Source organism: Mustela nivalis, assembly GCF_964662115.1.
Source record: "Mustela nivalis genome assembly, chromosome: 5".
Lineage (NCBI taxonomy): Eukaryota > Metazoa > Chordata > Mammalia > Carnivora > Mustelidae > Mustela > Mustela nivalis.
This window is the reverse complement of record NC_139024.1, coordinates 11,623,168-11,751,801: the sequence shown is the minus strand read 5'-3', so window position 1 is coordinate 11,751,801 and position 128,634 is coordinate 11,623,168. Positions and strand designations below refer to the sequence as shown.

The 128,634-nt window shown below is 39.2% G+C and overlaps 1 protein-coding gene and 2 long non-coding RNA genes across 3 annotated transcripts; 1 reads left to right on the top strand and 2 right to left on the bottom strand.

Annotated features, from left to right (window-relative positions):
• Positions 1-7,181: 7,181 nt before the first annotated feature.
• Positions 7,182-76,574, bottom strand: NOX3 (NADPH oxidase 3; the record flags this gene model as incomplete). Its single annotated transcript, XM_082729439.1, has 15 exons — positions 7,182-7,874; positions 9,467-9,617; positions 19,913-20,037; positions 24,261-24,407; positions 35,503-35,662; positions 41,631-41,884; positions 43,818-43,910; positions 49,011-49,140; positions 52,419-52,600; positions 55,127-55,272; positions 63,514-63,598; positions 64,638-64,748; positions 64,855-64,950; positions 74,902-75,039; positions 76,257-76,574. The coding sequence occupies 14 exons, from the start codon at positions 76,572-76,574 to the stop codon at positions 9,491-9,493; spliced, it is 2,112 nt and encodes a 703-aa protein (XP_082585565.1). The 3' UTR covers positions 7,182-7,874; positions 9,467-9,490.
• On the top strand, positions 60,987-62,738 carry LOC309865047. The gene is made up of 2 exons (XR_014311922.1): positions 60,987-61,283; positions 62,191-62,738. It is a non-coding gene; the product is annotated as an uncharacterized lncRNA (long non-coding RNA).
• Positions 76,575-77,134: 560 nt separating the features above from the next.
• LOC309865048 lies at positions 77,135-83,482 on the bottom strand. Its single transcript, XR_014311923.1, has 3 exons — positions 83,399-83,482; positions 79,928-80,085; positions 77,135-78,207 (listed from the first exon to the last, which is right to left on the bottom strand). It is a non-coding gene; the product is annotated as an uncharacterized lncRNA (long non-coding RNA).
• Positions 83,483-128,634: the final 45,152 nt, after the last annotated feature.

Below are 128,634 nucleotides of genomic sequence, written 5' to 3'. Positions count from 1 at the left end.
CCCACAGGCCAAATCCAGCTGATGCTCTGTCTTTATATACTCCTTGAACTAAGAATGGTTTTTGTATTGATAAAGGAGTAAATAATAAACAAAATCAAAGCAGCAGACATGACAGAGACCATCGGTGGCCGACAAAGCCTACAATATGTATTATCTGGCCCTTCACAGGAAAGGTCTGACAATTTTTGTTCTTTAGCTTTGTCTGGGTTATTCTTGTATTCTTCTAAAATACATTTTAAAAATTAGACTGCCAAATTTCATGAAAAACCTTTTCAGGATTCTGAATGAAATTATTTTGAATTTATAGATTGTTTTGAAGGGAACCGATGCACTTATGATATTGTTCCTTTCCATCTGGATTAGTTGTCTATTGCTACTATACAAATTCTCTCAAAGTCAGCAGCTTGAGACAACACACATTTATTATCTTATTATTATTTTTTTAAGGTCCAGCTCCAGTACGCATCTCACTGGACTAAAATCAAGGTGGTTTGGGGCTGCGTTCTTTTCCAAAGGCTCTAGTGGACACTGTTTCTGTGTCTTTCCTAGTTTCTAGAGGCTGCCTGCATTTCTGGGCTCCTAGCCCCTTCCACCTCCAGCATCCATGACTTCACTCCATCCTCTGCTTTGGCCATCATGTCTTCTTCTCTGACTGTGTGGCTGGCTCTTTTGCCTCCCTCTTCTACTTCTACTTCTGAAGACTCTCGTGATAACCATTGGGCCCACCCAGATAATGTAGGGAAACCTTCCCATCTCAGGGGAATCATCTCAGAGCAACCATAATTTCATCTGGAAACTTCATTCCCGTTTGCTATAAAATTTCTCATATTCGCGGGTTCCGGAGATTGGAACATGGACATCTGTGGGGCTTTCGTCTACCTACCACAGGCCCATCTAGTGAGTTTTTTCCTCTCAGCAATTATGTTTCTAAGTTTTACAACTTGCATTTTGTTCTTTGTATATTCTGTCCTGTGCTGAGACTGTCTCTTTTTCCATTTGCTTCACGAGTGACTGCGGTTGCCGCTTGGAACATTTTTATGAGAGCTGCTTTAAAATTCTTGTTAGATAATTCCAACATTCATGTCATCTTGGTGTTGGCATCTGTTGATTTTCTTTTCCCATTTGAGTTGAGATTTTCCTAGTTCTTTGTATGACAAAATTTTTGGACTGTATCCTGTACATTTTAAGTATAATGTTATGACACTCTGGGTCTTATTTAGATCTTTAATTTTAGATGATAGTTAGCAGGTTTAGGTTTAGAACATACATCCTGGCCCACTTTCTGTGGTTTGTGGTTCCAATACAAATTTAGTTTTTCAAAACCTTGTGTTGCTCTTCAGGGATGCTACACTGGGCTGTAACCTGGAGACCAATCCACAACCTGGGTAGTAGTCCTCACCAGAGTTGAAATCTCAAATCATTTGGTGTGCTGATTCAGATTGGTTCCACACATTGGCCTCAGAAGAATTTTCCCAGGACCTCATATTCAGATTTTTCTTCTTTCTGTAATAGCTACCCCCTCTCCTCTTCCAAACCTCTGCTAGATGTTTGTTGAATGCAAGGCAGGAATGTTTGGCAGGTCTCCATCCGACAGTCTCAGGGTGTGGTGAGGGGTGGTGTTGGGAGCAGTGAGGGAATAATAACCAGTGTTCATGTTAGCTCAGGGTAGTTATGATGGATAGAGTTTTATAATTCTCTTCATAAAAGTTTCATGTATCTTGTTAGAATTATTTATTGGCACCTTATATTGTTTGGTGCTCCCCATCCACTTCCAAACGTTTTTAAAAAGTAAATTTGAATTTTGAGGTAAGTTGGAGCGTAAAATTTTGAGGAAATTTGGAGGGTGTGGCACAAAATTTTCATATAAATAAGGTAATAGTGATGGTTCTTCCTTAAGGGATTACTTGATTGGATCAATACATTGAGACTGGATCATTATTGAGCTGTTGTCCTTTCAGATCAGTCAGGAATTTTCATAATAATTTGAAGGCATTTTGAACTGATAAAGAATTCTTTTTTTTTCTTTTCTTTTCTTTCTTTTTTTTTTTTTTTTAAAGTAGGCAGAGAGGCAGACAGAGAGAGAGGAGGAAGCAGGTTCCCTGCTGAGCAGAGAGCCCGATGCGGGGCTCGATCCCAGGACCCTGGGACCACGACCTGAGCCAAAAGCAGAGGCTTTAACCCACTGAGCCAACCAGGTACCCCCTGATAAAGAATTCTTAAAGCAGCTCTTCTTTTTCTCAGTCTGAGGGAAAGAACTGGGGGGAAATAACTTTGAAGGTTGCAGATATTCTTCTGAAAATTGAAAGGGAGAACAGTAGAATTGAAAAAAAGAAAAAGAGAAGAGAACAAAGTCTAAATGATATGGCTGGTAGATGTCTAGGAAGACCCTTTAGATTATTTGGTAACAAGACAACCTATGTAGATAAGAACTAGGATGCCAGCCACTTTTTAGAGAAGGGAAAGACTAATTGACTGGATAGATAGGGCTTTCTTTGTGCAAGCTTTGCCAATAAGTATGGAAAGATTGTCTGTGTTGGAATATATATAAGTGGTGCCATTAGCTTGGAATTTCTATTGTATGTATTGGAGGACATAAAAGCACAACTTATATTTTCTTGAAACATTTATAGGAAAAGGTGGAACAAATAAGATGATGATGTAGCAGTTTGGGATAGGTGTTGGAAGGCATGCTGAAAGCAAGAGAAAGTTAAAAATGACTTGGAGGTATTTTGTGTTTTTAGTCAAGGCATTTTGGTAGATGATGGTGCCATTAACTGAAACAAGAAAAAATGGAGGAAGAACAGAATTGTGAAGAGAAAAATGAAGTGTTTGGTTTTGGATATGTAAAATTTGAGATGTCTATTATACGTCCAGTAGTGGTGTATGTAGTTGGATATATCGAATTGGAATTTGGACAAGTCTTTGCTGGAGTTTTAACTTTGGGACTCCTCAGCAAACAGATGGTGTTTGAAGCCATAGGAATGTGTGATATTATTCGAGGGAAGAAGGTAGACAGAAAAAGAAGGACTCTGACCAAGTCCTAGGACACTCCAACATTTTAAAGTTGGACAGAAGAAGCTGGGAAGAAAACAGAGACTTGTTACGTCACCCAGTCAAAAAGAGGGAAGTGTTTTAAGGAGGAAGAAATGGTCAACTGTTTCAGTTGCTGCTAAAAATAAAAAGGAGTTGGATTCACATTTTGGCAGTTACGTCGAACCTTGAAGATAGTTATAGCTGTGGAGATAACGTTCTTATTGGATTGTGTTAAAGAGAGAATGTTGTGGATATTCAACTTTGGAGAGTTGATTGATGTAACAAACGCACACATTCATGAATAGACCAAAGGACAAACCCAACTTAATAAATTTTCAAAACTTGTCTGCACAAGAAAAGGAATAGAAGATTCTGGAACAGAATGGGGACCTGCAGTATGACTTGGCTCCTACTCACCCTACTGATCTGGAGTCCCATTCATGAGTCAAAAAATTCCCGAGACATTTCACTAAATACTCTTGGTTTTGGAAAAGAGTGAAGAGGAAGATTATTCCCCTCCCCTTTTTTAATCTTCTGATGGGAAGTTTTGAAAGAATACAGAAAAAAATCAACAGAGCTGACAATCCTTGGATTGTCAATCCAATCCTTGGAAGGGAAAGCTCCAAGTTCACACTTAATTGGGGGATAGGTTTGAAATCTGGGGATATCTCCTTAATGAAAAGCATTATATCCTTTTTCTGTTGTCCTCATAAGCTAGAGTGAATCAAGATACAGAACTGTCAATAATCTCAGAAGATAAAATGGAGCCCAGGAAATCTGACAGTCTGCACACAACCCAAGCTGAGCTTCCCTTCTCTCTTGCATACTGCTCCACACCAGTTGCTATTTTCTCAGACCGCAAAAAGTGGATAAAACATGAAATATCCAGGCTAGAGCCAAGATTTAAAAGAGAAAACATGATCCACACCAAAACATGCACTTAAATGTTCATAGCAGCATTATTATAATGGCCTCCCAAAGTGGAAACATTCTAATGTATACAATGGGATATTATTGGGCATAAATAAGTGAAATGAAGTACTGATACATGCTACAATGTGGATGAACCTTGAAAACATTATGCTAAATGGAAGAAGCTAGCCACAAAAGACCTCATATTATATGGTCCCATTTATATGAAATGGAATCCATTATTATGTTCAGAATAGGCAAATTTATAGACACAGAAAGTACATTATTTGTTGCCTAGGGCTGGGAGCAGATTGAAGGAAAATGGGAGAATGACTGTTAGATTGGTATGGGTTCCATTTTGGTAATGTAGAAATGTTCTAAAATAGATTGTGGTAACATTGCACAAGTCTATAAATATACAAAGAACTTTGAATAGTGCACTTTAAATGGTTAATGTTATGGTATGTAAATTATATCTCAACAAAGATTTATATATATATATTATGTATATATATTCAAAATATAGTATTTATTTATTTGAGAGAGAGAGAGCGAGAGCATGAGCATGGGGAGAGGCAGGGGGAGAGAGAGAAGCAGACACCTCGCTGAACCCCAATGAAGGGCTAGATCTCAGGACTCTGGGATCATGACCTGAGCCAAAGGCAGACGCTTAACTCACTGAGCCACCCAGGTGCCCCTCAATAAAGCTTTTATACAGTAAAATAAAGAAAGCAAGAGTGAGAGTGAGAACATAGTCTTAGAGAAGGCACAGAGAAAAACCCTCTACAATTATTCACAATATGTAAGAATTATTAAAATGTCTGGGCAGAGTTAGCTAACATAAACAAGGTAAAACACACACACACACACACACACACACACACACACACACACGAAGCATAGCAACAGTGAAAAAGTACTACAGGAGAAAAGAAAAGGGAAAATAACCAATGGAGCATAAGGAAAAAGAATAACTCAGGTAATTCCTCAATATTGCTTCATATAATGCTGAACTGAATAAGAATAGTAAGTTAATAAGACAGAGAAAAAAGAAAAAATTATGAAACAACAGAATGAGATCAAAAAGTATATTGCCGATCTCATTCTATTGTTTCATAATTTTGTAAAAAGTTGGGGTGACAAACAATATCCTTATAGAACTAATAAAAAAAATCATAAACCTTAGTAAGGAATAAAATAGACATTACTGACAGCTGAATTTCAAGTCCATAATCTCTCCCTAAGCTGAATTCCGAAATTCAAAAAACTAAGAAAAGTTAGAGGGTTTTTTGTTAACCAACATGGTAGCATGATCTGTTCTGAACAGCTGTGAGGTAATTTATAATCTTTGCTTATCCCACTTAATTTGAATATTAATATTTATACTTTTCATTGAAAAAACATTAAAAAGATGATTTATAAGGGGGAGAGAATGAATTTGGCCTCATACATCACCACAGCAATGCCCAATGACAGCAAATGTTGGAGTAATTTCTAAAAAGTTCTGAGGGGAAGAAAATATGGTCCAAGAACACTACATCCAGCTAACTATCAGATGAGTGAAAAAGCAACAGACAACATTCTCAAATATGAATTAAATCAGGGAATATAACACTCATGAGTCCTTCTTAAAGCATACTGGTTGACAATCCAAAAAATTAGTAGTTTAGGCTGGACAAAACTCAAGAATGGAGAAGTTAGATTCAAAGGAATGATGGTGAGCAGGGAATCTGTTTCGAATTATCCCTTTAAGTTATTTATAGAACATTTCAAAGGCAATATTTAATCAATATTTCTTTTATCCCCTGAACATAGATGGACATTGGAATACCTTGATTCCAATGTCATGCTCCCATCTTCCATACCATTGTTTTCTAGTATTTCCATTTTACTTCTGAAAGCATTCCTTCTGAAATAATCATTCATTTTCTTTTATAGTCAATGCTTAAAGATTTTGACAAAATGTCTTTCAATGTCTTTGCTCATCGCTTCTTCTTGTATCCCATTAACTGAATTTCCTCCTTCCTTAAATATATCTTTCTGTAGTTGTTTCAGTGAGGGAGATAAATTTTCAGTTTTCTTTTGTTTGAAAATATCTGTATTTTGCCTTCACTCTGGGTAATAATTTCACTGAGTGCAAAATTCTCAGCCGATAGTCCTGTTCCTTTAGCACTTTGAAGGTATTATTTCATTATCATCTGGTCTCTGTTTATGCTCTTGAGAAGGCAGCTTTCAGATTTATTGTTCATTTGTAGGTAATTTAACGTTTTTCTCTCTAGTTACTTTAAGGTCTTCTTCACGATGATGTTCCTGGATGTTGAATTTTCTTTCCCTTTCTCTTCCCTTCCTTTTTTTTTTTTTTTTGTTCTTTCTTTTCTCCCCTCTTTTCTTCCTTTATCTTTTTCACATGTATTTTGCTTCTGTCTTTCTCATATATTCTTCCAGATGAACGTTAGAATATCTAGCATTTCAAAAAGTCATAATGAGATGTCAAATTTTGATTGGAATTTTGTGTAACATATTAATTAATTTGGAACTATTTGGAACTTTGATATTAATATTCCCATTTAGAAACACGCCATTTCTTTCCATTTAAAAATGTCTCTCTATAAATGTTTGGTCATTTATCAAATCATCTTGCATAATTTGTATTAAATAAATTTATAAGTTTGCTATGTTTTTATTTCTATTTTGAATGGATCATTTCTTTTTTAAACAAAACCCACATTTTCTGTTGGTTATTGCAGCATTAAAGAAGTCTATGGATTTAAAAGAAAAATTTTCTGTCAAGATACGTCAGTTTGTACACAGTATCTAGAGAAGTAGCATAAAGGTCAAAACTCAAAAGGGGATGCAAAGAGCAGAAATTTTTAAACAAACTACAGCAAGGGGCACATGGGTGGCTCAGTCAATCAAAGGTCTGAATTCAGATGAGGTCATGATCCCAGTGTCTTGGAATTGTGCCCCATGTAGGACTTTCCTGCTCAGCAGGGGTCTGCTTTTGCCTCTCCTTCCTGCTCGAGCTCTCTCTCTCTAACGTAAATAGATTTTTAAAAAATGCAGCAAGATCAGTTTTTTTTTAAGACTTTATTTTTTAAAGAACACTTTTAGGTTTCCACAAAATTGAGAGAAACATAGAAAGACTGAAATCTGTTCTTTTTAAAAAAGGAAATCTGTTTTTAAGAACAAGTATTCTATAATTTATTAGACAAAAATCCAATGGCTTAAAAGTGCATTTATTTTCAAATAGGGAATTAAAACTAATAATTGAATACAACTGAGGAAAACTTGTTAATACATTTAATTTTCCTGTTAAAGATTAGCTATATACATTGCAGAAAGTTCTTATAAAAGCTGAATCAAACTTAAGTGGGGAAATGAATACACAGAAAGACTGTATATATTAGAATTAGTAGAGTTTGAGTGATATCTATCAAACGATACTTAAAGATACGAAGAAATTCCAATTCAGAAAAGTAGAAATAATTTTAGAGACATGAGGGAATATGCCCACATTTTTTCCTAGTGTGTATTTTAAAATAGACCCTAGAAATCATAGAGTCAAAATTAATATCCGAGGATAAAGTAAAAGAAATGATCAATTTATAATTCAGAAATCTCTGAAAGAGCTTAAGTGGCTGCTGACTTTGTAAAAACAAATCATGTCAGACAATTTAATCCTCTTTCATGGCATAATTATGGTCTACAAAGATAAAAAGCATTTGTAAAACATAATCTATTTTAACTTCAAGAAATGTTTTTATTCTGTTGCATATGTCATGTTAGTTATAAGCTAAGAGAGTATGATGTTGTGTACGATTCTCAATGGCTAGTTATCATCAACTTATTCCCGACTGGGAACTCATTTTAACAGGTGGTTGCAAGAATTCATGGTGGAGATCTCTGGATTCAATAATTTGGTTGAAAACCTAAACAAAAGATTTGAGATATTAAATCTATGAATATTATGAAGCTAAATACTAGTATTATTATCTGGGGCTGAACTTCAGAACAATATTGAAATATTAGAAAGAAAAATTCCAAAAGATCGATCAATACTATTTGAGAAAACTATAAGATGTAGGAAATACCTTAGGAACATTCTGGGGATCAAGTGGTTGATGGTAAAAGAAAAAAAGATGGAGTCAATGGGAGTATAAAATTATAAAAAAATTCCCATTGTATTTGTGGGGCACAAGTTGAGTTGGGGTATAAGTGTCGAGTTGATCGTAGATCAAAATGTGATTGTGGGGCCCCTGGTTGGCTCAGTTGGTAGAGCATGTAACTCGATCTTGGGTTGTGAGTTCAAGTCTCACAATGAGTGTGGAGCTTATGAAAAAAAAGAAAAAGAAAATAAAATGTGGTAGTAATAAGAAATATGCATTAAAAAAGAGTAAGAAAAAAAATGTGAAAGAAAGAGATTATCTGTATTGAAAAACATGGCACACAATATCTAAAAAATCACTTTTCTCCCCAATACTAGTCATGCATCTATGAGAACATTATGTCTTATTTTATTTTTTAAAAATATTATTATTTATTTATTTGATAGAGAGAGAGATCACAAGTAGGCAGAGCAGCAGGCAGAGAGAGGGGGAAGCAGGCTCCCCACTGAGCAGAGAGCCCGAAGCAGGGCTTGACCCCAGGACCCTGAGATCATGACCTGAGCTGAAGGTAGAGGCTTAACACACTGAGCTACCCAGGCACCCCATTATGTCTCATTTTAGTCCACACATTTTAAAAGGATGTGAAGAAATGGAAATGGATTTGAAGAAGAGCAACAAAAACGATTGAAGATCTAGAATATATACCCTAGGCTGAAAGGTTAAGAATCTAGTGTTGTTTGGACTAGAAAAGAGAGATGTAAGAGATGATTTTATCACCTTCAAGATATAAAGGATTTTTGTGGAAGATAACCCCCATTGGTGATTTCTCAGGTCTACAGAGGATGAAAAGAAAGAACAAAGGAGCTTAAGTTTAAGCAGAAAAGATCAGGTTTGGCTAGGAAGCAGATGTCTCTGCCATGAGGGTGATGAAATTTGAAATGACTTCTAAAGGAGACTCTGAGCCAGGCAGCCATATCAGTCTCCATGTTGGATGCAACGTTGAGCGCAAAAACAAGTTTGAGAAAAATGATGTCTATCAGGGGTCAGCAAAGTACTTCCTGCAGGCCAAATCTGGGCCACCATCTGATTTTTGGATAGCCCATGAGCTAAGAATGACTTGAACATTTTTAAATCTTTAGGAACAAATCAAAAGAATGTTCCATGACAAAATTACATGAAGTATGATTTCAATGTCCATAAATAAAGTTTTATTGGCACACAGCCATGCCCATACCTTAACGTATTTATTGTTTGTGGCCACTTTGATGGTAGTAATAAGAGTAAATTAAAGCAGTAGAGTAGAGTAGTTGTGACTGAGATCATATGGTCCATGGAACCTAAAATAATTATTCTGTGGCCCTTTACAGGAAACGTTTCCTGACTGCTGACCTACATGATTGTAGCCACTTATATACCACATGGGATTTTTTCTCCAAGGTTTAGAAGCTTTCTTTGTTGTAGTAAAAATGGACCCCCATGGGGTCAGCTGAGGAATATAAGCGGCACATCCTTTGAAGCATCTTTGAGAGAGCTTTGGGTCCACAGAAGAACACACCAATGCTGCTGCTGCAGAAGGATAAGACAAGGAAAGAATGTGTTACACAGGAGCAAGGCTAGCCAGAAACCAAGACAGAGTCATAAATTAGTGAGGTGGTTGGAGTTGTGACTTGACTTATTTTTCTCTACTCACTTCCTTTTCCTTAGATTCTCTCTCCTACTCTCATTGTTATGCTCCCATACAGGTTCCCAGAATTTTGTTAGATCCTAAAACACACAGGCAGGTGGAGCCTAGGAGATCAGGGGTGGCAGGGCTGTGATGACTGGGGAGGGAGTTTCAATGACAGGTGATAGCACTTGGATTTCTGGTCCATCCAAGTGGACATGACCCTGATTCATGTCCTCCTGGATTGGTGACTAGAATGTGAGGTTCCTGCTCTGCTTTACTCATCACTATTCCAGGGGCTGGAATAGTGCTTGGCACACAGCAAAAACAAAACAAAACAAAACAAAAAAACAAAATAAAAACCCCACATTTGTTGATGGAAAGAATAAATGGTTCCGTTGATTATTATCTGCACGATCTGGGGGAGGATCTTAATCTCCACATGTGCAACAAGAGACTAATGACTCCATTATATGTTTTATTGGTGCAAAATGAGATAATGCACTCAAAAAGGTTTAAAAAGAGTTATTATTAATATCTTGTTCAGCCCTGCTTTTTTATAGATAATAAAATTTATACTAAAGTGATAGCAGCTTTGTTTATTTTTTCTGTTGGAATGCCTTTGGTTTTCAAAGAAGGCCAAAAAGAAGAATTGGAAAGAGAAAGACATCACTGAAAGTGGAGTCACGCGAAAGCTGTCATCTCTAGTCAGAGGGTTTCAGAAAATTGTGTGGAAGAGGTATTGTTGCATATAGTGACTGTCTCCCGGTGGCTCAGACCCCCTGGGACCACAACTGCCAGCTCTTGTATATACAAAAAGACACTGGTGCAAGGATGCAGGTTGTCTCTGGAAGTCTGGTACAGCCAGTCTCTACAGGGACTTACGGACTCTACTTCCCTTGTCTTGCAATGTTCTATTCCTTATAACATTTTCCCAATCTCTGCCACAAGTGAGTGAGTTCGTCTGGTCTAGAGCATAAGCTCTCCTAATTGGTTGTGCATAAAATCACATAGGCAGATTGTTAAAACCTAGATTCCCAGGCTTGAATCCAAGGAATGCATTTTTTAGCAAGGCCCCCAGACGATACTGAAGCACATGGTCCTATGAGCCATACTTTGAGAAACACCGTCTTGGAAAAATTTGGGGGACTCTAGGACTGGTCCATCCAGCATCTCTGCTCCTTGATAGCTGGCTGTAGTTGGGAAGTTCTTCTATAGCCTCGTTCTTCTTAGCCTATATGTTAACATGGTTCTCTGCCATGTATCCAATCCGCATTTTAATTATGTGTTCCAGGCCCATAATAACCATGGTAAAAATTGATGGTTCAATTATATTCCAAACTCTAGCTTCAAAGGAACTTATCAAGTAGACTCATTCGCAAATGACAATATATTTAAAATATATAAGTACTCTTTTTGAAGCTATTATTTGCATGGCGAAATTTGAGAAAGTGCCTTTTTAGAAAGTATTTTCCACGAAAAAATATGAGTTTATGATTTAATGAAGCAACTTTAAGGTGTTTATAGAAATAGAAGATGCTGATTAAGAATGCGGTGGGTTTCACCACTCTTGCTGAGGAGTTTTGGGTACGTTTATTATCTCCTCAAAGCCCCCCATTTCCTTGTCTATGAAACGGGGTGCATTATAGGGCTCCTAGAATCTCTGACAGGATTTGCCAGGACATTGCAGGTACAGCCTTCTGTCCCGTGCTCGGTGCACGGCGAGCCTCAGTAGCAGCCTACACGCTGACCCACAGGATGTCTGTCTGCTCCACGGAGCTGAGCAGAAGCTGTGACGTGGGCTGTTAACACAACAATGATTACAGCCCCCTGGGACCAGCATCCCAGCACTGGGTTGTTGGAATTCTGAAGTGAAACATTTTGAGTGATAGATGGGTTGGGCAAAACCCTTCCCAGAGAAGAGCTGCAGCTTGGCTTTGTGTCTAAGGCCCAGAGGTATCCCTGCATCCGTGTTCAAAGATGCCCTTATGGGTGGTGATATTTTTCCATTCGCGTAGGTGTCACCAAAGAGATTGCCCACTGGCCCATTCCCAACAGGCTCGAGTTGCCCTTTCGTTTGCAGTCGTAGTGACTGTTGGCAGGTCCTGAGGATGCCTTTTGATGCTCTGCCTTTAAGACTCCATTTCAAAGGGTTCTGACTGCTAGCGGCCAGGTGAACCACTGGTGTCCCCAGCCGTTCACAGCAACCCTGCCTCTTTTGAAGTTGTGGCTATTCCGCTGCACAACGAAGTACACACTTTGTTGTATTCATGCAACTGTCATGATTATGCGGGCACCAAAAAGTCTCACAAAGGCCATTCATTTTCTACCTTCACTAGCACCTGTGCCTTCCTGTCCCCGCACAGGGCAGCCGATCGCTTGCCTTGCTTGCCCTCCTCAGCATTTGTGGTTTCAAGTGTGGAGATTTCTTGTCACGAATGCATACTGTGTGACTCACAGAGCCGAGAATCTGCACAGAGTCGGTAAGGCACAGATGCGACAGCATTTTTTTTTTTTTTCTTTTTATGAGGCAATGGACAAGTGCAACAGAACCCTAATGGGGTTGGTAGAGAAAAAAAATTCTTCTATAAAGTTTAATTACCCACGATTGCTTAGAATTAAAAAAAAGATTCCCTGTAAAAGAAGTATAAAAACACAAGGCATTATTCTCCGGTTTACAGCCTACAAGCTGCAGAGCTTGCACATGAATGAGGACTTGGATCTAGGACAACATTAACGGCATCGATCAGTCTGGGCTGCTGACTTTGATGAGAAAAGGACAAATTTTACATGAAACCATGCAAAGATGGTTTTAATATTAACAGTATTATTTTTAACTCTGATAAACAATAGAGAGAATCCTCTTATTCCCCTATTTATTTGCTAAGTAGCTATTGTGCTCTTTTCTGTGGGGTTGATGCGTTTTTTTTCAAAACGGTTCAGCAATGCTGTGCATGAAAGGCATCCAAAATGTCACCCACCAGGAGATTTCCGCTCAGCAGATATATGAGAGAGAGGGGTGTGCCCGGGAGTAATCCCACCATCTTGCTGGATTCCCAGGTTCTGCTGCCTTGAGCCCTTCTCTCTTTAAATTGTATGTTTGTTTTTATGTGTTGGCTTTTATGCTTGGTAAGTTATAACCCTGTAGGGGCAGACCCTAAACCCCATTTAAAAAAAATCAAATTACTTTATACCCTGAGTGCATTCTGCAAATAAAATCGATAAAGAGAAGCTTCCCATGAATTTATGGAGGCTTAGAAAGAAGACAAGGAGGGCTACGAACTTTGTATCAGACAGTGGACACTACTTCTGGTTAATCTTTCCTAGAGAATGTTTTTCATTAGAAATTCCTCCAAATGATTCATTGTATAATTATATTTTGTACAACACCTTCTTCTCACAACCACAGATGATAATTGCGTTGGCCAGCTTTTTTTTTTTTTTTTAACCCATCTCCCAGTTGATTTGTAGCAGTTTGCTCTGTGACTTTTCTCTGCATCCTAATTACTCAGTGGTTCCTTAGGAGCTACAAACATTCCTAACAGTGCTTCCTCACCACTGAGAATTAACTTGCTATTCCCACCAACTCCATTTTCTTTGGGAAGACTTAGGAATCTGATCCCAGCTTCCATATCCATCTCATGGTCCCTTCACTTGCTGATGCTGCCCACTGTGCTTAGATTCATGGGGCACAGACAAAGTTCCTGCTTTTCAAGATGGTCATGGTCCAATAGAAAATGAAACAAGAGAGAAAGAGAAGTAGGTGACTTGAAGCATTAGATGCCAGGGAATGGTAGGGCCATTTTTCTGCTCATCTTCTCTCCATCCTCTCTCAGATAAAACATATTTCTTCATCCAGAAATATGCTAATACAGTTGCCATATCTAATAATTTTCTAGGTTATACCATCAAAGACACTTAGCAAAATAATGACAAATCCACTTGTGCTCACCAACCTCCCTAATCTTTGCTACCACAATTAGAATAAAGCCAGTAATTTTCACGGAATCTTCACCTGACTCTAAATGGAGAGCTGGATGTCCTCTGGTGGAAAGGCACTATTGAAATATGCTGACCATATCCCAGTCATAAGTTAATGATGGCTTTATTTTTCTCCCAAAGTTATAATTTATCATGTGTGGGATTTCCACTTGGGTCTGTCTCTTTTGGTATTCTGAACGCTTCCCTCTTGTAACGAATGTTAAGACTATCCTATTAGATAGAGGCCCTGTGTGCTATCATCAGAATGTGAATTTGTCAAAAATATCATTTAAAAACATTTGCACATATGCATGTACAAATGAGAATTGGAGAGTGTGCACACAAGCAAATGTGGTTCCAGATGGACACATTTACTCAATTTAGTATAAAGGTATTTTTACATTTCTGAAAACAATGGGTGGTCTAAAATATATTCCTGCAATATGGAATAGAATTTCCCAATCATATGGTAAGTCGGCACCTTTCTTCATCATTGGGTTGGATTAAACAGTTCTAACAAATGGTGGTACTCTTCTGAAGTCTTTAGTTGTTCTTTCGAGATAAGAGAAACACTTCTACCCATGTTGTGAAGAAATGGCCAACTCTTCCAAGTTTTTATGGTTATTAATTACATAAAGTTTTAGATATACACAGCATAAGGAAGTTATTAGCACATAAGTCAAGAGTGGCAAATTATAAATACGTGGTGAAACATAAGATCAAAGACCGAAGTCCTATGGAAAATCATTTTACTCAATTAATTAAGAACAATCGATCCACAGATTCAGTCAGTTGAGTATATGCACAATGTGTGTCTATCCAAAGAGTAGCTCGATGTGACAAAGGTACATATTTTTTTCATTCTGTGTACCTTCTTGGAAATGATCCCTGATTTTCTGATTATCTTGTGAAAGCTTGCGAACAGGTTGAGACTCCTTACAAAAAATGAAATACAGCTTCTGTTTTTGGGAAGGATACACATTTCTATAGATTAGGAAGACATGACTCTCAGTGCCTGTAATTAACCTATCATATTTTAGTTGGGAGAATGGTTTTCATTGTTTTGTGTTTGAGGTACTTTTCTGGGCTTGTCCAACATAAGCAACGTACAGCGAATGTCACATGCCTGTGATTTGGGGCCAATCAAAGGCTTACTTTCTATATATTCACTCACTAGTCAGTGATCTTCTTTTAAAACTAGAGCTGTGTTTTGTAATATAGCTGATAAATTACAAAAATTAATTGCAAAATAAAAACAATAGAGTACACTTTCCCATTTTTCTACTTTCAGTCTTTGATCTCTTTTTAATTTTTTCCTCCCCTTTCTTATTTGTATTCATTTTGATGCCCATCAATTTGTTTCTCTATTACTGTTATTTTTGCAATTTTCTGGTTCCTTTGGAGCTTGCACTATTCTCTTTGATCTGCTTCCCTTCAAGCTTTATTTTTGGTGCTATTTTTCATGTTCTGTAAAAAAAATATTTTTGCCCCTCTTCCCTTTATTCTTTTAACTCCTTCTTCTTAGAACAAGAACAAACTCCAGCTTTGAGTGAACAGGTAAATGTTTTTAAAAGAGTAAGCCCTAAGAATCCTTGGCTTCGTGCTGATGAATAGAAATGGTTGAGAGCGTACTTCAAAGGCCCTCAAGAACAAAGAACCTTTTCTGAGGCCACTAACAAATCCACCAATTCTTTCTGACCCATCTTTGCCAAAAGATATGAGCTAATGACAGGAAAGACCTATCTTGTAAGAATAGCCAAGTAGGCTTGGGAACAAACATATCCTTGACATAATTAAGGAAAAACATACTGTTTATCTCTTTAATAACCATCTTGAGGAAAATTAATGTTACTTTGTCCTTTGTGCGGAACAATAATTGGATTGTGTGTTTCATTTATATCTGGACAAAGGCCAGGATATTGAAATACTTCTCAAAATTAGATTTTCTTGTTTAAAAATTAGATTTTATTGGCATTCTCTTTCTGAGATTTCTTCATTAAAAGCTTCATTAAACATAAATCTTCTTTTACACAGCAGAAAACAGAATTATTTTAAGGAGGTCATTTTAAAAGTCTTTTGGAAGGGGGTGGTGCTAAGCTCTCTACTGGTGACTTGTCTTACCAAAAATCGGGCATTCCAGGGAAGAAATGATCATTGATCTTTGCATACATGTATCTTAACATTAATTTCATTGATAGTTGGAGCTATATAACAAGTTATATTCCATTGTCTAAGGCCGTTACAAATGAGCTTTTTTTAAAATTTGGGGGCTTGGAAGTATGCTGTAGAGGATTGATTTGGTGACAAGCTTAGGGGGTGTCTTTAACTTTGGGGGAGATGAAGTCATCCATCAGGAAGAGTTTACATAGTTAAAGTGCTGAAAAGCTCAATTGGGTTTTAAGTACATTTACATACTAAATTTTGATTACAGCTTCTGAACAGGAATGAGCACACTCTTCACAAGGGCAACAAGAAAAGTGACAACTCTGTGGTTTTCCTGCCTTCAAACTGTTTCCTACTCCTCATTCTGGGCATGCTTGGACACACACTTCCAAGCCACTACCCAATACGACGGCTCGGGCAGTGTTAATGCAAACTCAGCTCTGCTCTTGGTCTCCTGGTGCTGTTTCTGGCTCACAGCTTTCCGAGGAAAGGATCATTAAATGGTTTGGTTTAAAAGGCCTTCCCCACTGGACCACAAACTTCACGTGTAACAGAAATAAACAAATATAATGTGATTTGTCAATAAGGTGCAATTCTTAACAAAAAATGGTCTTACCTATAAGAACTCAAAGTAAAGATGTATGTGTCCCTGTCAAAAGCCTGCAAGTGGGAACATTCACGCTATAACTGAAAACTAAGTGTGAAAACATTAATCAGATGAGTAGTTTTTCTTTTTTTCCCCAAAAGAAGAAATACCAACAAAGAAAACCTTAGCCGTGGTTGTAACATATGAGCTTGTAATATTTTGTTAGTTCTCCATCCACCATCTTTTTAAGGAACTCACCAATAAAATGATGCAGCCTTTGCCCCTGGATAAGTACTCCATGGGTAGGAGATGAAGATTGGTGACTTCAGGGTTCAGAGAAGGCTAGGTGTCTAGGAGTCGGGACTGGATGTTGAACAGGTAGCACAAGGGAACCAGATTTTGAGGCTCTGGTAGTTGGATGGGTTCAAAGCACCACATTTAGAGAGAAGATGGGACACTGGAACTGGATTCTAGGCCAAGAATCAGCAAGAAACGAGGCAAGAAACAAAGTGGTGTCAGCAGGTTTCAGAAATGGTGCTTGGAGAGTCCCAAGGCCACTTGCCATGGGCTGGTCTGGCTCTCATAGGTCATCTGAGCCTGAGCTGAGCCTGGGGATGGAAGTAACAGCACAGTTGGTCCACTCCCTCTCTCCCTTATCCCTGAAGTTAAAGGTTATGCTTTACTTGGCCTCTCTCGTTGGAAATTCTTTACTCTCAGGACAATTCAAGGTCAAGAGAAGGTTTCCACTGCTTCCAACGAATTCATTCCTGAGCTGATGCAGGCACGGTGTGCTCAGGAATCCAGAACCTCTGCAGTGAGTGCTCTCGGTTTGGGTCTGGGGGTTCTCAGGCAGGCAGCCACACAGCACAGGGCATACAGGGTTGGCTGGGGGTCTCACAGGGCTGGAACTGCACAGGTTATAAAGCTTGGACTTGTCCACTCCTTCCACATGCCCCTCCTCACCATACCTCCTTCAAACAGCTGGTCTAAGGAGGTCTCAAAAATTTAGTGACGAGGAATAAAAAAGAAAGTGGAATAGTTCTAGCACAAAAACAGTACTAGAAAAATGGAGGAAAAGGGCAGCCAAACTGACCAAAAGATGATTAATATTCACCAGAAGAGTATCCCATAGGGCAAAAGCATGCAAGGGAATGATGGAAGGTTTCAGGGTGCAAGGACCCTGATGAGAGTCCACAAAGCAGCAGCACCAGAACTTCTGGGAGTGATGGGAACAGGGAATTAGAAAGACCCTAGTAAATTTTAATTTGCTTGTAGTGGTTCAATACTGATAAGGTGGACAGAAGAGAAAAGAAATTTCAGAAGAAAAGATGTAAGTGACATGATTAATCTGATAGCTAGAAGTAATTTATATTAAACTCTGTGACCTGAAAACAGAGAGTATGTTTCCTTTCCTCCAGATATGGTGGTCCTTTGAACTTCTGTCCATCCGAATTGGCTTGTCTATCTCGTCCAGTTTCCTCGTTCTAATACAGTTCACATCTAACATCTCCCAGGTGTACATCTCCAGCCTGAATTCCTCTGACTCCTGACTCATATTTACCTGCTTGCTTGACACCTCTGCTTGAATGTATAATAGGCATCGCAATAAACACGTCAAAAAACCGAATTCTTGATATCCTGTGCCTGCTCCTCTTAGTCATCTCCAAATTAACAAGCATAAGTCCATTCTAGCTTGGGTCATGCCAGACTCCCATCTAATCCATCAACAAGCCATGTCAGCTCTGCCTTCACAAAACACTGGCATCCAGTTGCCTCTCAGCACCTGCACTGCTCCTAATCCAAGCCAGAACACTGTTCACCTCTTCTGGGCCTCTCCACTTCTGTCCTAGGGCACTTATAATTTATTCTCTCACTACAGCCAGAGGTAATCTCATTAAATATAAGACAGATCATGTCACTTTTATGCTTAAACCTTTGAGTTTGAGTGGCTTCCTCTCTCAGAATAAAATCCAAAGCCTTAGAATGGTCTGTAACTGTCCCCTAAGTTATCTATCCTATATGCCTTCTGCCACTCTTCCTCTTACCCAATCTGTTCCAACCTCACTGGCCTCCTGGATCATGCAAGGAACAGTGTCTGCTGTCTCAGGATCTTGGCACATGCTGTTCTTCTGCTCTTTCCAGTTATCTATGTGGCATACTTCCTCATTTCCTTGGCCTTTCCTCAAATATGGAAACTATTCTTTAAATAAGGACAATATTAGAACCTACCAACTTTTAAAAGCCATAGGTGATGGGGATTCAAAACAGAGACAGAGTTAGGGGACATAGAATAAGAGTGATAATTATTGGCATTAGTGCTTTGCACTTGACCAAGTTATGCATTTTTTGCATTATGAAAACAACACTGTGGCCACAAGGTATCATTCATGTTTTACAATAGGGCCCCCAATCTCAAACTACCTTGTCTAGGGTCACATAGCCAGTAACTTCTAGGATTAGAAAGCACAGCCTTCACTCCTGTCTTGTGGTCCCAGAACAAATGCTCTTCCTCCTCTACATCAAAGTTTATTATATCATGATAATGATATAATAGCAAGTGATATAATAATAGTAATAATAATGATAACAACAGCAGCTAATCTTTACGAATTCAAAGCACTGTTTTAAGCACTTTCCATGTTTTCACAACAGTTAGTCCTAACAGAAGCCTGGGAGGGGCGCACTGTGATTTAAAGTGCAGCTTACAGAGATCGAGACTAAGTCAGTGGCAGGGTACATAACCTGTCCAAAGCAAGCAGGTAGTTATGGTGGAACCAGGATTTACACCCAAGCACTTAGGCTCCAGATCCTGGGTCTTTAACCGCCACATTAAGTCTCTGCTTGGTCTTAGAGCACTTTTCTTGTGCTTTGCTGAACATGCTAGATACCGTTTACAGTTGGGCATAAGTGAATTCTCCACTTGGGTAAGTTGCGATCAACTGTATTCACTGAACATTTCTTCAAGACCTAGGTAGTTTAAGAAATACCATCTTGGGAACCTGGGTGGCTCAGTGGGTTAAGCCAATGCCTTCGGCTCGGGTCATGATCTCAGGGTCCTGGGATCGAGTCCTGCATCGGGCTCTCTGCTCAGCAGGGAGCCTGCTTCCTCCTCTCTCTCTGCCTGCCTCTCTGCCTACTTGTGATCTCTCTCTGTCAAATAAATAAATACAAAATCTTAAAAAAAAAAAAAGAAATACCATCTTAAAAAAAAAAAAAAAGGAGATACCATCTTCGATTGAATTTAAGTGTGAAACATTTCAGCACAACTGCTAATTGTCAGATGTTGAAATCCAGTTAAGCAGAGGTCTGTGGTTTCTGGAAAACTCCATGACCACCCTTTCTAAGGTTATTTTCTCCCTGAACAAGGTGCCCCCTACTACAAACTGAGGAGATCATGCCCTAGACTTTTCCACCTCAGCACCAACCTCCAGGGAGGCTCTCACAGGCAGAGGGAAGAGAGCGCCTTACCCGGGGTGAGCATAGGCCATCTGTCGGAACTCGTTGTTCCAGTTAGGTCTTCCGTAGAACGTTTTCTGCTTTAATCCCGTGATCACATCGGTACTTTCATCCCAGTGTAAAGCAATGTGAACAGCCTAAAATAAAAATGGTGACATATTTAGAAAAAAAACACCAGGAAACTCCTTCTCCATAAAAGATCAAATAATTATGTTCATTTGTAGCTTGAATACTCAAAAAAATCTCTCATGTGGCTAGAGATGGTTATCCTTAGTATCAGAAATCACTGATTTTGCATTCTGGGATAGACATCCCATCTCATTTATCTTTGTATTCCACCTTGGGCACTACGGAAACAAAGGGTTTGATGTACACCTGGGTAAGGTACAATAACGTGAACCTGGGAGGAATTTTCTTGATTCCTGATGAGCATAGTACCGTAAGTATGGTTAAGGGAAAGGAAGCCTCTGTCCCCATTCACTTAGTATTAAACCTTAGGGATTTGAGAAGGGCACTGCCAGATTAGAATGATAGGAACCATTCAGGAAGCAGCTGGATCTTATAATCCGTTCTGCCTAGTGGGTTGAAACAATCTGAAGTGTACTGTCCAGGTTCTAGTGCTGGGAGGAGGCAGAGTCTGACAGACAGACTCTTGTGGCCAAGCACAGAGAGGGGCAGGGTTGGAGCTCCATGACCAACCATTTGCCTTCAAATTATCTAAGAGTGCATAGGCATCAGGTAAGTAGTGGTCAATAAATGACAGCCTAGGGCATAGCACTGCCTCCTGATGATATTTCAAGTTGCTGAATCCTTGTAGCTACTTTCCTTCTTACCTCCTGGGATTTGTGTCTTCTGTGCACACCTCCTTGACACCCCACACTTTTTGGTGCTCCATTTGCTCATGTCCTCTGACTCCTCCTGCTCCTGAGCAATTTGGCTAATAACCCTGCTGGGCCAACCGTTACCCCAGGTGAGACCCCCAACAGACCAGTCAGTGATGGTGGACAGTGGTGGAGTTGCAGAAGCCTGGGCTGCAGGAAGTTGCCGGCAGGCAGGCCTGATCCCAGGTGACAGGGATCCTTTTGGAATGGAGTTTGGGAGTAGGGGACTCCAGGAGAGGGAGCAACAGTAAGAGGATGGCAGGATCCTCTTCTGGGGCAGGTTTATCAAGACAGAGAAGGAAGCATGAAGTAGGAGACAAGAGCTCAGGAATAGGAAGTCAGGTGGTAGTTGAGGATTGAGCCTTGAAAAGTGGTAGAAGCTGTTATCAGAACTGGAAGTCAAGGTCAGACTTGTGTCAGTCTCCAGATTAGAGCAGCCCTCTTGCAGCCCCACAGCACCTCTTGCTTAACAGTAGGATTGGCTGGGGCCATACAGTCTGCTGGTTTCAGCTGTGGGCAAAGAAGAAGGCAGAGGCAGCCAATTTACTTTTGACTTAGTGCCAAACCTAATGACCAGCGCAGGCCTATTCTCCTTGGTTTCTCCGCCAATCACATGGCTGAACATTGCTTCTCCTTAATTTTTTATGCATTATAAAATCCTGTTTCTTCTACTTCTTTCTCTGACTCTTCATTCCAGGACAAAATGTCAGATTTGTTTTCCTATGATCTTCTCCTGTCTCACAACGCAGCTGCTTTCCCAGTCTCCAGTCCCTTTTGGGCTATTACTCCCCATTTTCATGGTTCCAATGAGCATCATCTACAAAGATGACTACCAACTTTCTCCCTCTGCCCTCATCTTCCTGCCCAAGTAGAATCCTGGCAGCATATTTTGAACTCCCCAAGCATATTTTTACATATATTTTTTTTTCTGTTTCTTCAAATTGATCATCATAGCTCAAATGAAACTTCAAGTAAAGTGTGATTCAACTTCCTTCCACATACAACTATTGAGCAATTCCTAAATGCAGGCAGGGTACTACGGGTGAGCAGTACAAAAAGAAAGAGAGAAGGCCTCTGCTTGGTGAGGAACTGGTCATCAAGCCTACGTGCACAATGTCAATGACATAAGTCAGACCAGAATCCTTCTTTACTAGATATGGAAAGAAAGTGCTCTTGGAGGACGAGACAAATTACCCCACAGAAGCCCCAAGTACTTTTGACTAAGAGAATTGGGGATGGCCAGGTCTTTGAAGAACCATTCCATGTCTAGACAGTGGGGAGGACAAAGGATGTTAAGTGGCTGTCAGGGAGAGGGAACAGAGAGGGAAGACATGGAGGATGCGAACACAAGGCTTGTCTGGTAGCTCTTGAACAAGAGGGGTATGAGGAAACACAACAGAATGAGTTGGTTACGGTCAGTCAGGAAGGGCCTTAAAGTCCTTGAGAAGAAGTTCGGGCATTATTTAATAGAAAAAAAGGGCCCTTTTCTACTTATGTTAGTGGTACTGTCAAACTACCCATCAGTGATATTCAAACATTTGGAATTCTATTCGTTCCATATTTCTCAGCCCAGTGTTCAATTAATCTCCAAACCCTGTTGATTTGCCCTTCATAATACCTTTTCCATCTGTCCCTTCTGTTCTTGTCATTCTGCCACGTTGAGATTATTGAATTCAGTTTAACAATTGGCTATTTCTAAAGCAGCCTTTTGATTCCTCGCTGACAGAACGCACCAATTATTTTTTCCTGGAATTTGAGCATCTAAAGAGTTTCAACATGTCACGACAAAAATTTAAATACACGTCTATTTTAATTTATTTCTATTGTTAAAGAAGTCTACCATAAAGCATACTTTGAGAAGGGGCAGAGATATGATGGGGCAGAGTTGTATTGTCATGAAATCAAACAAGGCCTCAGGTCTCAAAACTCCCAAATGACTGGGAATTCAGAGATGGGCACAAGGAAGAGCAAGTACAGTACTTGAAAGCAAACAAACAAACAAACAAACAAAACAAACAAAGGCTGTATTTGTACTTCATCCAATGGATCATTAGTCAAAAATCCTGTTTGAATAAGGGAAATGTTTGTTTGGAAAACATACTTAACACTATTTTATTCATTAAGATGTTTTAAGCCTCCTTCCGAAGGAACCTGTACTTCCCAAAGGAAATTATCCCAAAGGAATACATATTTAAGACCAATGGCAAATAAGACCCTAAAAGTTCATTTAGCTACTGAATTTTAAGCTAAGTCTTACCCAAAAGTACAGAGTCAAATTTCAGCTATGTCCTGTAAGCCTGTGTGTGTGTGTGTGTGTGTGTGTGTGTTTCTGAGAGGCAGGGAGAGAGCAGGAGTAACCATACTCAGGAACACTTTCATTTGTGAATTTGGTGATTAATGCAAATCTTGGCTCAGACTATACTTTCCTTAAAGTAAATATCAAGAGGATCAATGTACATTTCATAAATCTAGTGATCACTTCATTGTTAGCTTCCATATTTGAGGAGTTAAATAAGATTTATTTATTTATTTAAAAAAAGATTTTATGTATTTATTTGACAGACAGAGATCACAAGTAGGCAGAGAGGCAGGCAGAGATAGAGAGGCAGGATAGATAGAGAGGAGAAATCTCTGCTCAGCAGGGAGCCTGATGCAGGGCTCGATCTCAGGACTCTGGGATCATGACCTGAGCCGAAGGCAGAGACTTTAAGCCACTGAGCTACCCAGGCGCCCCAAGGAGTTAAATAAGATTTAAATCTTAGTCGTTATCATTCACTATTGTCAACCCTGAAATTCTACCCTAGTGCAATATTTTGATATACATTATTTTTGGTAAACGCAACCTTACTATTTCACTGATACAATATGGTGCAGAACATGTGCCACAACAGACGATCCGCTTGATCTTGGGTGAATGAACATATGTGCACACACTTTCAAGAATGTCTTAAGAGAAAGAAGTCTCTAGATAAATCATGTATTCATAATGATTGTTTTCTGTAGATGCTCATATACTTCTTAACACAAAATGTCGAATGTAAACACTTGGGTGTTTTTTTCTGCTAGCTCTGAATAGCTCAAAGCATAGAATTAGAACCAATCAGGAGCCAAACAAAACAATACATCTGCTTGGGAATATTCACTGGATGTCACCAAAATGACAAATGCAACTTTAAGTGACCTAATTGTTCTCGGATTTCCATGCTTAGGATTGTCTTCCTTCCATTAACCACTTCTTTCCCAATCTTCTTTCCTATTCCTCAACAAGTTAACTGTCAATTTTCTTTTTATTGCTATGATTTGAATAGCTCTTTCTAACCTGGTTTATTTTACTCTTCTTTTCTTTTTAAGAACATGCAAATAATTCTTTCATGCCACCAGATAACTATAGAGCTCATTATTGACACTGTTCCTCTGCTTTTTGCTCCATCATTAGATGACTTCTGTAATACTGATTATTCTAAGAGTTTTATCAATACCTGATTTTCATCCCAGCCAGTAAGAAATATATGATAACTCAGAAAATGAGCTTTCCCCTGCTCACTCATAAATGTTTCCAGCGAGAGTAAGAGATCAGCAAACCACTCAAAAGCCTTCGGATCCCGGCAAATCCAGTAGAAATACACCTGTCAAGAGAGAAGACAAGAGAACGGATTTGTCCCTCTTTTCATAATGTGCTGATAATCACAGACTACTTTATCTCCATTAAATTATTTGAGCTCAAATGGGCACTTCTGCAAAATGACATGCTTCTCTCTGCCAGGGAACAGTCACACTGTGATTTCTTTTGAAAAATTTCACATTGTGTTTGAAAAAGTCCAGAGTGAATTCAGAGTCAGGAGTCTGTGGGTTGTTGCCAGTTTCACTGGATGAGGATCAATTCACCACATTCCTGGCTGTGCTTCTTTTGAACGAGGTTAATAATCATAACTAACTGTGCCTTTCACAGCTCCCAAAGGGGGATAAACCATTAGACCAACCCCCTTCATCTTTACTCATGACCTAAGCTTGGGATTTGAACTCTCTTCTCCAGAGACCCGAAAGGCTTGTGCACTAATCCACTTCACCATCACGGCTTTTGACTTTCGAAGGGTGGAGATTATGGCAATTGCTGAACCAAGACACACAGGCCAGAAGTTTCCCTCCGCCAGACATGTCAGTGTCCAATAAGTCTGGCGGGTGTTGGTTATGGTTGTGTGTCAACTACTGTAATGAAATTATGTCTAAGAACATTTTTTTTTTTTTAACTTTCTGTGTTTAGCAAACGGCATGTGACAAGAAGTAGTCTGGGTTTGCTGAAATAAAGGCTTAGTTTTTGTGCTTTGAGTTTTAGGTAATTGTATCTAGAAGAAACCACAGGAGAAAGATCTGTTAATTCTCCTGATTTTTCTCACACTCCTATTCCTTTCTGCTTACTACTCTTTCCTGCACCCCTTCCACAAAGAGACTTCTCTATTGCTTAACAAGATTTACCACAGGGCTGGCCTTGACCTCCAATGGGAAATATCTCCTCCAATGGACGGTGAATACTCCTGCCTCCCCTCTCCACCGGCCAGCCTGCAAGCTCACAATCATGATGAAAGTTATATTTGAGATTTAATTAAAGATCAAGTTCATGAGGAGAAAAAATTCACAGAATATGTTTCAAGGTAAACATCTTGCCTATTTTCTCCAGGTTTGTACAGGAGTTTATAATATTAATAGTCATTAAGAGCAAAAGCAAGTGAGGATAAGACCTTTTCTCTTAAGAAAACAGATAAACATAGGGGAAGGGGGGAAAAATAGAGGGAAGCAAACCACAAGGGACTCTTAACTCCAGAGAACAAACAGAGTTCCTGGAAGTGGGGGAGTGGTGGATGTGCTAAATGGGTAAAGGGCATTAAGGAGGGCCCTTGTTGTGTTGAGCACTTGGTGTTGTATTAAGTGATGAATCACTAAATTCTATTCCTGAAATCAATATTATACCATATGTAAACTAACTAGAATTTAAATAAAAATTTGGAGAAAAAAGGAATTAGAGCCCAATATTTGTTGGACAGCTATGACTCAGAAGGCACTTTCAATACTACTCCCAGCTCAAATGATAATCACCAAGTGTGTTAACCCCCAAAAGGAGTGTCTTTCTCTTTGAAGTCATACATCTGAGCTAATGATTGCTTCCACTGAAGGCCCCATGGGCCCCCACAAGTACAGTGATTGTGTTCACCCACTCATTGACTCAGCAAACACTTACTCTATGAGTAAGCATAGTGCTTACTCTATGTCAAGACACTGTTCTCCTCTCCAGAACTTCAAGAGCAAACAGAAGAGGCAAAAATCTGCTGATCTCCTAGAGACTGCATGTGGAGGGAGAAGGAAGATGGTAATGAGTAAAACATAGAGTACGTCAGTACTATGGAGAAACACAGAGCAGGTTGGAAAGGGCTGTAATCCTGAGTCAAGTGGTCAAGGGATGGAAACATTTAAGCAAAGACAAAAGGAAGCAGAGGAATCATGGTTAGGGCAGGAGACTTACAGAAGGAGTGGGATCTCTGGGGAAGACTCAGGGGGCCAGTGTGGCTGAAGTTGTGAAGGAGGGGAGGGCAGTAAGAGATGAGGTCTGATGGGAAGGCTGGGAGGTATGGACATGGCGTTTGGGGCCATCTTGACTTCTACTCTAAGTGAGCTGGGAAAGCACTTCATGGTGTTGAGCAGGGGAGCGACAGGGTCTGAGGAAGGATCAGGAGGAAGAGTCCCTGGGAGACTGGAGGCCAGAAGGCTGACTTGATAACCAATGTTGGTGATTAGCACCGCTCTCTCCTTGCTTTTCACTCTGCATCATGCCTAATCTAAATTATTCTTTGAAAACCTGAGCCCTCCCTTTGACTTGCTGTGCTCCCGGTGGACACAGAAAATCTATTGACTGAATTTAATACCATTCTTACCGATGCACCTCCCCTTCCTTCCTGCTCTCGGTAGTTGTTTTACCTAGAAACATGGATGGTGGCATTTGGATGAGAACAAACATCATTGATCTATTTTCTTTTATTTCCACTCCTTAAGAGATGTGCTTCAGATACATTCATATAGGAACAATACCCCACTTACTTTTTAGAAAACTTGTCAATTTCAGATCTAGTCTCAATCATCCTTCCTTGAAAAATGCCCACATCTCAGCTTCCTGCTCACATTGACCCTGCTCCTTTCAAATAGAAATCATGCCTGTCCTTGCTTTCTTGTGGCTTAGCAGTGTGTCAGCCTTCTTAGGGCTTGCCAAGCCTTTTATACTTTTTACTTCCTTGTAATGGCTTTGTGTGTTTTTCCCTCTGTAATTGACTTAGAGGTGACACTGGGCAGCTTTGGTGCAAGAGGCAATGAAGGAACACTGAATAGGCTCAGAAGTGCTTCAGGCAGAAAAAGAAGAAAAGAGGCTTTGAACAGAGAAAGAGCCTATTTACTTTGACTCTCTTTCATCCTAACGGTGAGGGACACTCACTGTGAAGGGACAGGGCAGTTCCACTTCCGCATTTCGTCCAGTAGGAAAGACCTGGTCACCGGTAGAACAAATATCCCAGACAACAGGCTACACCTCTGTGATCTGCCCAACACTCGTCCCTCCTCGGTGTCCAAAAATAAAAAGCCCCAAATCAGTTACCTATCTAAAGCTTGGCTTCCAGAATTCTGTAGCTGATATCAGAGGCCCTAAATAACTTAAGGTTACTTGAATAAGTTTGGTTTAACAGAAAGCCATCTTCCTTCAAGAGATGAAAGTTCTGAACTTTCATTGGAACAAAGTTACTGCTTCTAACAGGACTCATCCCACATGTTTTTGTAGATCTAATGGAGTCCCAGATGTTTCAGGAGATGACTCCAGGAGTGGACAATGGTTTAGGGAGCACCGTGTGCGTGTGGCCTGTTTCAGGCCTTCGGGTCACATGTTTCCTGGTGTGGACCACCCGTCCTAAACTCAGCCACCTCCACTTCGGAGGGCCTGGGTGTGAGCCACACACAGTGCTCTGTTCTCTGACAGCCTCCTCCTCCTCATGTTCCTTACAGCTCTAAGAATTCTGCAGACCTGCCCATAGACAAGGTCAAGGAGATCTGAGGCCAGAAGGAAATGAGCCTGTGCTACTTTTTGAGAAATAATTTCAGAAAATGAAGTAAGAAAAGCTACTCATCTATTTTACTAGCAGAATCCACAGATGTTCCCTGTCTCATGGCCTGGATAGTCGTCCCCAAACACAGTACAGCGTGTGTTTCTTTGATCCCAAATCCATTTCCTGAGAATGGAATGGGGGTAAAAAATTATTTATTTATATAACTATTTATTTATGGCCTAAAATCTCTCCAAAGAAGGAAACTATACATGAGGACACAGTTTTCTGACGCTGTGTGGCAGAGTAATTAAACATTGTGAGCCCTTGAGTCCTCTAAACTGTCTTAGACTCCCACCTTCACCATCTACAAGCTGGGTAACTGGGGGACGTTTTTTTCTTTTAACTTGAACCTAGATCACTGCATATATAAACAAACAAAGAAAATAACCCTCCAGAGCAAGCAACCTGTGAGTGAGAATGAAAAGTATGGTTCATGGGAGCATTTGGCACAAGGTCTGACACAGGCATTAAGTGCTCAGAGCTGTTAGTTTTGAATGCTGCTCTCCTCACTGTCGTTTGGAGGAGCTTACAGAACGAATACACACGTTTACATTAGAGACAGCAGCGGGAATCTTTGACTTACTTGGGGGTCTGTGTTCCCACTGGGCACTTGTGAATTATAGAGGTGGTGATCACTGAGAAGAGGTAAAGCCCAACTTTATCTCCAGCACCAGTTTGGGAACCTTAACATCAATAAGGATGTGTTCCCACCTGAGGAACCCCTTCACTAGCAAAGCACACTCCACGCTATGTGTGTGCTATACAAGATGCAGTTTATGGGGTGCCAAGGTTAACCCTGACCTTGACCAATGCCTCCACCCAGGAGAAGGCCAATGGAGTTGCACTGTGACCTTGCCTTCTTCTGGTCAGTGCCTTCTGTTCCCCACTGTTATGAACTGAGTATTTGTATCATCTCCAAATTTATATGTTGAAACCCAATGTGATGGCATTGGGAGGTGGGCCTTTGAGAGGTGGTTAGATTTAGATGAGGTCATGAGAACAGGGCCTCCAATGATGGGATTAGTGTCCTTCTGAGAATAAAAAGAGACCAGAGCTCTTTCTGTCTCTGTCACATGAGGAAGGACACAGCGAGAAGGTGCCCATCTGCAAGCCAGAAAGAGAGGCTTCATCAAAACCCAACAATGCTGGCTCCCTGATCTCAGACCTCCAGCCTCAAGAACTGTGAAAAATAAACATTTGTTGTGTAAACCACCCAGTCTATAGTATTTCTGTTATAGCAGCCTGAACTATATGCTGTACGCTAAGATATCCATGCTGTACAAAACTGACAGAACTGACAGAAAGAAGTAGGGTAATGGAGACTTCCCCTGATAGAATCGTGACCATTTTCCAAAAAAAAAAAAAAAAAAAAAAAAAAAAAGAATTTTTCTCTCCAAAAAGATAAAGACTGTGACTGATTAGAAAACATAAATGAATGCTTATTATCCTCAATAAATGGTAGCTATTATCATCCTGGTTTTTATTTTTTTGTTGTTGTTGTGAAGGTCTTCCTGGATGGATAAAAGGGCAAATAAATTTTGAAGCCACTATTCCTTCTTATTGAGAAACTTCTTTAATGTGGCTTCCCTGTCCCATTTTAAGGAAATATAATTATAAAATAATTTTTCTGGTTAACCATTGTAAGACTGAGACCAGTCTTTGTCAGTCATTTTTAGTCTCTAAGACTTCTTCTTTAGAAGACTTGTATAGTGAATTATTTCACGGCTATATTACTGCTTGGCCCAATGAGGGAGGACTGACCTTGTTGGTGCCTCAGTTTGTTCTAATTATAGTTAGTAAAACTTCATGGGCAACCAAAATGTTCATTAATAATAAAATCATTACATCAAGAGGGGGGATAACCATACTTTGGAATACTCTGAAGATACCAAATAAAATGGAGTCAGTCAGTAGGAATTGACACCGAAGGTGCTCTAAGCCATATTATAAAGCGCAATGAAAACAAATCAAAGTGCATGTTTCTCTCTCTCTTTCCCGACCCACATCTCCAGGTATATGCGTATGGGCGCAAAAGCATGGAGAAAGAATGGAATGAGACATCTTCCATTGCTTAATGGAGAGCAAAGTGGTGGTGGTGGTTCGTTTGGGGAGGAAGGCTAAGGAAGGGAGACCTTTGACTATTTTATTTTTTATTTGAGTCTTTTACAAGGACATTATGGTCTTGCATGGCTTGTGTGGTTAATAAACCAGAGTATTAAAACTATTAATATTGGTCACCTCCCCACAGGGCAATAGTGAGGCCTGAATTCTTTTGAGGGGTTTAGTGAAAGATGGGGGTGCACAGGTGTCTTCTGGAGGGGCATATGTGGCCTCGTGTTCTCCAGTTCAATTTATTACAACACTGTCAGTGGTTAGCAGAGATGATCAATTCCAGGAGTAGCCAGAGCTCCAGTGTGAGGGAAAGGGAAAACAAATAATTTCTCAAACTAAACAGATTAAATTAAGTGCATTTTTCATTCATTAGAAAAGAGAGCAGGCCCTCTTTTGTTTTATTAATATATTTAAGTAGAGTATGGATTTTTGCCTTTCTTGGCCTCTTTGCCTTGTTCCCACTGGCCTGAGCTGTCTTTTTATTTGAATTATCTGTTTATTATATTAGGTTAAGGACCCAAGGCCATCTTGCATGGGACACACTATAAATACCCATTATCATGGTTATGTATTATTGGGGTGATGAAGGAAGACAATTTATGGAGAAATGAGATTATCTTGGTTTTTCTATAATCTATCTTATTATAGTCTGAAGATTACATATGCAGTTAGGAAAAGGAACCAAATCTTCTAGTTGGCTGTTCTCTCCAGCCTGTCTACACGGCTGTGATATTTGGGGATCTAAAATGTATAAGCCAGTATATTTATGCCTGCCATTCCCTCCTCCCCATTTGCACACACTTATTTCATTCATCATTTTGACAGTTTGCACAAGCAAACTGTCCTAATTTTTTTTCAAGAGCTCTTTTCACAAATTGAGTGTGATATGGAATTAATCATCCCGTTAGACAGATGTTGGAGGTTGTTCATTGCTATGGGGCATTTGCACCCCCAGCGATCAGTGTCCTTTGAATTGCATCATAGAGACTCCTCAACCACTCACACCCCTTTCCCTCATCCTTCAGGAGTGAGCGACGGGTGCTCCTCTGCCTCCAAGTAAGCGAAGTTTGGCTTGTGTACTTGTGTTGAAAATACCCCTTTCACATATTACAGCTCCCCCCCCCCCCATAAGCCATCATTCTACTTATTTTTACTTTGTCCTCTTGGGAAATTTCCTCCTAAGCACTTCTCCCCCTCCTCCCCGCCATCTTTAAAAATAAAAGATAGTTAGGAAGAAATTTTAAACACCAGATTCAAATAGAAAGTGCTACACATGATCCTAGAGAAGCAGCAAGCATCCTATTGGCTATTCTCCTGCATTTTACTTAGAAGTGTTCTAGAATAACATGGCAGAGGAGAAGGGTAAGGAGATGTAGTTCGCAATGGTAGCAACCAAGAAATCTTTGCAGTTTTGTCTTTTTTTTTTTTAAATTGTGGACTTGCAACATCAGGTTTGTATGTAAAAAATGTATTCCTTTATGCGAACTGGTCTTGCATGGAGGGAGAAAATCCCACCTGGTTGCAGTTAACCCTTCGGGCTTAAATTTCCAGCTCTGAACCCCTATGCTGCATTTCCCCCCTTGTCTGTTACAGAAGAGAACAATCTGAAAACTATAGCCCAGATCCATAATTGTGAGGACTTGTTGGATGAATATGTATTGCTGTGCTCTCCTGGACTTTAAAAATTATATAGATGCTGACAGTTTCATGGAAAGAGTATTTACATCTCAAATACATGTAGGCGGTCCTGACAAATATTAGTTACATAAGCCTAATGATAGCTGTAGTCAAATAAAGACAATGTGCCTTTAAAACAGAAAAACTTCTTAAACTTTTTCTCCCGCACGCAGACTCTAACCAGGTGGTCTTAACCGAAATTTTCAGCATAAACTCTCAACAGCATGAAATCTCACTTTTTGCATAAAAAGGCTGGAAAGTGGAAATTAGAAACACATGCTCCCTGTGACTCAGTAGCTAACCAACGAGATGACTTTGGACAAATCACTTCGCAGTCTAAGTACAGAGGCTGACATTCCGGGTCATATGCAAAGCTGGAAGGTTAAGACCCCTCAAATTATTTTGTGATTCTAAGCTTTTAGCTTTCTTTCTTCTATATAGCATTATTCTGACCTTTCAGTGGAATATTGACTCAATATTGTCCCCAATTTCTGCAAGTTATAAAAACATTGGTTTTTAAATTTCCAATTCTTTGGGTTTTTTGGGGGGCGATAGAGATCAATGTCCCAGTTTTATAGTTTGGTGGTAACTGCTTAACCCTCCCACTTGAAATAGCCTGAGAAACCTCATGAACAGAGCCCAGAAGTAACAATGAAACAGTGAAGGAGGAGGTGATATCAGATCTTGTGGGTTCCTATATGGGCTTTACAATTTCGTGGGTTCTTACAAGAATTTTTCCTATTTGTAGTAAAATAATTGGAACATATTCTTTGAATTATAAAATTACTGAACAAATAGTCTTTTTGGTTAAATAAAAGATGAATTAAACTTAGTAATCTAGCATTTTATAAAAAAATTACATGGAAGCCATTTGTTCATTTTGGCATGTGGACATTTATTCACTCATTGATTTATTCAAAAATTGCAACGTGTGCCTATTTATGAGTGTGTGTGTGTGTGTGTGTGTGTGTATCTCATTATAAAGATACGCAAAGAAGCCATATGAGGGGAAATGGGTTCCTTTGTGAACATGACATCAAGGCACACTGATAACAGTTATTGAGAGAAAGTTGAGGTGGTATCAATCTGGTGTGAGGAGAGGGAAAGGCTTATCATGTCAGTATCAAAAGGTCTGGAACATAGTAGGTGCTCAGTAGATATTCACAGAGTGAATACGTGAATGAAAGTGAGACAACAATCCATCAGGTGTGAAATGTAATGTGACCTTTAGTGTTGGGACAACCATGAAGCAAGAAACTACCTCTGCAGATAGGTTTTACGTGGCAGACAGTGAGAGGAAAGAAAATGCTTAGGGGATTGAGAAATCATCATAAACTGTAACAAAGCATTGCCGGGAGGGGGGATCTGAATAAACAGAAGAGTAGCTGTTGTGCCGGTATTGGACCATAGACTGAATGTCTGTGTCCCCCAAAATTCGTATTTTGAAATTCAATCCCTGACGCAATACTACTCGGAAGTGGGATATGTGGGAGGTGATTTGTGCATACAGGAGGAACACTCATGAATGGGATTAGTGCCCTTGTAAAAAAGACTCCAGACTTCTAAACCCATGTATCTACTTTTTCTTCATTGAGTTGCCAACAGTGAGTCAACAAATTTGACTCTTGATGACCAAAAACAAAAACAAAACAAAACAAAACAAATCCCACCCTCCAAACCAAAACTACTAAGAGCTACCTCACCTCTTTCTGCTCTGGAAAGTTAGAGCCGGGAGACTGTCACTTGTCAACCAGGAAGCAGGCTCTCATCAGACACCAAGTCAGCCAGTCCATTGATCTTGGACTTCCCAGCATTGCAACTGTGAGAAATCCTGTTTCTGCTGTTTATAAGGGACCCAAGTCTATGGTATTGTGCTAAAGCAGCCCAAACAGACTAAGACACTTTGTTGAACTTATCGTGGTATAGAGGAAGTAGGATGAGTCAACATTCGAGGAGTGGATTCGAACTCTTGTCCTACGATTTATTGGCCAGCTGTGTTTTGAGTTCCTCAGTAATAAACTGAGGATGTTACTTATCCCAAAGAACAATTACGATAATTTGATACTACGATGCTACCATTCCTATGAGCTTTGTAATCAGATTTAGTTTTCTCATCTGTAAATGGGAATAAAAATGGTGAGTTCCTTAAAAAGATGGTGTTAGATAGTATGTATAAAATGCCTCACATCCTGCCTGCTAGTCAAGGCTTGATGAATCTAAGCTATTAGTAGCAGGAGTACTAGTGATCTATCTACATCTTTGGCAGCTCTAATGAACTTTTATATCATTTTATACACATTTACATTACATTATTTACACATCATATTATTGATTTGTCCTCTTTGGTATTAAAACTCCCTGTTAGATATGGACTCTTCTTTCTCTGTTGTGCAGCTCAGAGAGGTGACCTGAGTCGCTCAAGATGATGCTTCTAGAGAGGGTAGAATCAGGCTGAGACGGATCCTCTGGCCAGGGATCCCTCAGTCTGCCTACAATACAATGGTGGCAGTCATATCTGCCATATGTTTGTTATATCATGGAAAGAGCCAGATGGATCTAAGTTTGAATTCTCATTCTGCCTTTTATTACCCATGTATTTTTAGGGCAGTCACTTTGGTTTGTTAAGTTTCAGGGGCTTTTTTTGTGTGTGTGAAAAGCAGGCTTGCTATTGTCTACTATATAAGGTTGTTGGGAGTTATAACAATCAAACGAGAAAATGTATGTCAAGCACCTGTCAGTTGGAAACTCACGAAATGATAGCTGATTTTTCTCTTATTTCTTAGTTGGAAGAGCCCCAACTTTAGAGATCTGGTATTGCCCCCAGTGTTTCAAAGAATGCTATTTCTTAATAATTTCTGGGTGGAGAAATCTTCTATGGCTAACTAAGCTTGGGAGGGATGGCTGAAACAAAACTGAAGGAGATTCTTTCCTACAGAACTTATTTAATAGGCTAATAGATGATGTGAATCTTCTAGAATGGGATTGTAGTAGCTTCTTTTGACCACAGAATTCTCTTTAGAGGACCATAGCACATGAGTAATGTTCACATCTAACTCATGTTAGAGAGACACACAAATCTAATCAAGCAAACTCTTTTGCTAGAGGAGGAAACTAGAACCAAAATGTGAACCAGAGAAGTGGCAGAATCAGGCCCAGAACCAGGCTTGCCTGGCAACCAGAGTCCTCCTGAATGGACACCACTCAGTGTTAACATGGCTCCCTTTCTCCTGCGGCTCCTCAGAAGGTTAAAGTATGGACTGTCTATGGGTAGGACAAAGGAAGGCAGGCAACTGTGGAGATGTCTTGTCAGAGAACATTCAAGAACTGAGAAAAAAGATTGGGAGCTTGGCAACACCAAGCAAGCGGCCAATGAATCTCAACTAAGGCATTTCTGCTTCCTGTTAAGACCCTGAGGCCACGAGAGGAAGACGCTGAATTGCACACTTGGAGTCATAGTCTCAGACTAAAGAGACTAAGGAAAAGGCTGCCTGTTAATATCACTAAGAGTAGCCTGGTCACAAAGCCATTTGCAGCCCGTCCATATTTTACTGACGTGTCTCGTAATGGCAATGAAGCAATAAAATTTATGTCTTGTCATCTTTAACAAGATTAGACACAACCCTTCTCATAAATGTAATACCGAATGGAGATTTTTAAGAACATAAGTATAGTTAAGGATCCTTGAGTTTATCCCTCATAGTTAATTAAAATCCTCCCCAGGAATTGGCAGATGATAGATAGAAGGATAGTGAACCTTTTAATCCATGTGAGTGTGAACTGATGATTTTTTCCATACCTTGCTCAGCTTCATCTGGGTTTGTGACTCACATTTGTACCATATAGATTTCAGAAGAGAGGCGAAGGGAGTGACCCCTATTCCCGCGGCGATGCACACGCTCACTGGGTAGTGGAATACATCCGTCAGTGGGGTTCCGAACGGCCCGTCCACCGCCAGCCTGCAATCACAACCTGCAATCACGGTCCTGTGACACTCAGAACGCTCTGCTCCGGAAAACAAAGCCATCCTCAACCGATGCCTTTTATAGGGTGTGTTCGCAACGGTGCGCAGGGGGTTGGCTCTGTCCTTGAGGGTGCCCTGTTTGGGGAGCACGGACTTAGCAGGGGGAAATGGGGGCCTATCTCTATGGATAGAGATGGGGGATGACCACACGGGACAGTCCAGGTGCCATTCACGGAAGGACAAAGCCTGCTTCTCTGACTTGGGCTTATGCCTCTCCCACGTGGCAAGCTCTCACAATTCTCAGACCCTTGTTTTGGCTCCAAGCATCATGAAGTCTGGTGGAAGAGGCCTTGGCTTTGGCTCTTTCTTTTCCTTTTCTTTTTTCTTTTCTGCAGCTGCTATCAGAGGAAAAAGCAGAAGCAGAAAGTGCCTTAAAGGCTTATCTATCCTGTTGCTACTGTGCATCTCCTGTTTTTAGTCATTTCCACCTCTTAGTATATTCATATAATTTTATTTTTTTTATTCTTTTTTTTTTTAAATTCATCCATATAATTTTAGTCTAGAAGCCAATCATTGGGAATAAATGTGATTTTGAGATAACTTGTCAGTTATATGGAATTTCTAAAACTTTTTATTTCAGATGATGCGAACTCAAAATCTGGGTTTTTGCCTAGAATGGCACTGATGTTTTGTCTTTGCTTAGCAAATTTTTCTTTGTAAGGGTGAAGCATATTTATTGAGTGAATACGATTATCTTGAATGTGGTCCAGAATAGACCAGCCCCTGGATTCTACTCCTTTTCTCAACACCGGCTGTCCATGCTGGCTTTTCTTTCATTTCCTAAAATACACAGTACCTGCCTTCTGCCCCAGGGCCTTTGCATGGAAAGACCTAAGTAACCAGAAAATACTCTGTCCTAATTTCTCCCCACTCTCCTGACTTGGTTAACAGTTATCCTTTCATTAGGTCTTATCTGAATCATCATTTCCCTGGGGAAGCGTCCTGGGCCCCTTACACTAGGCTAAATCCCCTCTTATATAATTTATAGCCTCATGTGCCTATCCTCTGGAGTCCTCATCGCATTCATAATTTTACAGTTTTTTGGGCATGTGTGCATGATTTGATTTGCATCTGTCTTGATCACTGGACCACAAGTTCTCTGGAGGGAGGAGCCAGGTCTGTCTTTGCTCCCCTCAACATCCCAGGGCTGTGCATGCTCTCTGGCATGGAGCTGTTCAATAACAATTCGTTGAATAAATTGTAAAGGGAATGTTTAAAATATTTCAGTCAGCAGAATGTATTAAATAACCTCAACTATTCCAAAAGCACACATTTACATATGAACAAAGATATGCTAATTAAAAGGCTTCTAAGTTATTCATAACCATTCCCTAAGGGGTGTCTGTTGAAGGCACCCGAGGTTGGCCCATTTGGGCTTACTATGTGTTCATGAAAGTTCAATTGGGTTTTATTTTTAAATATTCCATATGCCAGACCTCCTAATAATTCAAATTAACTCTCCTCAAGTTAATCTTAATTAATAAGGCTTTATTACATATTGATATATGGAAATGGAAGAATAAAAATAAAAGGTCATTAACTAGAAAGGGTTAGTATCTCAGCCCACCGTAGATTAGTTTATAAATAATTAGATAAGGGGAATCGAGAGAGAAAAAACGGAACTGTCCAAGGATTAAAATGTCTTACTGTTAATTGTTTTTATAATTAGTTGTATTTGGGATTTATTTGACATTGATTTGAAAAGATAATAATGAAACCCAAAGAAGAATTGTGTCATATAATCCACAGAAATACATAATAAACACATTTTCACATAATTAGAATTGAGAATCTAAGCTGAAAAAGGCAGGAGAAAATATTTAGTCCAACTTCCCTGCTAATATAATAATCCTTTCCACAACCCCTAGAGCTGATCCCATTCTGATGTTAAATTGCGGGGCACCTTGTTCTGTGCAGAGGGAGTTCAAAGCAGGAGATGGTTTTTCTCATGTCTCACTGAAATCTGTTTTCTGACGACTCACACCATTCACCTTCCTGAGAAACACATACTAGGTCTCTTCCCTTTCCTGTCTCAGGCCTTTAAATGGTTGATTGTGGCTATCATGACACCCCATCGGTTTTTGTTTTTGTTTTTTGTTTTTTTTGGACAAAAATGTCTCCATTTCTCAAGACCTCTCGCAATCCTGAATTGGTTTCCTTTGCACAAATTCTTGCTTATAGCACTCAGCAACTTCCTCTTTGATTTGCACACAGAGCCTAATGATGCAGCTTAGGAAATGAGTAGACTTTCTAGCATCCTCACGGCGCAGTTACTCGCTTCAAGTCAGGCGCACACCCACCCACCTCATTGACCTCCAACCCTGACTCTCTGAACCCACTGCCTTTGCTCATCTACACGTTCTCCCTGTCAATCATCACTGTCATTGACCTCTCTGCAGTAGGTGATCTTTCTTAGTTTGCTTATAATAACAACTAAGATCTTTTTTTTTCAAACTATGCAATATGTGAAGGGCTTTATAAGGACTGTCACATTTAATCCTAAACAAAGTGTTAGATACGATTATCATCTTTATTTTACAGATAAGGAAACCAAGGTCATCAGTTATATACACCCTCTAAGATCACACCCAAAACTGGGCTTTGTCCCCAGGCTGTTGGATGTTGGTGTCCTTGGTCTAGGCAGCAATTTAAACCACTGAAAACTCTAGCATCATTTCTGAGAAATTCCTCCATTTTACCTCAGAAGACAAAATCTTGTATTTTTTTGTTGTTGTTGTTTAAAAAAATTTTTTTATAGATTTATTTATTTATTGGAGAGCGGGGAGAGGCAGAGGGAAAAGGAGAGAGAGAACTCTCAAGCTGATTCCCTGCTGAGTGCAGAGGCCCACACAGGGCTTGAACCCACAAACCTGAGATCATGCCCTGAACTGAAACCAAGAGTCAGACGCTTCACTGACTGAGCCGCCCATGTGCCCCTTTTTCCTGGGGCTGGTTTAAATCCCTTCTGGGTTCAAAGCAGTGAAAAATTATAGTGCTCTCTCCCATATGTTTGATTCAATTCAAAATTGAATCAACTCTAAGAGATAAAATCATTCAAGAAGTCCAATAACATTCTGATTCTTCATATATTGAAGAATTGAAGAAATTGTAGGGTTTCTTTCGGTTCTACTGTTAATCCATATGCCTACACATGTATAGAAGCAGAGGTCAAATGAATTTAACAAGTTCCGTTTCCAACAACTCAAGCACTGTTTCCAACAACTCAGTTTTATTCATCCCATAAATATTTATTGAGCACCAGCTAAGAGTTAGGGCCAATTCTAGGCACTAAAGAAAAGACAACAAAGTGAAACACATGGATAATGTCCCTTTTCTTATGGAACTTCTATTCTAATGTGGGAAGATATATGGTAAACAGACAAATGAGCAGATATTTATTTAGCATGTCAGATGGTGATAAGTACTCTGCAGAAGAATGAAGTAGGGCTCAAGACAAAGCGATTACTGAGACTCCATTGAGGGTCATTGTCTCAAATGAGGAAGGAAAGACTTCACTAGGAGACATTTGAGCAAATACCTGGGATGGGGGGTGTGGGGGAGCAGCCTAGCAGAAATCTGGGAAAGAATGTTCCAGGTGGAGGGAACAGCAGTGATAAAGGTGCTTAGGAGAGTGTGCTCAGTGTAGGAGAAAGTCAAGAAGGCTGCAGGAATGGCTGAGATGGGCTGGAGGAGCCCAGGGAGGCCTGGGGGAGGGGGAGAGGGCATACCATGTCAGGCTGTGAGCTGACAAGGCACCTCAGGGATGGTAAGCCTATTGACTCCTGAGAAGCACATTCCAAGCTCTCATTGGGGTATTGGCTGAAATGCTAGCTGGTTTGTGAAAGCTAAGATTGGCTGATAGACCAGATAGCTGTGTACATTAAGAGTAGAGACAAGGCTAGCAACAGGATGAAAGTGTTGATCTTGGCAATGCCAAAAGGAGGGCAGGGACATGTGTGTGTGTGTGTGTGTGTGTGTGTGTGTAACTTTATTCCTGATTTTAAGCAGTTGCATTACATTCTGAATCTTAGAATGTTGTGACATTGCTTCCGTTCCATGATTAAAAAGAGAAGGTCTTAAGTGGAGGAGCAGTTGGGTGTTGCCATCTGACGTGGAGCTCTGGTCTGACCAGATGATGTTTACACTTGGGTCGTTGTCATACCACTCTTTAGTTTCAATGTTTGAAACGAAGGCATGTGACTCTTCCTAGCCAGTAAACACAAGCAAGCCCAGAGCTCTACAGTCCCAGTTCAGTGTCCCATGAGAGGGAGGAAAAAAGGGACAGTACGTTGATTAAATTCTGTGCCTTACATTGATTCTAGTGCCTAGTTTGCCACCTGTAAATATTTGTTAAAAATGAGCTAAAACATCCACACTAAGTCTAGGTATTCATTGATCTTCATTAAATATTTCCTCCATGTGCAGTATATGTCCAACACTGTTCCATGCACCAGACATAGACGGGAGGGCAGGCAGTGCCCTGCCCCAGGAAGTTCCATTCTAAGTGCAGCCTGACAGCGTTCACCACCTAATTTCTTACGGTTGTGGCCACTGTTCAGTAGTTCCTGACACCCTCCAAGGATGGCAGGAGAAGGAATCTCTTGATGCTCCTTTTGAAATGTCAAATTCTTCCAAAATGTTTTTCTTAACCCTTTTATGTGTGTCCATTTTCCTGGGGCTTTAAGCATGGGTTTGGCCTGCTTCTTGGGTTCCTGCTGGGAGAATGGCAACCAACTTCAACCACTGTTTGCCAAAGGGGGCCAAGGAGCGGTCATTGACACTGGGGCCCAGGATTGTCTGAATAAGATGTTGTCTTTGAATCATGTCCCCCTGTTGCCAGGTTGAAGTCCTAACCCCAGTACCTCAAAATGTGACTTGCTTTGGAAATAGGGGTGTTAAGATGAAGTCATACAGGGGGCAGGCGGGCCCTTAATCCAACAGGACTCAGATTTCCAAGAAGAGGCCACAGAGACACAGACATGAGAGGGGAGAATATCATGGGATGACAAGGATAGTCACCGCTGCAAGCGCAAGCCAAAGAAGGCCACGGATTGCTGGCAAACCCCCTGGAATGGGGAGAAGGGAGGGCAAGCGCCCCCCATAGAGGATGCAGATGGAGCACAGCCCGGTGGTCCTTTAGATCCAGCCCCAGAGCGCCAGAACTGGGTAAGAATACATTTCTGCTGTTGCTGGCCACCCAGTTTGTTACCACAACCTTAGGAAATGAATATGGATGTCATGCGCGCTTCTCCACCCTTCCCAGACCAACCCTGCGCACATCGACCTTGTAGCGACATTAAATCCTCTGCCTGCAGGTTGATGCTGATGGCATTCGGCCTCTCAAAGTTCTAGAGAAAGGAGGCAGCGTTTTGCCATCTCTATTTCTGGCGCCTAATGGGGGGTCACCGGTGCTTGTGGCACACACACAAGCAGCACCGATGGACTGAACGGTGCAACCTCCTTGACCATCTGGTCATTTTATCACTCTGCGAGCTTCAGTCTGTCATTGTTCAGCTCTTTCTCCAGCCTCACTCTGCCTGTAAAGACTCCTCCTCAGGAAGACCAAAATAACAAACGTAAAGACCTCAGACTGTAACAGCAAAAAGTTCACAGGGCTGTCTTAGTCATCGCGGGCTGCATATAATTAGCCAAGTGTTGTTTTGGAGCTGAGAAAGCACAATGCTCCTTCTTCCTGGATCGCTGCCTGCCTTGGTCGAACATTCTAATTTTTTTTTTTTCTTTTTTAAAGAAATGTACTTGCTTCTACTGGAAATCCACTAAATTATCCTTTTTATATAGGTCCTTAAATTAATAAAAAATAGATTAAAATTTGCCATCTAGAATAAAGATATTGCCTTGTTATACTATTCTAAGTTATATGTAAAAAAGAAACAGGCTCCTACCTTGGCAGGCTCCAGAGCTCCTTCGAGGCCTGTCCCTCTGCCCCGAAGGCCTGACATAAAGCTTCCGTCCAGTCTCCCGCTACCCGGATGTGGACACTGAAGAAGTTCTCCTGAGGAGCGGAGGTGAGGGTGAAGGGGTGCCATTCCAGCCGGGATATGGATGGGCACTGGATCAGGATGTACTGTCCTGGCGCCATTTTAAAGTTACGCTTTTTCATGTGAAGTTCCAGAACTCCAGACGGGTGGCTCACCACCTAAATCAGAGCACGACAGTCGTTTTCTCTTTTTTCTCAGGTGAAGGGAGAAGACAATGGCTTTTGTTCCACCAGAGGTTTTTAAATTTTAGAATCCGCTTTTTTGAGGTATCCTTTACATCTGCGTTTTTCTATTTCCTTCCAGGGATCTTTGCCATGCCTTTTATATAGGGCTTGGCAACTCCAGCAAGCGTGAAGCTTATCTCCTTCAGAGTGCCATCCCAAATTTGGGTAGCTGCACCCAGGTGCCACGTGCTGTCTGACACGTGACTTTACGTCTCCAAGGGCCAAGCTCTTGCTAGTTCCGTTAGCCAGGATCAAGACAGTAGGATCCAGCATATAAGATCCTGCACTTAATGATGCTTACAGTTATTAAAAGACCCTCCGAGCTGTCTCCGTGGTTTTAAAACATAGGCCCTATTTGGTACTGTTTTCAACGATCTGTGTCTTTTCTCAATCTCTGGTTGATTAACCCTGTTGTTGTCTCATTCTAAATGGAAAACTATCTCCAGATTCACTGTGAAATATTTCACCTTTTTTTTTTTTTTTTTTTAAAGATTTTATTTATTCATTTGACAGACAGAGATCACAAGTAGGCAGAGAGGCAGGCAGAGAGAGAGGAGGAAGCAGGCTCCCTGCTGAGCAGAGAGCCCGATGCGGGGCTCGATCCCAGGACCCTGAGATCAGAGGCTTTAACCCACTGAGGCACCCAGGTGCCCCCCATCTTGTTTTGTTTTTAGTCAGGTCTCATCCCCTGTCTTGCTCAGGCTCTGAGTTTGAGGTGTAGGAAGCAGCAGGCAGACTCTCATCGCTAAAGAGACTTGCCACGTGCTGCTTATTGGAAGGAAAGAACTGACTTCCATCTTGTTTCCTGAAAAGAAATCTCTCTAGGCTCCGATGTCTTCTTTTGTGGCTGGAGGCGAAAGGGAGCAAAAGCAAATATCTAGATCCTGTGACAGTATTTTTCCATTCGGAAGAGAATCTCACAGCATTTTAATCATTAGTTCTGTTTCCCATCTCCCTACTGATATTTGTTCTGATTCTGCTGTTAAATTGTCTCCCTAGTAACCGCTCTAGTGGGTTTCCAGAAGTTTTACTGTCTGGCTTTTGACGTAGCCTGATATCCTTTGGTGCTTAACTTAAAAGCAGCAACACGGAAACAGCTTAAAACAGAAACATGAAGCAATTTCTGTGCATCTGCTTTCATGAAGACAGTTAAGGAGATAGAGGATTCTGTTCATATTGTATTAGCAATATGGGTTTGGTTAGCGGACCATTTCTTCTTGGACATTTCACACACTGGGGGCACGGTCTTTGGTAATTTTCAGGGTCTTACACATCTTTTCCTGGTCTGGCTACTCATGCCTTCCTCCAGCACGTGGTAAAATTAGAGAGCTGTGGGGGGAGGGGCAAACTGGAAAACACTCCCTGGGGCTCTCACTCACTAGGATCCCCCCCATCTGCGCTCTCCCTCTCTCTCTGAACCGGAGGACGACTGTTCTCTGTCCTCTGCTCAGTAGCTCCGAGGGGAAGGGTGTGCCTTTGAAAATGTCTGTCTATTCCTTGTGTGTGTGCAAAATCACCATCTTTACGTGTCGAAGGAAGTGATTGTACTAGAAGTGACCATGGACGATGTAAAGTGGACTCCGTCGCCCCCAGTGAGAAACCGAAATAAAAAGCCGAACGGACGATTCCTGGGCGGCTCCGTAACCTTTATCAGAATTCCGTGTCTCAGCCCAGAGCCCTGATCTCTGCCTTCAGTAAAATTAGTCACACTAAAAGATGCGCGGGATACAAGCAATCATTAGAACAGAAGACGGGCCTCTAAATTACAGACAGTTCTGCAATAAAAATGGCAAATTAAAAACTTGGGCTAATAAAAAATTTTCATCTACACTCAGGCTTTTATTCAGACATAAAGCTACACGCATACCTTGGTAATGACAACTTCTTGTTGAAACCGCCACAATCTCATCACTCTTTCACACGCATATAGGACCACAGGGCCTAAAACCCATTTCCAAGCCTGTAGAGAACAGCAGAGAGAGAGAGAGAGGAAAAGGAAATGAAAATAGAAACCAAATATTTTCAATTTGAACCAAATCAATACATAACGTGATGGGATTCAGACATTTTCCTTTAACTTTGGGCCAGTTATCAACAATAAAGATATCTCCTTGTATTAAATACTATAACATTCAATTATTCCTTGAAGCCTACAAGCTTATTTAAGAGATTAAACTCTTCTGTATTGGTTTTTATGCTTACTTGATCAATGATGCCTTTATGTAATTAGAAATAATTGAATTTGCAAAGAAATAGGAAAGCAGATTGATGTTTATGTTACATATGATAGGGTCATAAATGCTCCCAACTCAGCCAAAGTCAAAGGCTTACAGAGCTACATTCCTGAGCCAAAATAGGACATGGAAAATTAAATAAAAACATTTTCAATAGTAGTTTTTTGGGCCAACAATGTGTCAGAATTCTGCCTGAAAAAGCACCCACACTCACACGCCCATACCCACATACACACACACATACACACTCACACGTGTATGCATATCCAATGTTATCAGGAATAATACATAAAGGCAGTGTCTCAGAACTTTAAATGTAGGTTTATAGAATCAGAACAAAATCCTCCACAGTCTTCTGGATGATTGTGACAACGGACATTTCCATTCTTAGTAAATCCTTTCCTATGCTAAGCTTCTATGAGACTAATCTGAATTACCGATGATCAGTTTGCCAGCAGGCTAGTCTTGTGTTAGTGTTGTGCACAGATGTAAGGTGTCCTCTTCCCCTGGAAGGGAGGGACTGTGAACTTCTGATGTTTGAAGACTTATACTAGGTCTGATACCAAGCGACCCTACGAGGCACACCGTAATCTCTTGGTTTCAGGAAGAGGACACTGAGGTGAAGCAACATCAAACAGATTGTCCAGGTCCCACAGGTGCACCCGAAAAACATGACCCCTGAGGGGTCTGACCGCCTGGCCTGTGCACTTATCACGGAATCGTGCTTCTTTCTGTCCCGTGGGCTGACATTGCTGCTGAGCCTTGTTTTGCAAAACATTAGAGACTCAGTAATTCATTGAATTTTAGGATGTTAAGAGTTCTCTGAAATCTCACCCAATTCTTCATTTAAAGATGAAAAAAACCCTGATTTTGTGGGAACAGGTGGCGTAGTGTAGGGAGACAGAACTCGATCCCAGGGAGCCGGGACTGGAACTCAAGCCTTTCATAATTTCCCCAAATTCTCTGTTTGGGATTCTAAGTGCACGCAATCTTCCTACTAAAACACTACCTTCCGAGCAGGAAGGCTGTCTCATCCTTTTGAACTCATGTTCCCTAAACCCTTTCTAGCTGATGCACCATTTTTTTATGCTAGTGAGTCTTACCCATTCTCTTGTTGTGTCTGTTCTGGGGACGGGTGACAAGCCCTTCAGTGTTATTTTTGCTTCTGTTACCTCGTTTGTGTATTTCTCTTCTGTTTACTGCTGGGTCTGTGTGCATGGCACCTCTGCTCACCTACATCAAGCCTCCTTGCTTTTTCCCTGGGGGTCTCTTATTGGCCTGATAAAGGCTCGATTTATGCAGGCAACACAAAGCAATTTGACCCACTTATTCTTTTCTGCCTCAGTGGGGCTCAGCCACGTGTTCAGAATAGCAGAGAGAATGAAGCCTTTTGTCCACCTATGCGGTGGGTGAGCTGGTATGATGAGCAGAGGATGGGAGAAGTTGGCAAGGGGTAGACACGAAGGATGGGGTTAGACCAAGGGAGGGAATCCTTCAGTCTCTTATGCTCGAATGGACCACAAAGTGTTTTGAGAATTGCTTTGGATATTTACAGAAAGGATAGCAAGAATGCAGTTCTTTCTATGTGAGCTTAGAGAGATATTTGCAAAAACACTCACATAGTATCTATGTGCTTTTGTAAGTAATCTTTCATGCCCATTGTAGAAAGTTTTAGACATCACACACTTTATTTTGAGGGTGTCAAATCTGTCACGGTCTCGGATTCTTCCATGTTGATAAAGATGGGATGGATTGGGTCACCTGGGTGGCTCAGTGGGTTAAAGCCTCTGCCTTCGGCTCAGGTCATGATCGCAGGGGCCTGGGATCAAGCCTTGCATCGGGCTCTCTGCTCAGCGGGGAGCCTGCTTCCCTTCCTCTCTCTCTGCCTCCTTCTCTGCCTACTTGTGATCTCTGTCTGATAAATAAATAAATAAAATCTTAAAAAAAAAAAAAGATGGGATGGATTATTTTTCTTTGTGTGGTTAGTCAGGAAGGAAAATGTAAGCTAGGAGTCCTCAGTTCTGTGTCTGCTCTAGTATATAAATTGTTCCGGGAGGAGAAAGCACAGTTTGGGTATACCGTGATACTCCTGGAGCCTCTGGGAGTTAGGGAGTGAGGGCCAGAGGTGGCCAGAGGTGAGCATTAGGTTATCCTGCACACGACTGGGATAGGAAGCGTGAGCAAAGACAGAAGGAGGCCAGGGCGCAGAGCAGGAGGTGCCTGAACTGTCTCAGAAGACGTGGTTTGGGTCTTGGGAGTTACCATACCTCCACCTATGACTTGTGGAAAATCTTGGGCCTTTTAATGTTCAAATTTTCTGCTTTGTAAAATGAGAGAGTTGGAGAAAATTATTGGTTGGGTTTCCTCCGGGCTTTTACATGTTTTAGCTTTAGTCACAGAGATAAATACAGTGTCAGGGGTGTGTTTGCATGGAGAGCCGCAGAGAGCGGACAGAGTGAGAGGCGGAAGAAGCCTGGAGTTTCAGACTGAATGCCGAACAGAGGACAGATGAGAGTTCGTGGCCGTAGAAGCTCTGGTTTCTTGATGTGGTTTTCCTGGGAATGCCCTTTGTGACCGCAGGGAAGACACGAAAACTTGGGCCACAGACTCTCCACCTGTTATGTAAAGTGGCGGAGCTATTTAGCATCGAAGTTTCTTTTATGCTCAAACATGCTATGGCTTCTTCGCTTTAGTTTTTCTTCTCCAAAAATACTCAAAGAGTCACGGTACCGTGAATATTTTACAATGGAAATAAAGTTCCATTGATTTAAAAGCTGCCATAATGAAACTTGTTTCTACCACTTTCACTCCTGGTTTTTCATTCCTACCAGAAAATAAGAACACGCTGGCTCTGATTTTATTTTACATTTATAAACAGCCTCTTTTTCTAGACAATAAGATTTCCAGGGGAAAGAGTCATGTCTGTGGATCCTGCGTCTACCGCAACTGCAAGCACATGACAGCCGTTTAGAAAAAGTTTGCTACGCTGATGTTCACTCGGTTAAAGCTTCCTCCTCTACTGTTGACATCATGCCCCGATAAGTTAAAAAGCTTTAACCTTATTATTATTATTATTATTTTTATTGTCACTTGTTGATGTAATTAAGTAAAATAAGGCGCTTCTTTGGCTAAGGAAGACCAGGCTTCTTTTGAGAACACGTTCCAAGAAGAGCTCTCAACTCTGGAGCCTCGTATGTGTCTGTGGGTCAGAGACAGAAGGGGGTTAAGGGAACAACTGGTTCCCTTGATCAGTGCGGTATCTCCGCGGTGATGTACAAAAAGCATTCTCCTTCCTAACATGGACGGTAGTGCACCACTGAAGGTGGATTGATAAATGTTCTATCGAGGAAAGTACTGTGAGAAGTCAGTTAGGAGAGGCAAAGAGGAAGAGACGGGGAGATGTGGTGCAGCGGAGCGCAGGAGCCCTTCCTTGTCCTTGGGATGCCTTCTGGATTCAGTGTCTATAAGACATCAGAGAGAATATTGTACATTCAGCCAAGCAGTAATTACACAGCCCACACATGCTTTGCATCAGGATCCATTAAAAATAATGAGAAAGAGTGACAACATGAGTTTGGGTGTGCAAGGAGGTGTAGCAGGGGAGAGTTAACAGAGAGATGGGTAAGTTCCCCCCTTTTAATAATAATTAATGTCAGCATCCACTGCGGAGCGGGATCTGGTCTGTATTCATTAGGTGTGGGAGAGTATTGATTTTTTTTTTTTTTTTTTTGTGGAGACGAGGTAGCTGAAGATTTTAGAGAGGCATTCATGTTCCTCATTAATATGCAGGCTGGGTCGTGGCTACCAATAGTTGAGTTTAAGACAGAGACAATCTATACTGACCATTAAAAGAACCACAGTCTAATGGGCACATCTATTCCAGTTCTCTCGGTTTTAAACATTCCTCCTAGCAGTTTTCACTTTTAAAATCCAGTGCTTAATTTAATATATTCGAGGATTTTAGAAAAAGTCCATCCTTTGAGTCCTCGTAAGCTGATGACTTCATTTCCTGAATCCCCTGCCATTTACATACTGTTATTCCATTTTTAATGACACATATTTTGGGAACACTGTTTCCTTCTAGTTTTAATCTGGAAGCTGCATTGATTCACTTTTATGCATCACCCAGTTGCCCCACGGCTTGCATTGTTCGAAGAATCCCGAGGAGACCGAATAGGGTCATTACTTCTATTTACCTATGCTACCGACCGTAATGATGACAGCACGCCCAGGAAATCTTACTTTTGAGAACTTGTGGATGCTACCGTCCACTCTAATGAATTAGGTCTCCTTTTGTCTACCATCATTATTTCAGTCATGGGAGCTTAATGAGAACAGGAAATAAATGCATTTAATATCCCCATTTGTTTGATCCCCAAAGTTGTCGGAAGCAAGAAGGCAAGCTCAATAAAGAGGGCAGGCTTCTCCTCATTTGGTTGTTGCTTAACGTCCATTGGAGAAGTGGTGCTGTTAATTTCCAGAACGGCGGAGGCAGTTCTGCAGGGGGATGGGGAGCTGACCTTGCAGAGCAGAGGATGGCAAGCCAGAGACGGGGTCGTTAGCAGTTTCGGTGCTGTGCCTTCTTCCATAACAGACATCCACAGTTAATGCAAGTGCAGGAGCACATTTCAAAGTGGACAGAACGCTTTTGGCAGTGAACCTCTTTTAAAATGATCCATAACTAGATTTCTCCATTAGGACACTTAATAAAGAGTTGGCTTTGTCTAGTGGTGACATGGGCTGTTCTTTCTCTCAAGCAGATAAAGCTCTAGTTCTTTTAACTATGGAGACAGCTATTTTTTAAAAGCTCTTGGGTTCACTCTTACCGAAGGCTCCTTGCCAGAAAATTGAGGCACGGGGCATGGGGCCACCTTCTGCCACTGAGCGTAGTGATCTCTGCAGAAGGTGACGTTGTGCTGCAGTTGACTCTCAGGAGTCTGGCCTCGAACAATCCGACTTGCCATTAAAACAAAACAAAACAAAACAAAACAAAATCTTGAATATTTAAAATTGATTTTGTGCAGTCTGGTGATACCACAGATATATATTCTACAATATATTCTACAGTGGGCTCTGGAATAACACTTCAAGGGTCTTGAAACTCAGGCTGTCACTCATTTCTCTCAGCATCTTTAAAAATAGGAATTTAAGAAGCTTCAAGTAACTTTGAAGATCCCAGAAAAGAAGTGCCCCTCTGTGGTATCCTGTGTTAAATTGAAAGTGTCTATATTAGAGAATTCATAATGAAGGGAAATTGTTTGAACACATCCTTTTGTAGACTGTTGAATTTAATTAGGTTACATCTCGTCCTGATTGCTGATTCGGGCTAATTGGCTAACTTTGTACTATTTGGGTCTTTTGCAGATTTATTTAACTTCTACCCTTTTTGGTTTGTTTCTGAGTACCTCGAAGTTTTCAAGTGAAGGAGTCAGAAGTGCCCTGAATAATGATGTTTTTTTCCCCAGTGACCACTAGCAGGCGTAGTGTTTGACAGGGTCAAAATAGGTCAGTGGGAAGTATGTCTTCAGGACTACATGATGAATTTGAGAGCAAAAAAGAAGACTACCTTCGTGAATGGAGCACTGGATCAAGAGTCCTGTAATCCTGCTATATTATATTTGCCACAAAGGCAGCACTGACTGACCTTTGACAAGTTGCTCTGGTACAAGTTCCTCGGTTTACCCATCGGTGCACCGGGCTGTGAAGCCTAAGAATTGAGGTCATGCAATCTGGGAGTTGCTCAGTTCTTAGGTGTTTATGAATAAAAACATTGACTTATATACTCACAGACTGAGAAATTTTAGCATCATCCAGTTTCATGACCTGTAACCTGTGAAGCAACATGTCCCCTTTTCCATTGCCGGGCACCGGAGGAGGGAGTGTCAATGACCCTGAGGACCTCAGACCTCAGCCTGGAGAACTGACAGTTTGGCCTTTGTCCCAGTCTGTGATGTGGAAGGCATCCAAAACACCCCTTTGAGTTAGATGAGTACAGCTATCTGTGAATCTCCCATGAGCTGTGGAAGCCCAGACACGGGAAAGGCAAATAATAGATAGGAACGAGACGAAAAGATTCCGTAAATTTTTAACACCATCATTCTCAAGCTCTAGATAACATTCTCTATATTATCTAAACTTTGGAACATTTCACAAATGCAGTATCTTTTTAAAAATTAAAAAAAAAGTTATGTCTTCATCTATGCTATCCCATAATAGAAAGATTAGTGGGCTTTAACACATTCCAATAATCCTCCTTTACTTGGCATTTTGTATAGAATTTGCAAATTACTTTTTGCTGTAAACAGTGGCTGTGGAATACTTCAAGCTGAGAAGATTAAATGAAGCCCTTATCCCAAAATAAGCCTTTCAACTAAGTTAAAATGACTAAAATATTTCATCTTATGAAATGCTATTTGGATATTAAAAAATATCTCCAGTGCAACACTGGCCCGTTGAAGTCCTCTTGTGTGAATGTGAGGAGGCAGGATCCGGGGCGACACGTGCATGATTTTTGCCACGAGGAGTTCTAGACCCAAGTGGACTATGAAGAGCCTCTCAAACGTGTTGTAAGGGTTAATGTCCCGGCATCAGCAGAAGAATTCACAGAGAAAGGGCGACTGGCCATCTTTGTGGTGGGGCACTTTGAGACCATCCACCCTGCTCCACAAAATAAAAAGAGTCAGGGTGAGGAATCAAGCATCAGGAGAGCCAACTGCCGATTTTAAAGACTAGAAAGCTGTTAGCCAGGCAGCTGCATACATAGGACCATTGACTGAGTAGGATTCTAAGGATGAACAGACGAATTGGTAGTTTTTCCCCAGGGTAACATATACCCTGGGGGGAGGGGGCAGTGCTTCCTTCTACAGTGTCTGGGGGTCAGTCCAGCTGGTGGATGGTGGGGAGCTCTTAGTCAGGCTTAGGCCATGGCAACAGAAGTGACCTTCATCAGAAGTGGAGGGCTGAGCTTGAGGGAGCAGTTAGCGACGGGTGGGAGTGTGTGGGGTGTAGGGGGTGGTGGAGATGAATCACACAGAATTTCCCTATGCACCCCATGCCCCCGTCCATCCTGCCTTGAGCCCCACCATCACTGTGTCCTCTGTGCCTGGCCAGGTCCCAAGGTCTCTGTGGTCAGGCTCTTTTAAGTCAGGGCGGAAGCAGAGCCTCCTTCATGCTCAGCAGCCAAAAAGGTGGGAGAAGAATACACAAGAGGGGATGGGCTGGTGCACCTTCCTGCAGGTGTAAGGAATACTTCCCCAGACAGCCAGTGAAGAGCTGTTCTGCAGGGCTTGTCATCAGAAAATGTTGGGTTGTCTGAAGACTGGTGCCATACGTCTGACTCTGGCATTTACTCGTCCTGGTACCTGGAGGCACTCACTTAATCCCCGGACCTGCTTCCTCCTTACAAAATAAGGCTAACTTCACCCTCTTTATGGGACAGGACAGTTGTTGGGCTCAAACAGATCGTGCACATGAATGTGCTCTGAAAATTGTGAAATGGAAAAAAAAGGCATCAGTTTATGAAATAATTAATGTGGGACAAAGTAGTGAACAGGCATCAATTGTTTTTTTGGTCCAGAGTCATTTTGAGACTATTTGAAGGACTAAAACATTGTATTTCAGCTGCTACTCTAGCTTCCTGATGGAGAGATTAATAGCACCAGGCAAGTGTTGAATACCGGAATGGCATTGTATGACATGTTCAGGCAAGAAGGAATCCTGGAAGTCAGATGGGGAAACTCAGGTCTATAAAATTGAAAGGACTTGCACATGGCCACCCTGATGACTAGTGGTAGAGCCTTGGTCTGACTGACATCTGGCACACTGTTCCCTCCCCCATACTGGTTTTCCCAGTAGGTGGTTTTGGTGAAGCAGAAATGACATCTGGGTGTCCGAAATACATATCCTGACTAATGTAATTTGGATTGCAAAAATACGTTCTGAATGAAACACAGATCTATTGTTCTCCAGCATTCATTAAAATTTCTGCATCTTATAAACATGTCAAGACTTCCCAATAGAGTTAGCAAGAAAAATAAAGATATTACTTCATCATCTATGTTGCTTATTTTCAGTTACTAAAAAAAAGGTGTTTGCCCTAGTGGATGCTCTTTTCCATACCTTCTGTGTGTTCTTTAGTCCCTGCCAGTCATATTCCTCCATCCAAAGGGCTTTCTAAGATGATTTTGAGGTTCACAGATGTAAAACCTTATACTCTGAGCACACTATGGACTTACCCGGCCCCATGGAATGCCAGACTGATAAAGAAGATGATAAACACATGGTGTGTGTACCAGAACAACTCGTAGGAGACCTGTCGGATGAACTCGGTGGAAGAGGTCATGATCAAGATTAAAGCCAGAGAGAGGACGAGGCCAGTAACACCCGCGATGGTTGTTAGCGATTCGGTGATGGTGTTCTAAAAGAAACAAGCACCATGACATCTTTGTTCTACCTTTCCATTTTAGGGCCATTATTTGAGAGTCCATGCAGGGGGGAATTCAAGGTGTTCTTATCAGGAGCATATTAGCCTCAAAAAGGGGTCCCCATATGACTCAAGAGGGGAGCTTCCTTGTCCTATCCTTTGCCCTGTTTGATGGCAGACATTTGCTTTGCTCCAATTTCATCAAATGCAATTGAATCCTTTACATGTTTTCCATCTGTATAAATCAACCTTCCTGTCAAAGATATTACGTTGAATTGAAATGAAGACAATATATGAAAATGCATTTTAAGATAAAATACTGTAAAATAAATCCAAGTCTCAAGTTTTGAATCTTTAAAATAAAAATGTGGCTTGCCATGCCTAATTGCATTTTAACATTAATAAACACTTTTTTTTGGAGAGATCCCTCAGGGGCATTCCTAATAAGGCAGCTGCACATTCTGTTCCCCTGGTAGTTATTCCTTGCTCTTGCTTTTTAATTGGAAGGACCATGACTTGCATTTCTTTCATGCCACCTCAGGAGGCTTGGAATAAGGCTTTGTAAATCCTAGGTGATCAATAAAGATACAGCTATTCTTATCTGGTAGACACTGCCAAAAGACTGGCATTCTGACCTGTGAGTGCAAGGGATGGTTAAAGAGCCTTTTGGAATATGAATCACAAAGCACTTTGTATTTACTGTGAGTTTTCTATACCCTTGCCAAGTCATTAGTATTCATACGTTGTGTTACTATCATTGAGACGACCAACCGTGAGCTCAATAAACTCACACTGTATCTTTTGTCAGTAAAATCTCATTAATTTGGGCTGCTTTGAGATCTCAAGGTAATTTGGGTAGGGACTTCTCCTTGTTTATTTCCTTTTTTCCTTCATAGAGCAAATAGTTGAAATAAAATGGAAAGGGGGATGTCTAAAACATTTAAAAGATTTTTTTTTTTTTTTGTGCAAGTGTACTCAGGCATTTTAGAAATCCATTTATATCATAGGCTATGCTAATTTCAAATCATCCTTCTTTGCTTATTAAGGCAAATCCCCACTTCCCTTTTCTTGCAACATATTTTTGTAGACTGGTTTGCGCAGCCGTGTACCCTCTATAGTAATCCCACTACGTCTCTTTAAAAATACTCCATAATGCACACTTGGTGTTACGGGTACTTTCTCCAAATGTACCAATTTGTATTATTGATCTTTCTCCAAATACCCTAAAGTAGAGGGTTTCTTGAACTTAACGCTTACATAGTATATTACTTCTAAAATTTTGAGAAAACTATATGGGGAGTAACTTAATTATCTTGTTAAATTGCTTTCAAAGTCCTTCTAATAAATATTATTCACTCTATCATCTTTTCAAAATACGGAGGTTTATTCTTGGTTGCCTGTAACAATGAGCTTCAGTGCGGAAAAGCGTTCGCCCCAGAACACTTAGTGGGGAAAAGTGTTCACCCGAGTAGGTGCCAACATAAATACTGTGGCTCAAACGAGGGACCACAAGGCCTTCCCACAGGCTTACGGCACCTGTGTTTTTGACTTATAACTTTGAAACTTGGGCTTCTGATTGTTGTCTGCTAAGAAAATGTAGCTCTCCTTGATTAATGGCCTGATATTGGAAATCATCTTAGGATAATTAGGGACATGCCGTGGAAGAATTTTCCCCCAGAGACTGAATTTTCCTTCTTCAAAAAAGGCTGCACAGGCAAAACGGTCATGAAAGAGATATTTTCACGGCTGGAGTGCATTGTCTTGGATTCTTCTTGAACAATACTGATTTTTTTAGCCTGTTCAACACTCTGTATGCCTATTCCAGTGAGGTGATTTGTGACCCGATATTTCGATCAACCAGGACAAAAGGGGTAAGCGTGGAGGAAAGGAGAGGAGTGTCTTTATCTCCACAGGTGGATTTCTGGAGCTACATTTTGGTTTTGTTTCCCACATGTCCTGCCACTCCATGCACACAAGTAATTAGCATGAATGATGTCACTAGCCATGCAGGCCTGATTAGGAAATTAGCTACTCTGCCCAGTATCTGATTTGGCAGATTGGCCAGCCTCATGTGTGTTTCAAAATACTGTATGGGAGAAGAGATCCAAAAACAATTTATGAGTTGAAGATGAAGACATCCAGTTTTTAATCCCTGGATGTAGATGGCACGTCATGCTCTTTATGATTCCAACACCACCACCCACAAAAATGGATCTAATCACGAGCGGCTTTCAAATTTAAAATATCAGGGTTTTAACAGGTTATTGCATTTTCTGTTTAGGTGTATTTATTATGTTTTTCTATAAACTAATTAAGTGGTATCAGTTTTTCTTCTTGCTCATAACCTCTTAGCAACATTTATGAGGAAAATAGCTTTTTAAAAAAATGGTGAAATTGATTTGGCAGAAACTCCTCTCCAGCTCTTTTATTAATAGCTTTTGAAACACAGTGTTCCTGATAACGCCACGGGAAAAGGAAGGACTTTTCAGATGAGAAACTGGGTAGCATGCAAGGACTCACCGTGTGGAAGGTCCGGATGGGGTTCAGGTAGCTCTCATTTGGGGCGTCGCCAAGTTTGGAAAGAGCGGCCGGAAGTCCCTCTGCTTGAGCTGACTGGCTCCAGTGGTAACGCTGTAGGTTGCACAAATGGGCGACGATGTGGATGGCTACGGTTGAGGAGGGGAGATCAGACACGGTCCATACGGATCTCTTCCTTTGTGGCTACTCAGAAATGCAATGCCTCTATGGTCAAGTTTCTCTGTTCTGGTTTGTGTAATCTCCAAAGAGTGATTTATTTGTGCACCTTTCCCAGTGTCTTGAATAGGGTGGATTGAATTGTTCTAAAGGTGTGCCACATCCATTTTAATTATAGGAAGAAATAAAGTAAATCTCAATTCCCCATAATTTAATTATAAACATATGCTCATTCTGTAAGTGGAATAGGTATTAGGATATCACAACATAATTTTATATATATGTATATATGTATATGTATATATATATATATATATATATATATATATATATATGTTCCATTATATATAAAATTCCATATTATATATAGAACACATTCTGTTTTATACATATGTCTATGGATTCCATATTTCATCTCTTATGTAATATATTTTCCGAGCAATCACAGAGCATTATTCTAGAGTACTGTGTATCATATCCACGGACATCTGTGTCTATGACAGATAGGATAGATACCAGGGAAGAGTTTTTGTTCTCTTTCAGACATTATATTTTCTTTTCTTCCTTTATATATTTCAGTGTATATGTATATTCACTCCTACACATACACATATACACACTATCTTTGCATGTGTTATTCCTAGAGGATTGAAATAAGTTAGTATTTATAGAACTAATCCTCTCAGTATATTCTTAAGAAGAAAACTCAGCTTTCTAATTCTGAGAATTGGTGCTGTCTAAATTCTAAATGAAGAGAACTTGCTCAGGAACACAGCATAATTTAGCCTGAGGAGTCTGTGCCCAATGCCACTCTTTTCTGTCTTGTAAAATCTGTGGGGAAGCTAGCAGTCACAACATCCAGACAAGGACCTCCTCCTGATGCTTTTCCTGCAAATGAAAACTCTATTGGGTGACCCGTTGATACCAGCCATTGGGATCAGATTCAAGTGTGAAATGAGAATTCATTACCCAGGGTGTAGATAACTTCCCAGTTGATACTTCCCCCCACCCCACCATGAAAAGCAGCAGTGGCTGCTAATTTCATATAGCCACTACACATTGTAGGCAAATTCTGGAATCCTCCATGGCTGTACATTGTGGGTTGAGGTGTGGGGAGTGGAGGAAAAAGGAACAGCAGAGACTTCTGAGAATACTGGTGGCATTTTGGTCCCCGTGGTCCTAAGAGCAGATGTATTTAGAAATACCATCTGCTATTTAGCTTTACTCTCTGTCCCCTGATTTTCTTTGATCAGAGCCATTCCCTTTTATGACCTGCAAAGTTGTTTTCGTGCTTTAAGACCCAACTCAAAAGTTGTTTTCTATCAACTATCTTTCAATTTCACCGCACCAATGATGCCAATGATACAGCAATGATTTAATTATAACACTTCCTAGACACTCCTGTTATGAGTATTTATTTACATCTATCTTGTCCAATGGACTCTCGTGCCTCAAGACTTACTCATCTTGGAACCTTAACACTTGGCACATTGCTTACTACCAGTATGTACTGAATAAGATTTTGCTGAGTGATAATGAATTTACAGGAAGGGAGAAAGGGTCACCTAATTGTTTGTAGCTGCAACATTACTGGAGTACTGTTTTCCCTGCTAATACTTTTTCTTTTTTTTTTTTTCACATTTTCTTGCAGGCTTAAAGTTGGAAATCACTTCAAATATGCCTTTAGTTGAAGTTCAGCTAAGAAGGCAGAGCACGGTGGTATTTCTGAGTCCATGATGTTAACTGTCTCCTTATGGGTATGGTGTGAGTAGCACCAAAAGGTCATTGTACTTCTTCTTATGTTCCCTTTGTCAGTTAATGTGGTGGTGTCTATGCAGTACTACCTTGTGTCGTCTCAGGGTCCACAAAGCTAGAAACATTTGTCTAGTAGTCATCTCTCCCTATATGCTATATATGAAATGAAAACTATGTGGTGAATTGAAGGCAAACATCTTCAGCCGTATTCCTAATTACTGTTTTCTGACAATCAGCATATATATATTTTTTTAAACAGGTCTTATTTCTCATAGCTAACAGATACTACTATATCCAAACACCGTTATAGATGTTTTGGGCATATTATCTCCCTTAATACTCAGGTATTAGCCTTACTACCATTCGACAGACCAGGATTCAAAAAGTTATGGCACTTGTAGTTCATTAAAGGCAAAAGTGGGATAAAGCCTGTTTGCCTGAATCCAGAGCCCCATTTTTTACCTTTAAGTTGTATTGTTTCTTTTCACTTTAATAAATGTTAGACTTTATTGAAAACCAGTTTCTCCTGCGGCTTAGGTAAAACTCTTTGAATGGCTCAATTGGTGTCATTAGAGTCAAACAGCTCCTAAGACCGACCGTCACCGTTGGAGTCTTCTCTGCAGGTGGGTGGAAACTCTCCTTTTACTCTCTGCCCCTTTACCCTCATCCGTCTGCCTGTGGCCGTCCTCGGTTCTCCTCCACGGACTAGAGCACATGAACCAGAGTGGAGCTGTTCCCATTTTACAGTAGCGGATACTGAGTTTCAAGCCAAACCAAGATTCCATAATCTGTGATATCCAGAAAGGAAGGACAGGCCGGATTCTGGGTCTTTTGTATTCTGCATTCCATAGCATTCTCCTCCTGGGTAAGGAGTTGTTGATCACAATCTATTTCCTATTAGATTGATTTCCACATGAGAATTTGACACTGTTAAACTAGATTTAAGTACATTTATTGAATGAGCAAAGATTGAACTATTTATTTATTCTTATTGCCGGGTCTCCTATAACAGAGCTGAGGAAGCTAATGAAGTAGTATAAGAAAACCCAGGATAATTTTTAGGAGGTAGCTCCTGAGGGAATCTGTTGAGAACTACTCTTCCCAGCTTTTTTTTCATTACTTTAAAATTCATGTCTGAACTATTCCTTTGCTCCAACAGCCTCCATTTTGTTTTCTTTTTTACAGGTAATAAGATAACAAATAGAATATCTTGTTTCATTCATCTTGGGAATTCTCAGAAGGAAAACTACTTGTGCCCATTTGGTTTGTCTAAACATTTTATTTCCTCTGACGTTGGATCCTAATTTTATTGTGATCTTGGTTTCGAATGAACGGTACCCCACCCACGAACTCGATGGCTGCTGGGACTTGGTAGATGCCCAAGGAGATACTGATTTTGCTATTTTTCAGACATTATATGTTCCATTCTTCCCTTTACACACTTCCATTACTTTATTTTATTATTTTTAAAGATTCATTTATTTGAGAGAGAGGCAGAAGGAGAGAGCTAACTTCCTGCTGAGCGGAGAGCCGGACATGGGGCTCGATCTCATGACCCCTGAAATCGTGACCTGAGTCAAGAATGAGAGCCAGGGGCTCAACCAACTGAGCCACCCAGGTGCCCCGCTTCAGTAATTTTGATAGGAATAGCCACGCTATCTACGCTGACAGTGCCTGTTTCTCCAAGCATGTGATCCAATGGTGAGAGGGTTGGACTTTCTTCTCTCTCACTCATCAGAATCCTATCCTGTTACTAGAGTTGTTAAAATGTAGCCAGAAAGACACTGAGAAGGACACCTCTCAGTGACTTCTTTACTTTCAGTCCAAATTCTTATCCTTTTTATCTGTAAAATGGGTGGACTGAACGAAACGAGATGATATCTTGGTTCCTTTCCAGCAGTTAGGCTCCTGTGTCTCCTTCAAAATTAACTGGGGACATGTATCATCCAAAGGAGTCTATAGTCTAATGGAAAAGTGATGCAAATACGGAACACATGTTTCAATGTTTTCAAAAGCAACACTGGCTTAAGCAGACTTTTAATTTTATAGCGAATCCCATGTCATCAGTTATGCCGGTGGGCTCTTCCCCGTGCCCCTGAGGACTTTCTGCACAGCCCGTAGAAAAGCCCGAGATAGACATTTCCAGAATCCACCCAAATGCTAAGGCTAAAAGTTGCTATAACTGGGTCTTTTCACAATCCTATTTTCTCACCAAAGTACTTTTACAGTTAAAAGAGAGCAGCAGTCTTGGACAAACCACAAATGCACATTTAATTGGTGTGTGAACTTCTGAGTTCAAATAAGGAGCTTTTATTGAAGAGTGAACAAAAAAAATCATAAAGGCTACAATTAGAGCCAGTTGCCCTGAGAAAGTTTCTTTTCCTTCTTTCTTTCCTTCTTTTTAGTTTTCAGGAGATCAAAGGAAGCGTAATTGAGGGAGAATCTTGGAAGGGCGGTCAGTTCTTGCTATCTTTCTGCCTGCCTGTCAGTGATAACAGTCATTTTGGAGTAAGTCACCTCCTAATTAAGCAGCCATCAGAAATAAGGACCCAGGGACAAATCCTGGTTGTGCATCTACAGCCAGAGCCTGGCCCCCCAACTTTTAAGTCTGGAGTCTGATTTCCGCAGGAATGCACATGGACTCTGGCACCCTAGACTACTGCACGCCACTCATTTGTAAATCAAGTTCAGTTATGCTGGACAGGACAGGGGAGACAGCCTCCTTGGGGGTCGCTGTGTTCTTGCAGAACTGGATTAGTAACAATTCTTTAGCGATCTGGTCCTGAAGAATTTGGGCCTCTATCCTGGGGTCTCCAAGTCTTTCTATTCAGTACCTTTCCTCTGAGTGCACTCCTCTCAACCTGTCTCTTATGTTTATTAAGCTTTGTAAACTAATTTTTGCAGCGCATCCGGAGCTGCCTGTGGGTAGTTGTTACCCCCCCAAGCGCCCCTCCCCCAGCCGAGCCGTTGTAAGCCTTTTGGGTCACTATTCACAGCTCCCTTTGAAGAACGATCTTGCTTACAGAACTGCTATTCAGTTGGAAGATCTTTAAGGTCCATTCTGGACCACGGAGTCCAGAAGGATCCACATTTATAAGAACGAAGGGGCTGTGCAGTTGGAATTTTTATACCACTGGGGTTATAGGTCCCTGAAAATGATTTATTAGCGGTTGAAGGATGCTCCAGCGGCTCTTATCATAGGCAGGCAAGTGGGAAGGCAGGAAGCCAGGAGAAGAGTTTCTGTCACTGCATTTTCGGTGATGCCCTTGATTATAGATACCATTGTTTGTCTCGCTCCTCCTCCCCAGCCTACTTCCACCAGGCTCTAATTACATCCTTTAATGATTTGACCAATTAAAGCCTGCAGTTCAACTTCTAGAGGAACGGATGAGAAATTAGGGGCTGGCACGCAAACTTCGATGTGGATGCTCTTCTTCCAAGGTTACACACCTCTATTAAGCCAGTCGGCTATTTGAAAAGCGGCATGATGGGCGATGCTAATAAAATAAGCACGGGGACATTTTCAGCGGCTCCCAAGTGAATACACCAGAAGGACGAAATGTGAAAAGCAAAGGGATATCTATGAAACCAGGGCATAGCATTTTTTTTTTTTCTTCTAAAAGCGCAGTTGCCAGCCGCATTTCTTAGTTAGTGTGAAATGTAATAATTGCTATGTCAGGGCTTGGAGAAGCAGAGAGCTCTCTCCCCACCCTCCTGCCTCTGCTGGGAATGGAAACAGCCCTGCACTGCTGGTTGCCATGGTGGTGGGGGAGGAGTGCTTTGCTCTCAGAAGCAGTCTGACCCTGCGGGGGTGTGGGGGGGCTGTTTAGAGCCCAGGGATGTTTGGGATCCCTGCAAAGCAGTGGAGATTCAAGCAGGAGAGACTCCCCCAGTGGTATTTGATTCTCTCCAGGGATTTGTGAGAGAAGGAGGGAGAAAGAGCATGCTGCTTCCTCTTGTTGCCACAGAATGTGAATTTATCTTGGACGACCAGCGACCAGCATCATTTTGAATCTCTTCATCTCTTTCCTGCCTACATCCTGTTTCCTCCCCTGCCCCCGCCCTCCCCCAAGCTGCTGCCAGGTCCCTAAACAACTTCTGCACGGTCTTGTACCTTTCCTGCAAATTCCCCCAATCCTTTTTGCCAGCTGGCTGACTCCTGCTCATCCTCAGGTTTGACCAAATTTGTTGAGGATTTATGTGACAGGGGCTGGGAGAGCCAAGCCAGGTAAGGCCCATCTCAGCCCCTGAGGAGATCAGAGTCCGGAGAAATTTTACTCTGTAGTAGGAGGCATGACAGGGGCAGGCAGGTGAGGTGGGCTGGGAGCTCAGCCCCGGAGGGTCGGGGAAGACAGGCCAGGCAGGGAGTCCCAGATATGGCAACACCTAATCTACTGAGGAAGGAAAGGAAGAGCATTTAACATGAAGGGGGTAAAAGGAGCAAAGGCACAGACTACTCAGGGACCCAGTGGCTGGGCATTGCCAGGGGAAGAAGCAAGGGGGTATGGGGAGTGGAGGAGGGAGCCGGGCTCACCGAACGGAGCCCGCTGGCCATACTAGACTTGGAGGTGATTCTCTTTGCAATAGTGGCGAGCCGATGGCCTCATAGTCTCTGGTTCCCAAGAGACATCCTGACAACTAGTCTGCACATCTAGAGATGGATAGATTGTATTCTTGTTCTTTTAATTTAATAGAAGAAAAGGCTTTAAAAAACACTTATCTGAGATCACAGGACCAATCAGTAGCAGGGGAATAAAATAATTTGGTTGCCCGGTTCTAGTTAACTGCTATTCCTGCTAAATTATTAGTGCCTACGCTACTTGTGGGTTATAGCTTCTCTTAGGGTATATTGCACATGGGGGACATTCAGTACACATCACTGATGCATTTATCCTATTGATATATGATTACGCAGAAAGAAATATACATACCCAAGGGTTTAAGAACAAAATTATTGCAGAACATATTTTTCTTTCTTTCTTTCTTTCTTTCTTTGCTTTTTTGGGTAATGTGTTTCGATGCTGTGAGTTTTTTTGGTTCCTTCTCTCTTTCTCTTAGAGTTTAGTTCTGCCTATTGCATAGTCATAATATCCTTCCTGCCATTTTACTGTCTTTTATCTGCTCTTTTAATACAGGAATTCAAGATTCTTAAAATTTTAAAGGAAACCTAGAGAATCCTTGAATTCCTTTTCTGAAGAGCCTTCCAGGGAGCGGTCTGGACCTCGCCTTGACAACACCCATAATAGGGAACCCTGTATTCTCAGGGACACTCATTCCAGTTTTAAGGTCTGGACGATTCCATATCTGAGCTGAAATCTGCTTCCCTGAGTCTTCATTCCCTCATGCGTTCAACTGATACATCAAAGGTTTTTGGCACCTCTGTTGATGGTAGCCCAAGTAGCCTTGGACATTAAGATGCATTAGCTTCTTCTCTGCCCCTCCATCCCTCCATCCCTTGGCTGTTTTTTTCTGGGACATGATGTCTCTTTACCCCTTATTTCTTAACAAACTACAAAGACCATTTGCAAGCATTTCCTGGGTTGGTTTAATCTGGCATTGAGGACAATCGATGGGGAAATCTCCCCACATGTCTCACTGCACACCCAAAGTTGTGTTAATTGGCACTCGGGCACTGTCTGTCATGTCTTGTTGCTTAATTAAATCCACATTTGTTTTGAGTGTTCTTCTTACTCTGCTGTTTTTTATGCATGAGAGGATAAAAACAAATGATGAAAACATTTTATAGTTAAATTAGTTTGGGGGAAACAGTCCTGAACCATAAGTCCTCATTGTGCAGATAGCCTTTCATTTCCGTGTATTTGTTGTCCAACAAAACCACAAATGAGTTGGTTATTGCTCGGTTTCTTTTCTTCCTCAGCAGAGTTTAACCTTGGCCCTGGATGCTAATTTTTATTGTATTTTTCTTGAATTCTCTTCTCTTCTTATTCAAGAAATAACAATAACACTATATATGCTCTAAAGCCTTGTATCTTTTCAAGGTCCTTTATTATCCACCAGCTCAATACTATCCGGAACCCTCTTCACCTGCTCTTCCTTTTCTTTTTTCTTTTACTGCCTATGATACCATTTTCCTACGTCTGTGAATGAGATTTTGACTATAGGTCAGTTTTATTTCCAATGTTAATTATATCGAGTAGCACAGTATTCATTTTGCAAATAGGTATTTATTGTTGTCTTCTCAACAAGCTTAATTATTCACAAATGGCAATGGAGTTTCATTAACTTTTCCCTGACAAACTGAAGGCTTTGTAGGGAAGACAGCACGAGTTTAAACTAGAAATTTAAAAATCCATTTATATAAGGTTTATGTGGTCAAATGGAAGGCAAAGATTTATTTAAGGGTGAGCTTTTGGCAGAGGAGGAACTAAAGCAAAACTTAGAGAAGTTAAACATCAGGTTTTATAAAATGCACTGGGCAATGAGTAAGAAGCTCTTACCTCCATTAACAGCTATCCCATAGGCGACCAGTTTGTGGAATTTGAGATTTTTATCTAATTGCCTCCTCCATGGGCCTCTGCAGCACTGGAGTGACAGAAAATAAAAGTCTTGTTTGGAGAAGAATCAGGGATGACAGCATCCTGAGAGCTAAGAGAGCAGGACTCAGGCACTCCCTCTGTCTACATTCCTGAAGGTCGGGCAATGGGGCTCAGAAGTTAGTGGCCAGTACTTAGTCCCAATGGTAAAACCAAATGGTTATTACTGGCTTTGCTGACATTTTAACTCAGTAAAAGTGAATGAGATAGTATAGTTCCCTGACTCCAAGTCCAAATTCTAGAATAAACCTGCTAATCTCCATGCTCCAACTAGTTTTAGGAAATGAAGATGGAAACTGTCATTCTCATGGATGTGGTTTAAGTAGTCTGTAAACTATTCCTTATTACACAAAGAACAGCACTATATTCATCAACCTCTAAATATTCATAAAATTATAATGATGATTATATAATAAATTATCTCATCTAGTTAGGGTTATTGTTCGGCAGGAAACACAGTACCCAACACACTGAAGTCAATATAATAGGAAATGTCCTATTATGTCTAGTAGGGGTTAAAGTCTACATACTGAAATCTGTGCACTGTGCTTGTGCTTCCCTGGGCAGAGAGCTCAGAAAGATGCATCTTTAGTGACATTTGGCTCATGTGCTTATTTTTCTCCTTTCAATTAGAAATGGTAACAGTTGAAACTATTATAATACTTCCATCTTTGTGAGTCGGGTCAATTCTATTGCCCATCTTTTTCCAGAGGAGCAAATACATCAGGGAAAGGCTGAGCAATGACTCCAATGTGCCCATCTTTTTCCAGAGGAGCAAATACATCAGGGAAAGGCTGAGGAATGACTCCAATGTCATGCAGAGAGGGAAAGGCAAGATCAGAAGTCGCACCAGATGTACTGATTCCTGATTTTCAGTTTTAGCCACCATGTTCTCTCTTACAAAGAAACCAACTTTAATTCAAACAGGATTATTAGGAATTTCACAGTAAAATACATCTTTATCTTCCATGGTGCTTATATTAGGACATGAAAACAGTGGAAATTATTTCAAATATTTTAGTACTTACAGTACTTGTCCCTCTCATGAATGAGATGAGGTTTCGACTGATCGGTAACAGAATCAGCATGCAGTTAAAATTCAGACACACTGCAGATGCTCGTGCCCAAGCCAACGTTGACTGTCCATATGTAAAGACACAGGAGAGAGATGCAGTGAGAGTAAGGAAGCTGGGGAAAATAGAACATTTTCCAAAATGGTAATGTGTAGTCACCAACTCTACTTACACCCAGAATAACACGCGTGTAAAGGAAAGATTCTTCCTCTTCATACCAATAGAATGTGTCAATAAACAGATATAAATTCACTCCCAGCCATGAGAGCTAGTGTTGAATGAAAAGAGACCAATCAATACTATCTTCAATCTTTTCTTCTGTTCAAAATCACTTGGGGTTCTTCTTTTAAAGTGAAATGAAGAGCTTCTCAGTGTTAATCAGACTTACTCTACACTTATTTCTCATAGATCAGTTTTTAGCAGTGATTACAATGTTAATAAATTGTTAACTTTATAAAAAAGATTTTAAACACACACGGTATACTTTAAGGAATTTAATGAAAAGTACAAAACCTTCCTAATCAACATCACTCTAGTGTTTTAAATCAATGATGGCAAAAGGAGGAAATCTTTAAAAACAACTCAGAAAGTACTCTAGAAAATTTCCAATTTCATAGTCTAATTCAAAGACTTCATTTGATTTAGAGAAACATTCATACATTATGCAAAAACAAACTACTTGACTTTAAAAATAATTAAAAATGAACTCAGTCGAAAAACAACTTTACATGATTCTGTAAGGATAAATTAAATATATCTACTGAATGTTTTCTAACAAGTTTTAGTCTTTTACCAAAGTAATACTTCAAGCTATTTAGCATTCCCCTACAAATTATCTTAAAAGTCAAAGACTGTTTAATATATATATTTAAACATGAATAACAAAAGCGATACTTACTACTAATATGATGGAGAGACTCTCATTCAAAATCCAGCACCCCATTCTGACAGCTTTGCTCTGTTGCTGTTAGCAAATTATTTCTTTCATTCACCTGAGCCTGGCTGCTGTATCCTTAGTAAGGGCTTCCCTGCTAAATTATTTTGTCTTTTTGTCTTAGGAAGCACCTACTGGGAGCAGCTCTCGAGGAATTTCTAATTAAGGACTTCTTGCCAAAGGCACATCACCAGGCTGACATGTCTTATGACCTGGGTGAATACAAGGCAAGTCTCTGTCTAATGATTCTCTTCTTCAAAGATTTCATAAGAAAAGAAAGCTCGTTTTATTAAATTATCCTCATGTACTTTATACCCCATTCATTTTCTCCATGATTGCAGTCAAGATGATAATAAGTCTTTATGTAAATTTGAGACATAACCTCACTGACGGAGGTCGGGTATAGCAAAATACTTGAACTTTTTCTACTTTATTTCCTCCACCTTTTTACTCCCCGCCCCTTTTAAAAAATTCCTTTATAGAAGATACAGAATGATGGTAAATAAACATGAATTAAACAGTTTTTTAGAAGATGGTGAAGAAAAGAGAAAAAGATCTTTGAGTATGACTCTAGAGATTGAAGTAGATGATATTTGTGGGATTGATGGAAGGAATGTTATCTTCCCCCCATTCGAACTTGGTGAACCCATGAGATAGGTGAGATTATCATAGCGAATCCAGAAAAAAGAAAAGAAAAGAAAAGAAAAGAAAAGAAAAAAGAGCTGTGCAGCCATTTTATGCTTTTGTGTTCCTTACAAGGACCATGACTATTTTGGTAGACAAAGTTGTTCCAGTTGAAGCAATTTGCTTGTTACTCCATTTAAAAATTTCAGATAATTAAGATGAAAAGAAGAGGAGAATTGCACCATTTAAACAATAGTCTAAGCTTCTGTGTCTTTATGTGGTGAATCCAGTTAGTGGTCCTACAAGAATTTTTAAAAAAAATTTTTAAAGTTGGGGCGCTTGGGTGGCTCAGTGGGTTGAGCCTCTGCCTTCGGCTCAGGTCATGATCTCAGGGTCCTGGGATTGAGTCCCGCATCGGGCTCTCTGCTCAGCGGGGAGCCTGCTTCCTCCTCTCTCTCTCTCTGCCTGCTTGTGATCTCTGTCTGTCAAATAAATAAATAAAATCTTTAAAAAAAATTTTAAAGTTGATAGGAACAGTGATTTGATATTCAATGACCTATATAATGATAGTAATGATAATAATAATAATAATCGTATTAATCCTAAATTTTAAATAAGTAATCCAGACACTAGGTGAAGAACTTTTTGATATTGTCCAATTGAGTCATGCATTAACTCTATGGGGTATGTATTAAAAGCTCCATTACACACATGTAGAGAGAGGCCCAGTGAGGTAACTTGCAGTAGGAGCTATTGGGACTTGAGTTTGGTTCTCTCTAAATTGAGCATCTTTATTGTTAACTGCTACCTTACACTGTGTTTTTTAATTAAATACTTATATATGGATTTGTGCATCAAACCTACTTAAGTACAGATATTAATCTCATTCCTATAAATTGGACATATTTAAGCTATAGGAATTCCTCTAATTTAATTTGTTAATTACAGATAAACAAGTTATTATGTCTGATTAACTTTCTTGCCCACTGTAACATAATGATAATGAATTATAGAAAATGGAAATGACCCATATGATCTAGTAATCCTATTGCTGTATATTTACTCAAAGAAAATAAAAACACTAATTTGGAAGGACATATGCACCCCTATGTTTACTGCAACATTATTTAAAATAGGCAAGATATAGAAGCAATGTAAGTGTCTGTCTGTGGAAGCAAGGATAAAGAAGATATAGTACAGACCCCCCCAGCACACATACTCGCACACAATGGAGTATTAGTCAGTCATAAAAAAGAACGATATCTTGCCCTTTGTGACAAATGGATGGGGTTAGAAAGTATTGCGCTGAGTGAAATAGGCCAAAGAAAGACAAATACCGTATAATTTCATGTATATGTGAAATCTAAAAAAACAAAACAAACCAACAAACAAAAACAGACTCCTAAATACACAGAACAAACTAGTGGTTGGAGGGGTGCTGTGGATAGGGGATGAGTGAAACAGATAAAGGAGATTAAGGGATACAAACTTCCAGTTATAGAATAAAGAAATCATGGGAATGAAAAGTAAGGCATAGGGAAGAGGGTCAATAATATCCTAGTAACTTTGTATGGTGACAAATAGTAACTATACTTACCATGGTGAGCATTGTATGCTGTTGTTAAATTACTAAGTTGTGCACCTGAGACCAATGTAACATGGTCTGCTAACTGTCCTTCAATAAGAAAGATTTAAAAAATTAATACATAGCCTATCTTGTATGAACCATGTTTTTTATCTTCTCTGTAAAAAGATGCTTTTGGAATCTTGGGGTCCTCAGATGCAGGGAAGGGATTGTCCTTCGGTTGGCTAATTCCTAGTGAGAGCAAACGCTTTACACAGGGACTCATCTCTGATGTGCAAACAACCCATCCAGAGGGCATGCACCCCAATTACCTCCTTTACCAAACTCTCTCTCGCATACCAATCTGATGTTGTCTCTGCCCTAGGTCACCCCAGGACCAGGGACTGTAACCAGGGACCACCCCTCCAGTTCAGAGCCTACTGAAATTCTTCCAAATGACCCAATCCTAAGCTTGTTCAGCTTGCTCACGCTGCATTGCCCATGTCTTCCTGAAAAAACGGTCCAATAGCTGCTCTGGCCCACGCTCTCTTCCTAACCTACCCTGCTTCTTCCCCTTGTGGCCCTGCCTGGTATGACTTGGGAACCAGAAGTGATAAACTCTTCTTTCAAGGCAGATGTCTGCCTTGATTGATTGAAACAAATACTGGATTGAAACAACTTGCTTACGATACTTGATTATAACCAATCCCAGGTACATTTAAAACACCTGTATTCCTAAACATCTTGATCTTTGGAGTCACAGATGAAGGATTTTGAAGAACGGATGCATTTTCTACGTGTCATCTGGCTCTGACCCTTTACACCTTTTAAGTGTGTTTCTCCATTTTTCTGCTAGGGCTAATGATAATATCTACCACATAGAGCTAATCCTGTTGCTTCTTCACCTCCAATTCTTCTAACTGACACTTAGAAACACACTCACAAACACACTCACACTTTTGGGAGATGATGCCTGTCCAGGAGAAGTCTTAGATTAACCTGCAACAATCTAGCAAATTTGCTTCTCTTTAGAAACAAAGACATCATTCGTAAAGAATTTTCCCTTCTAGAAGTATATAAAAGTACAGGTACTTTGGCAGCATTAACCTGAGGTTAGAGTGCACTTAGTGAGATATTTTCAGTAGCTTGTTTAATAGCGAGCAATATAAAGATGTAAAGTCTTCATGTTCATTTCTTTAAGCCAATAATCTTCCATGATGAAATGATTTGTTATTTCTGAAGTGTTTAGGATTTACATATCTTAGAGGCCTTATTCAGTTGGGTTATAAAAATTAATTCAGAGAGAATACATCTAGAATGTTATACTATCTTGTCTATTTTAGATTCAATAAGTGTGAGGAAGGCTGGAACCTTCCAGCTTTCTGTACTCTGCCCACAGCGTTACAAATGAGACGTGTGTTTTGCTGAATAATAATGTGTAGTCACATTTTTGGTTAATTGCTGAGGATGTTGCTAGTGCCCCAGTAAAAATAAAATGTAAAGGTTTAGGTTTAAAAACACACTGTTGGTGGGAATGCAAGTTGGTGCAGCCTCTTTGGAGAACAGTGTGGAGATTCCTCAAGAAATTAAAAATAGAGCTTCCCTATGACCCTGCAATTGCACTCCTGGGTATTTACCCCAAAGATACAGATGTCGTGAAAAGAAAGGCCATCTGTACCCCAATGTTTATAGCAGCAATGGCCACGGTCGCCAAACTGTGGAAAGAACCGAGGTGCCCTTCAACGGACGAATGGATAAGGAAGATGTGGTCCATATACACTATGGAGTATTATGCCTCCATCAGAAAGGATGAATACCCAACTTTTGTAGCAACATGGACGGGACTGGAAGAGATTATGCTGAGTGAAATCAGTCAAGTAGAGAGAGTCAATTATTATATGGTTTCACTTATTTGTGGAGCATAACAAATAGCATGGAGGACATGGGGAGTTAGAGAGGAGAAGGGAGTTGGGGGAAAATGGAAGGGGAGGTGAACCATGAGAGACTATGGACTCTGAAAAACAATATGAGGGGTTTGAAGTGACGGGGGGTGGGAGGCTGGGGTACCAGGTGGTGGGTATTAGAGAGGGCACGGATTGCATGGAGCACTGGGTGTGGTGAAAAAATAATGAATACTGTTATGCTGAAAATAAATAAATTTAATTAAAAAAAACAAAAAACAAACAAAAAAACCCACATCTTTCCCTACTCCATTCTTATTTGTCAAGTGCCATGTGTTTTATTCCTCATTTGAATATGTAAAGACACGTTGTGTTCAAGCATAGCTATTATTCATTTCTAGCCCACAAAAATGGTTCACAGTTGTATTATAAGAGTATAACTCACGACTTTACTTCAGTGTTTTTCTTCAGACATTTTATTTTTTTAGAACTTGCAATGATATTTAGTTTACTCATATAAAAATATGTGAACTTCAAATTATATTCAAATTCATTCAGAGCTCAACACTTTTGTGCAACTGATGTATATATCTTTTCATCTCAACTTTTCTATTTTCACATTTAAGAATAATCTGATGATACCACTAGTTGGTTTACAATATTGGAATCAGATTTCATAAGACTCAAGCTATCTTATACCACACACCTAAGTCCAATTCCATTCAGCCTCTGGGATCCTTCCTGGAAGCTCTCAGTTTGGATAAGTAAGATGTTGTGTTTGTTCTCATTATTCTTAATTTACCTGGGGCAAGTTTGGGGACACCGATCATGCCCCAAAAGTCTGCCTCAGTTTTTACTTCAATGAAGGAATCTGTACAAATTACAATTTAAGTCAAGACTATTGGAATCACTTTCCCAGAATCAAGGCCAAGTTAATAAGGTTGCATATAAAGAGATCGGGAATGATACAAAATCTAAAATTATATAAACGCTCAGAACTAGTTTAACCTTGTTGTTTTCATTGCTAATAAGTTGTGCCCATTTCATTTCTTGGAATCTTCTCAGAACAAACAAAGTAGAGTTTGCATTGTTCATTTCCAAGGCAGATACAGCCTCTCTAATTAAACGAGTACACTCATCGGCTTTTCCAGTTCACCCACAAAAGATGATATGTTTTTTTTTTTCTCTTGTGAAGATCACCAACAACAAACTATTCTTAATGGAAAAGTAGGAGAGAAACAAAGCAAATATGTTTACAAATGCAAGTTAATTGCTTGTATGTACGGACACAAACTTTACATTGCCCAAGCTATGTTCCAGGGCTGGATTTGCTCTATTATATTTTTATTCCTTCTTAGTTTCTTAAACAGTTGACCCAACAAAAAGAACACTTTGATCTTCCAGCGTAAGACTGATCATCTAGTAACTTTTGCTGTTGCATCCTAAAATCTAAGCTCCCTGTAGATATAGCAGAGCACTGATAGTGTAAAAATAGCATTGCCAAATTTTCCTCTTCTAAGTGCTAAACATGTTTTTGCCTTTTCCTTCAAGCAAGGTAAGCATGTAAGTATTAGAGTGAAAAAGATGAACAAAATAAAGAATAAAAGACAAACACCATCCTCTCAAACCCTTTCATGGTTGTTTCGAGGAACATTTGTGGTGATAATTATGTAATTATAGAGACAGATTCCACCTGAGACAAATTCCATTTTTTAAAGGAAAAGCAGAATCAAAGAAAAATGAAAGTTCATACATTAACATATATCTAATTTTAAAATAAAGTTTAATTAAGAGTATCACCAATACCCTACCTTTTACTGCAGTAAACATACTATATTTTTATTTTGGGAAACATTGATGCTCTCTTAACACCACTTTAAAATGCCCTGTGGGACACCTGGGTGACTCAGTCAGTTGCGCGTGTGCCTTTGGCTTAGGTCATGATCTTGGGGTCCTGGGATCAAGTCCCTCATAGGGCTCCTTGCTCAGTGTGGAGCTTGCTTCTCCCTCTTCCTGTTGCTGTCTTTCTCTCCTTCTCTTTCTCTCTATCTCTGACAAATAAAATTAATTAAAAAATAATAAAATGCTTTGTATCACAAATTTAGTCAACCTTATCCAATTCAGGCTTTTCCCCCTACTGATGGCATAATTCTTTCATAATTTCAGATGAATAGTTACTGAGGCCACTGCACGTATCACACAATGTTGGATACAGTGGGCAAAAGAGGTCTGGATTCCTTTATTGAGCTGCTTCCGCCATAGTGGGAAGACAGCAGGTGCACACGCAACAATGGAAGAACCATTGAAAGTGGGTGCATCTGGGACTGGAAGAGACTGCACACCTGGGGACCACGAAAGCCCAAAGAAATCTAGGTGAGGATTTATCCCAGAGAGAACACTCTCTAGAGGCAGATCAAAGTCAAAAGTATATGGTGTAAAAAGAGAAGGAAGAAAATAAGTTTAAGTTTCTGTGTCAGCCAAAAGGTCAGTCTAATAAACTCCCCAAATCTCAAACAGCAAACAGAAACTACTCCAGCCCCTAGTTCTCTTCTTGTGGTCACTTCTGGTCTGGTCTGCTAAGCCCAGAAGGCGTCCGTGCTTTGCTTGATTCCTATTCTCCTGACTACGTCTTCCTCACTGCTCACATGCATTTATGACACCTTTCTTCTTTATATTTATCAAGTTGCCTGAAACCCCTCTCAGAGCCATTTGGAGAGCTCCTTCTCCCAGGGCACGGATGCTGTATCGCCTTTGGATTGTGGTTCAAAAGAGAGCAGAGGGAGTGACTCATTTCTCACCCCAAACTAAGAGACACAGTTCAAAGTCTCTAGTGCTGCCGGTTTAAATGTTCAGTTTTAGGAATCGAGTGAAAGTCAGAATTCTCATGCTTTTTACACATGTGTCCAGCATACACCGGCACAGAGTAGATGTTACATAAACACGGAGTCACATTCATGTCTCTATTTCTTAACATGGAAGAGACTTCTGTACAAACCCCTCTGCGGTTTCAGTCCCAGGATTTTCAAGCAGTCGAGGTTTTTCCTTAGAGTTGAAAAGCAAGAAGGAAGTTTTCCAGTCCCGACCGTGAATCATTTAACTTCGGAGTTCACGAAAATTTAAAGTTTAAAAGGCTAGTCTAGAAATCCGTTCTTTGCATCTTCAAGCTGTTCATCTCTCAAAAGTCAAAGTGGATGCCAGAATTCCATAGATTTCATTTTTCAAGATGAACATTCATCTTCGAACATATTTCAAGGCAGATGGTTTACAGTTCATGTATTTGTTGCCGTTTTTCTGCCACAACAACTAAATATTGAAGCCACATATTTGTGATGAGGAGAGCACTTCCAAACCACGGCCCCGCTGCTCTCCCGCGTCGCATGCTTGCCGAGCCGCTGTGCACAGCGGGGCAGGTTCTGAGGAGTCACACGATGAATTACATCCATTTGATTTAATAGACAGGGAAGGGGGGAGTCACATAAAACAAACTTCCTATAAATAAATATTTCTTGTAACAGCCATGAATTTTCTGGTAGCAAATAAGAAAGCAAATGAACATCTATTGAAATATTCTGTTTCCTTGATCCATTTAGATAAGCTGGAAAGTTTTCTTTCAAGCCTTCTAGTCCCTGAGAAGGTGGTTGGCCCAAATGTGGACATGTTTGATCCAAGTTCAGAGAAGAGTGGGAAGATCAAATAAAGGTTTGGCGACTTCAAAAAATAAAACCAGCAGATGTGAAAATGAAGCGGGAGGAGGTCTTGCACGTTTTCGTTGAAGGACGCTGACGACATGCAAAAGGTTCAGTGGTGCCTCTGAGCTGGGACCGAATGTCATCTCATTTGTCATCTCATGTGCCATTTCTTATCATTCTGCTTGACTGTCAATTATTGCATGATTGCAACTTCGAAGACTCATTTTGTTAATAAAGAACCATTAGGAAGCTAAGCTAGAAACAGAAATTTTATAAAAGGAAAAAAAAAAAAAAGGAGGTGTATTTGCTTGGTACCATGACAAGATTTCTCTGGGTATTCAATAAGCACCAAACAAGAAACTGACAAAATGGGAGAAACCTGTTTACCATCAGTATCGTCACCATCATCCAACATACTGGACATGTACACACTAAAAGACTGAGTGATATATATTTTTAAAATTTTATTTATTATCTGAGAGAGCGAGAAAAAGCGTACAAGCAGGAGGAGAGCAGGCAGAGGGGGAAACAGACTGCCTGCTGAGCAAGGACCTCCCGTGCCCCCGGTGTGGGACACAATCCCAAAACCCTGGGATCATGACCTGAGCCAAAGACAGATGCTTAAATGACTGAGTCACTCAGGGATTCCAAGTGATATATTATTAAAAAGATTTATTTATTTACGAGAGAAAGAGAGAGAGAGAGAGCGAGAGAGCGAGAGCATGAATGAGTGGGAGGAAGCAGAGGGAGAGAATCCTCAAGCAGACTTCCTTCGAAGTGCAGAGCCGAAGCAGGGGCTCGATCTCATGACCCAGGAGATCACAACCTGAGTTGAAACCAAGAGTTCGACACTCAACAGACAGAGCCACCCAGGTGCCTCTGCTGAGTGACCTTTTTTAGAGATGGTTTGCAGAGTCTCATATTTTGAATCAAAATTGCCTAGAATCATGATACTTATTCTTAAGAATAATTTAGAGCAATATTTTCATTTTACAAAGAAGAAAACTCTTGTCTGTACAGGGAGGTTAGGGACTAGTCTAACTGCATCTTGCTGCTTAGTAGAGAAACAGGTCTAGAGCCCAAGATGTTCCTGACCACTGGTTATTTCCTTACATCTCGACTACATCTCTTGTTTTCGTACCTTTGCAGTTTATAGGAGAGAGCTAAAGGAGTTAGTGAAAACATGTCCTAAAAGCTCACTTCAGAAGGCCAGATCCTAGAGGATGGGGCCTGGAAGAGCAAACAAGGGAGGGTTTAATCACTCTCCAGAAGCCTAAAGAATGGATATTTCCAGAGGGCCTCCCACGTCCCAGGCATTTCATACACGGTGATGCATAATCCCCACAGACCTCTGCAGAAGGTATGATAAGATGCACGTTATAGATGAGGAGGCTCTGGAGAGGCAGAGTCTCGGGAACTATTCTAAGATCTCCTATTAGCACTCATCCTGGCTGAGCTCAACTACAAGCCCACTGTGCCCGCTCCTCCATCCCATGGTCTGTCTGACCATGTTGTTTCGAAGACAGACACACGGAGTCAGTTCCCGGAGCAACAATGACAACTTCCCCTGCATGCATGAACGCTTCTGCTCTGATGGGTGTCCAGAGCTAGAAGGCATTTTATGGTGGATGGCGGGGCTGATTAACTTGAACCAAGAAAGAAAAAAATGTGATTCAGGAAAACTGGAGCCATTAAGCTGTTGTTTCTGCCACGGGTAAAGAGAGGATCCGTCATGTGTTTACTCTGCCCTGGATTTTATGTCGAATTTTAAAGTTGATACTTAAAATGTAGATTTTCCCGGGGCGCCTGGGTGGCTCAGTGGATTAAGCCGCTGCCTTCAGCTCAGGTCATGATCTCAGGGTCCTGGGATCGAGTCCCGCGTCGGGCTCTCTGCTCAGCAGGAAGCCTGCTTCTCTCTCTCTCTGCCTGCCTCTCTGTCTGCTGTGATCTCTCTCTGTCAAATAAATAAAATCTTAAAAAAAAAAATGTAGATTTTCCCAATGGAAGACTACAATTTAAGAAGACAATTGTCCTGAAGGAATGCCCTGTAGATAACTCACAATAAAATGTATTTTCCTAATGGCAATATTTTACTGATACCTTAGCCCATGAAGAGAAAATAATTGTACAAAATCCACCTTAGAGGGCTTTATGGGAGATGGCTCTTCAAGAACAGTGACCTCCTGTAAGTAAGTTGAAAATCTGTATATCCAGCTCTTGTTTTTGATGCTCGTTCGACTCCTACATCCCTCTCCATCCCTCTCCCAGCCAGTGGAGGTGTTAGCTGAAGGTGGGGCTGCTGGTTCGAAGAGCTCCAGTCTCCAACTCTAACTCATCTATTTTTCAGTTCAAAGTCCCTTCCAGCAGGTGAGGCTAATGGAACCCAAATCATGGCTGCACATCATTTGACTGAGCGACACCAGTTGTGAATAAACCCATCCGTCCTTTGCATTTTATCCCTTTTTCACATAACTTCAATTTTCCCTCCTTATCTCCTTCTGTGTTAGTGCTACAAACTCCTTGAAGATACCTCACCCCAATTTCCCTAGACAGAGCTAGCTTAGCTTCTCCTACTCCACTTATAATTAATATTCCCCTCACTCCAAAGGCTTTTCTTGGTATGATATTATTATCATAAGAAAGAGGCTGTGTTGTCAAGGTGATGAAGGTGATAAAATGTGCAATTTGGCTTTTCTTAGAACCCGTTGGTGAAACTCCCAACTTTGTTCAGATGATTTTGTCAGATGAGTGCAAAATACCCCCCGAGATTCTTAACACCTTCTCCCCACTTGGGTATGTAGGTCTTATCTACATATATATTTCCCCCCTAAGTTTGGTAACTTAATAATTTTTCAAGCCAACCTTGATTTTACTTCCTTGGGCTAGATCTCCTCGCTGGTCGCCATGGCCCGACGCCCATCCATCATGTCTCATGCACTCATGGCTCAACATGACACAAAGGAAACCTGGGGGACGGAAAAGGGAAGAGACTGGATGTGCCGTGAAATTGGAGGAAAAGCTCGAGGGAGAAGGAGTTTTGTGGGGAGCTAACTCTCCACTGTTCCTGATTATTTTTAGACCACACAGGGTTTGAAGATGAGCAACAAGATGTAGAGCTTGAAACGGCCGCAGAAAGGAAAACCACGGCCATTTGGAGAGCAGCATCAGGCTGTCTTTCATCCTTGTCAACTCTCTTCAGTATACACCTCCCTTTGTTCCTCACTTGACAAACGTTATGGAAGGCTGTGTCTCCGGGGTGCTGGGCCCTGGGGTGCCCTGATGAATAAACACAGGCTTACTTCCAGATGCTACCATGTAGCAAGCCAGCCATCATTTGGTGTCCCTTGGCTCTGCCTCTGCATCTCAGTGTGTCCTCCCCTGTGTTTCCCTCTCCCTGTATGCTTGCTTATACTGCCCTCAGACTTCGGCAGCGGCCCACCGACTGAGATGTCCATCTAGAGTCATTTTGCCTTCATCCCGTCTCTGCAACCATAGTGCTTACCTTTCTAAAACCCAGAATGGATCATGTTCTAACTGTGCCTCTGTGTCCGTGATGACTCCAGTGAAAGCCTGGCCCCCAAACCCCAATCCACATGGGGTTTCTTTTATTATTCGGCACACCCCATGAGCCAGCCACATGTGAACACATGAGAATGCTAGTATTTTGCTCGTGCTTTCTGGAACATTCTTCCTTCTCTTTTCTGCCTTGAATGCGTCAGTGTTCCCAAAGAGACAGAACGAGCGGGACACATACATTTATTTAAGGAACTATCTCATGGGATCATGACCTGGGGGCTAACAAGTTTAAAATTTGTTGAGTAACCTGGCAAATTAGGCAAGAGTTGGTGTTAAATCTTAAGTCCAAGTTACAGAGGGCAGCAGGGTTTCTCCCTTCCTTTCTTCCTCTCAATATTTTATTTACTTATTTGAGAGCGAGACAGCGAGTGAGAAAGTGACTGAGCATCACTCTAGGGGAAGGGGCAGAGGGAGAGAAAGCAGACTCCTTGCTGAGAAGGGAGCCCCATGCGGAGCTCAATCCCAGGACGCTGGGATCACGACCTGAGCTGAAGGCAGACGCTTAACATACTGAGCCACCCAGGTGCCCCTGTAGTAAGGTTTCTACTACTGGAAACATTGCAGTTTTGAGGAGAATTCCTTCTCCTGTGAAGCTCCTCAGTCTTTGCTCTTAATGCCTTCAGCTGATTGAATGAGGCCTAACGGCATGATGGAGAGTAATCTGCTTTACTCCAGGTTTCCTGGTTTAAATATTAAATACATTTAAAAAATACCTTCACAGCAACATCTAGACTGGAGCTGGGTGCCATAGCTTGGTTAAGTTGGCACATGAAATCTACTGTCACATGCTTCATAACCTTAGCCCCCTTCAGTCATTAGTTCCAATCTGGCCTCCTCTGGCAGGTTTCTTCTCTTGGAAAGGTTTCCAGCCAACTGTGGTGAGTACTGAAAGGAGGAGTTGTAGATCAAGGTATAGTACTGCCAGTAGGCAGCAGCCATCTGCTCAGTGTGGGGATGAGGAGGAGGAGTTCCTTAAGGAGTTGGGCCTGTGTTATGAGCCTTGAGCAACAAATTGGAATTCAACCAGGCAGAAAGAGATGCAAGAGTTTTTGGGGGTTGGCGGGTGGTAGGGCAGCAGGTGTAAGGCAGAGTCACAAAACCACATGGATGCGAGGGAATTGCATGTACACACAGGTAAAGGTGAGGGCCAGTGACAGGTAAAAGTGGGGACAGGATGGGACTGCTGTATCTGAAGATGACTGACATCCGGGTGAAGGATGGAGTACAAAGCCTGAGCCTGGAAACCAGAAGGCAAAGGAGGAGGCCATTGCAATAACCCAGGAGAAGATACTTGAGAGTTTAACTAAGGAGGGAAACCCTTAACGCATTGCCAAGCCCTCTGTGAACACTCACTGAAGAAATACAGGAATTAATGGTCATTTACAAATTCTAGGACATATGAAATATAAAACCAGAGGAGGCAGAAATGTTCTCCTATGGACTAAATATATAAAAAATTTCCTGTTTCTTTTTGAAACTAGATCTATCAACTAATATTCTGCTTTCAATTTCAAGTGAAAAATGTAACTGTATACACAACTAATTAAATTAATAAAGCTTATTATGACAAAATAATTTCTTTTCACTTTGTGGACAGCACCACATTTTATATTAAGCTGCTAATACTCATAACTATATGATTTAAAAATCAGCCAAGCTTGAAAAATTATTGTCTCCGACATTCCCCATGATCAAAGCAACCCCAATTATAATATTATATTAACCAAGCTAAAAAATAGTATTACAATTTCTAACCTTTCTGAACTGTAATTAGGCGTCTAACTATGTATCCAAATTTATTTGATATATTTGCATAGTTAATTAATTATGATTTATTTAAAAGTATTCCATTTGTAAAACTTTGCTCTTCTTAGCCCACAAATCAAATTGCCCAGGGATAAATTTAATTTTTAAATATCTTTTTAAAATTGTGTTAAGATATGTTTAAGACACAGCAGAAGAACGTGCTGGAATATATGACTCTTTCTCCCTTAAAAAATAAAAAATTTTAAGAAGAGATGGGGCTAAGTTAGAGGAACCCAATAACGAAAATGGAAATGATGCATTTGAGGAGCTGTGAAGTCTCCTTCAGAACAAAAATTGACTGAATAATGACCTGAAAAAGAGAGTGCCCCTAAAAGTCACTTGGTGCACACCCAGAGAAGAAGCTTTCAAACTTGCAGGATCTATTAGGCTATCTTCAGTGCATCCACAACTCTGTTCAAGTTACATGATCTGGAATGCCACGGAGCATCCCACTGAGCTCCTGTGCACTTCAGTGTCATGCTCAAGGTCAAACTATTAGGACATAGATTAAATGTTTGAAAACCTTTTGAAATAAATACCAGAGATTAAACTGGCTGGACATCTGCGTGAACTCAACTGTCCAGGTAAAAAAATCAGTCAATTATTCAGATGTTTACAGTATCAAAATATCTGGATGAAGAAATCTTCCAAATGTCACTGGATTTTATAGACCATGTGAACCTATCTGTTTGATTTTAACATCTGACATTTCTGGTCAAGGCTGTGACCTTAAGAGATGTTGGGGATTCCGTCATTTCTTATAATGAATGCCGGGTAAACGATTTTTATTCTATGTGCTACTGTAACAAGCAATAGGCCAAATTATTTAAATATTAAGGAACAGGGGTGCCTGGGTGGCTCAGTGGGTTAAAGCCTCTGCCTTCGGCTCAGGTCATGATCCCAGGGTCCTGGGATCGAGCCCCACATCGGGCTCTCTGCTCAGAAGGGAGCCTGCTTCCTCCTCTCTCTCTCTGCCTGCCTCTGCCTACTTGGGATCTGTCTGTCAAATAAATAAATAAATAAATCTTTAAATATTAAGGAACAGACAGCTACGTTTGTGACAAAAACAGAAAACTCCAGGTAACCAAATAAAGAGGGTGTGAAAAGCGATAGTGGTAAAAGCAGTAGAGATTTCCAGGATGAAAACTCACCTTTGGACCTACAGGTTAAAGAAGATTCCCAGGCCTATCTGAGAGATGATATCAGCATTCCTGTTCATTGGAAATAGCTGTGAAATCACTCCCTAATCCATCAATAGGAACTGAAAAATCTTTGCTCTTAAGCCAGAAAGACAAGCATTCATACTGTGCTGTGGAAGGAAACAGAATCACCTTGAGTGTAGGAACCTTAAATTTCTACTGAAAAATAATGAAACTTGGAGCCACAAATCAATGTAAAAATAGTTCATAACCAGGGAAAGTCTTAGGGTCTTGGCAGAAGCCCTGGAAAATGTCCCATGGAAGATTGGACTCAACTATTGGGTTTCTCTTAAGACCTATAGAAACTTAATATGTACAAAGTTAGGTTCAATGCAAGATAGTCCAGAGACAATAAATGGAATAATTATCATCTAAATTATTAGCAATGAAAGAACAATAGCTACACAAAGAAGATTTACTCCAAATTATTTTTAAAAGGTAATTAGACTACATTTTGAGGTGTATACCATAAGGACAAAGCGAACTGAAATATATACTTAACTAATATTTTTAGTTAATAATATTATCAATTATAATTTTATAATTATATATAATATGTATAATGATATTATTATTAATATGAGACTGTTGTGTGTATTAAAGGATAAAGAAAATGAATGTTTATATTGACACCATTGAAAACAAACGCTTTCCATGTTAGAGAAAGAATGACACAGCTGTGAGACTGATGAGGCTAAAAAGAAACTCTGTAATTATAGGTTTGAACTAGAGGTATTAGTATAAAGTCATAATACATATTTATCTAAAATATTATCTTCAAATTTTTTAATAAAAAAGGCTAGGGGGAGAAAAAACAGAACAATGAAATGGCAAGGGACAATGATCATCTCTTGGCTCAGAGTGTGGTTTCTAGATACCATTTACAATAAGAGATACCACAAATCCACGGAGAATTGTTGAGTCCAGTAAAGTGTTGATTCCTGTTGAACAGGAAATTTATGAGATCCTGGAATTTCTTGTCCTACACAAAGGAAGGGAGCTGTCTATCAGACTCCCAGTAACATGAGTTACATGTTGAGCCAAACTGAAAAAGTTCCCAGTGGCCAGAGACAATTTGAGGACCAATTAAAAATGACAATGTATCAAATATGTTTAAATGCATGACTTCATAAGGATACTAAAAAAAGAAGCAACTTTCTATCACCTTTGGAAACTGTTGGAATCCAGTTAGTTTATTAGAAAACCGATAGGAAAAAAATAAAACAGGCTTACATTTTAATCCTATATTTCTGTTTGAACTCTGCTTAGGGTAACCAAATAATTTATGAAAAAAAAAATTCTCTTTTTCAGAGTACTGAAAGCTTTTGATTCCAATGGGAATAAAACGATTTTAAAATTACAATTTTGTACCTTTTCCCTAACTCTAATACTAATTCCAGCTGGAGTGGATTTAGGCAATTTTTACCACTAGCTGGTAACATTAAAAAAAAAAAAAAGAGAGAAATTCAACCACACATTATGAATCTCTTTATGGTACATAACATTATGAAGTATTTACCAAATAAAATATTAAACTTTTATTTGATTAGATTTCTATATATAACCACAAAGTTTCAGGAATTATGGAGAATAAAGGTAGGACTATTTAAAGTAATACCTAGATGTGTTTAGCAAATTCCAGATTAAAAGATACTCTATAGGACAATCTACTTGGTTTCTTCAAACAACAGTGCAAAAGTTGGAGGACATCTGTACATCAAAAGAGACTTAAGATCCATTAAACAGTTGCAGTATATGGACCTTAATAAGCATCTGACTGGAAAATAAAATTATAAGAAATTATGAGACACTAAGGGATATTGAATTGTGTGGATTAGGTGATGGATTAGGTGTGGATTAGGTGATACCAAATATATTTTAATCCTCAGGTAGGGCAGCGCTACTGCTGTTATGTTTTTAAAAGAGTCCTTATCTTTAGAGAGATATATTGAAATATGTATTGATGTAATGATGTAATATCTGAGTTTTGTTTCAAAATAACTGAGAGGTTAGGGTAACAAATGAAAAATGATTGGCCAAGAGTTGTTTATGATGATGATGATGATGATGATGTTTAAATATCTTATTTATTTATTTGAGAGAGAGCACAAGCAGGAAGAGTGGCAGGCAGAAGGAGAGGGAGAAGCAGACTCCCCCTTGAGCAGGAAGCCCAACACAGGAGTTCGATCCCAGGACTCTGGGATTATGACCTGAGCCGAAGGCCGATGCTTAAGTGATTCAGCCACCCAGGCGCCCCAAGTTTGTTATTTTTGAGTCTGGGACAGGGACATGGGGGATTCATAGTATTATCCTCCCTGATATGTAACACAACAAAGAGTTCTAGACAAAGAAATAACAAAAGGGTGATGACTATTAATAGATGAAATGATAAAAAGCAAGTATAACAAAATAACAAAGATAAAACTGAAGCAATGAGCCCCCCCAAATAGAGATTTTTTAAAAAATAGATGAGATATTTGGTTTTCAAGAAACATGAATTAGTGTATGTAATGTACTCCAGGAAAAATAAAATACCTGAGTAGAACAGTAATGAGCAAAGAAATGAATTGTCAAAATCCTATCTTGTCTTTTTCCAAAGCAGTGATAAGATAATAGGTCCAAGAATTTTTAGAAGAAAGTTTTATGGAACATTTAAAAGAGATCTCTATCTTAATAAAAACAGTTATATGATAATATAGGCTTGATAAACTAGAGGAAATTATAATAAAATTATAACCAAGTTTTGTTTTGAAACATGATGTAAAATCATAAGTAAAATATTAGCAGGTTGAATATAAGGGCATACAAAAAATCTTGTTAAAACCAACTAGTATTTTATTTGAGAAATTCAAGGTTTTTTTTTTTTTAAAGATTAGGCAATCTCTAAATATTATTCATTATATTGACAAATTAGGATCAAAATCCATATAGTCATCTCAGTGGTTGAGAAAAATCATTCTATGAACTTCAATATTCTTCTTCAATGAAACCTTGTATTAAGCTAGGAATGGAAGTTTTTAAGCTAAAGAAGGGTATCTAGCGAAATAAGTCAAGCGGAGAAAGACAACTATCATATGATCTCCCTGATATGAGGAAGTGGTGATGCAACATGGGGGCTTAAGTGAGTACGAGAAGAATAAATGAAAGAAGATGGGATTGGGAGGGAGACAAACCATAAGTGACTCTTAATCTCACAAAACAAACTGAGGGTTGCTGGGGGGAGGGGGTTTGGGAGAAGGGGGTGGGATTATGGACATTGGGGAGGGTATGTGTTTTGGTGAGTGCTGTGAAGTGTGTAAACCTGGTGATTCACAGACCTGTGCCCCTGGGGATAAAAATATATGTTTATAAAAAATAAAAAATTATATTAAAAAAAAATAAAGAAGGGTATCTAACCAAAAGTTACATAAACCTCATACTTACTGATAAAATTTAAAGAGAATTTCCATTAATACACTTTATAAGGCAAAGATGTTCATTATAATCATTTATAATCATGCCAACTTGTTCTCATGAACCTAAAAGGTAAGACAAGAAATAGAACTACTATTTATAGAACTGTGAAGAAAAAGCAGACCGCAAAGGATCATCTACAGACATAATCTGAGAGAATCAATGGATAAAATATTATAGCTACTGAAGGATTATAGGAAAATTAATAGATATAAAACCATCAAATACAAATTAATAGATTTCCTATTTCTAAAATATAATCAGTTAGAAAGTCCTCTTCACAATAACAATACCATTTCTCAGGTAGCCAGGAGCAAATTTAACAGAAGACACGTTAGATTCTCATGGGGAAAATTATAGAACTTTGTTGGAGAACATCGAAGGATTCTTGAAGTAATAAAAACATATACCATTTTTATCAATGTGAATGGGAAATCTCAAAATGATGAAGATGCCATTTTCCTTCAAAATCAGTTTTTTAAAAAATATTGTTTATTTTATTTTTTTAAAGATTTTATTTATTTGACAGAGAGAGATCACAAGTAGGCAGAGAGGCAGGCAGAGCGATGGGGGGAAGCAGGCTCCCTGCTGAGCAGAAAGCCAACGTGGGGCTCAATCCCAGGACCCACTGAGCCATCCAGGTGCCCTCAAAGTCAGTTTTTAAGTTCAATGTAATTACAATTAAAATCCCATCACTAAGTTTTTGGAATTTGAGGGATGGATGGATTCAAAAGTGAAAATGGAAAATAGGTCCCCCAAATATCTAAGACAATCGTGAAAACAAAATAAATAGAAGAAATAGGCAAAAACAAAGATAAGACAGTTACTGGATCAGCTAACAAGAGCAATATAAAATGATGAGGTTCAGCAAAAAGAAAACTTAAAAACAAATTGCTGAGTGGTACAGAATGTCATATCTAGAAGCAGGTTCATCTTATGTGAGAACTTACATGAGGGGTGACTTCTGCATGTGGGCGGGAGATGGACTATTTAATACATAAGATAAAATGATTTTAAATGCAGGAAAAATATGATCCTTATCTCATACACAAATCACTTCTGTGTGGATTTAAAAAAATGCAGGAGATAAATTTATCATCTGGGAGCAGAAAAGGAAGTCTTCAGCAAGGTACAAAAACCACAACTCTAAAGAAGATTTATAAGTTTGACTACATCAAAATTAAAGTTCTAATTGATAAAATGGATGAAATATATACTTAAAGAAATGTAAAAACTAAGAAAATACTTTTAACATATATAACTGGTACAGGATTTGTATCTTTAATATAAGAAAGATGTAAGAAAATACTAGAAACCCATAAAAAGAGGACTCACCAGAAAACTAGGCAAATGAAACTGGACAGTGAGTTTCAGTGAGGAGAAGAGAATATCAAATCGGTTAATCTACATGTAAAGGGAAATTTAATTTTATTAATAATCAGAGGTATACAAACTGAAGAAATCAAGTTTCCTTTTTAACTTACTTGATTGGCAAAAATTAGAATGTCAGACTCTATTGATTTGGTGAGGATAAGGGAAAAGGAATTCTTCCAAACTGGATGGATGTATTAATTGTTACAACCACTTTGGAAAGCCGTTTTGTAATAGGTAGATGTCTTGAATACTTGTACTCCTTGCCATCTAGCAACTCTTCTAGGAACCTGCCTTGAAGAAACTTTCACACGTGTATCCAAGGAGATATATACAAAACATTTGTTGCAGCTTTCCAAAAAAAGTAATAAGTTTTAAACCACCTAGTGTCCACAAATAGGAGAATGTATAAAAGACCTGGCTTTGGGCTACATCTGCTTTTATAATTGTATTACATTTATAAATCGTAATCAAACTCATCTCTTGGCCTGTATTTTGCATTAATTTGGTGTACAAAATTATGTAGCCTTCTCCTTCCTCAGTGATTTTCTATGATTGCATTTTTTTTAATGTTCTTATGGCTCCTGAAATAGGAAAAAAATTGACCAGAAATTAAAAATAACAAAGAAAGCCTTGGTTTTGAAGGATAGCCCTAAGAAGTAACCCAAGACTCAAGAGAAAGAAGAAATTTATGGGGTGGCTGGAGAAGAATGGAACCAGAGGAGCATTTGCAATGGAGAGCACGCAGGAGCTCTGGGACTGCTGGGGACTGTGAAAGCTTGTGTGAACTGATTTGAGAACCAGAGGGAGTATCCTTTCAGTACTGTCCTTGGTCAAGTGCTTTATTTTCTGCTTAAAGTAAAAGAATTATTGAGCAAATATTTTATTAAAAAACCATGTTATCTCCATTAAAAATATTTTTAAAGGCATATATAGCCTTTTAAATACAGTCCCGTTGTTGACTTTGGGGCACAAATGCTATGAGACTATTTTCTTCTTTTATGATTACATGTTAATTAAATATTCTGATTACATTACATAGTGATTACATATTCCCCTGCTTCAGTCTTTCCAAAGCAGGCATTTTAGACGATCTTGAAGTAGTCTTTCATAAATTATCACTTAATAAAAGAAAAGAAGCGTAGCCAATTATAATTAAGTGTTCAAGAGCTAACAGGTTTTTTTTTTTTTTTTTCTTTTCAAAAATAAGTTCTGGGAAATTTGTGCAGTCTTGTATTCTGAGAAGCTAAAAAACCCTATAGCAACCGAAAAACGACATTGTTAAATAAATGAGGTGCAAAATTTGATTTACCTTAATATTGTTACAGTCTGGTGAGGAAACACCACAATATTCTTCATTCTGTCACTTACAAATTAAAAAAGTATCCATTGTTTATTTAAATCCTGCAGTGTTGTGGCTGTCAGGGCTACGGCAGATGCTGTGATTGATCTAAGCTCTTCCATGTTAAGGAACATGTGAATAGTGAATATGTGGACACACGTGAACCTATTTATGTCTACTCCTTGAGGACAGGCATGATTTATTTGTGTGTGCACGGAAATGAATTTTAGTTACAATGAGTTACGATTTAGGGCAGCTGGTGATACTCTTCTGCTCACCTGTCTTGAGTAATTTACAAACTTTCACTTAGGTGCAAATTTAGTACTCTTTATCATGCAGATAATTTAGGAAAAAAATTTTAAACGTTTGCTAATTGCTCTACTAAATCATTATTTAGGTTTATGTCATTGTATCCATTCAGTTTTGGGTCACTTAGGAAGGTAGAAGAGAAATGCCATTCAGGTTCAGTGTTAGGTTTAAGCAAAATTAATTATCTGTCTAGTGGTTTATCTGGATTGTGCTGGATATGCTAATTAAATTTGCACAGTATATAGTTAGCCAAGTAAATGATGTAAGGATAATTTTGAAAATTGACAACGTGATGTTCCTGAATATTCCAGTAGAACCCATAATATCTTTCATTTTGTGTTAGTCTTCAAAAAGTTTCACTTGTGCCTTTTTCCTTTGGTCTGTGTACCTGTTGGCACACAGGTACCCCCAATAATGATCTGGTTGTTTCGTATTGGCATTTTTGTGGTGGGACTGGCGATTTAAACATGGCAGGCAGTAGATTAAGGCACACATCTTGGGGTCCTATGACCCCTGCCTCTGCTCTTTCCAGCCAGCTGACTTTTGCTGAAGTACTGACCTTCCTGACCCTCAGTTTCCATAGTCATACAAGGGAGATGATTGTAATACTTACTGGGCAATTGCAAAGATACATTGGGAAGGCATACATCAATTTCTGGGCACAGTGCAGCATTAATGCATAAATCACGTTGGTTATTATTTAGGATACTCCCTCTCATGCAACAGGAATCTACAAGTTTCTTCTTTGAGGTAGCCAGGAGGCTTATGCTTGGTTTCTTCCCTATGTCACCTATGATAATGCTCCTCAAACCTGGCTTAAATTCAAATCACTTTTGAAAGTTTAAAACAATATAGATATCATATCTACTTCCAAATCAGTTGGTAAGAAGATTTGCATTTGTCCTGGACTTCATTATTTCTTAAAGTTTCTTGAAGTAATTCTAATAAGCCGCCACAGTCGAAAACTACTGGCCACTGAAATCTCCCCCTTGAAGAAAATTCAGCCCTTGGCTGCGTGGGGATGCAGGAGTGGGAGTGGAGTGATGTATTGTTTTCACTTCACCAAAAGGCACCTAAAAATATACCCTATAATTTTGCTTTCCTTTTCTTACCTTCCATTCTCTTTTCAAGCTGTTGTGGTTGGGTTTCCACCCTTGTCATGGTACATCCACATTATGGATGGCTTTCTAAGTTCAGGATCTGTTTACCTCTGCGGTTGACCACTTCCTCCCTCACTTCCTCCTCCCTTGACTTTAATGGCAGCTTCATCTGGTTCCTATTCCATTTCTCCCCATTGCTCCTTCTTAGTCTCCTTTACAGACTTTTCATCCATTGTCCCTTAACCGTTGGCGGTTTCAAAGGTTTTATTCTTGACCCTTTTTTTCTTCTCACTCTTCATATTCTCCACCAAGACCTCAGCCATACCCATGGTTTCACCGTAATGATGACGAGTCCAAATCTTGACTTCTAGACCAGAATATCATCTGGAATTCTAGACTTTGAATCACAAAGTGTGTTTTCCCTGATGTTGTATATGTAGAATTGTTTCTGGCACATAGAAGGGGCTTCCTTATTTTTAAAATTAAATTAATCTACCAGTGAATGAATGGCTTATAAGGCCACTACCAGAAGGAGAGAAAGCAGGCTCCATGCTCAGCACAGAACACCATGTGGGGGTTGATCTCAGGATATTGAGATCATGACCTGAGCCAAGATTGAGCCTACCGCTGGTCCACTGAGCCTCCTAGGCACCCCGATGAAACTTTTTTTAAGAAAAATAATTTTAGAGGCACCTGGGTCGCTCAGTCAGTTAAGCATCTGCCTTTGGCTTGGGTCATGATCCTGGGGTCCTGGGATTTAGCCTGCATTGGGTTCCCTGCTCAGTGGGGAGCCTGCTTTCCCCTCTCCTTTCTGTTCCTGCTCTTTGTCACTATCTTTGTCTCTTTCTCACTATCTTTGTCTCTTTCTCAAATAAATAAATAAAATATTAAAAAATAATTTTAGCCAAAGCAGAATTTCTATTCCCTAAAATATATTACCTACATCCCCAAATTTAGGCAGGTGATCAGTGGTTGTAGAGTATGGTTTTTAAGTTTGTGAACTTGGGAGCCAGAAAGAAAATTGAGTAGCGGATGACTTTGGCAAATTATTTAACTGATTTGAGCTGACGTTTCTCAGCTGCAAAATGTGGATTTCAATGACAATGTGTATATAGTACAGTGAGCAATAAATAAAATAATGCATGTGCAGTGCTTAGCACCTTGACTGACATATAGCAAGTGCTTGCTAAATGTTGGCTAAAACTACCTTTTTTATTAAATGCTTATATTTATCTCAGTGTTCTCATAGTTTTCTATTTTACACTTGCATGCTTTGGCTTCCCAGAAAGAATGTAATTATCTCAAGGGCAGAGAAAGTGTTCAGCACATCTGGCAAATTACTAAATACTCAATAAATGCTGAATGAATGGATGATTGCACAACTTCTTTTGCTTTTCTTTCAGTGGTGAACATAATATCGGACCCTTACCAGACACTTAATAAACACTACTTGAGTGTTTTTAAATTATTATTAAAAAACAATGATCAGTATGATCTCATGCTTGATTAACCTAATTGAATGGAACTCCAAGTACATTGTAACCAGAGGAGTTTTCTATAAATTACAAGCAGCAGAGCATTGTGTTGATGCCTTTTCTTGATATCATTAGTATTGGCATGAATAACTTCATCAGGAAATTCCTTTTTTCTTCACCTATATGCCATTGCTAGGACTACAGGGGTGGAGTCTTCGTGTATGAAGAGGACGGAGCAGAATTTCTTCCTCTCTCTTCCCTTCACTCCTCCTTTCCTTCTTTCCTTTCTTCCTTCCTTCCTCTTCTTCTCCTTCCCCCCCCTCCTTCCCTCCGTTCTCTTCCCTTCCTTCCATCCTTTTTTTCTCTCCTCATTTCCCTTCTTTCTCAATTCAAAAACCGGATATCGCATGCCTACAGTGCCAGCATTGAGGAGGATCCAAAAAGGAGCATGAAGATTCAGTGGAGAAGAAGTCACAATCTTCCATCTCAAGGAGCTTATAGTTTAGGGTAGGGGACAGACCAGTAAACAGACAATTACAGAGGAGGAAGATAGAACAAAACACATGGTGTTATGGGAAAAACACGATGATCGCTACTTTAAGATCCATGACATCATTTTCTGTTGTCCTGGATTTATCCAAGATGTATTTCTTTGAGCTGAGTAAGTTAATGCAAAAACACATCACTATGACCTTCAATCTAGAAAATGTGGGGTAAAAATAGGCTGGAGCATCTTTTTCTTTTCTGACATCATACATCTGATTTCACTGATATATAGTACACAATTACTTGAAACAAGTGCCTATGAAAGTCTATAAAATGAAGTGACCTTTCAAGAGATAACAAAGGTAAAAGGTTACTGTCATCACTCTCTATGAATCAGCTCATTATCAATATTTTAGACTTTGAAGTAAGATAATGGAAAGTTTCCTCAAAGCAGTGACATCAGATAATTAAGTCATTCTTTGGTATCTAATAGCAGTATTTCAGAAACAGGACTCCAGAGTATTTCTACATGTGCTTACGTACACTGATTGATTTTAGGTTCATCATTTTGTAACTACATTGATACAATTTCTTCTTCTCACATGGGATGTGATTGTGGTGATGTCTGTCACTCTGAGATTAACTAAAAGCGTGGCACAAATGGATAAACATAGAGGTAACAAGGTAAATATTATAAAATACACAGAACATTTCGTTTATTTGTATGCTGCAGTTCCTTGTCTATCACATTTACTTCTTATTTAATGTTTTAATTTGTTCCATTAAGTAAATGTTCCTGCACATTCATAAATATATTTCATAATGTTATTGCTGGAGAATACCCATCAATGTATCTGCCTTATTAAAGCCAACAGCTCTGTATGTACTTGTGCTATCACCCATGTGACAAGCTACAAACTTGGTATCACTACAGTAACTACTTACAGGAAATAGAATAATTATGCCGCTGCTGTAAATTACAAGATTTCTCATTGGAACCATAGACTGTTAATAAGGGTTGCATTCATTACAGATTTATCAGGTTTGTGTCTTGGCTGTGAGTTGGCATTTACATGTCTGTAAATTAATCTGCATGAGGAATTGAAAGCAATTGATTGAGGCTATTGGAAAAAGTGCTTTCAAATCTTGCGAAGTTGTTATCTGCGCAGTTAAAGATGGAAAGGTCCTAAATCTGCTCCAAGGAAGCTCTAAATGAGTTGCCTTAGGACCCCTTCAGTGGAACCATGTTGTTGTAGTTGCTGTTTTCTGAGTATGCTGTTTTGGGGGTCAGTTTGGCTAAGGCCACTATTTTGATCAAGTTTAGGTTGCCAGTTAGTAGCTGAATCTAAGGTAGGAAGTATGCATGGCAGTTAGATCAGCGTGGCCAATTAGAAATGGCTCTGGAATCAGATTGTAAAGATCAGAAGCTCATTCTGTCCTTGGCTAGCAATGTGATCTTGAATCTAATCTAATTTTTTAATTTTTGAGAAGCCACTATACCCTTTTCCATAGCGGCTGTACCAGTTCACATTCCCACCAACAGTGCAACATTTCAGTTTTAATACTGATATACCCATGCCAGCATATAAACATCCGTTTTGTCTTCTCTGAGCTTTATTCTGATGATCTTAGTCACATTCTTAGGCTTAACATGAAAATGTGTCCATGCAATAGTGTAATTGATGATAGAGATGTAACAGCTCTTCATAGCCTCATCACAATGATGAAGATATTTCTTTTCAAATTTTAACACGGTAGTCACAATTACTACACCCTAAGGGAAAAAAGGGGCAATGATCAGAAAACAACAACTTCTCAAAGTTGGTTTAAATAACGACAAGTACTATGTGGTTTGACTCATATGTGGCATTTAAGAAACAAAACAAATGAGCAAGGGGAAAAAAAAAAGGAAGAGAGAGAGAGGCAAACCAGGAAACAGACTCTTAATTATGGAGAACAAACTGATGGCTACCAAAGGGGAGAGGGGTAGGGGTTGGGGGAACTAGGGGGTGAGAGCCGGGTGGTGTGTGGAAGTGTTGAATCACTATATTGTGTACCTGAAACTAATATAACACTGTATGTTAACTAACGGGAATGAAAATAAAAACTTAAAAAAAGAAAAGATGATTTCCAGGTTAGAGAAACAATAAAAATAAGTTGCATGAGACATCAATAAAAATGAAAGATCAAAAAATAGAAAAAAAAGTGGATAGAATTGTCGGTGACGAAAAAAAAAATCTGTTTATTACCTAGTTTCATTTTTACAAAATATTAACATCAGATTCCCCAGTAGTGATCATGGGGTCCTTCAAATTGTCATTGAAGGATGGCAAATAATTGCATGCACATACTCCTGCTTTGGTTTTCTAAGGTCATATAGACCTGGTATGGTCTGGGGGAAGGAACACTGTAGAAGACAGAGTCTTGTGTTGTTACCTAATCTTCTTCTAAACAGTTGTGTGATAATCCAGTTGCCCATGCACATTTGTCCAGTATAAAAATAAAGCTGCTGGTCTAGATCATTTTTAAGGGTCCGTTCTACTGCTGACGTTCTGTAAGCTGGGAAATTTGTTAGAATGTCCATGTAGATTTGCAGTTGCGAAATCCCTCGTATCTGCTCTTCTCTTCTCCACTGTAATGGGGTGTTTACGCTGACTGGCGCCTGTTCTCACACTGGCAGCATTGCTTATTTCAGAGAGGTGGGGAAAATGTGTCATACTAGAAATATTCAAAGTTACAATCTATTTAAAACAACTCAATAATAGTTCCATGTTTTGTCATTGTGTTTGCATTTGGAATGAAACAGCTACTTAGTCTGTATAACAATTTGAAACTAATGATGGTTAAATCACCTAACACTCCTTGATATCAATGCAAATTAACCTGAAATTTAACTCCATTTGTTGGAGCCTTGCAATCTCCAGGCACTTGCATTAGATCTCCTCTAGGAAATGATTTAAAAACATTCTGACATCAAATCCTTCTTGACTTTGGGGACTGCATTTCAAAGTACAAGAGTTTTTCATATTGGATCATAAATCTACTCCACGGGAATTCAGTCTCCTTAGATTCCAGCTTTTGGTTTATGGTTCCAAAAACAATTATACTAATAAAAATGTCTAAGCAGGGGATAAAGAGAAGTAGCAAGTACTTTAGAAGCCAAAATAGGATTTTTTTTTTTTTTTTAACAGAGGGGGAGAGACACCTCTTTGGCATTCACCATTATAAAACACAAGATTAATGCAGTTCTCAATAAGAAGGCTAAGTGCATAAAAGAACACAACCATTATCCATCTCAATGGATATGCCTCCAACTCACCAATCCCAACAATACATAAAAAATACATGATGTTATTAGGTGGTGGAAGCTGGCAATATATTGCCCATAACTTATTTATATAAGGCTGTCCTGAGAAGCAGTGTTTAACTCTGCTGGGTAGGCAGATAGGAGTTGGGACCGGAGTCTTTGTTTACTGAGAGTCAGACGGTAACTGCCAGACACTTCTTGAAAACAGGAAATGTGGGACATTTTAGTACCTCTGCCATTGTTTTCTGGAGAAGTTCTCAGTTTGCCTCTGAGATTCTGTTGATCTCCCGGAGCAAGACTCATCTCACTGCTCTGTCTATATTTTGTACTCACTTGTTAAGTTATTGGTAAATATATTAAACTAATAAATGTCATGAAAAAGAGGAACTGGTGGTTGCAGTCAATCATGGGGTATCTGAAAGGACTCCTGCTGTCTCTAGCTAGCTAAAGCATGGAGCCTGGTTTGGGCTTCCATGGGTCTAGAGCAGCTTGGGATGTGTCTCTAGAGATGGGGGTTCTCAGCAGTAGGTTTTATATCACTCAGGGAGGTCCATTGGTATCGATGAGAAATATAGCAAAAATAAGGTTCAGCCACATGAAAGCAACTCTTGAATCTGGATTTTCTTCCTTCCTTCCTTCCTTTCTCTCTCTCTCTTTCTTTCTTTCTAAAGATTTATTTATTTATTTTAGAGCGCAGGGAGGGGACAAGGGGTGAGTAAGGGCAGAGGAAAAGAGAGGGAATCCTGAAGACTTGCCACAGAGTACAGAGCCCAAGACGGGGCTCCACCAGGGCTGGATCCCAGGATCCTGAGATCACAACCAGATCCTAAACCAAGTCGGCTACTTAACCAACTGAGCCACCCAGGCACCCCTGAATCTGGATTTTCAGAGATTCTAGGCCCCTGACAGAGGGGGGCACAGGGTCAGGTTAGAGCCACTCATGGGAAATGTATTTACTGGATAGTTATGACAATTCATGGTGATAGCTACTATATTTTGTATCTATAGTCTGAACATGTCATTTCCATGACTACCTCTAAAAGTTAGTTTATATAGAAACTAACTTTTTAAACTAACTTTTTTAACTTTTTTGAAATAGGTGGTGGGGGTTAGGGAGGGCACACGTGATGAGCACCGGGTGATGTATGGAAGTGTCCATTCGCCATATTGTACACCTGAAACTATTATCACACTGTATATTAACTAACTGGAATTAAAATAAGAACATAAAAAGATGACTTTAATTTTTATTCAAGTAGTCAAAACAATGAGTGGGTAAGGCCCAAATAAGGGCTTAGAAAAATTACAAAATAAATTTCTCTTCCAATGACTGAATTCAGAAGTGTCCGTCCCTTCACGTCCTTTTTTGTGGAGACTGAAAGTTTCCCAGTAGGACAACACAGGCTGCATTGAACTTGAACCGTGAAAAGTACTTTCCCATATTTGGTAGGGATAACACATGTCTTTTAAGGTCATCAATTTATAAGGAAGTTAAATCATCTATTTTCCTGGGATACTACCCAATTGATTTCTCAAAGGTCACCAATGAACTCTTTCAAGTGAATTCAATTTAAAATTTGGTTTAGCCTTAAAGGGCATTGCAGTTCAATGGTCTAAATCAGGGATTAACAATTAAAATTCTGAACCCTGTTTTTCTGGCATATTGGTGCAGGAGAGATTTCATAGATGCTTAATGTTAGCCAAGGCTGCAGGCTCTCGTTCCTGCTCAAGTGTATTTTACCAGCTCATGTTGTGGGATCTATTTGTTCCTCTACAAAAATATAAATATCTTGAGAATGTAAGGTTTTTGGACTTCCCAACTTCATATAACTTATTCTAATCAGTTAATTAGAACTCTACTTCCCTGCTGAATTCAGTTGCTGGAGGCAGTCAGTCTTAAGCAAGAGTACTCATACAAATCATCTATTTGTAACCCATGGTATAGACCCTAGGCAGAGATATTCTGATTTGGTAGTTTAGGGTTAGGAACATGGAAAGTATATTTTGACAAAGTTCTCTGGTGATTAAAACAAAGCAAACAATAGCAATGCACATGCACATATATATGTACACACACATATATATATGTATATGAATATACATACATAATATATACATATATATATTTTATGTAATATACCTACACATATATAAATGAATATTTTTCATTTCACAGTATACGCGTACTCTGGAAAGTTTATAGCAACAATACACATGGGAAGCTCATTCTTTTTAATGGCTGCAATGACTCATTAACTTGATGGACAGTTTATTTACAAGCAAGTTTCTTTATTTCTCTTTGTCTCCATTTTTTTCATTTGTAAAGGAAGGATGATAAGAATGTTTGCATAATCTTGTTGTTTTGAGGATTAAGGGTGTTAATATACATAAAGAGTTTAGAAATATGTCTGGAAGCTAATAGGCATTGTAAAAATGTTTGATATTATTATTATCATCATGATTATTATTTTTAAGCACAGTCTGACAGTAGTCCTAAGAGATATGAGTACACAGAGTTTTTTGTGCTTTCACGTAGTGGTAATTCCATGAGAATCAGATGATTTTTTTCAAGATTTGGTGTGAGATGACACTGGGAATTTAATTTTAAATGAACTGGAGAATGAATTAAGTGGAGCTAGGGAGGACCCAAGCCCCCTAGAAGGCAGAACTCAGGTCTTATTTCACTCTGTCTTTGAAGAGTACAGCTTTGGACAAGTCATAGAGAAATCTTGGGACTCTAGTTCTCTATGCATAGAATGAGGATGTTGAAAGAAATGGTCTCTAAGTTTCCAATAGCTTTGACTGTGACTGAGTATTGTGGAAAAAAAGAGAAGGTATATATAATATAAAGCTTCCCTAGCATATAGGCTTTATGAGGGAAGGCATTTCAATGCCTTATTCACAGCTAGAGCCACAATGTCTAGAGTGTGCCTCTTTGCTCAGAGTAGGCACTAAATAAAACTGTTAAAAATGTTTAATGCCGGGCATCTAGGTGGCTTAGTCAGTTAAGCGGATGCCTTCAGTTCAGGGTCCTGGGATCGAGTCCCGTATTAGGCATTCTGATTAGTCAGCGGTGAGTCTGTTTCTCCCTCTCTCCGTGATCTCTCTTGCTTTCCTCTCTCTCAAATAAATAAATAAAATATTCAAAAAATGTTTAAATAGAAAGTTCAAAATGCAGTGTGAAAACCAGGCACACAGTGGGTCTTCACCCTATTTTTTTTTTTTTTAACCGATCAGCTGAGTTCCTGTGTAGGAACCTCTCTAGAAATCTGGCCCAAATGCCCATGCAATCTTTCAACATCAGGAAAAATGTAAATAGATTTATTTTTATTCTTAGCACAGCAATGCATATCTATTTCTATTGTCAGGTTAAGATACTTTAATGGAACCACTTCAACAGTAGCAAAATACTCTGTCTAGAGTACTTTGTGAAAGTAAAGGAGTGGAAGAGCTTGAGAAACTTCCATCTGCCCTTGGTGTATGCCCAGTGAACATCATTGGAAATGTCTAGTTTCTCCTGGGGTAACCATATACATGCAGTCGTGTAACTGGAAGGAACTTTTGGACAATTATGTTGAGCGATCCTATTTTTCTTTAAATTTATGTATTTTAGAGAGAGAGGGGGAGAGAGATACAGAAAGAGAAAGAGTGTGTGAGCAAGGGTGGGGCAGAGGGAGAGGGAGAAAGAGTCTTAAGCAGATTCCCTGCTCAGCATGGAGTCCGCCTCAGGGCGTGATCTCACCACCCTGTGAACACAACCTGAGCTGAAGCCAAGAGTAGAAGACTCAACACCTACTGCACCACCCAGGCACCCCTAGAGTGATCCTTTCCACACTGATGAGTGAGGATGAATTTTTATAGAATGGCACAATTAGATAGAGTTACACTATGTTTTGAGAACATTAGCATTTGCTATGTGATTAGAGAAGAGCCTAGCGGTGTTGGGAAGTGAAAGGCTGGGCACCTTGAATTCTTTAGTCTCATTTTCTGTTGGATGATTTGAAGTCCCAACTGCCAGAGATTCTGATGCATATATATATCTTTGTGCCTAGAGGCTTCTGGACAGAATTAATTTTTTCATGCTACAGTATGGATTTTTAAAATGCCAACTTTCATTTAATTAAACAATGAAACCAAACCACACTTCTTAATCAGAAATATTGTGGGGAGAAAGTTTGGAAAGCCAATGAATTATAATAAATAATAGTGAGTTTTAATATAAAACTCACTGAAAGATGCAACAGGTCAACCAATCTATGAACCTCTGGAGGGTAACAAGACAGTAAACTTGACATTGCACAGTATTTGACATACTGTGGTATTTGACATACAGTGAATCATTATTTACATTTTATCCAAAAACATTTACCTGAGAAAAGGTCATGACGTTAAATTTGGAGACATTTACAGCAATTGCCAAATGTTTACTATCTACATGAATGTCATGCTTCTCAGTCAAAGGCAGGTTGATGTGCTAAATGTCAATTATTTCAACTTGTTTGATGGTAGCACAGATTGCCAAGCAACATAAAAAGAGGTTTAATAAATATTATATACACTGCTAAACATTCATCTTGCCTAGCGGAGGCTTGAGTTTTACATATAGAGGATTTATGACAAGCAACAGCTCAGGACATTAAAACTCAATTATTGCAGTCCTGGCTGGATAGCGGCACTATCATTAGCTTCTGGAACCTGCACCTTGTTTCTTCTGCTTCTGCTGTCACTTTTGAGAAGGCATTGGGGAGAAGAAAATTATTTCAGGAAATCGCACTCTGATGTTTTCTTTGTGTTTTCCGGTCCTTTTCAGAATTAGCAGCAAAGGAGGATTACCCAGTTATGTTAGTAAGAAATTGAATTGTTCCATTTTTCTCCGTGATTACAGGACATAATGATATTCTGCAACAACTCCAAAGACTTTAAGGGAACAACACAGAAATGTTAAGAGGAATGCAAGAGTGCCAGTGGAATAAAACCTGTGAAGTTGCCAGCAGTGAGTGAAATGCAAAATAGCCTCCAGGATGGTTCATCAGTACCAAAACTCGACAAGAGCAAGTTATGAGCTTTTTATTTTCTTTTTAAAAATTTTCTCCTAATAGTAAAAGATGTATGTCACAAAATCTTCAGTGATATAACCACAGATATGCCTTGGATCAAGTACCCAAGGTCAGTATTCCAAAAGGTTGGCCTCGGGCCTAAATTTATATATCTTTTCTCTCTTGGTTTCCTTTTTGGTGGAATTTGAGTTGATGAATAAACTCAAGTGACTGGTCTAAGTTTGATGTCCTCTGATAAGCACCTGGTGAGAACTACTGGTGTCAAACACGGTACTAGGCTCTGGAGTGGGCGGTTATCAGAGTCAGGAAGGAAGATGGTAACATAGGTTGTTAGACTATATACATAGAAGAAAGAGATCAGAGCAGTTTCCAGAGAGTTCAGAAGGGGGCGTTATGAGCAGTTTCAAAGAACTCTGTATGGAAGCTTCCATGTTAGGTTCTGAAGGAAGGTGGAACATATTTGTTCAGAAACAGTAGCAAAGAGTATTCCAGGTTGAAAGGACACCAAGAGCTGGTGTGAAAATGTTTGTGTATGTTTGTGGAGGCGAGTGCAATGCGGGTTTATGAAAGGAATGTGGGAGGTCAGCCCAGAAATGTAGGTAGGAGTCAGATGACTCATAAAGAATCTGGATTTCCTGTTTTGATTTTGGCTTTAATTCGGAAGCAAATGTAACCACTGGAGTTCTTTAAACAGGTCAGTGCTGGCTTGGTAGATCCAGGAGAGTGAAAATGCCATTATTGGAAGAACAAAAGAAGGCGGGGAGTCTCAGAGAATTTGGAATCAGGGTGAGAATGACAGGGGAACAGAGAGTCTTATTTAAAGGCCACACTGGCCAAAGTAACCACAGGAAGCAGTGGCATTTCCTTCCTGGGAGACATCAGTCAGCAAAGGTTTAGGAGTTCTGCCTTGATAGACAGCTGAGCAAACGGGCCTCTCCATCCATAGAGTGAAGGGATTTCTAGAAATGAGGGTAAAGAATTTTTCCCTTGAATATATGAGTAATCACAGGAGAACACTTATGGTAAGCTTCTTACTTCCCAAATGCAAATGCAGTTCAGCTGAGCTGATTTGCAGCTTATGCCAGGAGTGTTGAGTCATCTCTCAAAACAAATTACATAAGCAATTCTTTCAACACGGAAATGTAGGTTTATTCTAGACTCTGAGACATATTACTTTTATTCTCCAGCCCTGGGGCCCCAGGCTATACAAAGAAATTTGACTTTTAAAAGGGTCAAAAGTGCTTTCCAGATCTCAAGGTCTTACTCCTTTCAAACTTCTAGGTCATCTGATGTTTGCAACATCATGTACTTATTCATGTGAAATGCTGACGGCTTCCAGAAAATATAACGATGTTACCAGAAGGTTAAGTCTTTCCGTTAAGACTCACTTTGGGTCTAAATTCACATGTTAGATTTCTCACCAGTCACCTAGTAGGGACTTACCGGATACCATAAAAAATGGGGGAAATATATAAAGTCAAGTCTCTTGTGGAGAAACAAGAAGGTCAGCTACCAAAAGAAGACATGGGTAGGGGGTGCCTGGGTGGCTCAGTGGGTTAAGCCTCTGCCTTCAGCTCAGGTCATGATCCCAGGATCCTGGGATCGAGTCCCACATTGGGCTCTCTGCTTGGCAGGGAGCCTGCTTCTTCCTCTCTCTCTTTCAGCCTGCCTCTCTGCCTACTTGTGATCTCTGTCTGTCAGATAAATAAATAAAATCTTTAAACAAAAAAAAAAAAAAAAAAGAAGAAGACATGGGAAGAATAGAAATTCTGGGGAATAGCATTCTGATGCTTTCTTTGTATTTTCTGGTCAAGCTGATGAGTAGGTAGGTAAACAACTTGTTTAAACCGAATGTACACCCTTATTACCTGAGTGTAGCTGGAGTCCTGGGGATTTCAATGGGCTTGAAAGTTATTTTCAATATTTCATTGCCTTCATGTGTGAAAAGTAGGTTTCTGTTTTGCTCAGAGAGCGCAAGGCAATATTTGGAAGCCAGAGTTTTTGCCACTAGAACAAAAGTAACGACAACACCCCCCCCCCCCCAAGAAAATAGATTTCTATCATCCAAAGAGAGAAAGGATTGACTCACAAGATTTCGAGGTTGAATAGCCATTCGGGATACTTTTTATGGGTCAGCTAAAATGGGATTTGGATATTAGTTGTGTGGCTTGACTAAGGTGATCTTTAAAATCCCTCCCAATTTTTGAAATTTTCTGCCGGAAGAATGCTGGGGACGATAAAGAGATCATATTAAGGACTTAAACCTGAAGAAGGTGGTTAAAATAGCTCAATATGTTTCCTATGTCTTAGCTAAGTGATGAGTTGGAGAGAGGCAATAACTCTTGACTGCCATCTGAAGGGTACAAAGAAGGGTAGGATTATATATAGTGCCAAGAGGAAGTATAATGAGAAATAATACCACAAAATTTACTAAAGGAAACTGTAGGATCTGAATTAGAAACATTTTTTCAAATTAGAGCTTCACAGTCTAATGTGTTTTGGCACCAACTCCCAAGGGCAGCCAGAGAAGCCCCTTTAACAGCTCTGCACAGTCTTGGTTGGAACGATTTAAGCATCATGCCCCTTAGAAAATTAAAAAAAAACAAAAACAAATAAACTTTTCTGGAAGTTTTCTTTTCAAAGAAATTTCTTTGAACATAACTTTCTTTTCAACATAACTTATTCAGATGTGAGGATCTCTTCTTAGGTTTTGCCCCTGACAGACCTGTCTTCTGTAAACAGGCTGCAGGCGGACCCAGGCTTACTTGTGCCTCTGAAGGCTGCTATGAAGCGTCAGTAGGGAATGTCTGCAATGGGGCTCCAAGCCTGCTCTCCTGTAGGTAGGGGGGCAGCTACCTCTTGGGATAGTCTTCCGCCATCTTTCCTCTTCGGGATTGGTTTTGGGGAAACCCAGGCAGCTCTGTGAATTTTTTCTCCCACCTTTTCCTCTAAGCTAGGACTTCAGACTTTTGTCTGGTGACCAATAGCCTAGCAGATGGGGACGGAGGGTGGGGGGGGAGGGAAGCGCATGTTTCCTTCTCATGGCCGGGCTTTGGTGTTATCTGAATATTGCAGCCTGCTTCCCTTACCTCTCCCCCTTCTCCTGGGACCGAATCTGCTCCTCCCTCCTCAGGCAGGTTGATTCTCCATCCTCACTTCCTTTACTGCAATTAGAAATGCCACCCCATCACTTTCATTTAAAAGAAGGAGGTGGCAGCTTACAATATAAAGCAACAGCAGGAGCCAATAACCGCAAATCCGAGTCAGAGCCCTCAATCTTTCCGGTTGTCTAACCTAGTTGTATATCCTCAGGCGAATCACTGAAATTCTCTAAAGCTCAGATTTTTCATTTGTAATTGAGGAGGTCCTACTTTCCTCCTGGCTGCCATGGGAATTGAGAAAAACTGACATGCATGGAGACATTTTACAGTAGAGTCCAGGAGGCCACAGCAGGAAACCTGCCCTGCCTTTGTTTGAACTGGGCCAAAATCTCTGGACTGGGCCAAGGGGCAATTAATTGTTTTAAGGAATTGCTTGAGTAGTCAGCAGGAGAATAGACATTCTGATCACAGGACTGATAGTTGGGGACTTTCTGAAGATAAAATCAGCAGTCAATCAATGTGTAACTAAGTAGCTTAACTTGTTAACACCCACAGAGAACTTTTTTTCCTTTCCTTTCTTCAACTCATGTGATTGTCTCCTCCCTTTGCTTGTAAAACTCCCTGCTTTCACCTACGAGTGAGACACTATTTGGATTTTGACCTGAATCTATATCCTCTGAATTGGAATTCTTTAATCCCAAATAAATGCTTGTTTGTCTCTCACTGTGGCTTTTAATTTTCAGGTTGAGAGGATCAAAAGCGAAAACACACACATTTTGGTAGTAAAATTCTATGTTCATGTGAATTAGTGTTATTAACAATAAAATAGGCAGATCTTTCTTTGGTGTATTGTATATACAATGACCTCTTTGGTATGATTATGTCTCTTCCTAAGAAGACCTAGGTTCTGAAAAAGGCAAAGCGTATTTATTACCTGCTACTTTACACCTATATACATCTTTAGATGGCTTCAAGTGTGTTTTATGGGCCAGAGAAATCAGGGGAGGGTGTATCTGTTCTTTGGTATAGCAGAGCAGGAAGGAATTTAGATCCCGCACAGCTGGTGGTGGTCATGGAAAGGGAAGTGGGCTGTATAGGTCCAGGGACAGATGAAACAAAAAGAAAAGGGGGAACTTAGGGGCCGACTTCAGACTTAAGCATTTCTGGGTTCCCTCTAAAAGAAAGTTGTTATAGCCTGAACTGTGTCTGCCTCAAAGCTTATGTATTGAAGTCCTAACCTCTTGTACCTCTGAATGTCACTGTATTTTGAGACAGGGTCTTTAAAAAGGTGATTAAGTAAAAATGAAGTCCTTAATGTCAGCCCTAACCTGTTATGACTAGTGTTCTTATAAGAAGAGAAAATTTGGATGCAGACATGCACAGAAGGAAAACCATATGAAGTCTCAGAGAAAAGAGGATCACTACAAGCTAAGGAAAGAGGTCCCAGAAGAAACCAACAATTGCCAACACCTTGATCTTGAAATTCCAAATCTTGAGAAAACAAATTTTTGTTGTTTAAGCCCCCATCTGTGGCACTTTGTTATGACAGGCTTAGCCAACTAATCCAGAAGCCTTGGGCAGTTGTACCTCCTTATTCTCTAGTTGCATGAACCCTGGTTTCCTGTTAGGAGTTGGTCATCACCAAAGGTCTAGAGTTGGCAGAATCTGTCTTCCTCTGGCTCACCTGAATGCCTGGTAGACATGTACTTCTAATACTCTATCTTGTAAAAATGAACCTTTTTTTTTTCCCCCCCTGAAATGCCACCCTCTGCACATGGCATTTAGTTCTACGAGCTTGTAAGGACAATATTGTGTTATAAGTACCTCATGAGAGACCAGGGGTTGACTATTTACAGCTTGCTGCCCGAATCTGCTCTGTTGCCTGTTTTTATAAACAAAGTTTTATTACAACACAGCCACATTCATTGTCTATGCCTGCTTTTGTGCTACAATGGCAGAGCTGAGCAGTTGTCACAGAGTATGGATAGCCCCAATTTCTAAAATATTTGCTATCTGATCCTTTATAGGAAAAAAATGCTGACCACTGTTGTATACTGAAGGGCCTTCCTTGTGCCTAAGCCTCTGTCTATCATGTGTATGTCTGGAGGAGAAAAACAGATGTATAAACTAAAGAATTTGCTATACAGCCAAAGGTCATTTGTAAGTCAGAGACTACATATTTTAAATCTTCAGGAACCACTTGTGGGGTGACTTTCCCCGATATGTCTTGGCATATTTTCTGAATTTTCATGTTCATAGTCATTGAGTCCTCACAATTTATGACAAATTAAACTTCAGTAAAAGTTATTCATTCAGGTCTTACACAATAGCTTCCTGTAGAGTACCTTCTACTTTGGATACTGTGGGAGAGAGATTCAAGGTCAACAGAAAAGAGAATTCATGTCTTTAAAGAGCTTTTATATATGCTTTTATATATAACAGCTCAAACTGCCTGGTTAGTTAGCATAGTGGCTATTAACTCATGGGGCTGATCACTTAAAAGGTTATTACATAAAATAATAAATAACTTTAAAATGATTAGGGAAATTAAAGTAAGACAAATTAACAATATAAGTGTAAAAGTTGTGCACCAAAGACCACGATACATTGTTGAAAGAAATGAAAGAAGATCTAAATGAATGAAAAAGATATCCCATATTCATGGATCAGAAGACTTAATATTGTTAAAATGGTGATACTCTCCAAACAGATCTACTGATTCAACATAATGTCTATCAAAATCCTAGCTGCCTTTTTATTTTCTAGAAGTTGACAAGGTGATCCTAAAACCCATATGGAATCTCAAGGAACTCAGAATAGCAGAAACTGTCTTGAAAAAAAAAAAAAGAAAGGATTCACACTTACTAATTTTGAAGCTTACTACAAAGATACAGTGATCAAGACAGGGTGGTACTGGCAAAAATGTAAACATAGATCAATGGAACAGAATTAAGACTCCAGAAATAAACCCATATATTTTTAATGAATTAATTTTTGGCAAGGATGTCAAGACAACTAAACAGAGAAATAAAGTATTTTTGATAAACAACACCATCAGGAAGGTGAAAAGACAACTCACAGAATGGGAGATAATACATGATAAATCATATATCTGATAATATATTTATATGTAGAATATATAAAGAACTATTACGACTCAATAATGGAAAAGACAAGCTGATTAATAAATGGGCAAAATATTTTAATGGACAGTTTTTCAAAGAAGATATATGAAAGGCTAATTAGCACATGAAGAGATGATCAACATAATTATTAACTGCAAAAATGCAAATTCAAGCCATGATGAGATACCATTTCATATTGACTAGCCTGGCTATAATAAAAAAGGTAATAGCAGGTGTGATGAAGATGTGTAGGACATTGCTGGTGGGAATGTTACATGATGCAGTCCCCTTTGTAAGCAGTGTAATGGTCCTCAACATGGTAACCATACCATATGACCTATTATTCCACTCCTGGTATATATCTAAGAGAAATGAAAACATATATCTACACAAATCTTGTAAGTGAATGATTATGGCTGTGTTATTCATAATGACCAGGAAAGGAAATTAACCCAATGTCCATCAATTGATAAACAGGTTAATAAAATGTAGTATATTCATATAATAGAATGCTATTCACATATAAAAATGAATGTGGTACTGATATGTACCATAACACAGATGAACCTTGAAACATCAGGCTAAGTGAAAAAGAACAGTTATAGAAGGCCACATCTTGTGTGCTTTCATATATCTATCAAATATCCAAATTAAGCAAATCAATAGATACAGAAAGCACACTGGGCTGGAGGGAGGGAAAGTGATGGAGTGACTGTTAGCGTGTTTCGTTTTGGAATGATGAGATGTTCCAAACAGACTGTGGGTGATGGTTGTACAGCTCTGCATGTACTGAAACCGCTTTAGAAACACTTCAAATGGGTGATTTTTTTATTTTTTAGTGTATTAATTACAGTTCAATAAAGTTATTAAAATAAAAGAAAGAAAGAATGAGGCCATGGTGGGTACTTAATAAATATTTATTTCGTGACTTTTCAAAAAGAAGCAGACTTCAATGGATGAGGTATATAGGAAAATAAATATTCTGAAAATGCTATATTGATATGAGCTATCATAGGACACTATGAAATGCCTCTTTCTGGAGGAATTGTTCAAATAGGGAACGTTTTTATCTGACTGGGGTGGTTTTGATGTTATCTTCTTGAGAAGGGGAAGAAGGATTGCATGGCTCCAGTCCTTAAGATCCACTTTGAGTTTGCCCTTTACCAATGCCCACGTGCAATTTTATAAATAAATGTTGATTCAGTAAGAAAATCTACCCTTACATTTCTCTAATATTCCTTTATTGGATTCCATTGCAGAGGCACAATGCTCTCTAGTGAGTTCTGCCACTTCAAGATGCTCTTTAGGGAAGTACCAAATGTTCTCTATTCTAGTTTGGTAGGTTGGTATCAAAAGACTGAAAATGGACTGAGTCTCTCCTGCTTCTGAAATACTTACACTTGGAAGGAAAGAATTAGTAATCTGTTATTATTAGCCACTCTACCTGCATATTTAATCAAAGTCTGGGGAGAAGCCATGTGAAGAGCTAAGACCTTGTTAATGATCCTGCAATGTATTCCTTCCCCTGGAGTATTGACTCAGTGACCAAATACATAAATGTGGTCTTTCTAAGCAACTCACTCTACCCCAGAGACACACCTCCTCTCTTTGCAGATCTTCAATACTGTTGTTGGGGTTTGTTAATAAAGATAGTCTTGCTGTGAGTGAACCAATGATCAGTTAAATTATCATCCCCCTGTAGTGCAGGTTACAATACTCGGATCCTGCCACTATTTAGATTGTCAAAGAATATTCTTCTCAAGGAAAAGTGAACTTCCTTAGCTCAAAGTAACAACATCCTTTTGGAAGGATGAGGTCATTTACTGGGCAGTATGCAAATGTTAACCTATGGGCTTCAGTAACCTACCATGACCTATTGTTCAATGCCTTAAAGAGTAATTCAAAGGAAGTCTCCAATCTCCACTACCAGTGTAGTAGCCTTGACATTGTGGTCATAGTGTAAGAGCTAAATAAATTCAGGAAAGAAATATTTATTTAAACTCTCTGGCAATGATACTCTTATTCTCTTTTGTTATTGAATAATTGAAAAGGTATCAAATAGCAAAGTTTCAATTATTCATCAAGTTATTTCATTTACTCTACAAATGTCTGTAGGCAAATAAATGACACTGGAATTAAAAACTGGCAACATGTCCATGGATTTGCTTATCAGGTCATCGCTGCTTGAATCCTCAAATACGAAAGCTTTGTACAAATTGTCCATCCGTGGTTGTAGAGGGAGTTGGATATTTCTATCAATTTCTATTTCTCCCGTGACAAATTACCACAGACTTAGCACTGAAAACAACACCTATTTATTATCTCACAGTTCTGTAGGTCAGAAGTCCCAGTACAGTTTAGTTTAGCTGGGTCCTCTGCTTAGAATATTGTAAAGCAGATAGCAACATAAAGGCAGGCTGTGCTCTTTCCTGGAGGTTCTGGAGATGAATCCACATCTGAATTCATTTCACTTACGGCTGAATTCGGTTCCATGTGGTGTGGGGCTGAGGTCTTTATTTTCCTGCTGACTGTTAGCCAAGGTCTTGGCTCCTGGCTGGTCTTTTCTCCTAGAGGCTGCCTGCATTGCTTCTTGTACATTCCATGTGGTACCCTTCCAGCAGTAACGGTGGAGACCCTTTCCTGCTTCAGATCTCCTTGACTTCCGCTCTGCTGCGTCTTTCCTGCCTCCAACTAAAAAAGTTCCCTGCTTTTAGGTTCTGGTGCAATTAGATAGGTCCACCCAAATAATCCTTTCCCTTTAAAAGTTTGAAATCTTGATTGTATCTGCAAGGTTTCTTTTGCCGTGAATTAAAGCTTATTTAAGATTCTGGGGATTAAGGCATGGATATCTTAAGGGGCGGTTATTCTGCCTACCATAGTATTGAATACAAGACAGAGAGTCTCATAATCCAAACCACCCTTGGTAATTCTTTTTTTGTCCTAGAAGAATAAAATGAACAAAATGGTACAGGAATACCCTGTTAGGTGCTAATCATGAGTGTAGGCAGTGCAGCTTATCTTTTTAATCAGAGCATTCATTTTTCTGGAATACTGTGCTTTGCAGTTTGTCCCTGAAGTTTGTCCCTTTTTTAATCCTTTCTTCCATTCTAGGATTGCAAGTATGAAATCTATATTCTGGACATACCAGGACAGCCAAAATAAAGATGCATTATAGTTTACATGTAGAACTATTTTAGCTTCATATATATATATATATATATACACACACACGAACACACACACATATACATATATATAATTTTTTTTCATATCTTTAAAATATACTTATCGGGACTCCCAGATTCTGGCTCCCTGCCAACACTTTCTTTTTGTAACCCTGATAAACCGTGTAGAGGGTATAGCTGGGCCATGAAATTCTGCTGCTGTCATAGTCTTTCTGACATTGCCATTGTATCTCACACTCACAGTCCCTGGACACCAATGCTGTGAATGTGGTCCCTTCAAAAAGACAAAGCCTCCACATTCCCTCTCCATTTGTGTCATTCAGTCTTCCACTGACATCTTCAAGCCTTTCCTACTATTATATGAGAAGATATTTATCTGAAGATGTCACCTCACTGTAAATGTTACAGCTGCCAAGAACTATGAAAAGTCTGAGATCTTACCCTATTTGCAAGCTAATAAGTTTAGCCTGTTATAGTTTTATGGATGCTTGCAGAAGATATGAGACTCCCGGGTCAGAGACAAAGGATGTTATTACTCATGGCACAGCAGGAAGAATGAATTTCATGTTTACAATATTACCTTTGCATTCTGAGACCCATGGGTGTGATGTTGAGGAGTGGGTTTGTCTCATGACTTAGCAGCCCTGAACTTTTTTTTTTTTTTTTTTTTTTTTTTTTTAGCCCTGAACTTTTAAAGGTAGCTTAGGAACTCAACTTTTAAGGGAGCTTAGAGGGGGTTGCTAGCAAAGCTGCATGACCTTTGTCTGGAGCCCTGTGCTCCAGAAGGAAACTATGTCTAAAGCTATTTACAAGTGTCATTCAAAAGACAGTGCTGCCAGGGGCGCCTGGGTGGCTCAGTGGGCTAAAGCCTCTGCCTTCGGCTCAGGTCATGATCTCAGGGTCCTGGGATCGAGCCCTGCATCGCAGGGCCTGCTTCCTCCTCTCTCTCTGCCTGCCTCTCTGCCTACTTGTAGTCTCTGTCTGTCAAATAAATAAATAAAATCTTAAAAAAAAACAAAAAGACAGTGCTGCAAGTGCATCTGGCCATAAGGCATGCAAAAATGTAAGAGACCCATGGAGAACTGTTTTTTAACAACTGCTTCCTGTTTAAAAGGGGTCCCTTTGCAGATAAGTGTTCCTTTCTGATATAAACCAAACTAGCTTTGCCTAGGTTTAGAAAATAAGTTAGCATCACTTACAATGATCTAAATTATATACATACACTTTATAATTATTTACTTACTGAAAATAAATTGTAGAAATACACACATCTATACAAATAAACACTTTCCTCCAAGAGATTACTTTAAAAAAAAAAAAGCAACAAACTACTTCTGACATTTACTAAGCAGAACAAATAAAACAACATACCTATTAAAAGATCAAGTGAGATGTCCATTAGAGAACTGTGCTCACATATTTAAGCAAGGGTTTCTCTGGGAAAAAAACAATACCACTTTAAGACAGCGTTCCCAAAGTTTGTTTTTCAAACACAGATTCCAGTAGCTCATCCTTAATAAAAATAACTAATGTCCAAATAATTTGGGGATGTTTACTTTATCCAATGAGAATCCCAATGTAGGTTAGCATATTAAATGTCCTGAGAAGTCCCAATATGAAGAAACTGGTTTTATTTTGTTTAATTCGATATTATTCTAATTGATCTGATAATGAACTTGTGTGTATTCAATACTTACACCTTCAGCAGAGTAACTCAAGATGTTATCAATTTAAGGTGATCAAGATTTACCAGGTTGTTTTTATTTCTCATTCACAAAGGCTATTTAAAGTCTTAGAATGTACCTTTGAATTTGATTTATTCAGCACATTGCACATTTAAACACAACATTTTTATTGGGCTTGATTATCTGGAAATGTCATTAGCTTATCCTCAGTGTCCTGCTTTCTCTGATCTATTTATAAGGTCAGTCCCTGAAGTTTAATTTTCATATCGATGAGGAAATGTGCTTAATGTTACAGGATAGATAAAGATGAATTTGAAAGCCAAGTAGGGAAAATCTTTTCTCATAAAGAATCTATTCTCATCAATGAATTTGTTTCTCAAATTTTGACAAAACAGTCCAGGAGTAAAACTGCAAATGAGTAAATATGGTAAGATCCCAATGCTCTTTTATTATAATTGTATGTAAGAAGCAATGACTTATTGTTGTAAAAATTAGAATTCTGTAAATGGAACTATCATTCAAATGAAGTACTGAAAAGTAATGAATAATGAACAAACTACTTAATAGATCACAATGAAGTGTCCATGTGTACCCTTTGCATTCTGAAATATATCTTAAAAACCTACCAGTTACTATAAATTCCTCTAACTTAATATAAATTTATTTATATCATTTGATGATCTTTTGACATAGTTAACCTCAGTTTTAAATAGCTTGATTTTCCCCTGCTCAGTGGAAGATGAAACACACATCAGGACACTGAGTAATAAGTAACAAAACCAATTTTTTTAAATGCAGAATTTTTTTTTTAAAGATTTTATTTATTTGACAGAGAAAGAATACAAGTAGGCAGAGTGGCAGGCAGAGGGAGAAGAATTAAAGCAGGCTCCTCACCCAGCAGGGAGTCTGATGTGGGCTCCATCCCAGGAACCTGGGATCGTGACCTGAGCTGAAGGCAGTCGCTCAACCAACTGAGCCACCCAGGCGCCCCAATGCAGAATTTCCAATAAATGGTGATAATTTCCTTTTGTATATTTATTTCCCATCTTTTTTGTTTTTAATTATACATTATTGATGTGTTGATATAGTTATGCAATATTGATGTATTTAATTATACATTAAAATTTATCCATTTTGATGTATAATTTTGACAGATGGTCTACACCTAAGTGAGTGTCACGACAAGCAAAATGTGAAATATTTTTATCAGCCCTGAAATCTCCCCTGTGACCCTTTAGTTTTCCTGTTCCTTTTCCTGGCCGCTGACAACTACTGAGCTTTCCATTACTGTAGTTGTATCGTTGTCGTATCATTTGTAGTTCTCTGTGTCTGGCTTCTTTCACTTGTAAAATTCATTTGCGAATCATCTATGCTTTGAGTCTATGTAGTGCTTTTCTTTTCATGACTGAGTAGTATTCCCTTATGTGGCTCTGCCCATTTGTGTGTCATTTACCACCTGAGGCACCTTGAGTTTGTTTTCAGTTTGGGGCTATTATGAATAAAACTGCTATGAACCTTCAGATTCGAGTCTTTGCATGATATTTATTTTCATTTCTCTTAATTAATTATCTAGGCATGGGATATCTGGGCAGTATGGTAAATGTACTTTCAGCATTATAGAAACTGGCCAAACTTTTTTGCAAAGTGGTTATAGCAATTTTAATTTATTTATATATTGAAGCAATGAATGAAAGTCAGTTAATCCATATCTTCTCCAATACTTGGTAGAGTTCCTCTTTTTAATTCTAGCTCATTTAGTGGATCTGTCATAGTACTTGCATTTCCTGAATGGCTAATGATTTTGAATAACTATTTATGTGCTTTTGTGCCACTTGTAGACCTTTTTTAAAAAAATATTTATTTATTTATTTATTTGATAGAGAGAGAGTGTGTGTGCACAAGCAGAGGGAGTGGCAGGCAGAGTGAGAAGAGGAAGCAGGCTCCCCACTGAGCAGGGAGCCCATCGTGGGGTTCCATTCCAGGACTCTGGGATCAGGACCTGAGTCAAAGGCAGACGCCTAACTGACTGAGCCCCGCAAGGCACCCCATTTCTGTATCTTTTTATAACAAGTGCCTACATATTTTGCCTAGGTTTTTTTTTTTTTTCTTTTTTGAGTTGTTTGAGTTAGTATTAAATTATGAATTCTTTGGATGGTTTGGGTAGAAGTCCTCTATCTGATACAGGTTTTGAAAATATTTCCTCCAAGTCAGTGTCTTATCTTTTTATTTTCTTAACAGTATCTTTTGACGAGAATTTTTTCCCCCAAATATCATGAAATCTAATTTACATATTTTTTCTTACAGTTTGTGTTTTTTTGTGTCCTGAGAAATCTTTGCTTAGCCCAGGGTCACAAAGATTTTCTTCTATGCTTTATTGCAGTTCATATAGACTTAGAGAATTAATTCACGTTAATTTTTTATATGGTGTAAAAAGAAAGAGATTTTTTGGCATATGGATATCTAATTGTAGCACTATTTTTTGAAAAGTTTGTCATTTCCTTATTGAATCATCTTGCTACTTATGATGAAAGGCAACTGTCTATTTATGGACTCTCTATTCTGTTCCACATTTCTGTATGTCTATCCTTATCCCCACACCACACCGTCTTGATTACTGTAGATTTATATCACCTTTTGGAATCAGTACATTTTCTGTTTGCTATTCTTTTTCAAAATTGGCTCTACTATTCTAAATTTTGCAATTCTACATACATTTTAGAATCAGCTTGCCACTTTCTGCTTAAAAGCCTTCTGGGATCTAATTTTTACTGTGTTGAATCCATGGATCTACCTTAATAATATTAAGTCTTTCAATCCCCTAACTTGAGGTGCCCTTCTGTAATCTAATTTTTCTTTAATTTCTCTCAGCAATGTTTTGTAGTTTTCACTGTATAGGTCTTACATAAATTATGTTAAATTTATCCTCGAATGTTTCAATTTTAATGGTCGTATAGTGGTGTCATTTTTTTTTTCTTTCGGAAAATCAATTTCCAATTGTCTGTTGTTCATATACAGACATACAATTGATGTTTTCATCCTAACCTTTTCTCTTATAACCTTGGTAAACTGTTCCTTAGATTTCTTAGATTCCTTGGAATTTTCTACATTGGTGATCACATTGTTAGAAAATAAAAACAATTTTATTTTTTTTCCTTCCTATCTGTATTTCTTTTTCTTTTCTTTTTCTTGCCTTATTGCACCAACTAGGAATCCAGTACAATGTTGAGTAGGAGTGGTAGGGGAAGATATCTTTGTTTTATTCTCAATCTTAGAAGGAAATCATTCCATTTTTCTCCACTAATTATGATAGTAATTGTAGATATTTTTGTATATCCTTTATCAAGTTGAAGAAATTTGAAGAAGTTTTTTTTGGTAGATCACTGAGAGTTTTTATTATGAGTAGTTGTCGAAATTTTTCAAATATCTTTTCTACGTCTATTGCAATAATCATGCAACTTTTCTTTTTTCTTTTTGCTTCTTCATATGGTAAATCACACTGATTTTTGAATGTTGCATTCCTGAGATAAATCCCACCTGGTCACGATGCATTGTCTTTTTAAATATGACTAGATTATATTTGCTAATTTTGTTAAGAATTTTCCTCTATGTTTATAAAAGCTCTTCAGCTGTAGTTTTCTTATAATATTTTTTGACTTGAGATCAGAATAATTCTGTTTTTTCTCTTCTGTTTTCTGGATGCATTGTTGTTATATTTTTCTTACCATGTTTGGTTGAACCTACCAATAAGACCTCTGAAGTCTGGGATTTTCTTTGTGGGATGGTTTTTAAGCCATGAATTCAGTTTCTTCAGTAGACATAGGTCTTTAAGATTGTTTCTTCTTGAGTGAACTTTCTGTTTTGTTTGTTTTTGTTTTTGTCTTTCATGGAGTTTTTCCATTTTACTTAAGTTGTCAAATTAAATGTTATAAATATATTTATAATATTTTCTTACTAGTCTTTTACTGTGTATTGAATCAGTAGTGATGTTACTTTTTTTATTCCTAATAATGGCAATTTATATCCTCTTTTTTTCCCCAGAAAATCAGTTTTTGGTTATATTGATTTTTCTCTATTGTTTATCCAGTTTCTATTTTGTAATAGTTACTTCCTTCCACTAACTTTGAGTTTAATTTTTTAGATAATTATTTTTAGATTATTTTTCTTTCTTAATGTAAGTATTTAAAGCTATAAATTTCCCTCTAAGCACAATTTTTGCTGCAACCTAAAAATATGGGTATGTTATATTTACATTATCATTTAGTTTAAAATATTTTCTCATTTCCTTTGTAATTTTTTTGGATCTATGGCTTATTTAGAAGTATGTTATTAAATTTTCAAAAAGTTAGGGATTTTTCTGGATATCTTTTTTAAAAATTTTTAGTTTAATGCTGTCATGATCAAAGAACATACTGTGTATGATTTCAGTCTATTTAAATTTATTGAGATGTGATGTATGGTCTGTCTTGGTGAATATTCCATATAGAGTTGAAAAGAATATGTATTCTTCCATTTTGGGGTGGAGTGCGCCATAAATGTCAATTTGTTCAAGTTGATTGATAGTGTTGTTCCTCAGGTCTTCAATATTTTAATGATTTTTCTCTCTACTTATTTTTTCAATTGCTGAAAAAATATTATTGACATATCTAACAATAATTTTGGATTTATCTGTATCTCCCTTCAGTTCCACCAATATTTGCTTCATATATTTTGAAAGTCTTTATCAAGTACATACACCTTTAGGACTGTGATGAATTGACTTCTTTATCATGATGAAATGCCCCTCTTAATCCCTGGTAATATTCCTTATTCTGACATCTAGTCTTTCTGGTGTTAATATAGCCACTCTGGCTTTCCTCTGATTATTTTTCATAATATATCTTTTCTCATTCTTTTACCTTTAATTTATCTTAGAGTTTATATTTAAACTTTCTTTTCTGGAGACAACATATGGCCGGGTTTTTCATTTTTATTAAATTTGACAATTTTTATCTTAATTAGTCTTTAGACCACTTATATTAAATGTAATTATTGATATGTTTGGGGTTAAATCTACCATCTTGCTAATTATTATCTATTTGTCTCATCTTTTTTTTTTCTCTTGCTCTTTCCTGCTTTCTCTTAGACTAATTTTTCATCTTACTGCTTTCTGTTTTTTTTCCCCAGGCATTCTGGAGTTTAACCATATGAATGTACACATCAGTATTCAGGAAACAATTTAAGTGGATACATCTGCAGATCTCTGGAGCTGTTTCTGGGTAGCTCCCCCTTGTCTAATATCCTGTCTTGTAAATTTTAGACACTTTGACATCTCCCAACTACAAACCCTATTTTCAACTCAAGAACTTCTATCTCTTTTTGTTTTCTGCCTCAATGCTTTTGGTCCTAGTAACTGCCCCCAGGTGGTAAACTAGGGTAATTGTAGGATGTACCTCAATTTCCCCTTTCTCTCAAGAACTCCTGACATTCCATTCCCCTGTTTTTCACTGTCTGGAAACATTTGCTTTCTATATTTTGTCTGGTTTTCCAGTTGTGTATAGCAACTGGCAATTACCATGGCAGTTAATCCTTCACGAATGGAAGATTTGCTGATGCTTTCTTTATTCTGTAGATATAGAAGTTGTCCACATAAATTTTTAGTAAGATTTTGTATGTAAGTGAAGAATGTCCACCTTGGAAATTGGTCCCCACAGCGGAAAATGTCTCACTCTTCCTTTCCCAAACTTCACTCTTCAAACCTTAATTATTTCTCGTAAAAGAATTTTCAGAGTATAAAGTTGAATCTGTATTTTTCTTATCTGGAACTGTTTAAGGAACTAGAAAAAAGTTTCCTGAAATCTCAATTTATTTTTGGGTTTAGTGTCTTAAAAGGATTTTAATTCTATGTTCTTGCCAACTTTAGAGATTTTAAAACCATTTTTTTTTCCATTTACAAAATGTAGTTAAAAAACCAAAAGCGCTCACTCGGTCCTTTGTTGGGATTGGAAAATTCATAAAACAGAGTGGAGTATAAAATGGGGGAAATTGTTGAACCATCGAAGTCATCATTTGATATTAACAGCTTACTCTTTTCTTCGGCTTGAAAATGATGAACTTGTGACATGTTTTGTGAAGAAAGGGAAGGTCAAGCCATAGCACAGGGACAGGAAAATCACTGCTAGAGAAATCTAGAACAGATAAGAGGGTTTGCTCTACCTACCTCATCCATCCAGAAACCATGGATGAATCAGCAGGCCATGGGACACCTTGTGCCTCTGGAGTCAACAGTTAACACCACCAGGACCACAGGGAGGAGTGGGGAGGTTGCCAGTCTTCTCACAATGTTGCAACTTCATCCTCCGCAGACCAGCTTTGTGCAGCGTTCTAGGTATCTAGGTATCTCTTCTCTGAAATCAGAATAAGGAAGGTGCAAGAAAATTGAATTCTCTTTCCTTTTCACTCAGTGGAGAGATTCTCACTGATGGGGAAAGAAGTAGTTTCCCACAGGGCAGTACAAGCTCAACAGGTTGGAGATAGCATTTTCTCTGGAAAAATAACTGACTGGTATAATCGAATTCCTTCCTTGAAGAGTATAAGTAGCTTTTTCAAAGTTGCTTTCACAATGATTTGCACTTTATAAATCAAAATTTGTAGTTTTGCTTGAGGAAATAAGCTGCTTATTTCCTTAAGCAGGCCCATTTTAGGAAGCCTTTTCTGAGACTCTCTCTTTTCACTCAATCACTTCAAGTATGAAACCTAGTGATTTGGGTATCAAGGGTATTTATTTAATTTCTTTTCATACTGTACTGTAAGAAATGAGAGTAATTGTGTTCATTTTTCTGTTTATATGAGGTGATAAACTATTTTCATTTCAACATCTCACAGAGATGCACTTAGATTGGCCTTAGGCATTGCGGTGTAGAGCTATACTGGCTTCCCTGCTAAAATCTTCCATTTAGGCTTTCTCTTCTGTTATTGGAGAACCAAAGACTCTTTGGAGCTACTGCCAAGGAGTTAGTTACTTCTAACCAAATGAGGAAAAAATGAGAAAAAAAATGTGGAAGGCTATCATTGGAAATGGAAATTGAACATAGTCAAATGCCTGGTTGCTATTCAGTTTAATTAGTTAAACACATGTATGAACTTCTATGTGACATGCACTATTGCTTGAGGTCAGGGACACAAAGATGAATAATAGAAAACTCCTACTCTTGTGAAACTTATTCTCCATTCACATGGTAGTCAGATAATACCAGTACACTGGGCTGTGTGCTGGGATATAGGTCAAGGGAATGACAAGAGCATGGGGAGAGGCACACTCTCACAGAGCAAGGAGATGCTCTAGACAGCTCTACAATATCCATAAAAAGAATTCTTGTATCCTTTGATATCACTGAAGCCAGGTGAAAGCTGTGAAATTCACAAGTAGAATGTATCACTTATTTCTGCAAGCTTCCAGTGAAAGACTTGTGGGGTTTAAAGAAGTCAGGCAGTGATGGATTTGCTGTGGCACTGTTACTGCAGAGAAAAAGGTAGACAAATATCAGTTTCATGGGAGGGTCACTGAAGGATATTGGGCAAAATATTGACAAACCAAGACTTTGTGTTTTTGTTTCTACTTAATAAATTTACACTCCCTTTACCTGTATCTCCCTCCCATCTTTTACCTCTGGCAACCACCAGTCTGTTGTCTGTGTGGTTTTTCTTGCATTCCACAAATAAGAGAGATCATGTGGCATTTGTATTTCTATCTGACTTGTTTCACTTTAGCATCATACCCTTGAGTTCTATCAGTATTGTGGCAAATGGCAAAATTTCTTTCTTTTTGCTGTTGAATAATATGTCATTGTGTGTGTGTGTGTGTGTGTGTGTGTGTGTATATATATATATATATATATATATATATATATACCATAACTTCTTTATTCATCCATTCATCAATGGGCACTTAGGTTGTTTCCACTTTTTGGCTGTTGCAAATAATGCTGCAATAAACACGGAGGTGAATGGACCTTTTCAATTGAATGTTTTTGTTTTTTCCAGATAAATGCTCAAAAGTGGAATTGCTGGATCATATATATCATCATTATACTTTTAATTTTTGAGGAACTCCCATAGTGTCTGCACCAATTTACATTCCCACCAATAGTGTACAAGGGCTCGCTTTTGTCCACATCTTTACCAACACTTGTTATTTCTTATTTTTTTTTTTTCTATCACAGCCATTCTAACAGGTGTGAAGTGGTATCCTACTGTGGTTTTGATCTGCATTTCTCTGATGATTAATGATGAGCATTTTTCATGTACCTGCTGGCCATCTGAATATCTTCTTTGGAAAAATGTCCATTGAGATCTTCTGTCCTTTTTAAAAATTGGATTTTTGGGGTTTTTTTGTTTGTTTGCTTCGATTTTTTCTAAGTTTGCCATTTAGGATATTTGTCCCTTATCAGATATATGACTTGCAAATATTTTCTTACACTCAGTAGGCTACTTTTTCATTTTGTTGATGGTTTCCTTTGCTGTGTAGAAGCTTTTTAATTTGATGTGGTCCCACTTGTTGATTTTGCTTTTGTTGTTTTGTTTTTGGTGTCACATTTTAAAAAATCACTGCAAAGACTGATACCAAGGAGCTTACTGCCTGTGATTTCTTCTTGTTTTATGGCTTCAGATACATTTAAGTCTTTAATATGTTTGGGTTAATTTTTGTGTGTGGTGCAAGATGGTGATGCCTCCGGGTTTATTCCTTTCTCAAGATTGCTTTGGCTATATAAAGCTCTTTTTTGTGGTTCCATACAAATTTTAGAATTATTTGTTCTTTGAAAAATGTTTTTGGAACTTTGATAGGGATTGCATTGAATCTGCAGTTTGCTTTGGGTAGTATGAACATTCTAACAACATTGACTTTTCCAACCCATGAGCCTTTAAAAGGAGTTATAATCATATTCTTCTTTTAAAGTCATAAAGCTACTATTAGTTATTTGTTTGTAATATAAACATACTTGAACATGTTTCCTTGATTTTTATATCAAATGCAATGAATGATTCTACTTCTAAATCACATTACAATTGATTTTATCAAGTTATTTGTGACAATAGAGAACTTTCTTCTGATAAAAACACTCAAGAGATTTTTACATAGTAATAAAATAGGTTTGAGCAGTCATATTTACAAATGACTCTCTTCAAGGCCTGGGATCCATAGCAATTTTTGTAATTTTTCTAAAAAAATAAAAGGCAGCTGAATCCAATATATTCTTACCTTTGCAGAGCAGGTGGGCTAGCTTGGGAGGGAGTCTAGCTGACCACTCTGAAACAGTTAAGTTCTTCTCTACTGGTTTTCATATTCAAATTAACTCTCTTTGGAGGGATTGAGGGTTTCATTTGAGTTAATTTTTTTTTTCAGATATGACACGCTTTGTTACGTAGAAGAATTTATAAGCTAAAGTGCTGTATGTTAATTTGTTGATATACAGATCTTGGGAGTTAGCTCTCCCCAAATGTCAAGAATCACTGTACTACTTAGGACAATTTGGGTTTTTCAGCATCAAGTTGCCAGTTGTTTGAATTTTAGATGGTCTTCTCTTCGTGTTTGTTTCCTTACATTTGAGGTTCCCTGAGGTGTGAGTGTCCGCATTAGTTCTGCACATGAGGGAAATGGTACTTGCAGCATGACGGGTACACCGAAACCACAGGCATGGGCTGCATTTCAAAACCCCTTGAGTGGAGCACTGGCTGGAAGCTGGTAAAAAGGGCTGCAAAATATATGCCAGTAAATCTCAGAGGAACGTCAAATGGAGAACTTGGGTGATCTGGATAATTTTTCAGATTAGTCTAGAAATTCATGTGGTTGGTTAATATTTCCCCAGTGTTTTCAGGCCTGGTGTTGTTATTGAAATGTTGATAATGCACCGAATGTACGCACAGTTTTCTACCAGGACAGGTGAATTGCTGACGCAAGGATTTTCTCTTCTTTTAATTCTTTTGTGTTCTTTTAGTCTCAGTAGGACATCTGTTAGGCCTCACACTGTGGGCCATGGCTTATCTGTATTATTCCTATTTGAAATAATAATTACAAGAACAGTAAGAGTTGCTGACAGGGAAAGTGAGTTTTTTTTTTCCAGAGGGTGCTTTGTGGTGTGTACATAATAATATCCAAACCTCCAAAATGGAGCATGAATTTGGAATTCAGTTCCTTGATGTAGGACTTTCCTCCTCTTTAAACCACCTACAAGGTTGCCTGGAAACAATTCGCTCCAACACGTGAATTTTGACATTCCCACAAATGCTCAGCTACCCTGTAGTGTGGCATTATGGAAATCTAATGTGTGAGCTAGCAGTCACTTGCATCTTCCAAAAGTTAATGCCTTTAGTAGGAGCTGTTTTGCTATTAGAGATGGCATTAAGTTATGGGACCAGATTCCACACACCAGTGTCTAATCTATCTTGCAGTTAGGTTTATAGCAACAAGATGGTACTGCCTAGCTATATATGCTAAATTCGTTGCATAGGTGGTGTTACAGTTCTACTCTAAATAAAGCAATCAATCAATATTTCTTCTCTGCTTACACTCCAATCTTCAGAACTGCTTGTTACGCTAGCTAGATGGATTTACTTAGAGCAGTGAAAGACATTCAGCAAGTCCATCCAATTTCTTGATTTATTTGCTATTGATGCATAAAATAAGCTTGTCTGTGAAATAGCCAGGTTGAAATTGCTGTTCTCATGCATTTTCATTGTTATTATTTGGCTAGATTGACTCTTGAGGGTCAAATTAAAACTCATTCATCCAGAGCTACATGAGTGACAATAGATAGCTTCTTCAGTTAAAATCAGTACTAGTCCTGTATTTGAATAAAACTGTTGGAGAATCAAAAATAGGATCTGGGTTTACCAAATATTCTAAAAGCTAGGGAGAAAGAACATTCACATGAATTGTTCATCTTAGAAACTTGCTTACAATTTAACATCTAGATTTTTGTTATCACTAAAAATGAAAAGGTATAAGCCATAAACCCAAGAACTCAATGGTAGCATGTGTAAAATTTTCTAGCACTAATAATAATAACAATAGTGTGATTTCTATTTTGGATTGCTTTACAGTTGAAGAGAGATATTCATGGGTATTATGTCTACAGACACCATACCTTAAGATACTTTTAAAATATTGTCTGCTTGTTTAAAGACTGGATAATAAAAAAAAAAAAAATCCTCAAAGATAGTCATTATGCAGAAGAATCTCACCTGCCTTTCCAACTTTAATAATACAAAAATCTTATCAAAAGAGAAATCATAGATGTCTTATTTTTTATAAAGATTATTTTTGCAAAATATCAAGGTAAAAACATTTTCAAAGAAAACAATATTTAGTCAATGTGCTACTTCTTCCAAAATGTATACTTAAAATCTTTTGACTTTTAATACTTAAAAGATATTTCTTATTGTGTAGAACTTAGAAATAATTCTAGTCAAAGGCCTTCATTGTGGAGATGATGAAATTAAAATATCCAAAAACAAGTGACTTGCCCAAGGTCACACATTTAGTGTCAGCTGACATTAGAACCTTTGTCTTATTACTCTTACTCCACTATTTGTTTTCATAAGACTCAGTCTCCATAATATAGTCCACAGTTTCTAAAAGGATTTTCTAGTTCATGGCCAGTCTTACAAAGTAAAACATTCCCATGCCAAAGATTCCTTATAAATCAGTGCTATCTCTCTTCAATGATAATTCTTTTTTTTTTTTTTTTAAAGATTTTATTTGTTGATTTGACAGACAGAGATCACAAGCAGACAGAGAGGCAGGCAGAGAGAGAGAGAGGGAAGCAGGCTCCCTGCTGAGCAGAGAACCCGATGTGGGACTCGATCCCAGGACCCTGAGATCATGACCTGAGCCAAAGGCAGCGGCTTAACCCACTTAGCCACCCAGGCGCCCCTTCAATGATAATTCTTGTTCCTTACTCTTCTTTCCCTCTTTTCTTCTCATTACAATCTTTTGCATTACTGAACAATATGTTATGCTGGTTACACTATTCAGTTACAAATTCTTTAAAGACAGGGACAATATTTTGGGGAGTTGGCTGAATTAGGTTTTGGATGTATAAAAATTTCTGGAACAGATCTTTAGACTTTCCTAATAACTTTTGGATTAAAGGTGGTCTTATTATGTGCTGCTCTTCTGAAATCTTTTAGACTGGTGTGCCCCAGATTTCCTTAGTACTACTACAGTAGAAGCACACACACACACACACACACAAAAGGAAATAATAAATCGACTTAAAAATTTGACTTTTCAAATACTTATGTGTATTTTGCATGCATTAGCTTAAGATATTTTGTTTTTTAGGTTTAAGGAATATGACCCCCAGGAGTAGAAATATTCCCAACTGTCTCCTGGTTCTACTTTGGTACAAGAATTTAAAGATGGAATAAGAAGAAGGCTGTCACTTAAAATAAATGCTTGCATTAGGCAATGAGTTGGGGCTTTTCTGGTTAGAAGCCAAGTGGAAGATGGCATTCTTGGCTTCAAGAAAACTGAGTTAATACTAAGAAGCTTAAGGCTTCTGGTGAATGATAGTAAAAAGTTTGGTCTGCTTTTTCCTTGTCAGACATGTATAGGCTATAAGTACTTTGTCTAGGGTAAAATAATGATTTGGTAATTAATAGGTCCTTGGATTGTATAGAAAACCCCTCTCCATCTCCATGTGCTTTAATAGTGATACAGATAGAATTCTAATATTATAGTATTTCTTCACTATTTTGCCATTTCTAAGGTCACTAGACAGAAAGAGACCAGGTGACAAAGATAACTAACAGGATCCATAAGACTTTTCATTTGGAGCTTTTCTTGTCATTTCTTTCATTTAATGTAAATTTTCTTCCTTTGTCTCCAAACACCACTCTTTTGCAAGGTCTGAATCACCCTTATACATGTATTTTCTTGTACTGCTTTATTATTTTCAGGGGGGGGGGATCTGTCTTTTTATTTAAATATTTTATTATATTTTATCTAGAATTTTTTATTTTACTTCAGAGTTTTGATCAGGAGCTTGAAACATTCTACATTTTCTGTTTCTTTTGGCAATAAAATTAAATCTGGAGTGGAAGAACTGAGTAACCTACAGCATATCCATTTGTCAATGTAACATCCTGAGTAAGTACACTTTAAACTTTTAAGCATATACATTTTTAAAAGATTTCCCTATAAATAGCTAATGGGGAAAATCTTAATGTATGAAAGCTCTGAGTCATCTGTCTCACCCACTGCTACTGTCATGAGAAAAGGAACAGAACTTGTCACCAGGGGTTCATTTCATGGGACATTCCCTTTCTGAATTTGAAGCTGTGTTTCAAACATGTATAGGTACTTTGAGCAATTTTTATCTGAGAAACATGATTCTTTTATTATAATTTAGAAATAGCACTTAAGTAATTAGAATAATAACTTGTCAATAGGCATTATCGTTAAAAATTTTGAGAACTCTGGATATGTGATTTCTGGCCAAACCATTTAACCTTGTGACACAAGTGGCATAGGCCAAGATGGAGGTCATGCTGCTGTCACCCAGGGGGCAGGTAAGGAAGGATGTTCTTTGAGATGCACATGAAGTGAGCTTGAGCAACCACACAAGGTTGTGTAGAATTCCAGTAAGTTCACCGAGATGTCTGACTCTGGTGGGTGAGAGAGGCAAGAGAGTGAGAGGGACAAATTTTTGGTCCCACTTTGGCTTTATTTTTGCTTCTGCTAAACTACTGTTCTTCATTCTTTACCTGAGGGCTATTCCCGCATCTCAGTCCTGGTGTTGACGCGAAGTGAGAACACGAATCCTTTCCCTTGATCTTCCTTCTTCTCTAGAGCAACATTAATGCAGACTGATCACATACGGTAGGACTTTTCCTAATGGTTTGTGGTTTGCCTTGGTGAGAGGGCTTGTCATCCTACTATCATAGTAAATAACATAAAATTGCATTTTAGGTAGTCCTGACTTTTTATAAGCGACGTTATTACCTCATTTTACTTTTATATAAACTTAAAAAACTAATGAGTGCACGTGCTAAATTTTTTAAACAGCATGAAAGGGTATACAACAAAAATTATTTTCATACCAGATTCCCAATTGCCCTCATCAGAAATATCTACTGTTTATATATATATATATATATATAATCTTCTCTAACATTTTAATACATAGACAAGATTGCATATATATGTGAACCCCTTTTTATAAATAAAATAACGCATCTCTGTTTTATCCTTACCCTTTCAACCTACCTGTGCCATTGAATTTGAAGTAAATTTCTTGTAAGCAGTATGTGGTTGGATCACTTTTTGTTTTTTAAACTCAGTCTGCCAATTTCTGCTTTCCAGTTGGCACATTTAAATTCCCAATCCTTAAAGTAATTACTGATACGTGGGAGCTTAAATCCAACATTGTATTATTATTTTTTTCTGTTTATTTCTTCTGTTTCTTGTTCTCTTTTTCTTTCCCTGCTTTTTTTTTAAGGACTCTACCTCAATATATTTATAGTATATTGCAGTATATCACAGTGTATTTTCCTAGTGGTTGCTCTGTATATTATGACATACATATATGCTTTTTCGCAGACCACTGATATCAACACTTTACCACTTCAAATTAATCCTCACTGCCACTTCCCTTTACTTCCACAACTTTTAAATATCGTTGTCTTAGGTATTAGATGATGTTATAATTTTTATTTCTACCATAGCATGTATTTTCAAAAACTCATGAGGAGAAGGATAGCCGATTATATTGCTTTCTTTACTATTATTTTCTTCCTTCTTCATGGCATGGGTACATTTTGTTTCACTTCATTTCTGTTTGAAGTGAAACAGAAGCTTCCTTTAACCATTTTTGTTAAGGTAGGTCACTGGACTGCAACAGTTCCTGCTGGTGCTGCTTGAAGGGTTGCGGGGGAATGTACCCAGGCCGTCGGCTCCTATAATCCTGTAGGTGAGGGAATGGAGTCTCTGGCTATGGGATGGAGAGCCCTTCCTGTGCACTTGCTTGTTGTGGTAAGACCCTCTTTGTAGGTGACCAATGCCCCTACCAGGTCATGTCTCTATGTGGAAGAGGAGTCCGGGGACCCACAGAGAAGCAGAGTTTCTCCTTATGGCCTATTCTTTCCTGGACTTCAGATCCACCCCTTGTGGTGGTGGTTCTGTGGACAGAAATCCCATTAGATTCCATTGTTATTATAACTCCTGGGCCATGTTCTGTTGTTAGTTTTTGGGGTTGGAAGAGGCCAGGCCTGAATTGCCTTATTGTGTTGGGCAGTAGGTTGTAAGGTGCCCCAACATTATATTGTTTGTTAAGTCTGGCTTTTTCTTTTTTGAATTTTAAAAATTATTTTAAAGGTTTTTATTTATTTGGTAGAAAGAGATAGAAGCAGCACAAGCAAGTGGAGCAGCAGAGAGAGAGGGAGAAGCCGACTCCCCACTAAGCAGAGAGCCCAAGGTAGGGCTTGAACCCAGGACCCTGGGATCATGACCTGAGCCCAAGGCAGCTGCTTACCGACTGAGCCTCCCAGGTGCCCCTCAGCTAGGTTTACTAGAGAATCATGAATTCTCACTTACTTATGCAGAGAACTCTGCTGTCTCTGGCCCCTAACCTGTAACTCTGCTCTAAGTTTCTTTGTTTCTCTTAAGCCCATCATTGGCTCAGTTGAATAAAAGAGGCTTCTGTTCTCTAGGGCAGATCAAAAGATAGGCAAAGACCCAGGGCAAGGGATATTCCCTTTCACAGTAGCCTCTGTCCTTTGAAGACATGCATTGTTTTAAGTAGCATCTTCTTTACTCCTTTGTGTTAACACTTCTGCAGGTGGAACATTTTTGCTCCATCTTTTGGCCAAAGACTACGATCTCCTTAAAGGTTGGAATCACATCCCTAGCACCAAGCCGAGCGCCAAGCACAGAGAGGGTCTGTAATAAATGTGTGTTAAGTGGAGGAATAAAAGACAGGCTGTTACTATTTCTTCCACTGTGTGAATGGGTTCAGCATGACAATAATAGGTCTGGAGGGACTCTAAAAGGTCAATTAGTTCATTTTTCTGCTTCTGTCCAAGAACACATACCAGATAACTAGGTAGCTAGTCTGATTTTAAGTATATAAAAGGAAAGAAAATTACAGTTTCCTTTGGTAATCCATTCTAGTGTTTAACAACTCTCCTTGTCAGCAAGATTTCCTTTATATCTAGCCTAAAGCTCTCACATTGCATTCTTAAACCTTAGCAGGTAGAAACGTGCAGCCAGGATTTAAATGGTTTTTATTTCTTCAACGACTTTTGAACAAGTATTTAGAGGCCAAATGTTTCCTTTCTATGTTTCAGTTCATAGGCTTTTCTTTATCAGAAGATATATGCACTTACCTGTTCTTATCACCTAGCTCCAAACTGCCAATGCCTTGATATTAGCTCTTTACTGTGGTATGTTGATTATATTAATGGTTTCAATTTGCACCATCTTTTTTGGTTGAGCCCTCCCATACTGGCTCTGGCCTTAACCATGTGATTTTCTTTGGCCATTGGGACAATAGTCAGCTAAATGTGAGCCAAGACTTGAAAAATTGCTTGCATATCCTCTTTTCTGGTATCTCACAGTGAGAACAGGCCCAGCTTAACCTGCTGGAGAGATAAGACTACCTGGATAGATGAGATAACCTATGTGGAGAAGAGCTGAGTCTTCTGAGGTGAGGCTGTCCAAGAACAGCCGCCCCCCAGATAACACACCAGCTGAGCACAGATGCACGAGGGAGCTCAGCCAAGATCGACTGAGCCGGGCTCAGATCATCAGAAATAACTGCTCAGTGAACTCACATACTCATGATGCATAAGTGGATATTGCCTTAAGCCATTAGTTTCTTTCTTTCTTTCTTTCTTTTTTTTAAGATTTTTATTTATTTATTTGAGAGACGGAGAGAGAGCATGAGAGGGGAGAAGGTCAGAGGGAGAAGCAGACTGCCCATGGAGCTGGGAGCCCAACGAGGGACTCGATCTAGGGACTCCAGGATCATGCCCTGAGCTGAAGGCAACTGCTCAACCAACTGAGCCACCCAGGCACCCAAACCATTAATTTCTAAGGTGGTTTGTTTGCAGCAAAAATTGACACTCTCCCTAGGTGTAACTTCCCAGCTCTTGGTGGAGCTTTAATCTCAGTAACAGTTTCCCCTTTGCTGCTATGGAAGTAGGTAAGCTTCTCTCTTATTGTCTTAATTTTTCCCTCTGCAGTTTCCTCATTGCTTTACTTCGAGTGATCAAACAGCGCAAACAATGCTGGCCTAATCACTTGGATCCTGAGACTCAGTAATTTGCTGACTGGTGTTGGGGAGGAAAAAAAAATTTCTCTATCCTTTAAGTTCTTCTATCTGGTCTAAGATTTAAGTTGACATGAGACAAATTAACAGGACAAAAATCAAGCAAGTTTAATAGTACACATACTTCTTGAATCCATGGAAGACACCCCAGTAAAACTGGGTAATTCCTCAAAATAGCTGAAACCATCACCTTAAATACCATCTCCAGCTAAAGACAAAAATAAAAAGCTGGGGGGTATAGAGTAAGTTACTGGAGGTTACCAGGAGAAGTACAGTAAACAAAGGAAATGCAGATTTAAGTTCAGGCCTTCTCCTCTGGAACAGTTTCTAGAAATTTAGAGTCACCCCCTCTTCCTGACAACCTTATAAGTAGAGACTTCCCAATACATGCAAATATCTCTTACAAAAGGGTAACTTCTACTCAATTTTCAGAGCTGCTCCTGTGTCTGCAATCTCTTAAAAATATCCAGTTCAGAATAGTCAATATGCCAAAAAGGCATACCTTACAGGGGCAAAATTGGCTTCCCTATGGATGCCAAGGACTGAAATGAGGAACTTAAAGTAATCAAAGAAATGGGCAGTGTGTTTTAAATAGTGAGTTTTAAGATCATTGTAGTACTAAATTACACCCACTTTAAATGTGCTTATGTTATTCTCAGCAGTATTTGTATGCTGCTCATGTTAATTCTCCAATCGTTTCAGAATGACTGTACTAACCCTTCTCAGAAATGACACTGGCATCATCTACTATGAATAGGATACTGCAGCCCAGATACAGATCTCCCATTTATACAGACATAAATGTATTCTCTCCATCCTGCTCTCAATATTCTTGATTTTGTTATTCCTTCTTAATCTTCTTCCATACAACGTCAAACTTCTCCATTTCCCTACCAACACTTTACCCTTTCAATTTAACACTTTCTCGTCTCCTTTTCATTGACTCTATGCTATACTCAAGATAAAATAATGGTCAGCTACTTGTGAGATCCAGTTGGCTTTTTGTCAGTGCTCATACTTCTTGAACTTTATTGAATATTTAATGTGATTGGATACGTCTGTCTCTTTCTGAACCGTTCACTTGTCTTTGGCTTCTGTGCTAAGACATTTGGCTGTGACTCCTTTAATAGACCTTTTGTGGCTCTTCTCTCCCACCTGCCTCTAAGTGTAAAATTTCCCTATGGTGAACTCATTGGCTCTCTATCTTCCTTTCTTTATACTTTCTTCCGTAACTACATAGGTAAGCTCTCTATCTCACACCCATTACACTCCAACACTGATAAAGCTCAACCTATCACAGTGTGTCCACTCCTGCTTACTATGTCCACTTACTGCTTATATTTAGGTGAGCCGTACAGACCTAGACCACTGTGGAATAAAGAATAAGTTGTTTTTTCTCCTTAATATTCAGTTTGATGTGTCATAGCCAAAATCATTTTGTTTTGAACTATGACATTATAAGGCACGTAAGTTATGTTTTGTTATTTAAACAAATAAGTCATACCATGAAACTGCCAAATTCCAAGGTCTGCGAGTCTTCTCTTTACGGTGAGTGGATGAATCTGCTGTTTCTGGATAGGCTCACATCTACTCCACTTATATTTCGGTTCAGTCAGCTGGGGAAATGTCTCTGACTTCGCTTTGTTTCTTTGTGCAGCACAACAGGGCATGCCAGAGAACTCTGTAGGGAAGGCTCGAAAGTAAATGAATTTTATTCACATACTGAATGGTTTTATTTGGTGTTTCCACTCTGGCTCTTTCATGGAATGTCTCCTTTCTTTTGTTCTGTGTTGTTAACGCATAGCCTCTGAAGCTGAGTGTGCTCTGGAGAGAGATGGGGATGCTCACGGTGACGGTTCTTGGCACTGGGGCTTGGAGGAGGCAGAGGGACTACAGGGCCCGAGGAGACAAGTAAGCAGCAAGCTGCTAGCCTCCGAGGGCTACACAGCCTCTCCAGGTCTCTCTGTGTGCCTTCTCACTCTTCAGGGCTTTTCCTAAAGTTCAAAGCTAAGCAGAAAAATCTTGTCCACAGATGAACTTCTAACAGAGCTTTTATTCTTCTACTGGGTCTCAGCTTCTCCCTTTTTATGTCAACCATTCTGAATCACCGAGTTTTATACAGTGCTGTTGCACATGATTCTGTTTCATCTTCCTGTAAATGTGGAAGGTGGCTAAGACAAGACTCATCCTGTAGCTCTTGAATTCAAGCAATAAAGACTCACGGCAACAACCGCAGAGTAAGCATCAGTGATTCACACTGTGAGATGAAGGGAGCTTGAATTATAGTAGAATAATTAAATACTGATTCCTTCCCATAAATGTGATCATGATCCCATCAGTGAACTAACAATGATTCA